Genomic DNA, 144,179 nt, shown 5'->3' with positions numbered 1-144,179 from the left:
GTGAAATCATTCAGGGAGGGCTTCCCAATTATTGTGTGATGTCCTGTGGTACTAGAAACTAGCTGAGGTGGGATCAGGGTCATTGCTCCTGAGCTCCTGAGGCAGGAAGCAGGAGGGAGTCAGGCTTGGATCCTGCTAAGTGTACCAGCTCCTGGTGCTGTGCTCTGGCGCTGTGGATGAGCTGGCTCAGTGGGAACAGAGCTGTGCTCGAACCAAATCAAACTGATTTGTGTGCCCCAACCATACTAAAAATACTAGGACCAGAGTAAAAACTCTGACAGCCATCCTTAATTTATTCACACACTCCTCAGCTGATTTTCCCCTGTGCTAATTTACTGTCCTGCAGACCAAGATAGGGACAATTTGGAGAGCTTGGGCTGGAGACAGAATTGACATAGTCATCTTAGTCTGGGCTGAAAGTAAATTTGCCCACATGGACATGATCTGTGTGGTATTGCATAGATCCACGTGCCTGAGTAGATTCAGCTTTGGTCCTTCTGCCCTGTGAGGTGTTATCTGCAGAGAGATTAAGTTGCTGGCTGGTGAGAGAGAGCAGACAGAACAGATCACGTTGCAGAGCCTTTCTGCTCCTCAGGATGACAGTACCTTGTGTGGCTTCACCTTTCAGGTGCTGGTATCAGTGTGAGCTCCAGCACCCTGAGCTGCAGCACTGGCCTGGTGTCCTGGGTAATCATCAGGGATCCCTTCTTCTGCTGCCCCATCTCCATGCCTCTTAGGATCCCCTCCAAACTTGCCCTAGGTGCACCTCATGGAAAGCCTCAGAGGTGACTGAGTGAATCCTCTTTCCTACGGGACAAATGAGGTGATCCTGCTATATCCTGGTTTTGAATAATTTCTCCCAGCATTTTAGGTTCTGTGATGAGCTTAGCAGTTCAATGCTATTTGCAAAACTTCTTTTTCCAGCCAACACAGTGCTGCTATTTTCCCAGTAAAGGCAAAGACAGGATTTTTGTGCACTTGAATATGATTGCTTCATGCTCTGTTATCTTTCTTACTACTCATGGCAGCAGTAATTAAAACTTTAATGGCCACAACTCTGTACTTATGAACCATCCCAATTATGTTTTTCCTACCTATAAATACCATCTAAAGTTGTTCTTCCATTGTTTTCTCCTTCTTCTTGAAACCAATGGGATAAAATTTGTCTTCCCCCTGTAGAGTCAAGACAGATGTACCTTTTCTCTCCCAGTTCAGAGGTATATTAACCTAGTGACTGGCTTGGCATTTTCTCAGCTGTAAGTGGGGAAAACGCTATTTTTTTTTCCCTGTCTGGAATCTATTGTGGTAAATTTGTCATCCTAAAATCAGATTTATTTCTGCTTCCCCACTTCTGCTGACTGCCTAATACCTCAGGAATCACGTGAAATTATTCTGCATGCAGCAGCTCATGGTGGATTTGTCAAAACATGAGTCAAAGAGCTGGACAGACAGCACACCACTACTCTCTGCATGGTGGCAAATAGTGACTGTGTATGATCTGTCTCCATACTTGGCTCTTAATCAATCATTTTGAAGGTGATGTTTTAAAAGATGGGAATGGGTATGGCAGAAAATCCTCCTTAGCTTGTTAGTGGTAGTTGTGAGGATTAGTATGTCATGCTTTGCATGTTATACTCTTTACAGAGGCATGAGAAATAGGGAAACAGCAATGTAGAGATTATTCTAAAATATACAGTTTGCTGGTGTACATTGTAGGTTACTGAGTGCAGAGCTATTTAACATTGCCAGAAATGTCAGAGAAATTTTCTTTCCTCATACAGAACATTAAATGCATCAGAAGCAGTTTTGTTGGTTACAATATATAGATTAACTCAGAGGACAGGTATCAGTCGATTTGTTTTAGCATCAATTTTACTCATAACTTAGAAGTTAAAGGATATCAGACAGCTGCCTTCAGTGACCTCACATATGATGACAGATGAGTATGTGTTCACTGGAGAAAGAACTTCAGCACTTTGAAATAACTCTTGTCTTCTGCTCTATTACTGCCCTTTGCTGGAAATGGTGTCCCATGGCAGAGCCACTGGAAGGGAGGTGTGAGTGCTCAGCCAGGGTTTCAGAGCAGGATCTGCCTGCTGGGTTCAGGTTGCTCTGGTGAGCTCTGGAGAGGAGCCTGGGCACTGCTGGGGCAGGTGATCCCCATGGCCAGCAAGCAGCTGTGTCTGCTGTCACTAGGTTCACCTCTCTTCCTTCTTCTGGAAAGATTGAGTGTTCACTATCAGCAGTTTATAAGGTTTTGCTAATGCTGAAAACCCTTGCCAGAGTTATGTGACTGCATGCTTTCTCCAGGCAGAAGTGTCAGCAGAATTATCCACAGGCACCAGCCAGGGCAAGTGTCTGGCTGTTTCTGATTCCTTTGACTAGAGGCTGTTGCTGGGTCTAGCATGGAAGCATGCCAGTGAGCAGTGCCAATTAGGAAAGGGCATTTAACACAAAAAGGAGATCTAATCAGTGTCTAGTAAACAAAGACATCTTGCCTTGTGTCAACAATACACTGGGCACATGGCTACAGCTTCCTCCAATTGTGTGGCCTCCATGACATGCAACTTTGTCCAACAATGTTTACAATAGCCACCCACATAAGCTGGTCTTAAAAGTGACATTGTTTTAGGCTGAGACTCATCAGTGTGATGACAGGCACTGTAAAAGAAAAGGCAAAATGCAATTCCTTATATTGCATAAATCTGAGGACTGGATTATTGATTTGTTTTTGCTGTCAGGTTTCACTGCTGCCTTCCTTCTTTTTGCCTGTCATATGAAAGGTTGTAACCATGGGCAGATACGACAGAGAGCAACTGCTAAATGTTCTGTCAAAGAAGGGACAAAATTTCATCTTCTACTACTACTACTGCTACTACTACTACTTTACACATTTTGTGTCTTACTGGGATTTACCTCATTGAGTTTAAAATCTCTAAGAATTTTGGATGTAGTTAAACAGAATGATTTCAAAGGGCATGTTAATATTATCAGTAGATCAGTGGAAACTGTATACAAATGTATCATTTCACACTCAACTCAATTATCTGCGTGCAGGGTAAATGTAAATATAAGGTGGTTTTAACCCACGTTAGAAATATTGCATATTTGGTTCAGTATATCACATGCTTGGCATATCACGTTTGTGTTCAATGGTTTCAATGAAAATCAGTAAACAGTGACACCCCAGAAGAAAGCCCAATGGATTATGCTGTAATTGATATATTATACAGAGGTGGCAGATTCTATGAATAAACTACATGCTCAGTGTGTGTGTAATTGTTTTCCATTATAAGTCAATGCATGGTGATCCTTAAAACAGAAGGGAAATTATTTCAGGATTATGTAGACTATGTTCCTTCCTGCTTTGTCTTTGGACACATGTGAATCTTTCTACTTGCTTTTAATGGAGCAACTTCATGCCAGCCAGTGATAGATATATGTTGCATCAAGTCTGCATATTTTAGCAGAGATTATCTAACCCTTCAGGACAAACAGTTAACTCCACATTTCCTAACCGATGTGCATTGTCATAGGAAGATGATGAATTTCTGTGAATACTTCTGTTTTCCCTAGTTCTGGAGGGTTTCAGTCAGATGTTGGATTTCTCACAAGCAATTTCCCATCACTTGTTTCAGCCCCAAGTGACCAGAATCTCGTACAATACGTGGTGCGTTGGCCGCCTCCATCTCATGGGATTGTGTCTGCTCTCTCACTGGCAAGCTGAAACTTTTAATGAAGACTTGAATGAGTCCCTTGGGGAATGGACCTTTCTGCAAATATATATTTGTGTAAGGGTTGCTATAGCAATGTGTGTTTGTGTATTTTCTGTCACAGCTTGCAAGTCTCCCCAAAGCAGCAGCAATCATTCTGATGAATTCATTTGCACATCGGTGCTTTTCAGGTCATCTCCTTGCATGAAAATTGTCACAAACAAAGTATTTCTCTGTTCAGGAATGAGAAAAGTGAAACACGTGGGTGATAATTAGGTACTTAAGCAGATGTTGCAGAAAAGTTAGTATTTCCCTCCTTCTTCACCTTCTGCACTCCAGCTGAAGGAGAGAGGTTTTGTGTCTCTGTTCTGAAGTGGGGGTGTTTTTTTCTGAGTCCAACAGGGCAAAAGAGTTGCCTTTATTATTGACTGCTGATTAAAGAACAGAAAATGCTGTGCCTGGCTCCATGGTGCCAGAAGACTGCTCAGAAAGCCGTGCAGGGCCTCTGCTCCTGGGATTTACAGTTTACTGCTAGTTCATATTATTTACTGCTTAGTTCATATTATTAAAGGATGGTGAGGCATATGGTTAATAGAAAAACCAAACATGGAATTGAAAAAAAACTATCAGGAAAGAAGTCCAGTTTGACCATAGGAGACTTTTCTTATTCTCATTCTAGCGATTTGCTTCATGGTATTTGGAGTGATAACCAATCAAAATATTCCATTAGGCTGTGCTAAGTAATACAAAAAACTTTTTCACATGTCCACACAGCTGTGAGGTCTTTCTCTTCTCTGATATGGCATTGAATCTGGAAGATGTTGACTGAGGACTGTGTTATTTGACTCCAGTGTTTTAGCAAAACTTCCCTCTGCTGCATAAATAACCTGCCCATGGTGGTTGTGTTTGAGTGGCTGGAGTACAGATTGAGGTGGTGTTAACTGCATGCTCCCAGTTTCTGAAGTTAAGGGTTGATCCCTTTGCTGCTGGTGGCACAGTGTCTATGGGAGGGAAGTGTTTTCAGTCCCATCCAAACTATAACAGTGATATTTTTTTTTTTCATTTTACTGAAATATTGAACTTGTCCTTGTCTTTCTTTAGTACCTGAAGCCGGATAGAATATTCCCATTTAACCAAAATATATGTTCATGGCTTTGGCCATTTATATGACTGCATGTAGAAAAATGAGTCACCCCAGACTAGGTTGCCTGAGTCACCCCATGGGGAATGTGTTAATCTGACTGCAATTCAACGTATTTCACGTTGTACTATGAGATCTTGGGCACTGGAGGCAATTTCAGAGAAACTTCTCTTCTGAGTAATCTTATCTTTGATTTCCCAATAGCTTCTAAGAGCACAGCTGCTTTAATTGCCAACTGTTTCAGCCACAAATTGTGCAAATACTTGCTCAGCTTGCTACAGGTGAGGTTAGTAGGAGTATTCAGAGTCTTGCAGACTCCTAATGAGCAATACCAGGAGCAACCACATTTCCTGCAACAGCTTAGGGTTTAGCATCTGATTTCCTGCAGAAAATAATGGGGAAATAATTTTCTGTTGGGCTTGTATCTGCCCAGTTACTCATAGGTGTCAAAGCAGGGGTAATTAATATGCTTGTTTTCTTTGAGACTGGGCTGTAAAAATGGTTAATTGTTATTTTGCAGAAGGTTTATAAGAACTTCAGAGCACAAAATGTTATTAAGAGTGAAAGGGTAAATTAAGACAGCTCTGGCACCATTAGAAGGTTTATATCAGTTCATTGCAGGTTCCAGATAGATGTAAGTTATATCACTCTGTAGATGAAGGAGGGAAACAGGTGGCTCCTAACTGCTGAAATGGGGCTTTGAGAATGTAAGTAGGGCACCTATTTCTGTCCACTAGTGATATATCAGGCTGTAGTGCCTCTGAAAGGTGAAGGGGTGTTACAAGCCAAGGGGAGACCATCAAGTGACCAGTAGTAAGGTGAGGCATATGAAATAGGTATATGAGGTGTCTGCCTCAGCAGCTGCTTCTTCTGGGGAAGTTTAGGAATGTTTTGTGCCAAGCCCTTCAACTTTGCTTAGGACAGACCAAGTTAAAGGTGGGGATTCAAAGGAGAAACATCAATCCTAGTATGAGCACTTGTATTAACTCCTGCATGTGGAGTTTGTTGGGTTAGCCTGACTGTGGCAATCTGGAAACTGGCTCAATTGCTTGAGCTGCTAGTGTAAAAACTAAACTCAACCATCTTGGAAAGAAAGGGTGGGAAGAGCTGGATAGCCTGTGGTAGAAAAGAGAAAAGGTCCTAGGTCAGAGAGTGAAAAGGAGGGTGATGCTGATGGCACACAGTCATTGCTTCCTGGCATCTGCAAGTTTCCCCTGAGAGGAGGTACAGACCCTCCTTTTGGGAATAAACAGGTAATAATTTATGTGTAGGCAATCTGGTACTGAGGATAGGATAAGTTGCCCAAGCCTCAAAATAAATGAGCCAGAAGAGGTGTGTGCTACATGTAAAGCTGAATGAATGCTGTGGACACTTTCCATTTGAGTGTGTGGAACCTTGAAACATCCACTTCAACGTTTCCTGGAGAGCTGCAGCCAAGCAAGTGTCCTTTTATGTTTAGTTTTGCTTCTGCTGGGAGATAAACACCTTCTGTTTCACTGTTAGTAACAGCATAAGGTCGCCTTCCCATTTTATGTAGCAAAATTACGACATCATCTTGATTTCCAAAGTTATTTATCATTATGAGATGAATTGGGTTTAGAGCTTGGTTCACCTGGTGGGCAAGGGAATCAGGCTCCACAAGACAACTCCTGTCAGTGCTAATGCTCTGCAAATGAAGGCAGCAGCTCTGTAGCACTGTGAATGCCCTCACCACCTCTTTGTTCAGAGGGTACTTAGGTATCTGTGATCTGTCCTGCATAGCTGGAAACAAGGTCTCTCAACTGTAATGGTTGTGAGCCAGCTAGCACATCCAGTTTTTTTCTTTGACTTAATTAAATGTTGGAAATGAACAGCTGGAGCCAATGTTGTTGGCTTCAAACATTAGCCTAACACTAGCTAGTCCAGGTGTGGAATAGGAGAATACCTGAGATCCCTTTCAGCTTCATGTTTCTCATACTCTAAAGAAAACAGTTTTTATCACTTCAGCACAAGACTTTAACTGTGTTCAGGAAGTGATGATTTAATTAACTAAAACCATGCTTGTTTTTTTTTTTCAGGATGGTACCAGACAACACAATATGCCACGGGAGTATTGACAGTCCTGACACTACAGCACCAAGGCTGAGCCCCACAGAAGGAAACTCTGTGACCCTGAGCTCACCCTGGACCCTCAGCCAAAGCACTGGGGCTGTCTGGGTGTGAGTGGGCGTGAGTGTGGTGTGCTGGGTGTGAGTGGGCTGGCCCTGTCCATTGCCAGGAGAGGTTGAGTCAAGAACTGTAACCCCCCTGGAGCCCAAAGCACTTTGCCAGACAGGTTAATGGAAAATATATGTGGTCTGCCAGAATTTTGTTGCAATTGCACAATTTTAGTAAAACTTCCATTGAAATTTAAAGTCAAATGAATGGAAATATTTCATCTATAGCACCACCTAGACCTCTCAGTGAGTATTGCTGACTAGCTTTATTTACTATTATGTCAGTCATTGTGAACCAGCAGAGTTTAATAAAAATGAACACCAGACCCTGCTACTCTGACTTACCTTCTTTAAGATAGATGCTATTGAACAGAGTCTTTAGTTATTTATGGACTAGAGATGATTTTGTCCTCTAATGAATGTCCCATCTTCTGCCCTTTACTAAATCCAGAGCTGAAATATTCATTACTTCTGTTTTTGTTTTCTTTTTTTTTTTTTTTTCCCTGTATCACTTCTGACACTCTTGACACATCCATTTAATGTCACACCTCTATGGCCACTAAAATTTCTAACATTTTCATTGATTTGTTTTTTTAGTCTTTGAAGGCATACTTTTTACTTTTCCTTAACTTCCCTCATTCATTTACTACAAGTATAATTGTTTAATTAAAATAGCCTACTTACACAAGAAAATTATACCTCAGGCATCATCAAGACAGAGCAGAGCTGATGCTGCAGGGAATGAAGGTTGCCTGACTAGAAGGGTGGATGTTTGTGGAATAGATGTTGAGCATGTCTGAGGCTGGAGTGCCTCCCTTGTTAGTGGGCAGGTTGCAAATGCTGGCTTGCCACGGGCATGGTTCTCACATGAGCTCATTGAAGCTGGAGCTGTGTGTAGACCAGTGTATTTTGGGCTATGAGTATGCATCAGACAAGTATGTAACAGCAGGAAAGCCTGCAGCTGCAATGGAAGGAAGTATTTATACATAGTGGAGCCATGTGGTGTGCGCTCCTCTACTATAGTTAGTGATATCCTATTTATATTCTCATACTATATTTAGTTGTTGCACCATGTATCCCAGATAATCCAAGGAATGAGGCATTCAATATCTCACAGATAACCCCACTTTTAACACCAGACATTCACCATACCCGATGACATCAATGCAGCTCTGTGAATAGACAGAAAACAGGGAATGCCAAAGGGTTATTCTATGAAGGGGCAGGGGCTGCCATTTTGCTCATCTGTGAATACAAATTTCTCTCTTTAAAGGGAATGAAGTTTTAGCAATATCTGTGTTAAGGCTACCACCTTGACTCTGCTTGGTTTTCAAACAAAAATTCATCTTCTTCTAGACTAAAGCAGATGAAGAATAATCTGCAGTCTTCAAAAAGTTTCTTTATTTTACATTCATGGATGGTCTAATAATAAAAATCCACACCAAGCCTACTGTCAACATCACAAAATGAATAAGAAACTCCAACATCCAGCATTCCTATCAGTGCTAAGAGGTAGTGAGCAATACTGCCCTTACTCCCAGAGTGAGCAGCAGCTGCATATCACTGTGACCAATGTATTTTAACTCAAAGACTTGACATTTACAGCCACTCTACCTCTGTCTTTTTTTTTTGCCTTAAAAAGGTGATGAGTTATGTCACTTTTCTATAGTTCTGTTACTTTTCTCGAGGTCATCTATATATTTTAGGTGGACTACACAGACTCCTAAGTCTCTACACTCAGCTGAAGTCACAATATGTGTTTTTACTCTGAAGTAAAGATACAGTTAGAATTTAATATATGCAACACTTAGTAATGGTAACAGGAAGAGAAATATGGTGGTGTTCTACTATTAATTGTAGTTCATGATAAAGGTCTCTTCAGTTATAAAGCAACATTATTTGTATTAGTCTGCTTAAAATAGAGAAAAATATTATTTGCACTGTTTTCTTTAAAAAAATGCAAAGCTAGACTTAAGATTCATGACCGGGTGTTTCCCAGTATATTAAGGATACAGTACTCAAGTGAGCAGATAATACTGCTCAGAATGATAGCATTTGACATAGAATATATATTTGATATTCCTTTCCAGTTAATCTGTAAATATATACAATTTATACACACACAGACACAAACAAACAGAATTTTGTGTGAAGGCAAGGTGGGAGCAGAGACAACTTTCAAGTGCTTCACAGGCTTCTGAACTCACAGGTATGTACTCAACAGATTTCTAAGCCAGCAAGTGAAAACTCCTATTACATGAGCTTGAATTTGTGTAGGTGTGATAAACCCAACAATTGCACCTTCCCACTCATTCCCTCAGCTAAGGAGTCAGCAAGACCTGATTTTCCTTGGTGAGTGCAGAGAGCATATGTAGTGAGTACTCCACAACACAGCCCAGTTCATGATTTGACTGTTAATTAAACATGAATATAACATGAATTACAACCCTTTTTTCCCCGTCTTGCACAGCTGTATAGCATGATACACTTGAGATTATCAGTAATGCTGTTACTCTTGCATTAATTATACAGGATGTTGCTGAATGCTTACGTGTCCATGGACAAGATGAGGTACAGCAATTGAGCAAATAATTCAAATTCGTGGTGTACAATGTTAACACAAAACTTTAAGACATATTAAAAATTCTCAAGAGGAAAACATCTTGAAATTTATTATAATGTAAGTAGTAAACATATCAATGTGTTTTTACACAGGTAGCAGTTAGTGCTTGCTACAAGTATATTTCAACCACTGGTGAAATAAAATGAACCTTTTACAAACTCACCAATTCAATGTTTCCTTCAAAACAATATTAAGTGTGTGGTTATGAAAACAGAGTGACACATAAAAAAATCAAAAATCATATACCACAGGGTAACATTTTTATGACTAGAGGAAAACAAAAAATTATGTACATAAATACATATATTTTTATATATAGCAAATTACAGTTTCCTGCACTGAACATTTATCAAATACACAAGTACTGAACAATACTGGATAGGGTGCTTTGTCACACCTTGTGGTCTCCTTAAATTCCTGTGAGTGGAAGACAAGTTTTTATGGAGGATACAACTTGTTCAGTGATGTAAGCTCACACAATAATTAAAAATTAAAGAACAAAAAAACCCTACAACAGAATTGACTGATATTTCCAGCACAGGTATCTTTAAAAACAAAATGAAAATACTCTACTGTTCTTCAAGTGCCCCAACAGAGAACCTGTGTCAGAGAATTTTATTCTGTAAAACAGCTGAGCAGTGAATCTGGGCAACAAATCTAATACTCAGCTTTGTCCACTGGCTTGTCAAAGCCTTTGTCTTTCTGATAGGCAGGTCAGTCTATCAGGCAGGGAGGAATCACCTTCCAGATCCCCTCCAGAAATCATACCCCTTCTCTTGGACCTGGGCAGCCACCCCCACAATCTTCAGATCAAAAACAAGGCACTGGCTGGTTTCTAGCCATTACCTTTCCAAGGCTCTAGGACTGTGGTTACTATCATCATGGGAGATTTTGAAAGGGGTGACACCAAGCTATGTTTGAGGACTATGTACAAAGTTATTTTGTTTTTGAAAATAGAAAACACTCACACCACACTTTTCATTTCATCTGGCCAGAAATGCTAAGCTCAGATTCCTAATGCATAAATAACAATCCTTATTGACAAGGATGATATAGACTCCATTGGGTTCTTGTGACCTTACCAGAAACTGTCTTCAAAGTATTGCAGTTGCTAGCTAGGAATAGCAATCCCATTCAGGTGTTCTTCAGAGCACACAATACAAATATTTATATGTTATAAAAAGCACTTGGTTGTCTTCACAGGTTAATGATGTCTTGAACTTGGGGGATTGTAAATCCAGTCCATTACAATAAGAGTCATACTCACAACCATGAAGATTATGCCAACTATGAGGAAAATTAGAGCCTGCAATTGGAAAATGAAATTTAATAAATAAAGCAAGTGGCTGAGCAGGCAGTAGCTCACAGATTGTCCCACTGGATCTGCATTAGTGTAATACCCATAGCCTAAGTTTGGCTTATTCTATGTGACTAAAACTCAAGTAATGTTGTACAGGGATACATGAATCAAAATGAGTCCTGTGTGAATTTCAGTCCAAGAGAGATGGACTTTACACAGCTAGATCTGAAAACAACTCACTTTGGTACTGTGAATAATAATAAAAAAATAACGAAGAGACAACTTTTTTTTTTTTTTTTAAATCTTTAAAAAATGACAAATTATCAGTCAATGATTATAGTCTCTGGCTTTAAGAACAATTTCAAAGTTAATCTGCTTAATCCTTATTAGACAAACAGATAAGCCCATATCTCTTATCTGACAGTATTTCTGTATATATTCGTGTGATTCAGATGCTTGTAGTCACCTTTTGCTTTAGTGGAGTTTTAGTTTACCATAATCTGTCCACACTTAACAAGATTCTGTCTTGTGAAACAAAGATGAATATTGCATGTGATCTCAGTGCAGGGTGTAAACTTCTAGATGTGCCTAACACACAGCAACATGAAGAGTGAACAAAGACTTATGAAAAAATATTCTGTCTCTCTACAATAACAGCTACAAAAGACGTTGTAGAAATCATTTTACCATAATAAATTTCTTTTATACTTGAAGTATGATCAGTTGAACATGAACATGACTTCTGCAAACGTGTGTATATATACGTACATATATAGATGTATATGTGCCCATCTGTCTACATTATGTGCCCACATATATATTTCATCCATAACTTTTCTAATTACATTTTCAAAGAACATTTCCTTAGTCATAGTTAAATGTGCAGTTATCTATGTTCAGGATGAAAGGTATTGCATTGGCACTCCAGCATGACACATAGACACATGCTGTACATAAATGATAGACTTTCATAGTTGTATCCTATAGGTGTGTGGATCTGTCTCAAAGGAGAGCTTGCTATTACTTATTTATCTCTGCAGTACAAATTCCTTCTAACCTTGACCTCAAGTCTTCCTGCTAATCCACAGCTGGTCTTCTAAAATGAACCAACTTCTTATAGGCTGTCAAGGTGCTATTTAGGCAAATGCAGGTGTCAACCAGAGTTTAGATCCGATTAAGTAAGTCCCTTTTTCTAGTGGTTTAAGACTTTATTTGAAACACTTAGGTGAATGTCAGGAGCAGTAGGGCACTAAAGGCTTTGTCTTGAGAAGCCTCAGGTGAATCCCACTGCCCAACCTGTATTTTGAGTGAGACACTGCCATTTAGGAGCAAGTGCCAGATGTTGGAAGTCAAAGGTCTGACTATTAATGAAGAGTAGAAATCACACACCCTCCCACCCTTCCTTTTGCAATTGCCCCCAATTCTCTTACCCCAATCTTCTGGGGAGACCTCAAGGGTTCCTTCTTAACAATTCGCAGGTAGAAGGCGCCAGGGAGGATGAAAATCAACATTGTAGCAGAAGAGGCACCTGGAAGAGAGAGAAGAGCTGAGTGCTGCACATTTTACAGGAAAGCAGAGAGGTGCATCTGCAAAAGAGAGCCTGTGGGGAGGAAGCTGCCATTCTGAGCCCAGCTGTTCAGAGGGCCCCCTCTGTAGACATCATTCATGGAGAGCTGTGGATGTCCAAACACTTATTTGGGTGCTTGGGGCCCAAAGAGACATTTGTTACAGGGAGGGTGTTTTCACAGAGGTGTGGCTGTGGTGGAGATGTCTGCATGGCAGCTGGTGAAGCAAGGACTAATAGACATTCCCAGGGTGGGGAGACCCTGGAAAGCAGGTATTAAAAAGAGAGTGGATGAGCTGTGGCTGAGAAGTGCCTACTCCTCTCGCTCAGCAGAGTCCAGCGTGAAGACCTGGGTATAAAAGGCAGGGAGGAGCAAACCAGCTGCAGAAACCCCATGGAGACACCTTTCTCAAGGGCATCTGCATCCCTGAGTCCTCGAGCACTTCAGAGCACAGAGGCTCTTCACAGACCTCTTTGGTCAGAGGCCAAACCTCACCCAAAGAAAGTGGTAGGGAGAGAACTGCTAATGTCAAAATAAATGTTTCCTTCTTTTTCTAGCACAACAATTTGGAAGTCAATACATTTTTTCATGCTATAGATGCTTGAAAACCAATGGTGATTCCCTTCTCCTCCACATATATTAAATTACCTTTTGGTCAAAATGGGAATTCCTTACCAGTTTTATATTGGGATTATTGGATTACTTCTGCCCCATGCAAGGTAAGAACAAAATTGGATAGCCTGTAGCTTTTTCTGTCAGCTGTTTGGGAATTCTTACATCCCCTTTAACTTCAATTTGTGTTTATATTAATCTACTGTAAGACCCAAACAGAGATTGACCTTCAGCCCATGAATGTAAATATGTTGTAGAAAGATAACAGTCAACAAAAACTATTTATGAAACCTACCGATAAATCCAAAAATGTCTTTAATAGTTGGGACAAAAATTACAAGCAGATTATTAAAAGCCAAAATTACTGCTGCAATCAGGAAATGTCTTATCCAGCTGAATGGCCTTTTGGGAAACAGCAATGCACTGATAGATGAACGGATCTGCAAGATGAAAAACAGCAGGGAAAATAAAACAACAATTAATTTATCTTTGCTTTCACTTAAAAAAAGATGTCTATATTAATTACTTCTGCTGTGAGAAATCCTGACTGAAAACATGTGTTTTCAGTCTTTGATTCCCTTAATAATCTCAGTCTGATGTAGGTTTTTGAGAACTGAGTTCACAGTTTAATGCAGAAACTCAAATATTTGCAGTGCAGGAGAAAGTCAAGTAAATAGGGTGTAAAATCAGGGACATGAAATCTGTTCAACTGAAAGATGCTAGTATCAGCAAAAAAATCCTCAAAGAACTCCCCACTATTAGTACTAATCAGCAGTCAAGAGAGAGCATGTGTGAAATATGAATTGCTGTATTCCTGAACCTGATGAAAATCCCACAAGAATCCCACAAGTCATTTACTTTTCTGAGAGAAAGACAAAGCTGTTGTTTTACCTAATCATTAAACATATACAAATCTGAAAAGGGAAGCACACTTTTTAATGCCACTTGGAAATTATAATCCTAAAACCTATTGCAGAGGATCCTTTTTTACTTCACTGACTTTTTCACACATCATGAATTTTTTTTTTTTGCTTTTACAACAGAAAAATGGTAAGTAGAAAAAAGATCAAAAGCAAATCCATTTGGAGGCTGGAGATAATGTTAGTCTCAAGTACCACAATTAACTTAAAATTTGATATTTAGAAATTGAACAAAAATATTTTTATACTCACAAAAGCTCCAAATGCACTTTGTTTGGTTGTTTTTAAAAAGCATATAATTATTTCTGGGTGAGTTGGCAATTAAATATATATATGGGGTTCTCTCAGTGTAATACATCACTTGGAAACACACCATGAGTTTTGTATTTAATGTTTTTCAGGTTGATTGATGTAAACTAATATTAGGAAGAAGGAGGCAGATTGAAAGTATTTTGTCCATTTTTTGAGTTGATGTAAAACAGATTAATTAAATAAAAAAACTTCTTCCTGCATTCCTGTGAACTTACTGTCAGCATATTGTGCATTATTCCTTTTATGATAGTCCTTTAAAAGAAGCTATCAAACTGAAGTTTTACAGTGACTAATGGTATATAAATCTCTATTAAATTTATTTTTCTGTCAATGCAATTTTTTTTTAATAAAAGACTCTGACTACTTTAAGAAAATACAAATGGTATGATTCATAACAAAAATAGTTGATACAATTATACTGCTTGTTTGAAGTAATAAGATCTGCTGAGCTGGCTGTTCTGGTAGAATGTGTAAAGCTCTTTAATATTCTGGCTTACAAACAAATAATATTTTCTCAGGGGTTCTTTCAACGGAACAATCAGTGCTGTGATATGTAACTGCTAACTATTCAAATATAAAAATGATTATGCAGAAATCTAAAAATACAAAATGCTACACCTGACAGACAGGCTTTTGCAATGCCCTTAGCTTGTTTTCCCATGAAGACTGATCAATTTGTTACGAATAGTGTAAACATTTAGCCACTGGTTTGAACATGATGTTTAAGGCAGGGCACTGGAGCTCTCCATGATAGAAGGACTGACAACACTGGGTGCTTTATACCTGAACTTCTATTATTTTTTTTATTTAGTAGACAACATTGAACAGTGATCACTGCTCTTAGGCATTTGTCAGCAAGCCTGGAAAGAGTACCTACACAGGGAGTGTTTTGCATCCAGGACAACGGAGCAACAGGACCCTGGTACTCAGATGGGAGCTCTGCTGTGATGCAGCTTGCTGGGAGCCCTCTGTACATGCTGTACTAATGACACACCAGCCTCCCAAAACAAAATGAGGAGGATCAGCTATCTTCTCCCCTGCTGCATGGCAGCTCAGGGGAGGCACAAGGCACAGGCTTTTACATTCAGAGGTCTGGAGCTCTGCTCCCTGGGGAGATTGATCCCTGAGGAGGGTCGGTCCCTCTGCAGAGTGGTTTGTTTAGTTGTGCCTTTCTGTCCCTACTCCTGTGGTTATTGTGTTTTTCCCAATGTAGAGCACACAGGATCTCCAAACTTTGCCAGACAACTGACTTTGCAGTTCTTTTATGCCTCTTTTTTCCTGGCATTTAGCTTCCTCACCTGTCCATAGACTCAAGCCTGTAAGGTGAGCACAGGAGCTCTGTCCTTGTACTTTGGCAGCCCAATGTCTGAGTCCTGCACAATGTGTGACTGAGCTTCGTGTGTCTGAGTCCTGCACAATATGTGACTGAGCTTCGTGTTTCTGTCCTAAGTTTGGATGCTATAGTAGATGCCTGTGTTATTAGGAAATCTCATAAGTGGGTTCAGTATATCTCCAAGACTTTGGTACTTAGCACAGCTCTGATAAATATAGTACAGAAAGAGCCAGAGAGAGCCAGAGAAGTCATTCCTGATTTATTTCAGTCTTTCAAATTTTGCAACCCTAACTGCCTGAGGTCCATGCTCTGGTCAAACTGCATATGAGAAAACAGACCTCTATATAAAAAGCTTGGACTTGCTTTTCTTCAGTGTTAAAATCTGTCTGTGCTGATCACATTCAGTCACTGTATGTGGGTTAGCCCTGATTTCAGCTCTGTTACTTACAGGGAAGAGGACAAGGGGCACAGTCAGGGTTACAGCCACCAGCACTGCCAGGCGAACTGACAGCAGAAGGGTGTCAAAGGTGTACACTTTAGTGTAGGTGTGAAGTAGCTCATCTTCAACTTCTCCTACAGAAAGGAAACAGAAAGGAGTTAAATCACTTAAGCAGTGCCTTGCACATTTAAAAGGATCTTTATACTGCATCCAGATAAAAGATAAGATTAACTTTAGCCCAGCTGCTGTCATTAGATGCAAGTTATGGGCGAGACATGAAAGAGGAATTTTCCCACTGTGACTGATACAAGTCCATCATTCAGAGATGATGAGGGTAATACAGCTCTGAGGTGATGCTTTGTACTCTAGTATCTTTGAGATGACTTTGAGAAAGTCATTAAGTGGATGTAGAACCTGAAGTAAAAATAATTTCTGTGATATGAAACAGCTCACTGAGCTGGCAACAGCTCCTTTTGACCTCCACCCAGATGCCCCAGCTCTCAAACAGAGCCCTCTTGCCCCAGTGATAGGGAGCAGATTGTGCTGTTTCATTCACTTCTCTGCTGTATGGAGGAACTAACAAGGCAGAAAGAGGTGGCATTTGCACAAAATGGTGTGCTAATAGAGGGACTCCTCTGTTTGCCTATCAGTTAGTCTAGCTCATCCAGATTTTTTTTACACTAGAATGATTTGCACCTGTTTTTCAGCATAGATGAAACTGGACTGGTGGCGTCAGAGACAGACTGGATAGCACTTAATAGTGCCATGTAAAACTGTTGAGCCCTAGAGTATTTTTAGTACTCTTGGCTTTTGCCAAGAGTCAAGTTTACAGCAGCTTCTTGTCTGAGTTCACAAAGTCAAGGAAACAAAACTAGTCCCTCTAGTAGGTGCCTCTGAGTCTCTCACAGGTGAGGGACTTGTGGCCTGACAGTTGGGTAAGTCCCACAGTTCATTCAGAAGGTTACACACTGTGTATTATAATTGAATATTGCTTAAACTTGGATTCAGACGCCCAGAAAATGAATTTAAACTTGAGTCTTTGTGATAGATCCAGCTCCCCTGCATTAAAAAGTGAGGGAAAGTCCTGCAAAAAACAGGGTTTTGACCTACCATAGAAGGTAAGGTATCCAAAGAGGGCAGCCAGAAGATACATGATGAGCATGCCAGTGATGGAGATATTTGAGACGTTCTGCATCCGCTTTCGGGAGCGACTGAAGTACAAAAGAAAGAGAATAACAGTCCTATAAAGCCTCTATTTATACAAGAAGTGCTCTGAAGTGTCTTGTGTCTCTGACATAGCTACACAGAGCTCTTGATGCTTTACAGCTCTGTTCAGAGCAGCACAGATTCATAAAATGTGTTGAAACTGCATTTCTAGTTCTTTCTCTGTGGCAACATAAAAGTGTGCCACATTATTTTGAATATCATTATTTATTACATGTCAATCTCAAATGGTATATTTTAGATAAAAAAAAATGGAGGGACTAGAATTACAGGTCTGTTAATAATAATAGACAAAAGTTTTCAGCCATCTCTATATGAACATACCCTTATAACTACATAGGGCTGTTCTGCAGGTTCAAGAACCCTTTGCAGATCACATCCTTTCTTCATAAATCCTTTGGTTAAAGAAAATCTTCATCTTATAGGACCTGCAAGCATTTTCCCAAGTCATATGAGAATTTTTACTGCTTCTGAGATTAAACCTACTGAAATAGGCAGTAATGGTTCTTAACCTTCTTGAGTTTTGCAACATACCCTCCCGTAATGCAATTTTTGTTGTTCAACAAATGCCTTTTATATGCCCTTCCCAACTATCAACTCTGTGCTGTTTTAAGAAAGTGTATTTGATTTCTGATATTTGTTAAGCAAAACAGGCTGAGTGAAGAGCCTATCTAAGACATCCAAAACAATGGCATCCCAAGAAACTTCAAGAGTAAGCAGCAACTGACACAGACACAGAACACATTTAGGTATTATTAGAAACCAGAATTATCTGTTTCAGTGCAACCAAGTTCCCCAGTTTATTTCAGATAATTTGAAGGACTGTCCAGATTCCTCCTTTACTAAGTAATATCGATCAATGCAGAGATTCTCTGTCACCAATATCTGACTACAAGATCAAAGCAAAGCCAAAATCTGCTTACTATGGAAAGCAATAAATCATTCTCATGTGGGTGTTTACACACCAGCAATCAAGGGACAACATGTAGAAGGTGGTCTCTATCTATGGTTAACTGGAAGTATTGGACAAAATTTAAGAACCTTACTCTTTGAGTTCACTGTATATTGGTAGCACCTCAGGGTGGCATACGAATGCAAATGCCAGGATGGGTATTGCATAGGCAGTCTGTAAAATAAAGCTCCCATTAGTAAGAATGGTCATGGCTGTACCTCTGACTTTTGGCAGGCAGCAGTTTAGCTGTGGTACAAGTGGTGGAAGACACTACAGAATCTCCCTTACCCGTGAGTTGAACACAAAGTATTTTGGCTGGCACTTGTCACTGTTGTCGCTGTGTGCTTCATATTCTACACCACTTTTTGGGGAGGTATCTTTTGGCTCCTCAAGGCTTGGGAAGTGCCCAGCTGTGTTGTCCATCATGAAATTCACACCAGAACCAAGTGACCCATTTGGTAACATGACCAGGTGCATTGGCACTGTGTTATTGGTGGTGGTCCAGTTTTCAACTCCATGGTGCATGATGGGAAGAGGACAGGGTATTTGGGATTTCTTGAAGATCACCTACAAGAAGTAGACAATTTTATCAGAAGAGTACCACTATAGGAGGTTATACATCTGTGGTATTCATAAACAGGCACTGAGAAAGAGAGGAAGCAAGAAACCAAGTGCTACCAATTCTGCTTCTTCTGCAAATATTTGTTGTTACTCTGCTGTTTTCCTGCTTTATTTTTTTATTCTCAAGTATTTTTTAAATTGATTTTTTTATTCTGACTTCATTCATCAATGGGTTGTTGATTTGATTCACTTGCAGGGGCTATTCTAACATCCACATTAAACTGTCATGTTATAAAAGTGTTTAATGTTTACAGAGTCTGTATTTGGCTAGAGACAATACCCAAACAGTCACCTACCACACTGACAAAGAAAACCATACAGGTCAGCGAAAACCCGCTCGTATAACCAAGATAACCTGTGCAGCAAGAAAAACAAAACAAAACAGAACAGATTAGTTCAGTTACCTATCAATTCACTATTCTAACAGGACTAAGAAATGAGCTTAAGCAAGGCATTAAGCTTACCTAAGGTTTTCAGAAGGGAGAGGGGAAGAATAACCACAACTGTTACAAGTATGACAAGGTAGTTCCCATTAAGGTACCATTCTCTAAAGGGGAAGAATAAAAATAAAAACAATCATCATTGACATCATAGTGAAAATTTTTCATCTCAGGTTCAGGCTAGGAGAAGACACCTACCCAGAATTCTCCTCAAGTTTCATAAATGCTCTGATGACTTCAGGAAGTTCATATTTAATAATGAAGAGGTAGCTTGACATTGCTGAAAAAAATCCAAACAAAAAAAAACACCTTCAGATAAAACTGGAGTTTCAAAACAAGAGAAAAGTGTTTGCTTAAGTAGAGAAATTAGTTTTGTTTAAATAACAGTGTGACTAAATAAAAAAATAAATAAATAGTTTATATTGTTATGAACATGTTCTGAATGACATCTAGCATTCTGTATTAGAATACAATACAGCTACTACTGAATTTATAGCATACTTAAATCACTTTTAACTTTTCCTTTTGCTTTTTTGTTATATATGGGTTTTTTCCCAATGGATGCTGTCCATCCCCATTCTGTAGTAACTTTAGTTGTTACTTCCTCTAGATCTGTTCAGCTACCTTATCATTCCTATTTTCAACTTCTTTCTTCCCATATATTCTCTCTATATAAAGAATGTCAAGATTCCTGATGTAAGAGTGGACTTCTATACATCTCATTTAAAATGTACTGCCAGAAATAACACTTTTTCATTTGTTTTACGTTTGTCACAGAGAGGTCTCTGGTCTCTGGGTCAATCTGGAAAAGAACTAGAGGAACAGCTATTCCTCTTTAATAGGGAAGCATGCTTCATTCCTGAATTCAAGCAATTTGATATCCAGGCTTGAGGAAGGAAAGGAATACCATAGAATAACCACTTTTTATGAACAAAATCAAAAAATCTTGCAGTATAGAGATGTGAACTACTTCTGTTTGTGTAGCAAAATTGCTGTAACTGGACTGTATTGATCTGTTGATGGAGATTTGCAAAACATAGTAAGTTCTAATAGAGAAATCACCAAAAAACCTGCATAAATTTAATTGACTAATGGCACATTTAATTTAAATTTCAACTATTTCTCCTTAAGGAATCTGCAAAAAGTTGCAAATTCCCTTTTGCTTTCAGACCTTGTGTTCTTCAGCCTCCTAAAAAGCTTCTTCCAGGATAGTAAAACAAAAAAGCTTTGTTGAATGAATGTACACTCTATCTCTACTGTTTATATTGTTCTGAGAGGATGGAGGTTACTTCACAGATATTTCACAGGAAGTGAAAATAAAAATTAATTTAAACACACATTTTAGGAATAATACAACCCAACTGTTATTGGAAGAAAAGAATTTAGCTGAAAAATGAATTACTGAAGAGCTTTTTATGGAGAAGTCAGAACGTTGTGCTGTTCCTTTTAGGTCAAACTAGTCTTTTCTAAGTTGAAGCAGATGCTTCAACTAGATGCCAAGAGCAGTCTGAGCCATACTAAACAAAGAGAATAGCCAGTTCCATGAGGACAGTCAGTCAGGCCACTTCAGCCATCACTGAACCCCCTTCACTGGCCATACAGAGATCCCAGGCAACAGTCTTTCACCATACACTGAAGTGTCAGGTAGCTGGAAAAAGTGAGATGAATTCCTCATACCCTTAATTTTTACAATACAGTGCATGCTGTATCTGGCTCATCTCTGATGCCATTTAGCCAGACAGAGGAGAGAAAGAAATCACTTGTGTTCTGTAGAAAGAGCACTGGAAGCTAGAAAAATTCCATCTCTTACCTCCAATATTCTGCATCGTGACTGCAATGAAAACACTACACTTCCCAGGCCAGCCAAATGCCTTTGCTCCCAGTTTTTCATATATTAATGATCCTGGAAAAAAAACCCAATCAAAACCAAAACCAGAAAAGAAACATGAGCTACTACATTGGATACACTTGATAAATTGTATTCCAAGGTAAAATACATGCATGCAATACAGACTCTTTGTCAATCAGAGCCTCCTACCTCCTTCCTTTGATATCTTCAGTAAAAGGTGGACGGAGTAGAGTGACAATATTGCTACACTGAGCAGCAAAACTCTGCAAGGCAAAGCAGAAATCAGACTCCTAGGCAGCACATCAGAGACATTCAGTTGATTTGAGCATACACTACTCATGAAGTTCAACGTGTAAATAGTTTTCAGCAAGTTCATTCTTTGGTCTTCCAGTGCTAAATGCAGAGCTAAGTGTCAGCTGTACCTTACTTGTGAGTACAGTTGCACCCTGTACATTCTAAAAGTCCCTGAAGGCTTGTTTAACTCCAGTAAGTGCCAGTTCTGGGGTAGTCCACAAGGAAAGAATCTTCTATCTTAACCAGATCCCATCAAAATAAACAGATTTCTGTTCAAGAATCTGGTCTTTGGACTCTCACCTGCCCACTGACTTTTCATTTCCAAATCTCTCCTTAATCAGAGCTATCAAAAAACCTCACAAAAATGAAACCCAAAACTAAATTGTGATTGGGACAACTTTGATGCTACCTCTTGGCTGGTCACTGCTTTTGACTTTTGCCATATCACTGTGCAGTGAGGTTATTTGCCTGCTGTGTAAGTATATTAGAAATCTTGCATAATGTTAAAGCATGGCACAACAGTGGAAAACCTGTTCTTGGAGCACTGCTAGCTTAGTCTTGTAGTCTTAGTCTGCTTGAAGGTACTGGTAGCTGAATTCAATAATTCTGATTACTGCCATGCTCCTTGCACATGACAAATTCATCCTATGTGATTTCAGCTATCTACCTCCTGTAAACTGCTTGTGAAAAATGTAGCTTTGTGTGACATTTTCAGGGTGCAGCACTGTGGGCAGCATATCTTATTGCAATAACTATCTTGTCACCAGCTTGCCCAGGTGCTGGTGAGGAAGAGAAGAGGATGATAACATGACAGAGATAGAAAATATGGATTCACTTTATCCCATGGCTGAACAGGAGGTTGTGCCCACACCGTCCACTCCACTAAACCTGTGGTTTGGTTTGGACACAGGCAGGCTCCATGGCACTGTAAACCTCCCCTATGGGAAGGATATAATCGTAACTTTTGAGGAACTTCTGAGTTTTCTGAGGCTTCTGTTTGCCTTCACCCTGAAGAACACCTTCCAGCATGAAAGCACTTGGGCAACATGAGAACGGAAATTCCAAAAATTTAGATGATGCTGGCAGCATCAGCTAAATTAGAATTAATGTCTGATAGTTTCCATTTAGTAGAAGGGGTTTTTCTGTCCCACTAACACTAACAACATGATCTGTGAAAACAGAGAAGCTTCAAACAAGTGGATAATTGCTGTGGGGTAACAATATCACAAGTTTATATTTTAAATAAGATTCCTCCCTCGACCAGAAGGGAGAATTTTCTACTGCAAGAAATATGGAAATAGAATAGTAAAGAAAGTGAGCTGTGGGGGCAGAAGCCTTTGTTTTTTGCTTTAGCATTACTTCCTACTTTAGCACTGCCAACACAGGTAATGCCATTAGGCTTCTATCAGAATTTTTAGCCACCAGTAAGTATGAAGATACAAAGGTATTATTTTTCCCTGTTAGTGAGGCTTAAAATATCACAGCTTTCTTTCCAGTGATCGTATATGAACATACCAGTTAGTATAAGTGCTCAGAGAAAGCTGCAATAGAAAAAAATGCTACATTTTTCTGACCCTGATACAATGTCAGTTTTAGAATTGGCTTCCATTTTTTGCTCTGCAAGTACTATATCTAAACCAGTTAGGTCAGGTGTTATGAAGGGCTTATACAGAACATTATTTGAATCTACAATTAATTTTCAGTTAAAAATTATATTGGCAAAACAGGAGATGTTTCTCAGCAACTGGAAGCTACATGTAACATTTCAAATGCTGTTGCTGTCATAGTTACACAGTCCTCACAAGCAAGAAGCTCTATAAAAACATGCTAGATTTCAGTAATGTAAAAAATGGCTTATTGTCACACACTAATATAATGGTTTATTCCAATCTCAGGGAAGGCTAAAATTAAGGCTTCAGCTAAAATTAAAACCAGTTATTAAAAAAACCTCCCAAAATTATTTTTGATACAGGACCTAAATGTTAGCCTTTTCACTCAAAGCATGTTGACATTTCAGATTATATAGAATATTCATATATATATAATTATATTATTATATAGAATACTCTTCTTCCATTTCTGCATAGTGATTAGATAATGGAGTGATGCAAACATATTTACGAGTGATTTAATTCCCTTGTTGGATTCCCATACTGAACTGGCAAGATCACTCTTGTTATTTTAGGACCAGCATGCTGTTCTTTCCTTCTGTTTTTTGACTGCACAGTATCAATTCACAGTTGTCGTTGGATATTACTGGGAACCAGGGAAAAAGCAGCCTTGAAGCTTTGCCTTTCTCAGGCCTTTACAAGGTCAAGAAATTATAACAATGATTATGCACCTGCAGGGTGCATGAGAGATGTGATGTTTTGCTTAAAGCATGTTTTCAAAGAGGAGTTGCCTTCTCTGACCAATGAGTCTTTTCTATTTTGTTTTTCACGTACTGCCCTATATATATGTGCAGTGTTTCTTTAAATAAAGCTCTATTTCTCTCTTGCTTCTCCATTACACGAGGAACTCTGTTGCATTATCCTTTTCACCTCTCCTGTAGCCTTAAAATGCAACACACAGTTATATTCCTAACACAAAGGGGATCTAAAATATTAAAGAATAAAAGGATTTTCAGCAATGGATGGTTCCTTGTGGTGAAGCTGAAATGCTTTCATTACAGAAGATCTTGTAAGAATCTTCAGCTAACAAACCAAGCTTAGCATACCTCTCTAACCATAAAAACTTCAGCTCCAGCCCCCTGCTTATATTCCATTTGCTTCTTTCTCTATGTACTTACATGAAAAGGATAATTCCTGTGTTGGCCATGGCATAGGAGAGCCCTAGGATGCCACTGCCCATAATGGCATTGCTGAGGTTGAACGAGGACATTCCAAAGGAAGTTCTACCCCTGTGCTGTTGGGTGCAAGAACAGAAAATGGCAATTCATTTGCATTTTACTGAGCATGACTGGCTAATTATCCTCATTGCTGGTGCTCCCTGTACTGCTCCCTTGATCCCTAGAGGTGAAGATTTTTCAAGGTTCCCAAGCCCAGAGACACTTGTCACCATAAGAAGCCTCTTTACCCCAAAGTCAGCTGTGCTGGTAGTGCTTGTCTCTTCCCACCCTTTCATTGTCTCAGTCAGGAGCTCTACATTCCTGACAGGATGTGTCTACATTCCTGACAGATGACTGAGGTGACACTGTCACACAGGCTGTGCTGGCCTGCCTCTATGCTGTTATAAAAGAGGTTTCTCAAGTGTTGATTTTTAAATATTCAGATTTTCAAAAAAATGAATACAACAGATTACTGAATTTGTCTCCAAGTAGAATGTGCTTTTTTCTTTTGGGGATCTAAAAATGTGTCTGGGAGAGGAAAGAAAGGAGTGTTGTGTGCCTAGGGCTGGAAGCAGAATGGAAGAGGACAAAACCTAGGAGAGAGGGAATGGTGTGTGAGCAGGTTACAACTGAGTAACACCAAGTGGGAAAGAAAAAGGGAACTCGGCTCCTAATTTTAGTTTACAACCACAAATAATATTTTTTGATTTGATGTTACCATTCCTTAATAAAATCTGTAAAACAACTGATAAAATAATGCTTTCATTTCATCAAATTCACTTAAAATTGAGTAACTTCAAATCCTGAGCAGAGAGTCAGCCACATACATGCCCCAGGAACAGGTGCTGTGCTTCCACTTGCATGTGGAGCTGTCTAGGGAGTTGGAGGTGTGCTGGCCATGTAGTGCTCAGCATCATAAAGCCAAAACAATAGTGTTCTTTCTTAAAAGCAATGCAGCTGAACGTGGATTTATTTAGGCTGATGCTGGAAGCTAGAAATACATGCACTGAGGCACAGATCTACCTGGCTGTAGGCACAACAAAGTCCTTCTGAGCCCAGTGTCCTGTCAGGAAATTGGTGAAAACCCACCCTGTCCACACATCTCAGCTGAGATTACATGGAAATGCTACTGAAGGTCAAGTGTGATCTGAGGAATTTTTCTGATTACTTGTGAAGAAAATACTTAGTTTTACTTGAAAGACAACAGAAAGAGTTTGCTGCACTAACTGTTAGAAAATATGTTTATTCTTTGAAAGCCAATATTATGCTGGCTGGCCTCCAGAGTAATTTTGCTTACTGGCAATTTTAGAAACAATTCAGGTCAATAATATCTACTTTGTAATTATTCATTAATTCATTAAAAATGAATAAAACTTACATATTCTTCATTATAATCTTCTAATTTCTTTTTATCCAGATATCCATTTGTGAGGAACTTCTGACTTTCTGCATCATCACTAGCAAAGGGACTGAACACAAGGAAAAATAAGAAAACATTAGATAAAGCTTATGACACACATTTTATTTGAGTAGCGCCTTTTGTGATCAGGGGAAACTTTCCTTTGACGTTTCTATGAATATTTAAAAATCCTTCAGAAAAAAAGCTCTGTTCTCATGTAAAGTGCTCATGTCCAATGGCATGTTTAGTGGATCTTTGCTTTGATTTGGAATTCAGTTTTAGACTCAACGATATTTAAATTACATTTGACAGCAGATGTTGGAAAGCAGATCTGTACTGCCAGTATCAGGCTATAGCTGAGCACAGGCTTCACATCTGGGGAACAAAGGGCTTGCAACAGCCCTGTTGGAGATACGTGCTGGAGGCTGCAGCAAGCTGAGAGCTAGAGACTGATGGCTGGTTTCCAGATATATTTTTTCAGCCAGGCAGGTGCTAGTGCTATCGTGGGTTCTGCTGGAATGTCTGAGGCTGGGCTGTCCCTGCTGCCATCCATACCTTGCCCGGGGGAGCACTCTCCCCAGGGTGCCCAGGCTGAACTGCTCTGAGAGTGTATTAATTTACACATGTACTATCCGACTGGAGTAGCTGGAAATCGCCAAGGGGTGCTCTGTGCTGGGATCCTGCAGGTGTCAGTGCAGGTGGTGGCAGGCAAGGGGCACCTGGGCTGCCGTGCTGCTCTGAGCCCAGATGCCATCAGTGAAGGTTGCCATTGATTACTGCTTTCTAGCCCTGAGAGAACAGCTGAATGCTCACCTCCCCATGGCAGCCTTCTCGGAAGCAGCAGGCCCTGTGTAGTTGTCTTCCAGGCTGTCCCCGCTGCTGCTCTGGTCGTCAGGCTCGATGTTGACTTTGCGCAGCTCCATGCGATCCATTAGAGCGGTCAGCGCTTTCCAGCACACACACTCACCTCTTCAGGGTAAACAGCGCTCTGCCGTCTGCTCACAGCCCCTCTCCAGCATGCAGGGCTGCCAGAACACTCTGTTCTGCAAACACAGCACAACACAACTCATTAGGGTTTGCTTCAAATTGGATAAACCAGTGTGAATTGTTTGGTTTGTGTTCGATCTTTGTAATAGGATGAAGAGGGGAAACTGTTGCAGACTGGGAAAATTCTGGGCAAGAATAAAAATCTCTTTATATGCCAGCTCTTGGTTCTCCTGTCTCCCTTCAAATGGTGATCACAATGGATGTCAGCATCCAGAAAAAATACAAGCCCAGCAGAAAATAATTTCCTGAACTACTCCTTTCCAGTTTCTAGGAGAGGGTGATGCAGAAATGCTTTCTGATAAAAGCAGGAGTATGGCTGGCTTTCCCATTTATGGTAAGATTAATGTTGTCACAGGTTTAAATGTTTTGTAGATTTGTCCCTTTCAGCGGGATCTGAGAGAGGTGAGCATCTCTGTACAATCACTTTTTGATAATTAGGAGGTGCAATTCTGATAGGCACATTTCTGAGTGTACCAGTGTTTAATTCTTACTTGACACATCACCTGGAAGCTCTGTCTCACATGGATATCAGCCTGATTATCTTTACCCCATGATAAAAATTCTTGCTTTTAAAAAATCATATGAATAAATGCTCAACTCTTTATTTCTTATATGGGCCGAAATAAATTGTGTGACCCATATTTACAAAGAGAACTTCACCTCTAGGATTTCAGCAGTTGTGTGCTGCAGACTCATCTGTAGATACACACATGAATTCATGTGTTTATTATCAGATTCAACAGGAAAACACTGTGCAAGAAATGTTGAAGTTCTGCAATCCTTCTCCCTTCCCAAAGATATTCCTTGATGTATTCCATATTTCCATTCCACAGCTGAGAGGACACCAGTGAAGGGAGTGAGCAGAGATCAGAGACCACATGCTTGGGCCAGAGTTACAGTTTCCTGGCCATTTACCAGCAATCAGGCACACTGGACAATTCATGACAATTTTCATCAATATGACATGCCAAATGCAGCTCAGTACTCCATAATAACAATATCAGAAAACACTGCAACAAATGATTTCTGAGTCTCTCTCAACAATCTCTCTGAGTCTCTCTGTTGCTCTTTGCAACACTTAATCTGCAATTATTCAATAGCCTTTCTCCTGGGTTTGCATTTATGGGTGTACAGATCCAGCTCAATAACCAGACCTTTTGCTATCCTCTGATACTGATCATATGCTGTTCTTAAGAACATCTACAAGCATGTCTGTAGTGGCAAGATGTTGGAGTGCATATGTTTAAAATGCAAATATAAACTTTAAATGCCAACCCTGGAGGTTAAAACTGACTCCAGGCCAGACATTAATGTCAAATTCCTTGCTTCATACTAAAAGCATTCAGCCAGACCAGACAACTGAAAAGGAGAAGCAATATCACAGTGCATTAGGAAATTTCCTACCAGAGAGAGCAACTGGCTTTAATTCTTTCTGCTGCCTCATGCAGTGCTTGTGTGTGTGAGGGGATGAGTTACTCAGGCATCAGGGCAGAGCTGCTGGCACTCACATTTCAGTGCCTGGGGCATTCTGCCTGCTCAGGATATGAATAACTCCAAGAGATAAAAAACAAATAACACTCCTCCTCACCCCTCCATCCCCAACAGAGCCCTAACAACTGTGGTTTCATTCACAGAACTGTCTTCAAATGCAGACACTGCCCTGTCTGAGAAAGAGTTTTTCCAATTCTTGATGTTTATTTTTAATCTGTGGTATAAAAGTCAGGCAAACAAGTCTAACTGTGCTTATCCTTGTTCCGGTAAAGGGTAAAACCTCCCCTGTATGCACGGCCTAACTATTGCTGGAGAAATGTCTTTTCCAGAAATGTCATTCCAAAAAATACAGATCTTCAAAGAGATGGGAAATGAAGGAAAAGTAATCAAAAAATTTGCCAGGAGTTAAGCCACACAAAGATTAGGCTGAAGATGAAAGCTTGTGCAGCACAGCAAACAATTTGGAAAAATTGACTGAAAATACATGTTACAGCATAAGAATCATCTGGACATTGCCCTGTCAAACATTTACACAAGTCATCTGATTTATGTCACCTCAAGAGGCTGTGGAATTACTGCATAAAGCAATGATTTCCTATTTTATTTTATTGTTTTTAATTTGCGAATTCCTAAAAGTCTTCTGGAGAAAGTACAAAGCTCAGGTGGCAAAATTAAGTTTGTTGAGTGTCCCATAAACCAGGCCTGCTATTAGATTTGAATCCTGCAATGATTCAAGTCACTAATGACTGTGATTATGACCAATGGTGCCTTTGAACTTTAGTAGAACTTGGCAGAGCTGGTCCTTAGTTGGTGGCAATCCATATCTTCAGGTTCTGTACCTCTGGAGTCACTACTCAGCCTGAGAGATATTTGGATAAAGGGAAATGTACTGACACGGGGTGCTCCATTGCACCCCTTCAGGGGTTTGTGCTGGCTGGATTGCTGCTCCTGGGGATGGCCAGGAACCAGGGCAGGGATGGTGAAAGCACAGCCACCAAGGCTGGGCAGACTGCCCCTGCCAGAAGCTTAGCCTCTAATATTGGAGGAGAAAAATCAAAGTTCATCTGTTTATCTTCCCTGGGATGTAATACTTTCTGCTTCAGAGCTATGATTTTGGTACCTAAACATAAAGGAGAAATCTCTTAGCTTTCCAGTGTTCCTCAAACTTGCCTTCAATACAGTGATGTTTTTGCTGCTTCTTGTAGCCTTTGTCTGAACAGAAGGAATTTTTACTAAAGTATGGTATTAAAATGGAAATACTCATTGCAGAAGAAATTCACCTATTAGTAGAGGGCAGTAATTTATCTCTATTAAACTAATTTTCCTCTTCAAGTATAAGGTACTGTTCTGCATCATTTATTAAGTAATGGTTTCCAGTGATGATTTGGAAAATGATGAAATTTTTGGCATCCGATTTCACAATGTTATTGATTTCTGTCCAGTCTGCAGTTAGAACATTAGGAGAATGGACAACCACTGGGCAAATAACGCCAGGTCATAGATATGACCAACACTTTCATGGGTTTTGCAATATCAATATTTGTGATCTCTGCCATGGTATCTGATTTAGCAGATTTTGTCGTATTCTTCACCTTCATGACTTTATAAGATTATTGGCTATGTGACTACTTCAAAATGAAGTAAGTGTTGCAGCTGTGAAATAAACTATTAAAATGTAAAGCCTGCTTTCCCATTAATTTGTTTAAAGTAGCCAAGTAACTCAAGAGCCTGGAAAAAATTGTCAGAAGATAGCCAAGGGCTGCAAAGGAAAGCAATCATTCATTCCTTAATTGACTGGGCAATTCTGAAAATGAATACTTTTGCTGCTTCTGTAGTTGCTTAGGTTTTGATTTTCTGTACAAAAAAGAAGACTAAATTTCATTCCTGAAGAAATAACAAAGATATTTGCCAGTGCAAATTACCATGTCAGTAAATCATAAGAGTCCATAATTCATATTGCATTTATATTTACAGATAAATTAAATGTATAATTCCCAATTTCTGAAGATGTGGCCAGTGCCTAAAAAACATTGATAAAATTTTATAAAGAAAAAATCTTTACCTCTGAGTTGAGCTGGTTCCTTTCCTCACTTGCTTGTCAGCTTATATCTTTTAGGAATTGCACCTGTAAGAAAAAGTTTACTCATATGCAACCTAGAGCAGTTGAACAGTGATTTAAAGACAAATGGGAGTGTATGAGATGAACCAATCAACAGCTGCTACACCCCCCAACAACTCCCTTTGACAAACTTGCGTCAGCTCTTTAAAAAAAAAAAGGAGAAAAAAAAGAAGAAAGGTAAATCAGTTTATTGGAGCACACTGAGGGCAAACATCTCAGTTACCGGAGCTATTTGCTCTCTGAGCTTAGCCCTGTTTCAAAATGCTTATCCTCAGAACGTGCCACCCCAGCTTGATCACACTTTCATTTGACAGTCTGGATTTTTGAATAATGCACATGCATTAAACTTGCAGTAACACAGTAATAAAGAGTTGGAAAATAAGTTCTGGGAGAAACACCTATTTGCTCCCACACTGCTCTTATCTCTGTGACAACAGAGCTGCATCTTGCACTGTCTGGAAATGTGTGCTTTCAGAGGGGCTGCTTGACCTGTGCCTTAGTTTCCCACTTGAAATATTTCATGTAATTTCAACTGAGGAGATGTATGTCCAGTGACAAATCTTATTCATTTAATGGCAATATAGAGCTGTGGGGAAGTACTTAATTATCTGTGATGTGCCTGTAGTACTGCAGAATTTACTGTAGAATTTTGTCCAATGACCATAATTAAAACCCACAACTAACCCTCCAGCCCTCCCACCCATGTGGGCTTTGTGATTAAAGCCCTCAGACTGGCCTGATTGTGAAGGCAGGAGGGCAAGTGAGTGGATGTAATTTTTAATTCTTAGAGTTTCCTGTGGAGCACTCAGACTGCTTTAGCTCAGGCTGGGTGACAACCTGTGGGAATCCAGCCCTGCTCCACTGTGACCAGGCCTTCTGCTTGCTTGCTGCCAGCACCAGTATGGTGTGCTGGCTTCAGAGTTCCCACCCCCCAGAAAAGAAATTTGAGTTCCAATATAGACTCAGACAAATAGTTTAACAAAAATAAGCTCTGTCTCCCTCAGTTCTGCATTCCCATGAAAAGACAACTGATTGTAAGGCCAGTTATGCCATATGATGCCAAAAGTAGTGCAATCCAGAGATTAAGGGGTGCAAGGTTCGGAGCCAGAGTCCCTATCTTGATTTAAACCTAACTGGAAGAATGAACAAATTTTTGGGCCTAGACTGGTTAAATGGACTTTGAGTCTGAAAGCTCCCTGTGCTTTCCATTTCATCAGTTGATCTAATGAGGGAAACAGGCTTTCCCTCTAAGGCATATGACCAAGAATAGGTGGCTTTAATGTGTTAAGGCAGCTCTCAGCAGAAGTTTGGCACCAAGCTGTCCTATGTCATTGCTAGGGTGAGGGAGCAGAGCTGCTGTGGGGCTGGGGGAGGCAGCTGTGCTCTGCTTGAGCCTGCTTGCTTTGCACACTTGACAAGGCTGTGGCTCTGGGCAGCCTCCTTGCTGCACTGCTGCTCATGTGGCTGTTTCATGTAACAATAGGGGAGAGAAAAACATTTCTTTAAACAAAGGAAAATAAGACCGCAAACCATAAAGAAAACAGCAGGGAGATTTGGGGACACATGTCCTAACAAATCAGCAACAGCTGTGAAAATTACTTCTGATGCCTTTTTTTTTTAGCCTGATTAAATAAATAATAATCAAGATTAGAAGTAATTTCCTTTTCAAAGACCACAAATATCCATGTCTATCTCTGATTCCCACTGAGTCTAAGAAGCATGGCACAATTCTCTCTGTAGCCACATCATGGTAGTTAGGTGATCTTTCCTCAGTGCTTGGGGGGATGGAGTCATCAGAGTTGATGGTGCTCAGCAGTGTCCCTCTCCCAGCACCTGATGCCTCAAAGATGTCAGGCAAGGTGTGCAGGCAGGTAGAGCTGGTAGAAATCATTCACATGCCTGTAGGCAATGTTTTCTGCAGAGAAGGGCCAGCTAACACAGTTTTCTGACACAGGTTTTTGACCCTGACAGTTCTTTCTCCCTATCCCTAACTAGAAAAGCAGTGCTCAATTTTCATCAGAAAAGACTTCTTTCAGTGGAGCACAAATGTCAGTGTCCAATCTTCACACTGAAGGAAGGCACATGGTAACTCAAGACCCTTTCTGTTTTGTTTTCATCCTGGCTGTGTTCGATTTCACTATTTGTAAAGAAAACTTTGTATTTGCTAGTATTGCTTGAGGTCATGCAAGAGTTCAAAGAAATAAAAATACATTTTCTTTTTGCTTTTTGACAAATAACAGGATTAAATTCTTGATTAGAATGTTGGAAACAGTGAACAAAAGAAAGCACAACATTGTGATACCCACCCTTGTCTCTTGTAGCTGGATCTTGCTTTCTGTGTGACGTCTCTGCCACAGAGTCATGCAGTCAGAATAGCTCCACTTACATTCAAAAAAAGGGCCAAGTGTGCTCTTGGTTACTTTTCCACCAAAAGCAACTAAATAAAGCTTTTCTTTGTTAATTTGTGGGATCATACTACAAGCTCTGTTAGTCACTTTGTTGCCTATGGAGCACCCAGCAGTGCACCAAGGAGTGTTTGACCAGCCCAGATCCCTGTTTACCCTTTCTCTGAGAAAGCCAGATTAACTGCAGTTAAAATTATGATCTTTGTTATATTTTTCTCTTCTGGTGCCTTTTGGCTGCTTTATGTCTCATGGAGAAAACTCCTGTTGCAGTAGCACCTGCCATCGCTAACAAGAGAAGTTTCCAGGCACAGTCAATCTGAGGACTGAGGACAAATTTCCTGAACAGAGAAAGCAGGAACAGTCTTCTCTAGCTGTAAGTGTGTATTTCCAGAGTCTTCTAGAGTTAGAAGGGTGTTTCCAGAGCAGAGGTTTTTGGCAGAAGCTATAGCCAGCAGTGGTGACAGTGCCATTAAAAAAGGCTCAGTGGTCCTTTGCTCCCACATTTGCTGCACAACAGGTTCCATTCTCTGAACACCAAAATGCTCTTTAGGAAGCAAAACCTCTCAGCCATTGCTCAGAGCCCTTGTTTGAGCCAAAGAGTAATCAGAGCTGGGCTGGTTATGTAAACTGGAGGTGCTGGCCCAGAGATTGGTACTTGATATCCCCCAAACATGGGGATCACTGCTGGGGGAAGTCCAGCATGTTCTGCTGCCTACCTCTGGCCCAGCTTTTGTTTCCCCATGCAGCTGGTGGTCAGCCTCCAGGACCTGAGCAAAACAGGTCAGGGCTGCTTACATTGCTATGTCTGGAGTCTAGGCTGACAAAAAGTTTTATAGCATGAAATATAATTATACTGAACATGCTGGAAATGTTTTTACCAAAATACTAAGCATATATTTTTTTTTTCTTCTGTATTTTGGCCTCGTTTTTGTGGAGCTTGAGGTCCTGTTAAATGTTTCATTAACATTTTCCTGTTTTGTAATAATTGCTGCTCTCTGCCTCATGCTACTTTCCTCTTGACACAAGAGCCTCTATCTGTCTGTGTAGCTGTGTAGCTTCTTGCTCAAATACTATCTTCTGAAGTTGAAGGGGATTTTGTTGTAGCTCTGTGTTTAGTTTTCACTCTGTGCTCATTGTCTTTGGCACTGACACAGTGTGCAGGGTAAACTGAAGTGTATTTTGCAATTTTGTTGTGGCTGTCTGCTCTGCACAAATGCTCTACAAGTAAAAGTAGTCCTGATGGAGATAAACCAGCTGCATTCAAAGCACCTGACCCTACATATCCATATATACACAGGTCCAAAACCCACCTTAAAAGGGTTAGGAAGCTTTTTGCAGGGATCTTTTCAGTACTCTTTGACTCTTGTTTTACCCTTAGAAATACCCATTAAAGATTAGGGGTTTTTCTCAGTTTTTTTGAAGTTTAAGGCCAAGAGGGAAAGTGATATCTCCTGCATCTCAAGCAACCTGAATTCTCACTCAAATCCTGCAAATTCAAGGTGCTGCATGATTTCACTTGGACAGAAACATTTTAACTTTTCAATATAGAAAAGTCTGGGAAGGTTTTTGAGGCAAAGTCGTGTCTGAGATGACCTGGTGTTCGTGTGGAGGAGGCTGGACCAGCCTCCACAAATCCAACCTCCACAAATCCTTACAACCAGAGTTTTGATGAGTCTGTGAAACTGCTCAGTGTGCCACAGACACAAAGATATTAAAAATGCTCTCAAAAATACCGATGGCAGGAATGCAAATAGGTGAGACATGGCCAGACACTAGACAAACAACACTCCATGTGCCAGAAACAAATTATAAAAAGGACTTTCTGAGGCATTCAATGGTCCATTGACTTGTTGAAGAGATTTGCTGAAGAAAGTGGGCAGGTTTTGCCTTAAGTGGTCTTTTTGTCTTCACACATACACTGTAAATACATAACTACCCACAAAAGAACTCAAAGTGCTCTTTTAAAATATTAATATTCACAAATTTTGCAAAACAAAACTGAGGATGTTTGGTAAATGTATTAAGTTATGTGTATCAGAATAACTGGCATGTTCTGAGAAAGGTTGCAACATCCTGTGTTTCTTTCCAAAACCAGAATTTCTTCTTATCCCTAAGTTTATTTCAGTCTCTCTGGCAATGATGATCTTCACAGGGCAAGTATGAAAAGCTGCACTTGCAATTGGCTACTAAGTGAACTAAGTGGACTAAGTGAGCTAAGTGAACTAAGAGGAAGAGTTGAAAAAAAAATTAAATAAAATCCATGTGATTAATTTTATGAAATAGGATTCCTAATAACAAACACAAGTTTCAGAGTCATGACTATAATTTACTATATATTAACTGCTTTTCTACTGTACTTTTTGAATTATAAAATATTAGATATTTATATAAATAATGTGTTATATATAAAATATTATATATAGTATCTGCTTATAATATGAAGTTTAACTACTGACAGCACAGGATATATCCTTTGTCACTTTACTACCTCTCCCTGTTGCAATAATTCCTGCCACTGCAGAATGTATTTATTGCTGCCCAATATTTTGAAGTAAAAAGGAAAACTGGAGGTTCATAACACCTGACAAAAGGGAATTCACTGCAATGACTAAGAATGGAAGCAATTTACCTCAGTGTCTATAGTCAGAGGGAGAGATGAGCATGTCTGAGAATGATTCAAACCCCTAGAAGAGGCTTATGGTCACTAGCTATCTTCTTTAATGCACTTCAGATTGCTGCTTAAAGGCTTGCAGTGTGAGTCCAGGCTTTGGGAAGGATGTAGGATATTACTCATACTATTTCGAAGAAGAACTTGCCACACAACTTTTTTTTGGTCTTCCTTCTATTTAAATAATGTCAGGAACAGAGGAAAAACACCCTCTAGATTTTTACCCCATGCCTTCTGTTGTTTTACATCTTCACCTAAAAAAATTATTTCAGTGGTGCCATTTCCCTCCTCCATTATGTTCAGAATATATTTGGGAGAATCTTGCACTGTCAGGTCAATTATTCCTGGCTTCAAGCATTGCCTGAGCAAAGGCAGGGGCTACCTGAATATTTTCACCACAAGCCTGGGTCCATTGTTTGCTCTGAAAATGTCCATTTGTACTAGAAAGAACATATTGTCCATGCTCTACATGGAATGAAGCTGAGCAAACAAAGCTGCATGGCAAAAGAATGATGAATTTACTAAGTAGTAGCTTGCTGCTGCTGTATATTACAGATTACAAAACTATGATTTTATGTATTTTTAAATATATTAGCTGAGTAATATTCAGCTATTATATCCCTTTCTGTTCTGAAATATATGAGAAGTCTTATTGTAATTGATCCAGTCTCTTTTCACTCTGCCTTTTGTTAAGGGTAGAGAACTGCATTTTCAGCTGACTACAGAGTGCCTGAGGTTTTCACAGCTGCTGCCATACTCTGCCCAAATGCAAGTGATTCAGGCTCTCAAATGTACCACTGGTTTGACACCTGTGGCTTGAGCAGTGAGAGCTGCTGAGACTCAGGGGCTCTAGGAGCATCATACTAGGCATAACTTTGGAACTCTGCTTCTTTTAAGATCTGGAAAACATATAGGACCAGAAAGAAAATGAGTTAAACTTAGTTTAATATTTTCATCTCTGTCCTTATTTTAGGAGGCTAATTTCTGCAGCAGCTGCAAAGACTTGCTAAATCCTGAACAATTAATCAGAACTGGTCCAGCTCAGATCCAACCTTCCAAAACATTTCATCTAGGTGGTTTCCACCTCTGCTACACCTCTCATGGAGGCCCTTCAGCTGTGAGTAAGGAAAGGTTTCCAGCAGGATGACACGCTTATGGATCCCTCTTTGCTGGGGCCAGAGCCTGTCCCATTGCATGACCAGAGGTGTCCACTACAGCTTGTACCTGCAGTTATCTGCTGTGAGATAAACACACCCCCAGTCACACAGACTGGGAAGAGCTCACTGCTCATCATTTAATAGGGAACACATACATTCATTTTTGTTCATGTTTAGTGAGCCAGAGGAGCCTGTGTTTGCTCAGTAGGGTACAGTTTGAAATGCCTCTGTATGTGCCAGCATGATGTTCTGGGATGGAAGTCCTGGCCATCATGACTCCTAACCCCATGGTCACAGAGTGAAGTCCTGGAAGACTCCTCATGAGACCATCTGGATTGTATTATCTGGAGTACAGCCAGCAGGTCAAAGGTGTGGAAGAGATTATCCCCTTCCATCAGGCAATTTTGAATTTTGCACTCCCAAGGAGGAGTACAACAAGATGGTGGTGGAGTGCAAGGCATAAAAGGTAAGGTTGAAGGACTTAGCCTGCAGAAAAAAGGATGAGTAGGGATATTCACCAGGATCACTGGTGAAACTTAGTTATCAGTAACACTACAGTTCTGTTTATAAAAGTAACAAGATGTTAATGTAAACCAGATGCAATTAAAACCAGCCTGAGAGCACAATCAGATTCCTCTTTCATTAGCAGACTTTGTGGGAGACAAGTATTGCAATTTGTGCTATCTGAACAGTATATAATTCTTTGCACCACTTAACAACATTTCTCAGAGCCTGAAAGCAGAGCCAGCTCTAGAAGCAGTCACAATGAGATATCATTCTTAAAGAGGTTTGTCCTCACACAAGGGTAAAAGCTTGCCTTTGGAGACTTATGGGTGTTATCACAACAATTTCCCATTTATTAAAATCAGAGAAAGAGAGGTGAAACCAGTGCATTTCTGGCCCAGCAGGGTCTGAGCCCATTAAACTCTTCTGGCAGTGAGAGGGAAATGGCTGTTCTCCCAAAGCACTCCCCAGGGGTCATGCAGTTTGTCCAGGGAAAAAAACTTAATTCCTGGTTCTGCTGCAGACTTTCCCTCCTCATTGGATACATCTCTAAGGCAACATTCATGGAGAGCTTAGGCACCAGAGTGGCAGCCAGTGCTCACACATCAGTGTGCTAGGCTCTGACATTTTCCCTGGGCAGAGAGTGTCTTTTCTGGCGTGGCCACTGCCTGGGCAGGACTAAGCAGCTCAGCACCCAGGCAACCCAGGCTCTGCAAAGTCAAAGATTATTTACTGTTCAATCTGCCCAATCTGTTCAAAGGACACCAAGCATGCACCTACTGGTGTGGGATGTGACAGCCTAACAAAGCTTTGGTTCTCCTCTGCTGCACTCCTAAGGGCTGGACTGACTTTGAGCATGGGCAGTGCTGGTGCATGTCTGTCCAAAACACACCTCTCACATAAACTCACAGCTGCTCAGGGTCAGGGGTTGCAATGTCCTTGATGGATTTAATCCACTCTCTGCTCCACAGTCCTCAGTCTTCAGAACTGGGAATGTAGCACATCTCTGCTTCATTTGGACTTCATAGGGATAAGAACATTCAAGGCTAAGCAGCAGAGGAGCATGACAAGTCCTCAGGAAAAGCTGTCTGCTATTTATCAGCTATTTAATGAGGTACAAAGCCACATGAAACAAAAGGAAATGCAAAAAAGGTTTAAAACATACTCTGTATGAAACATTCTTGTTCCTACAATTTTTTTCTTTTGAAACTTCATAGTTAGAAAAGCTTTGTCTCTATCAGTTCCACATCTTTTGATAGTATTCTGCACCCATGGTAGTGACTTTCCATAATGCTACATAGTTCGTAAAAAAAAAATAAAAAATCACCAGATGACTTATAACTATGATTCATATTATTGTTATTGCTCATTATTATAATTTGTCATATGAGACAATGCCTGGCTATGCACTTTTCTTCTTTTGAAAGAGAAATCTGGCTCAGCTCTGAAGGCTCCAAATTCTGTTTATTATACTAGCTGAAACATGTTTATTACACTGTCATGTTTTGATATCCCTCCTGCTACCTTGTGCAAAACATACTTTTGCACTGACCAAATTGTGAAAATTCTGCAAGGCTTTGCTCTCTCTCATCCAGCCACTGATCCACCGAGTTTAGCAGCCTCATGTGGTGGTAGCCTGTATCTGACCCAGCAGTGTCCTCTCCGTCTCAGTACCACACCTAGTCCTGAGAGGCCTTTCATGGGGAAGTGAAAGCCTTAATGACTCCCAATCCTAAGATTTCCCGAGTTTTAAGCTCTAGTCATTCCTCAAAAACATAGAAAGAGTTATGCACTACCTGCCTGTATGGTTGTTATATATACATGTATATACACTATAGTATAATAATGTTTGATTGAGAGGAAAAGCCACAGGAGAAATATATATAACTAAAAGTACCAGTGATAAAGCAACAGTAATGACAACTCTATTTTCATGTTGCAGCTGCAGTGAGTTTCTGCATAATTTCGACCAATAAGCTTTTAAGGCATTTTAGCCAAAGCCTTTTGAACCCCTGAGCTACACTGACTCCATAATTTATGGCAGGAAGTCTGTCGAGTGACATTCTGAACACAAATAGCAAAGAAAATCATCTTATGAGAACTCAGTCACTGTTGTCACTGTTGATTTTGTACCACTTCTGAAAGACTAACAAGCTCTATCTTGGGACAAGCACTATCTAGAAATGTGTTTCCTCCTGATTTCTGCCTTTGGATCTAATATGTTGCGTTACCCTCCCCTCCAAAACTGACGTCGTCAGCTTTGTCTGTGACTGCATAACCAGAGGGGTATTGCCAGAAACAGGTGGAAGGTTCAGGGTTACATGAAAACCTCTCAAACACTTTGCTTGGCTTAGCAATGATGTCAATATTTATTGTCACTGTCACAGACCAGAAAGATTACACAGACACAGCCAGGAGACTGCACTTGCAGTTTGCATAGGGTTACATGCAGCACTCTCCCTCTGGCACTGAATTTAAGAGATGTTGCATCACAACAGGTGTCAATGAGATGAATTTTTCATTCAGCCCAAACACTGCTGGGAGAGGAAGGGAACCAGTGGATGACGTATCTGGGTTCCTGTTTCCTGCCCCACAGATCCCAGCTGGGTTTGAGCCTCACAGGAATGATGCTAATTCTGTAGTCCCACAACTCCCTTAAGTCAACATAAGCAAATGCTGATGCTAAAAGAGGCAGTGCCAACTTCCCACTGACCCAATCAGTGTTTTCACTCTCTTTGCTTCCCCAAGGACTGCAAATAGTCATATATATGTATGGGAGGGAAAAAAGAAAAAAAGGTTAATTTTAACCCAGAGTGTTGTGCTGTTCCCACTGACTGTGTGGCTGCATGAACATCTGGCAGATGGGAAAGTGAGATGCAAATGGCAATAAGCAGGCAGAGGACTGGAAGGTAAGCCAGGACTGGTTATTGCAGTTAAATGAATTCTGGAACTAGCAAGAAAATTACTGCAGTCGTACCATATCCCCTCATGGCTAAAAGGGAGTGGAGGGAGGGTGTGCAAAACCACAAGGCAAACATCCCTGGTCCATTATATCTGGATTAGGCAGATTAGATGAAACAAATTTCTGACTCAGAAAATGCCATCAGACCTGTTTAAACTCGGTTAAATGTATCTAAAGAACCCCTAATTTACAAAGTGCTTCACATTGTCTATGTTGACATCCAAAATCAAGTACTGGTAGTTTCTAATAAAACATAGCCTAGTCAAGATGCTCTTTTAAATCAAAACCATTGCCTCATTTTTTTTTTTTTGTAATGAAAATCACTTTCCTCGTAAAAAGTTTTTCTGTTTCAGAAAATTATATTGAGAATAATGTGTCTTAATAATGACTCTTATAATGGCATTACTTAAAACAATTAAATCAATTAGTTCAATAAAATTCTTCAACAGAACTGCAATATTTTGACACTATGACTGATTGAGTTTACTGCCTTTGCAACTAATGAAAGATTGGTTCCTTTAGCAATTACACTCTGATTAGTCCACAGCAAGAACATTTTCCATTACTCATCCCCCACTGCTATCAAAGGGCCTTTACTTTGGGCTTTAGTTCTCTCTTTAATCCTAAATTAACAGAGTTTATCAAAGCCCTTGTTCACTAAAACTCTTGGATAAAATTTGGTTTTGTATTTTACCTGTGCTAACTAGACACTAAGGCACAGACACCTAATATTTCTTTTGTTTAATTTAAAAATAGTAGTTGTGGCTGTTAAAGAACAAGTAAGAGTTAATGCTAAAAACCTGTGATATAAAAAAATAACTGTTTAGTACAAAACAGAATAAAGAATCTTTTCATAGCCCAAGTAATCAAGCTTCTGTCAAAGTGAGATAATTGTCATTCAAACTTGCAATTCAAACACAGCTGCTAAAAAACAGAGACAAGAAGCCAGACACTTCACTTCACTTTGAGCACTAACTCAGAAGAAAGTACAGAGGCTTGGCAATAACTGAGACCTTGTAATTCTGTACAGTTGTGGAAGCACCCAGAAAAAAAATCTCTTAATTTAAGAATTTTGTCTTTCTGAAGTTGAAAACAAATGTGTTTACCATGCTGGTTAAGATAGTATTTAATGAGAAAAATCTATTAGTATATTAGCTTTTTTTTTATTTAACTGAAAACCCTCAAAGTACTAAAGGTGGCTCTTGGCTTCAAGTACACAATTAATATTTATTTTAATGAAATCCTAGTAGTAAAACTTTTTCTTGGCTCCACAGATTGAGTGAACATGGCAGGCAGGATTGTGAGCCCAGTGCAATGACAGGCATCTTTCCTGCAAAGAATCATCATTCTTTACTCTACTCTTGCCTGTTGAAAATAATCAGAAATTAAATATACAGGCATTGCTAAACCAGAACTGTATTATGTATTTATTTTGTCACACTAGCTTCCATTTCTTTTTTTTCCCCCTCAAATGTTAAAAATAATTTAACATGGTATAAGTTTTGTTGCTTACTCTGCTTGACTCTGTTAAGTAGAGTTTGAAGTAAAACCTGGAAAATAACTATTCTTACAGGAAATTAATGTTCTGCTTATATGTGCTGCATATTCATACACCACTATTGCTCATTACACTGTTTTGCAAATGTGCACAAATATCAACTAGTAATTTCATAAATCTGGAAGCCACAATTCCCAGGTGATGACCATGACCCTAGAAAAAACCTAGAGAAAACAACCTCTTTACGAGACATACCTTGCAATAGATGTTTGTTTAACTGGAAATCCACGAGAGCAGCTGCCCAGTGCAACAGTACATATTTGCTTCTGAATCCTTTCTCAAAGACACTATTTAAACATGTTGATGAACTGAGCTGTATTTTTCCCCACCTCCATTCCAGCAAAATAAGGAGACTCAGAAGATAAAATTTGTTTTGTTGTTGCAAGTAGTGCTTTGTGGTAAGTGAGAAATTTGCTTTCTATAGTCCTATGTAATTATGAAGGTGGCAAATGTCCATTTCCTGTACAGATGCAGTGTCTGTGTGTACTGCTCAGTGATATTTCTATTTGAAAATGAATATACTTCTATTTCTAGAAGTGTTTGTGCATAGAGCTCCTTATTGTCCGTATTTGGCTTGAGGTTAAAGATCTGCTACTTTAGCTTCACCACTTTGGCAAGAGGAAACAAGTATTTCTTGTGTTGAGACTGTAACTCTAGGCTATACGATGTGTTTCAGTCCGGTTCTGATTTATGTTAAGCTGTAAACAACTGAGATTTATAACATGGGTTTATGATGTGTGCAGCAGGACTAGCTATCACTAAGTTTCCTGCAGCATCCTGATTAGGAGCAGTGATAACAGGGATTTTTCAAATGCTCCTGTTCTGTGCTAACTTTGATGCTTTCCCCTAGAGGGGAAAATTTGTGTCTCTTGAGCCAGTCACTCTTTATACTTTCTTCCTGGACTTTGTTTTAGCCTTTTCTCTGCCGTTTTATGGATAGGAGTCCCTTAGCCCAGTGAACAACTCCAATTGGCAGAAGAAATTTCTGAAGTGTTCCTTCTCTCTTAGAACTGTTTGTGCAACCATTCTCCAAAACCAAAGGGATCAGGAGTGACCATAGCTGAGATGGTGTCACTCACCTTCTCCTCCATCACTGGACAATGGTGCAAATTGTCAGAAAAGACTTGACTCTATGTCCCTTCTACTCCTGTGTGCAGCATGGGACAAACTTCACTCTCACACAGAGAAAGATCTGATCTGAGGGTACACTAAGAGACCAAAAATAAACTTTCTCAGAGTAGGAATGATATTTTCCATGGTAAAAGAGAAACAAAAAGGTACAAGATGAGTCTTGCTTTTAAGATGTGTGAAGTCCTGTCACACCTGCTTCAAATGAAACTAAAAATGTCCATTAGCCTCTTACTCATTGCCCTGTGTTTTCACTTGCTTTGGAGTTTGTAGGCAATAAATCATAAAGCAGAAACATGGGCTGAATCCTGAGATATTTATTCAGACTAAAGTTTTATTACTGGCAAAGCTCTGTCTGAGTAGCCTTATCATCTCCTATTTTTTCACTGTAAAAAGGAAATATACTAAAAATCATATTCCTGCAGCACCCAGCAATTTTTGGTTTCATAGTGGAATTTGGTTTTGGTCAATCTTTGGTTTCATAGTGGAATTTTCTGGTTCTGGCTAACTTACTCCATCCTTTCTCATCCCCTGCAATGATTTTAACAGTAATTTCTGAAAAATTACTTTTAAATTTTCAGATCAAATTTCTGATTAATTAAAGGAAAAAAGAGAAAATGAGCTGTATTAGGAATCACAGGTACTTTGTAAATGAAGATAATTTTTAGATTTCTAGGAAAACAAGATGTTATACCTTTTGTTGTAAGGTTTTGAAATTTTCTATTTACTTTGAAGAAAACTGTGTCTTGAAGCAAAATGATAGTTTAATAGTGTATAGAGAAACTGTTCGTGGTGGCTGTGAAATCCAAACTGAATCATCAAGACCAGATGGTAATCTTGACTAGTACTACTACGATTTTCAAGACCCATCAGTGGTAATGATGTGAGAGATGTTTTAAGACCTAATTTCAGTTCTGATGAGAAGGAAAATGTGAAAATAATTTTCTCCCTATTTCACAACGATATTATGAAAATCAGTTAGTGTTTGTAGAAATTTTTGGTTGGCCAATATGCTGCATGAACATTCATCTTATAATTGGATAGTTAACTTAATGCAATATTCTTAAATATTTTTTATATGTTTCTTAGTTACACTGCTCCTGCATTTTTTATTTCTTCCTTCAAACTCTGAACTCTTTAGCATGATATGATTCAGCATCTGTTATTTTGCGCAAGGTTGTGTTTTCCATGATAGGAAAGTGAAATTCAAAATATTGACAGGATGATGAATTTTTCCCTTCTCTATACTTCACACTTGTGGATAATGATGAAAATCATCATACTGTAGTTTTGATGCTTTTGGTTTCTGGTTCTAATAGTTCACAGTAGTAGATGAAAATAATATCAAATTATGTACCAAGGATGTCTGTTCCAACTTCCAAGGTCTAGAATCCCTGTTTCTAATTTAATCTGAAATTTTCTGTCATAAAGAAGGTAACAACAAAACATTTTAGCCACCAATGACTGACACTAAGAAGTTCTGGATTTACCACTAAGCAAAAACAATGAAAATGTATTGGTAACTTTAAAACAATCTATTGTGACTCAGAAAAGTGATACATACCACAAATGCTGTCATCTGGTACAAATTTTTAACCATGGACCAAGAATTTTTTTAATCTCTTCATTCTATTCTATTCTATTCTATTCTATTCTATTCTATTCTATTCTATTCTATTCTATTCTATTCTATTCTATTCTATTCTATTCTATTCTATTCTATTCTATTCTATTCTATTCTATTCTATTCTATTCTATTCTATTCTATTCTATTCTATTCTAATCTCAAGGTTATACTTTGAATGTATTCTAAAGGTAATGGCCATAAGGAAGCCAGAGGTGTCTACTGTTTCAACACGTACACAGTGACTGTCTAAGGGAGGGTGGGAGGTGGCTTTTAACACATTCCTCTGGTGAACCATGCCATTTTCTATTGGTTTTCTCCAGAGAGCTCAGATGCTGTGTTCTGGGATCTATTTATTTGAAAACCTCATTTGTGTATTATCATACATGAGATGTATGTACCCTGGTGATACTACATGAGTATTCACCTTTGGGGAGAAAATTTTCCAATAAAGATCCTTAAATATATAACTTATTTCATTCATTCCAGTCCTCCTTTGCTCCAGTTCATTTATGCACAAGTGATGGAAATAGAAAAAGACATCATGCTGACTTACTGTCTTAAAAGGATTTCTTTGTACATTGATTAATATAACTGAAGAATATTGGTATGGAAAATATGAATAGAGCATCTCAATAGAAAGAAAAAAGGATTAATTACTAGTCTTCTTAGTGATAATTCTTTTGAAATGTGGATAGGCTGGTACCTTAGTCATGTTCTACTATTCCTATGTTTGTGTCATTGGACAGCATTTTCTAAAATTTTAGTGTTGCTGCTTTTGACCCTAATACTGCCATGTCAGATATTGGCTTGTGTTTGGTATGAAGGCCTCACAGCAGAAGATTGGAAGGACATTTCTCACTTCTAGTGCTGTAGTATTCGATTTTGTAGAGCTTGAAGCCTATCCTATGCAGGAACTGAGCAACAAGTTGGGCAGTAACATCCAAATACAGAAGCATTTAAAACTTGGAGCACAAAACACCATTATTTCAACAATATCTATGATTCCATTTAACATGAAGGGCCCTAATTTAAGCTGTGTAAAAACTATACTTCTATGGTTCATGCCAGGGCAACATCTGAACCTATCACACCTCTCTCTTTCTGGCTTTTGGAGTAAATTCTCAAAAATTAACCATCCCTTCTCATTACCAGCTAATGATGCACATTTGTGATCTGAGTTTCTCCATCCAACCATGTTCTTCCTGACTTTTGAGGAAGATGTGTCTGTTCAGCCACACTGTTCATCCACTTCAGAAATGACCATCCACTCTTACTGACTGACATGAAGCAGAGGAGAAAGTGTTTTCCTTTAAAATACACTTTTTACAAGGTCAACATGAAAGCACACATGCAAGTCCCAGGATAATAATCAGAGCTTATGGACAAGTTGGATAAACTTATTTGGTTTTTTATGGTAAATTCTGACTTTTCCACCCAGTTTGAGTAAACATATATGTATTTAGAAACATTTTTGTAGCAATTTTCCTTCAAAATTGTTATTATCCGTTGTAAGAGATTTTGTCAAATATAAACATTTCCCTCAAAAAATGGTTTAAAATGCCCATGAAAGGAAAACATTTAATCAGGTAAACCTAAAAATGCATACAAGAATTGTCCTGACATACACAGGGTAGCTCATAGAGAAAAACATTCTCAGAAACCTCCTCACTTTTTTTCAGAGCAAACGATTAGGACAGTAAATAGGTGCCAAAAAGATAAAAATATTAAATTACTTCCAACTAAGCACTCATCTCATAAACATTAGGCTGGAAGTCACTCAAACAATTGCTCAAAAAGAATGCTCTGGAGTCTACAGGTTACATTTCTGATGCCATTTAGTTAAATGGAATCATTAAATACAAGAACTAAGGACCTGGTTCTCCTTTATACAGAAGTTTCTTTATGTGACTCTGGCAGTAGAGATGGGCTGTAAAACAAATGCTGCAATTAATGCCTGACTGAAGGACCACTGGTACCAATTGAAATAGTGAAATGGAAACTCATCCCAAATTTTCCTAAAGATTTTTTTAAAATGAGGAATCCCATAACTGTAATCAAAATTACTAACAACTAAAGAATAGAAACAAATGCATTGATTTTTTAATTTGATTTTTATGACTGAAGACTTTGGAAAGGTATTGATGCTGGGCTAAAAATACACTGGAAAAGTACAAAGGGATTCTGTGGATTTGCTTTAGGAATAGCTTTCTTTGTGTTTTTGCCAACTCATAACAGGAAAACAAGTATTTTTCGTAGAAATGCTGACATAACTTTACTAATAGCACCTTTAGCAGAGGTTGTTACAGTGTGTATTTACTCAGGTACAGGATTAAATAAGAGATGTGAACTCACCATAGCAACCCCTGCAACACATTGCAGATATGCTGCTTCTAAGATACAGCAAATGTTTCTGAAGAAATACACATGAATATGAGGCAAACATCTATCAGTTCCAAATTGTGTTTCAAAAACACTTTGCCATACAGTATAACAAAAGAGTTATAACCTGATGTTCTGTAAATTAATGTATTATTTGATATTTTCATTGTGTTATGAATTTCGGCTCAAAATATAAGTTTAGATGTTTCTGATTCCCCAATTCACTATAGCAAAAGTAGTGACAAGCACACCATTGAGCTCCTTGTAAATATTGCTGTGAATCCTTACATTCCCTAGGAATCCTGGCAACTTACCTATCTGTTTGGAACCACCTCTTGCTGATGTTCTGAGATCTTGAAATAATATTAATATTCACCATAACATGTTCAGCAGAATTTTTTGAATAAAGTTAGAAGTAAGTTTTCTTCTAAACAGTTTTTTCCCCACTTTTAGACACTTTACTCTTTCCTCTTCATTACCCCTCTGCATCTTGAATTTTATCAGCTAATATATGTCCCTTCCATTTATCTTTATTCAGGTTGGCTTTTCCTGTTTGCATAAAAAAACTGTAATTGTATTTACAAACTTACTACTTGGTTGTTTGTTGGTTTTTTTTCCACATAAGTGTTTTCACTTTCACCTTCAAACCACTTAGGCAGTGCCTAAGGTGAGATACTGATGATATCCAGTGGGTTTTTATACCTCCTGAAATTAAGTTTTGCTGCTGTATCTTTCTTATACTTTACCCAACAATTTGTGGCAGAATTTACTCGTGCAAGAAGAACGAAGTGATTATGTTGCTTTGGGTTTTTTTCTTGGTATTAAGCAACTCTATTGTCTTTTGCCAGATTTCAGTTGTAGAGGGGGAACATCTGTTTTCTCACATTGCCTGAGATGATTGATAAAGAAGACAAGAAGTATTCTGGACTGCTACATAAACTTGTTTCCACACCTCCTTTTATCACTGTTCAAGGTTATGTCTCTGTGGTACATAAATGCAGGAACTCTAAATAAATTTTGAATATTTTTGGTAGCAGAGGAAGAGGTTTAATTAAAACCTCAAAGCATTTTAAAAAAACCTCATTGTCAATCTTCATACCTACATTTTATCAGAAGGAAATGGTTTTTCATTCTTACAAACTAACAAGTTTGTTCATTGAAGATGTTAAAAATTCTGTTTAAAATACCTACTGACAAAATGCATCCCCTCATATGCATACTTCAACATCACTTCCCCATTGGTTTATTACATTGTTTATTTTTCACAGAGGGTTATTTTCACTTGGGGTAAGGTATGATGCACAGTGGCTGAATGGTTGGTCCCTGGTGTTTCTGTGCACTGGGGACATGCCCTGATCCCAGGTAATCCTGGTCAGGATGGGGTTCAGGGGCTCACCTTTCCCATGAGCTGGGGTCCAAGTGCTGCTTGGTGGAGCTCCTGGCTCTGTGTTCCCTGGGATGGTGCCTTGGTCCTGGTGGGAGCTGAGGCTGAGTGCCCCAGGGCCTGGGAGAACTGTTTGACTTATACAGTCAGATGAGCTGTGCAAGGATCTATATTTAATCTCTGGTTTTTATTCCCTTGCCATGGCTAACTCTTGGTGCAAAACATGCAGCTGCTCAGGTGAGAAGAGCTGATTCAGTCAGGGTGGATGAAACCCTGCCACAAAATGCCTGTCTGAGAAGTTATGTGACAATTTCCACTTTTGATATCATTCAAAACTTTCTTTAAGCTGCTCACTATGCTCAGTTTTGAGTTTGCTCATCTTAAGGATAATGTTAATTGTGACTCTGTGCTGGAAGAGATTGTCACAGGGCATTTGAGCTCTTCCTTGGCTTCTTTATATCTTTAGTCCTCCTAAGTATTTTTTGGCTTGCTTGTGGTTGTTTTTTTATTTGGTTTTTTTTCCTGGCTGATTGATTCAAGATACACCCACTGTAAGTTTACAAGCTGCAGAAATGAGGAAACGCTGGTTGTGGTCCTCAGATGACTGAAATTATAATAATAATATGGCCAAAATATATTTAGTATAAACCAATAACATTCGAGATGACTTCTCATTACTTCCCAGGTTTACACACTTCAGTTTAACTGATGGAAATAGCCTTGTCACCATGGCACTGAGTTTCTCATATTAGCTAGAGACCCTTGTGATTAACAGTCACAGGGATATAACCACACTTGCTATTGTGAATCCAGATCACTAAACCCTTCACAAACTGGATCAAAACGAGTCAAGTATCTGCCTACATGGCTCTCCAAACAAACATGGCCAATGTGTACCATTTTCTGAAACTAGTGACAGTCACTGGTGGGATGTGGCCAGCATCAAGTTCAACTGCTTCTGAGACCCCGAATTCAACAGAGTTTCTATTTATAACTATTTCCATTAATTGAAAATGGCCTTTGGCACCAGGACAGACCAGAGCCTGGTCTTTGGTCTCTGGATCCACTCTCCAGGGAGAGAGAGCCCTGCCTGTGTCCCACACCCTGCCTTTTCCCAGCACAAAGCAACAGCCACTTATGGAGCTGTGGAAATAGCTCATTACTTCCTGCTATACATGTTGTTGTAGATATTTACTGGGTGAACCCATTCATTAAAAACAAAATCCCATCCCCTCCCCTCATTATCCTTCCTTCACAAGAATGTATTTCATATTGACTTTTCCCCCACCAGCCTTACCCCTGATGGAAGCAAACTATTCCACATGTTGCAACCTGGTGTTAAAACTATTGTTTTGTAGTGCTTAATGTTTTATTATTCTTAAAACTGAATTTCTTAATTTTTTTTAATAGGAAAAAAAATCATAAGCTTTGTAAAAATGAAATGTCAGCATTACATGGCTCAGAGAAGTACCATGAATGTTTTGCTATTGTCATCTCAGATTTCTGGACAGTGTGACTTATTACTTGCTGTGTCTTGTTTCTGCATAGTGTTTTCAATGGAAATATTTAAAAAAGAATGTTTCTTTCTTTTGCAATGAACATTTCTGTTTGACATTGTATAGTATTTCCTCATCAATGGTGCTTGAAATATGCAAGCATTAAGGATTGATATAATATTATGTGGCTCACTGCTGCTCCTCACACCACCAGAGGGAATGGGACACCCTGAGAGCTGAACAGATTTAGAAAATGACTAAAAATTACTAAGTCTCTCTCCCAGATATGCACAAATGGTTCCTTTCTAACACTGAACTCCATAATCAAATCTGTCGACTGACATTTCTTCCCTTACTTATTTTTCTTTAAAATTTGTTTGGCTTTTGTTGTGTGTTTTTTTTTTTTTTTGGTGGGTTTTTTGGTTTTTATTTTTGTTTTTTTGGTTTTTTTTTTTTCTGTTTTTTGGTTTTTTTTTTCAGGTTTGGGTTGCTGTTTTTTTTGGCATAGGGTTGGTTGGTTTCTTTGTTTGCAGCTATTTGATTTAAGGGAACAAAGAGATCAAATAATCCTCAGGTATTTTTCTTACTGGAAGAAATCTATGTAAGTTCTTTTATTATCCTTTTTCCTTCCCACTGCAAGAAAATTTCAATAGATTATCATTACAGATATATTTTACAATGAAGAAATGAGTAACACAACACAAGCACATCCATTCTCTTAATTGAACGAGCTACAGCTTTTTGGCTGAAACAAACAATAATATTATTTATGACTCAAATTACATTCCACAAACTATGCTCTCATCTATAAAGAGACTATAAATGGCATGGTAGGGTTTCATATTGGTTTTTCTTTTTTTTTTTTTTTTTTTTTTTTTTCCCAGTGACTTTCCTGCTGACCCCTCTCTTAATTTACAAATAAAACCTTGACTTTCTTGACTGCCAGCACTGAAAATCCACACTGGAATCTGAGATCAAGCTGTGTCCTTTCTGCTTTATGCCAAAATAGACTCTGGTTCACCTCCTCAGTGCTGAGGTGGCTCTGCAGGGCTGGCAAGAATGTAAAGAAACAACAGTGGTTTTGTGAGTAAAAAAGATGAAGTGAACACATTCTCTCAGAAACAGGAAGATACCAATTTTCAAGGCAGCTTTATAGAAAACAGCTGTTCTTTGAAACAAATGCTCATAGGAGGCTTGGGGTGAGACATCTCAATGCTCGCTGTTCCTGCAGCACCTCTTCCTCTTTGGTGTTCCAGCCTGTGGATCAACCCAGCTGAGGTGTTGGTGGCTGTCAGCAGTGCTGGACTCAGGTGTTTCTGCCCTCTTTGAGCTGTTTGTGCCCCTGTGGTGATGCTGAGACTGCTGTGTGCACTGGGTGCAGGGGTGTCCTGTGGAGATCCAAGCTTGTCTCCTTCAAGCCAGGTCCCAACACAGCTCTGCAAACAGCTGGGCTGCCTTGGATATATGCTCACCCTTCTGCTTCTGTGTTTGTGGGATATGAGATGAAATCCAGGAGTCAGTTTCCTAATTATTTTTCAAGTCTGATCAAGGGCATATATTTAGCTAGTTTTTTGAACTTAGTTATAACACCTTCTAAAATTCTTTTGAAGTCAATCTTCCGTAGCATAGTTGGCAAATACATGTTCTCAGTAGAAGTCTGATGAATATAAAATCCTTTTGGACAGAGCACCAAAACTTTGAGATGTTTACCTTCCATTGAGGAGTGTGTCTCTGCAGAGGTCAGGAACCCATTTCAGTCAAACACAGGGATCAAGCCCTCTGCTGCCATGAAGCCTATCAGGGGAGAAGGGCTCACTCCTTGCAAGGACAGGAGTTTACACAGGGCAGAGAAATGTGGGCAAAGCAGAGGGCACAAGGTCTGACAGCAGTCACAAAAGGTACCAGCAGGTGCTGCTCCAGTGGTTTTTCAGAAACTGCAATTATTCCTGCTGTCATCCAGGAGTACTGAGGCAATGATAGGTGAGAAATACTCTCAGGAAAATGATGACAGGTGAGGTCAGGCAAAGACAGAATTGTAACCTAAGGCACACATGAAGCCCCCTTCCTTCCCTGTCTGCAGAGAGCCTTAGCACTGTTGGCAGAACACTTTGGCTGCTAAATCCTATAATTCACTGTATTTTATTTCTCATTTATTAAAGAATAGAGAGAAGGTAATGATGCATAGCAGACTGCTGCCCCTGGAGCTCTTTCAGACTGTGGACCACAAAATCCCAGATTCGAACTCTGAGTAATAATCAGCTACAGTACTGTTGGTTCTTGGGGACAAGTAAAGTTCATGATGACCTGCTGACGTCTGGATTGTCTGCTGCCCTGTCCTGCTGCCTCTTCCACTGGCTGTCCCCTGCACCCCATGCCACCAGCTGTGCTGAGAGCACTGAGCTCATCAGGCAGTGCTGCCACAACCCTTCTGGAGACCCTTCATGGAGAAGCACAGCTGAAAAATAATTTTTACTTCATAACAGGACAGATTTAACAGGAGAAGAAACACTGAGCCATAGGGAATGCACAGTTCCTTCTGCAGGTACATCCTATGTAAAATGTGAGTCTCTTCAATGTCCCCTGGATTTGATGAAAGAGATATTTACTAGACTGACATGTAGACTAAGAGTAAAGGAAGATAATTACAAAAGCCAATTAATAGAGTTTCCACACAAACCAGAGATTTATGCAGAATTTCTTCTGGAAGAAATTGCTTTGTGCTTGGTTTGGCTAAATAAAACCTCAGTTTTATTTTTGATGCAGTGTTTTAGGCTACTTCTGCAAATATGTAGTTGAGTTCTAATTTTAATAATCACAGCAATCTGAATATTTACTTTTTTCTGCCCAAGGGATAAAAATCTAAATGTGGGAGAAAATATATCTGTTAACACTGAGCCTCTTTAAATCTTTCCAACCAGCCACCATTGAAAAGGTAATTCTTTTTTAGGAGTAAACCCAAATTCATGAAACCAAAGACATTCACAGTTAAGACATTGACTCTTTTTTCTCTTAGCTCAATACAATTTGTTTATGTATTACAGCATCTACTGCAGGTTATGTAAGACTTGTTGCAAGAACCTGTGATATCTGTTGAATAAAGGACAAAGTCTCAGTTTAGTTTTGAATTTTCAGGGTTTAGTGGATTCTTCTGTAACCCTGTCCCAGGTCTTACTGTACCAGATGGTTCAGCTGCAAATCATGTCTCTCTCTGATTAATGGAGAAACTCCTGTCACTGCACACCTTGAGGTTGCAGCCCTGCATGTACAAATGTAATCAAAGGACATTCCTTGGGAAAAAGTGCTAAAATTCCCACACTGACTGACAAATTTATTTTTGAATTAGATGAGCTACTAGATTGCATTATCAGAGACAACCTTAACATTTTATGAGTTATCAGACACTTAAATTAGAAGAATGATCGCCTGAATCAAAATTCTATCCTTAGCTCACTTTTTAATATTCAGACTACATGGACATCCAGATGGACATCACAGAAACTAGTTAGCAATCAGAAAGCTTAATCTTGTTCATTTCATTCAGATGAATATTCTCACTGGGGTTAATGAAGTTCTCACAAGAATAATATGAACATGGTTGCTTAATTCTTGCTAGATAATGTTAAATCATTTGATTAAATCCCTTTTTTTCCCTCAAGGCTACTGACAAGAAAAATTAACCAAGGCTCACAAATATCCAGCTATGATCCAGTACAAACCACATACATTCCCAAGGAGAAAAATAAAGAAAGTTTCTTTAAGCAGAAATATGCTTTTAATATGAGAGTGAAGACAGAGTAACACTGCTGGATTACCATAATCAAATGGGAAACTCTCAAAAACCCCAAACCCAAATATGCAGACAAATTGCCTTCGGAAATTAATTGGATTCTGCATAAAAATATTTTGCATTTTACTTGCAAATGTACACTTTTCCTGAGGACAAATGTGTTTGCTCATTTAATTAAGAAATGCATACTATGACATCCCAGAAAATATGCAGAACAGTGGATTAAAGGGCACATGGACACCCTGATCATGGCACTTCTTGTCTTCTCAGCTCTAGAAGTGGCATTGAAACACAATGCCCATCACATGGGTGAAATGCACTGTGGGAATACAGGCAATATAAACTCCATTACTGCTCTTCATTTTATGAATGTAAAATTGAGAGAAGATAAGTGTTTTTAATCAGTAGAAATTCACATTGCATAAAGAAAACTGCATCAAGCAAATGCTGATGTCTCCACACTGAAGAGCATTTTTAGCAAAGATTGTCCCTACAATCACACAGTGGTGATTAATAGTTAACAAAGAGCAGGTAAAGCCCTACAGTATACAATCAGCTCTGAATTTTATGCATATTGAAATCCATAAAATCCTATATAATGTTGCCTCAGTAGGAGACTGGAATGTAAGGCCACAAAAAGTTAACCTGTCCCATGGACAAACTGGGCTATTGCTCCAGGCAGAGCGATGGGAGGGGAAGAGCTGCTCCATGTGGCTGCTGCTTGAGCTGTGCAGGCAGCTCAGAAAGCCTGGGGTAGGGACAGCATCATTTATTTTCACCAAAACACCAATAGCCATGCCTAGAAAAATGAATTAAGGTTATGCAACTCTTGGTATTTTCTACTTCTTGATTTTCTAATTGATAAATAGCTATTACACTTTGCTCATTTGATTAAATAGTATTTACAGTTTTACTTTTGCAATTATTCCTCTCTTTTGAAATAAAAAAATCAAAGAAAAATAAGTCAATAAGAGTTTAAGTCTTTTGTCACTTTCAAATTAGTTTATTTTTGGAAAAGCATGGCTTCATTAATCTGAGTCTACTTAAAAGCCTACCACTTTTTTAGCTTAAACCTTCCAGGACATTTCACCCTCAGAGATGTTTTGAAAGAGGAAAAGCTTGTGAGGCTACTGATATGTGCTAATACAGGAAAAAATAGATAAGAAACTGTCACAGTGTTCTAAGTCAGTGTGTTCCAGCAGCTGCATCATCATCACTCCACTTGGCAAATCAGCACACCTTTTTTTTTCTAGTACTCTCTTAGCTCCCTCCCTTCCTGCCTCAGTCCTTCCTTTCTGCCCTCTTGTGTTTTACCCTGTAAAAATATATGTTAGCCACAGGAATAAGTGAGAGAATGGCAAGACTTGGCAGGAAAAGAAAGAGAGATGGAGATCTAGAACAAAAAATAAAAATGTGCAATAAGAAAATGGTGGAGCAGATTGTGGAAGACAGTCAGGCTGCTTGTAAGTACAGGCAGATACTGGGTTGAGACTAAAACAGAATATTTAATGCATGCCTGTAGTAATTATCAATATCAATATCACTATATAATGGCTGTTAAAAGCATAAAACTAAGAAAATAAAAATTGATAGAATTCATAAAAACCATTATGATAATTTAAATCCTTATTATCAGTGTTTACTTATGTCTTAGTGTAGAATAATGAACCTTTAATTGCAGGCAAGCAATTTTATGTAGGAATAAATCAGAACTTGGGCACTTGTGATAGCATTTATCCAACAATGCCCTTGATTTTGGCACTCATTCAGCATTCTCTATATTAAGTCTTAATGCAAAACATCTGAAGCACACTGTTAGGTACAACTCATAGAATGAAATGTTCCCCATTCTCTCCCCTTTTTTTCCCTTTCAACTCACATAGCCCTTATTTTTACAGAATGGCTTCACTTTTTTGATCTTCAAACTAAGGAAAAAATGGAGCCAAACAAAATAAAACACACATGCAGCAAGCACAGTTGATTTCTGAGGCTGGAAGGGTGAAATGCAGAATGACTTCTTGTTCCAGGAATGTTTTGCTAAGCATGGAGAAATATTGTTTTCTAAAGGAAATACACATATTAAATATTCTTAGCAGTGTCATATAAAAAGACTGATGACTGTATTTTAAAAGTAGGAAATCTTAATATTAGTCCAGAGTAAGAAGTATCTATGTTAATTTATTCTAGTTTCAGTGCATATTAAACAGAATTAAACCCCCATCCTTGTGTAAACACTCTGACTCCTGATTGTCTCAGGCAGCTCTAGCCAGAGGTCCATAGCCAGCAAACTGCCCTTCACACGCTACCAGAGGCTGGCTCAAGCACCCAATGTGGTCTGGGCTGCAGCCTGAGGTGCTTTCTTACCATTTAAAGGCAGATTTTCTGATACTTGCAATTCCCTGTGCTTTCATGGGAGATATTCTCCCCAGCGAGCAGGGTGCTGCTGGGCAGATCTGGGTATAGGGAGCAAGGTCTACTGCAGCTAAGTTAAAATCTCTTCCAGAATTACTAATGTTTGCCTGATTTAGAAGATGGAAAACCATAAGGTAAATAGCAAGGCTATTGGTGTTACAAAGTCAAGGGAAGAGAATTATAGGGTGGCGTTCCAAAAAATACCAGCCTGAAGAGAATGAAGTCCTTACTTTCTGTATGAGCCTGAAAAATAAATAAGAGGAAAATTAGGCAATGTTATCTAAAATAATTTCTGATGGCTGAAATTTTAAAATGTCCAGAATCCCGAACTCAGCTATCAAGCCACCATCCCAACATCCAAAAATCTATGCAGACTTTGCAAATAAACTGCAAAGGCTCTGATAAGAATTTAGTACCAAAGACAGGAACAAGATCTGTCTACTTTTCTCATCTGCCTCAGCTACTTATCTAGTTACCTACAATGCCTTATTATGTATATATGTATACAAATATATATATATATAACACAAATAAAACTGGAGAAGTTATAGGGAACTTAAATCACAGGTCACAGGTTGGTAATGGGGAGTACTAGACAGTCTAATATTAGTGCAGGCTGAGGCTGATGAGTTCTGCCTGAGCTGCAGCCCATAATGAATGTAAGAGTATGAAGAACATAAATTCATTATTAGGTTGGTAGGCATTTTTGTTTGTCTGTTTGTTTTAAACACTATTTTCAATAGCCTGGAAGGTCCATATTCTTTCTTGTCATAGACAGCTTTGGAAATCTGACACAAAGGATAAAGTACAGGAGAAGAAAAGATTGATATAGACTGAGTGGCATTTAGTTTTCACTTCTCTGAAGTAGCCTATTGCTCTTAAGGAGGTTATAACCCTTTCTGAGTCCACAGACAAAACCATTTAAATCCACCATGGTTAGAATATGCTCTATGAGATGGGCTGAAGCCAATAATGGGTTGAGGTCCAGTTTGAGCCTACAAGTACCCTGAAAATTGCAATATTTATTCAGAAAAATTCAAAAGAAAAATAATACTACTTTTTATTTTAAACAATTAGACGGTTTCAAAATTGACCACAAGGTTACAGCAATGTCAAGGAAGGGTTAAATAAGCTCAGAATTAAATAATAGAACACAAGTTAAACACCCTGTCTGGCTAAATTGCCACAGACTGCACCATGTGATTATGCAGAAAGCACTAAATTACTGGAGTCTCCATCTACAACGTAGGGAAAAAAGGAATTTACCTAGTGATAAGTTAAAATTGTTCCTAGTTATGATTCTCTGGGTTGAGATCAGTACAACACTTCATTGCAATCAACCTGCCTTGGCTTGCTGGAGAACAAAATGCAACCAGATTCAGAAGAAAAGGAGATGACCTCATGAACTTGAATACCTGCCCTACCTTGTGGCTGTCATTAATTCATGGTTGTTGACCAAAGGGATCATAAAACTTTTGTTGCAATTAATGACTTACAGCAAATTTTAAAATCCAGAGATATATCTGTTAAATTAATCAGCAACTGTTACCTTGCCCCTGTTTATTCAGGTTTTATTTATTGTGAAATATGAGATGACATATTCCACTTGTCACTGTGGAAATATTTATATACTGAGTGGAAAGTAAATAAAATATCTAAAACATAGTTAACTTATAATTATTACTAAATATTGAATAAAATAAATGTTTTGGATCTTGAAGCTGAAAAAGCTGATTCAGACACTGAGTTTGAGAAGAGTTAAACATTCCATTTATATGTGGAGTTCAGATTCTAGTTTGCAGTTCAAAAATATCTGGGAAAGCAGATATATGATTAACACTTTCTTAGGGCATGGGAGAGTACAAATAATATAAACTTGGGAAATATAATAAAGTAGCATTAAGTATATACATTAAAAGTAAAGGAAATTACAAGCTGACATCAAAGGGACTAAGGATATTTCAAGGAAGCTGCAATTTCCAGTACAGAAAAAAATTACATAAAATGCATAAGAAATGGAAATTATCTAAAACCTGAGTCTACATATGCAAAATTTTACCCAATATATATTGATTTTTGACACCATTGATTTCTGATTTTATCAGTGATAAAAAACTGCACTTTGATGACATTTAAAATTACAGAAAAGTAGATCAGTTGAAATAGCTTCAAAGAGATTTCTACTACATGTAAGCCAATATCTAATGTCGATTAAAGCAGTGAAACTTATAAAATGTTTTCAGATAAAAAAAATTATTTTTCTTAATTAAAAATTAAATTATTTTTTATTCTTTAACATAAAAGGTGTCCAAAATTTTCTGCATATAGCTGCTGCTTTGAGTAAATCATAGAATTGCAGAATCATAGAATCAGAAATTGGTTTGGGTTGTAAGGGACCTTTAGAGGATCTTAAATTTTAGCCACATGGCCTTTTTGCAGAAGGAGAGAAAACTGAGTGGAAAAATTCAAGCTATCAATTTCACTGTAGACGAGGTAGCAGAGACAGCATATTTTTAAGTGCCAGAAAAATACCATGAATTGCACCCACACATTTTTCATTTTGTTCAAAACATATAAAGAGTAAGCTGAGGCCTGCCTCCAGAAGACCTTGGAAATATAATTGAGCATATTATCTTGAGTCTACCTGTGTGTTAAGTAACTGATTGAACAAATAGTACACTATTGTGTTGCCACTTACAGACAGGTTTGAAATACTGTATATACTGAAATATATATATACTGAAATACTGTCTCTCTACATAGATGTTGAGAGGGAAGGAGCTAGGCCTAGATTACCCTAAAAGACATCTACTCTTGCCTTGAAGTCTACTTAGAAATGTCTAAACTTAATGACAAGTTTTGGAAAAACTCAGCTATCTATAACTTTGCAGAAGAAATCAAGTATTGAGGATCTTTGTGTCATCACACATGACTTTCAGGTATCATGGGCTGAACATTAGAACTTTTCCTTTTCCTGGTCTCTCCTTTGTCTTGAGTGGAGCCATATTGCTTGTTAAACTCATAGGCTTCCCAGAAAACATGGGGAGAGCAAGGGTGCACAGGACAACTTTGCTGCTGTGGGGGACAGAGAACCTGCCTTGACTCAAGCTTCCATTCTCATGACTTGTTTTTTACTTTAGCTGCTGATGGGTAAATGCAGAATGCAGAAATGGTGATGGGAGGAATTCAAAGTCTGCTCCTGTCATAATCAACTGCTGAACTGCACAATCATATGTCCTTTAGGTCCCTTGTTTGTGGTAAATCTCAGGTTTAGAGAGAGGCATCAGCTCCTCACATGTCTCTAATGCTTAGCTAAATATCACCTTGCCCCTACGTCAAGCAGTCCTGTATCACTCAGATACTGAAACATGCACCTATCTTATGCACACATTTAAGAGGATAATTTAACATAATTTTGCAAACAAACACTAGACCAAGAAAAGCTCTTTAATCTTGGGAGGTCAGGTAGAAAATTAATTTCAGATGTGCCTGGTTTGTTCCACAAGGGCTTGTTTCCTTGATCTAGGAAGACAGTGAACATAGATTTCTGTGCCTTCTCATATGCAGTCTCATCCAGCTTGCTTACACAGGAACAGTTATACTTCCAGAGATCCAAATTGAAATGCAGGGAAATCAGTTGGTTTAATAAAAGCCTTCTGGGTAATCCATGTTAAAAATGCAGTGAGTTTGGTGCAAATAGTGGAAATCAGCCTGGATATCCTGTATTCCTACCACGTTTTTTGTAAAACCATTCCAACATCTCCTAGTTCAAACTGTCAGATAACATTCAGCACTCAGTATTTTTCCTCCAGAATGTTGTTATACTACTCAAATGGTGAGGCAAAAGGTGTTAGTTTAAAAAGCTAAAGGCAGGCAGAAAGAGGACAGGTTCATATTCAGGCACAGCTACCACCGTGGGGAGGCAGCTCCTTGACACAGACTGCAGCTCCCATCCACACTGCCCTGCACAGCTCGGGGCTCTCCTCTCTGGGAGGGCATGTCTGGCTCTCTGCAGGTTTCCATCACTGCAGCTGGTGATCCTACCTTGCTTGTAATTCCTGCAAGATACATCTTTTTACAAGGTATTTTGAAGCACTTCTCTAGCACCAGTAACATTATCAGAGATAATAGATTCCCTTTTCTTTTTAGACATATTTGCAAACTATTTTTTAAAAATACTGAAACCATTGGATTGCTAAAACATTTAGAAAATGAGTTATTTTTTTAGATAAAGGAGATAACATATGCACCCAGCAGGGCAGATGGCAGGAAACTTGGACCTTGATGTAAATTTTGAAGTTAAGAAACTAGGTGGAGCTTCAGTTTCTCCCTTTTAGGGTTCACCTACAATAGAAAGATAGCATTTTACAAAATACGAACCTCTCATCTGAGTTCAGATGGTACCAAAGGTGGGGTAAGAGGAGGAAACCCCTGAGTGAAATACAAGCTTTAGTAAAGAATGGGCAGGTGCTGCTGGTGAACAAAATGAAGATGGAGGATGATAGTCAGAGATGTTGTAAAACTATGGGAAAGGAGTCAGGAGTTTCACATTAGAAATAAAGTTCATTTAACATCTGACCAAAACACACTCTGCATGTTTGATGCAGAAATGTTTGTCATGCAAATTGCAGGTCTTGAAAATCTTCAGAATTTAGTGCAAATCTAACAAATGTTTTCCCACATTTAAGTAGTCTATTTTAAAGACAAGACCAATCCTGGTGTTCCTTTGCCACTGGTTTTAATACATGGCTGTGTTGGAGAGGCTATGCATATGCCATGTAGAGGAACTGCTGTGCCTGGCAAAAGCAGATTGGCATAGAGAAGTGTGATCTGGCAAAGAGCAGATCCTTTGCTAATGAATCAGCACAAGCAGTTCAGTTTGGACAGAAACAAACTATAAAATGCCAGCTCAGCAGGAACCCTTCCTCGAATACATCAAAGCTGTTCCTTTCTACATGGCACAGCTGCCTTCTTTCCAAGAATTTCTAGGCCAGTATTCTTGTTTTCAAGTAGTTTTTAAAAGCGTATAACTCCCACCCTGCCCCAAATGTCCACAAACTAGTAAAAAGTGGTGTAAAAATTAAAAGCATTAAAATATTAAAATCATCAATCATGCAAAGCATGAGCATAACTGGTTACAGTCCCCCCTTGCTTATGTGATGATTATATCTTAAGAAAACATATCGCTGGTTTTCTGAAGAAGTAGATATTTTGCACATTATTTATCTGATTATTTAATGGTTTTCTTTTGTAATGTTTGATTTCCTCTATAACTAAGAACTAAAATACTAATGTTTGCATGAATTAGATTTCATCTAGTTTCACAATTTCACTTGCATCAGTAACTGTGGGATAGTTTTGCCTATTTCAGCAGACTGTGATAGAACAATCAGGAGCAATATCAGAAGTAACACAATAGCTGACTTATCTTACAGCATTTCTGAGGCTATGGATTCTGTAAAATAATAAGAAAACAGCAGGTCAATGTGTTACTAATTGTAATAATGTGGTTGTGGTGTTGTGGCTTCACCTATCTCCTTCCCAACACTTCCCAGTTTGTTTCACACTGTTAAGACAAATGGCACTGGCTACCTGTTGTAAAAAGGGCAGAAATGATGCATTGTGATGCAAATATCAGGCTTACGGGAAGGGCTCACAGGTTGCTTGTGTCGGTGCAGAAGGAGGAGATGACAGATTTGAGCAGTGTTTCTGCTAAGCCAGGCTGGGTTTCCTTCTAAATTTCTCAGCAGTTTTGGTCCTGTGTCTAAACTTCAGCAGAATTTACGTGTACTGGGTTAGACTCAGGCATTGCACGGGTTAGAGATCTTCTGCAAAGTGGTTTTTAAAAATAATAACTGTGTGTTGGTAAAAAGTTGGAAGGGAAACTTGAACATGTCCACAAGTGGGATGAGGTAGATGCAGCTGATAAGGTCAGCAGTGTGCAATGGTTTTCTGGTTTTGCTGTTGATGTGCAATAGTACAAGGAAAATGGTCTCACCAGAGACAGGGCAGTGGGTGCCATACTTGGGGCCCCTGCTGAGAGCTCAGTGAAAAAGTAGAAGTTCTCTGGCTGCCTCGTGAGTGTTCAGGCATCCAAGACTGCTGCTATTGCAGCAGCCTGCCTCTAAGATCTGCTGCACTCTAAGATCAGAGCACCACCTGTGGCTTGTATGGAATATTACAGAGGACACATCACTCCTATTTGAAAGAGGAATCTTCTCTTGGGAACAAACCAGCTCTTGCTATTTCTGGGTAAGCAAAGCAAGCCGTTTGGGAGGTGGGAAGGACTTGTCCTGATGTCACAGCTGGATCTGCTGAGACCATCTCTTGTTGTGCTAGAAAGAACCAAAGTACAGCCTGACAGATGTCCTAGAATGTATATGAGTATATGGAGTAAAGCAGAAAAACAGGATGGAAGCTGTGAGACAGAATTCTGTGAGGTACTGAGGACACACAAGGAGAGGAATTTTTTTTTAAAGGTATTCAGTACAATATGCAGCAGTTAGGCAGAGGTGCATGTTCAGATACTGAATTAGAGGCATTAAAGAACACAGAATTCAGCAGGAAATGAAGTAAATAATAAGCACATAAAAATACACAGGGTAGAAAGTACATTGAAAATATCCTCTCCCGGGGTGTGCTCGTGATTTTCTACCTAAAATTCAGCACCTACACCTTTTTTGAGAGCATTTAGGCTCCAAAAATGAAGAGAGCCTCCATGAAGTAATTTCTCAAACTCACCTTGCTTGACAAAACCAAGCTTCCTTCAAATTCAACTAAGTCCAAGTATTGATGGAGGTGGAGGTTGTTTTTTTGATATAATGACTTTATAAGAAGGGAGAAGTTCAAGTTCAGATCCCTACTTAGCCAGTTCTCTATTGAGTTTTGGTCAGTTCAGATCTCAGTCCTCTGCTGCCCAAAGGCTCTTCTGAAGTTTGGGTATAAAACATAGCAAAAGGAATGGAAGGCAGGGAGGATGTTGAAGCACAGAATGCTTTTTCATGAGTCTAGGAGCAGAGGAATAAGAGGGTCATGAGGGACCTGGAGGCTGTATCTCAAGTGTTTGACTTGGAACTATTGCAAAATCACTCTTTAGAGCTGGAGCTGTAACATTCACACTCTCCCTTTCTTAAAATAGGCATTTAGAGTAAATCTTTAAGACCTTCCATGCATTCATTCTCCAAATACAAAGATAGGGACAACAATTCTGCCTTCTCACATCCAGTATGTGCAACTAAATTTTTTAATGTGTATGAGTCTCTCAGATATGATTCTGAATTTTTTCATTAGGAGGAAAAGAGTCAATCTCTCTTTAGATAAGGCTTTGAATAAGTGGGCAGCTAGTAAGGAAAAAGTGGAATATTTAAGAACTGCTCGTGATTTTGCAGCAAGCTATTATTAAAAGAAAGTATAACTGATAATACTGTGACAAAGAGTGTGAAATTATAAAAGTCTTTAATAGATAGAACACACAATTCTTTTTAGCAACAATTCTTTTTAGCACTTTATCTCTCTAAACGGATGAATGAACTAAAGTCTGCTTTTCTGAGAGGGCTGATTAAAGAATCCCCTGTTGGAATATGTTCCACTGTTGATAATTAAAAGTAGTCAAATGTCCTGAAAATAAAAAAAAAATATCAGTGTTCTTATTTTAAAAGGATGGTTGGCACAATCCTGTCAACATTCTTTCCTGATAACCTCCTTTGGGCACTGGAATCATCTGTCCAGGAAGGTGGTGGAGTCACCATGCCTGGGGGAGTTTAAAGAAAGACTGAACGTGGCACTCAGTGCCATGGTTTAGTTGATAAAGTGATGTTAAGCCATAGGTTAGATTTGATGATCTCAAAGGTCTTTTCCAACTTAGTTAACTCTGTGATTCTTTTCTGTAAAGTGAAAAGCAAGAAATTGTGGTATCCCTGCAGGCAGATAGAGGTTGCATCTTTTTCTGTACAAAGCCATGCCTTTGTGTGACTACACATGCCTGCATTCTCATATTCACTCACTCTGCCCACTGGCATAGAGTTATGCGTCACATAAATATTTAATCTGCTTTATACTGGAGTGGTCACATAAGAGGTAATATTTAAGGACATAGAAGGTCTTGTGACAGATGGGATCACAGATAAGGAATAAAAGCACACAAAGGAGCTACTGAATGGTCAGAAGCTCTTTTAAAGGAAATGTAAGACAGCATTGCTGAGAGAACCACCTACTTCTAATTCACTCAGCATTTCATGAATGGCCTTGTTTATAGAAGTGCTTGAAAAAATTTAACCTGCCTCACTTGTTTGCACACAAATTACTGCTCTACCTTCATAACACCTCTGCTTTTTGAAAGCTGCCTTTAGCTCCCTGTACACTTCTGTATATCAATTACTTTTTAGTAGCCCAGAACAGTTTCAGGAGACAAACAGTGAACCGAAAATGTGTGCGCTCATTACATTAGGTGATTCTCTTGTTCCATTCCACCAGGATGAACTTCTTGGCATATTTGTGTTAATTTATATTCATTCACTGGAAACCGTCAGCAACATCTGATAGACTTTGGAGTCTCTTCATCTGACTGTCCCTGTGGGCACGAGGGGCCCAGAAACATCTGTCCTCTCCTCCCTGGGAGGATTCAGAGGAAGGGACATGAGGAGGAAGTGCTCTGCAGGGTCTAGATTCTGGCTGCTGCTTGCTCTCATGTGAAATGACCAAAGGGACCAAAATCACACGGGACACAAAGCCAACCCTACTTAAATAATAAGCAACTCTGCCCCTGGTTAAATACCCCCCTCCTCCCTATCAAGCCACAGATAATTTGTTTGTAGTTTTCTTGTTCCCTCAGTGCATGAATGAGGTACATTTCTGGTGAGAAAGGTCTGACTGAAGCTCTGTCCATATGTGATAGTAAAGACGCTGATGGATGGCAAAAAGAAATTACTTGGATATCAATATATGCTGCAAGTTAGAACCTTCTGCATGCTATGCCTTTGTATTGTTGTCCTCAAGGTCTCCCAAATTCCTAGACATTCTTCAGTGGCTAAAATCCTCTCTTGAAGTTTTTGTTAATACTTTTAATATCAGAAGTCTAGATGTGGGACATTTATGATAGAGCATGTGATTTAACTTCACTTGTGGAGCTGCCAAAATTTCTTCATCTTCACCGTGTAACAGAGCTCATACCATCCCTTGGGGTAATGCAGAAGAGCATCTGTTGTGCATAAAGAAAGTGCTGAAAATAGTAGAAAAATTCAGTCTTTTGTGCTTTGGAGAAGAGCCAGTCACCACTTCAGATGAGAGAAGACACCCTGAGGAGAGCAGTTCACAGGTGAAGGCAGGAGAGGACTGTGATCCTCTGCTGGAGAATCCTGCAAAGAAAAGATGATGCAACTAATTTCAAAGGACAATTTCTTTGTTGTTATAGAAATGGAGATAAAAACATTGTTATTTCACAGGAGAATCAATTTAATTTCCTATTTTTTTGCCGAATTCATTAAAAGCCTGCAGCCCTTCTCAGGTATCACAGTTTTGCTGATTTTGTGTGAAAAATTAAGCTTCTAGCCTGACAGTGTCAACTAGTGGAAGCAGTAGTTATTTTCTTTTCCCCTCTTCTGAGAACTGTCTTCCATTTTGTTTGTCTTGTTTTTTCCACTTTCTCCCTCAACAATTTTTCCACCATATAATTCTGATTTGACATATCTGTGCTGACAGAGAAGCTAAGATTGATGACCTCTTATGTTCTTCTGGTCAGAGAAGATGAATCAAACTAAATTGTTTTACCAGTTCATAATAGGGGTTGTTTAAAAATTTTTTTTCTTTTTTAATTAACAGAGCAAAGAAGTTCAGGGAGCAAAGAATGACAGGGAAGGCAGTTGCATGAAATATGGTGGTGGCTGCTGAAAAATAAAGGTAGCTATGGGCAACGTGCCAGACTGAGACTTAGCTCTTAGCTCAGGAGGAACTATCTGACTTTTTAAAGTTCATAATGTAGCCAGCTGTCAATTTGCTTTTGTAATGAGAACTAATATGATTTTAAATAGCCAAGCTATTTTTACTGTTATAATTGATCCTGGGTATATTTCTTGTCCTCTTCCACAGAATGTCAGTTAGGGAACATGTGATCCTTGGAGACCAAACTATAGTTGTAGATAATAAATCCATTAAGCCTGTCAGTTTTTGGTTTTTTTTTTTTGTTTTGATGGAACATGCTTCAGAAAACTAGGAAAAACCCATCACAAAATAAACCCATATATTTGCTGCTATTTTTGACTAGTATTTTTCCTGTTTTTGAAAGATTCCTGTTAGAAGCAGCCTTATCAGGAATGATTTACTGCAGACATCAGATTGCTGCAGGATTTGAGAGATCCCACAGCAGGTAAAAGAAAGAGCAATCCCAGGCTCTATTATAGGTATTGAATAGGTTCTTCCATCTCTAATGACAATGGTCAAAACCGAGAAGAATTCACTGTGCTCCATGCAGGCAGAAAACACTTATGCAATCTCTAAAACATTTTAAATGTTTTTTTTTTTCTTCTTTTTCAAGAGGTGAGTCTCCAGGGATTGGGAGGCAATGTGTTAGTGAATGCTGCATGTCCCCCAGAAGGAATCCATCAAAAATTAACCTCAAAGTGGTGGTGACTAGGCAGAGAGGATTCTGTTCTCCTATTCCCACATCTCCACATAGTTCAGCATGCAGGTGCACACGGTTTGTGTGCACTTGCACAGCTAAATTGTGCTTTATTTCCAGGAAAATCACCAGTGGTTTGTAGGTCTTGTTTCACAGACAGGGAGTCTTCTACAGCTGGCTGCAGAAGATGTGTTCTTACACCTATTTCACTCACTTGTCCCATTCTGTTCTACCCCAAATCAAGGCTGAACTGCAGCCCCACCTGCCAACTGCAACAAGAGGCCTCTGGTTCTCCCTTCTTCACCTTCAGGCCTACTTCTTATTCTTTAGATGCCTCTTGAGCTTTTGTGTTTGCCCTTTACCAAACTATTTCTTCTAAAGACACTTCTTAGAAAAAAGTCAATTTTTAGGGAGGTGTATGGAATTAGAGGTCTTCTTCACAGTTGAAGCAAAAAAAACCTATCCACAGACACATGCTCCTTTAACAGCTACAGGAGTTAAGAGGCCTTATGTAGAAGTGATACACAAAATTTATTAAGTGTCTTTAAATATAGATTTATTTGTGTTTCCAAGCAGAAGTTTTGATGAGTTGCTTCAACGTCTACTCATATACATATATGCATTTTGAGGATGGTAAAGCAGGGTCTGATTAAATTCCATGCATAGTCTGTGATTTCAAGTTCTGGATTAATGCTGACATCTGCTGTTGATTCTTGCTAAATACATGCAACACAGTACAGGGCATTGCTGCCTGTGTGCTTTGTGCTGACTCAGTTTCATGTTTTATTTCTTACAAGGTAACACAGATAGAAATAAAAAAAGTACAGAAAAACCTCCATGGGTCAATAACTATCCGTATGAGTTTTGAGGCATGAAATTAGGACCAGATAACAAAGATTAAACTGAATTTTGGTCCTTTTACATGGCTGACAATGCTTCTAATGAGGAAAGGGCTTGAGAAGGTAATCTAAGGAGGGAAGATGTCTATGTACAGGATGGATATTTAGCCTGGGAAGTTCTTGGTGCGGGAATCCCTTTTCTGTTACAATTTCTGTTACCACTCCTCTGTTAGTCTTTCTACAGGAGCCCTTAAAACCCTGAGGTCTTAATCCACAGCTGGAATAGCCAGCTCCTACTGCAGGGGAAAGGATTATGACAGCAGTGCAAGAACCCTGTGTCATCCTCCCTTCTAACATCAACCAAAACAATTGTGGGGGGCAAAACAGTTTTTGAGATTCATAATGAGAATTTCTCAATTATAAAAGACATCAAGGAGAGTTTAAGGATGGGAGGTTTGGTGGAAATCCCAGATTTATCACATTACTGCAACAAAAAGCCACTTCATGTTTCTGCTCTCCAATGCAAGAAAATCCTTCACTTAAAGAAAATGACCCCATGTATTGCTCCAAATACAGCCATGGTAGCTGTCAATTGCATTCCTTGCACAAGGCATTAAAATTAAGTACATAAACATTCACAGTTTTAGGATTTGTTTACTGTGATTAATATCATGATTTGTTTACATATGATTAATATCACTTTTTTACTGTGATTAGTATAATTTTTTTTTTTTCAGGGGGAAACAAAATTTTCAGGCTACTTTTAAAATCAGAAGTGCTTTAAAATAGCATTTAAATAATTTTTATCTGTGTTGTGGCATTTCAGTCCATTATAGTTTCCCTTTTCCAAATATTTTTTTCTTGTAAAATGCCTCATTCCCCTTCCCATAAATCTGGGATCTAAGTTTTTCAAAGGTTTGCAATTGAACTGGGAGAATTAGCAAAAGAGTGCTTCCCAAAACTAATGATGTCATTGCTGAGGGTAAGGTTTCTGTAGTCTCTGGTCCTATTAGTGGTTTTAATATAAAAGAGAATAGAATTATATTAGATACAAGAAAGGAATTCTTTGCTATGAGGGTGATGAGACACTGGACCTGATTGCCTAGAGACTCTGTGGATTTGAATTGTGAGTTTTAACCCCTAATTTTTTGCCCCTCCCCTCTGGGTTGTATCTCTGTAGCACTTTCGCTTCACCACGTTATTGTTTTAACCCAAAATTCCCATGAAAAAATGAACAAAAATATAAAAAGGAAGGAGAACAATATGCTGCTCTCACCCCTGATTTTCAGTACTTTAAAAACTGCAGTCATTCAGAGGCAGATGTTGCTCCTTGAAAAGCACTTTTGATTTTCTCAGCTTTGTGTTTGTGTTTAGAAATTTTTTCCTGTAAAACTGTTCTTCCCAATCTGAAATAAATTATGGAAGATTGATCCAATAGCAGGAGCATTGTTCAGATTGGAGATCACTTTGCTGTCTTTTTCTTAGATTACTCTGTGATGCTGCAGCTAAAACCAGTTTCTGAGAATATAACTTGTTTCATATCCACTGTTCAAAAGGTTGATTAAAAGTACATTCATCTTAAAGACAAATTATTTATGTCATATTTTCTTTAGTTACAGACGAAGGAATACATAGGAAATCCCTTTTCCATGTTGTTACAAATATGCTCCTTTATGACAGAGTAGCTCAACACAGAATGGCCAAGTTTCATACTCATTCCATAGAATGGGTTAAAACCATGTATTATCAGAGACTGAGCCGGGTCACTGCAGATTCCGGCCTTGACCAGGGTTGTTTTTATCCCCTTGACAATTTTAGTGTTTCCATTAAAACCAGAACTGAGCCACGCTCTTTCCTATACTTATCCTTTTCCTTCTCATTCCCTCGTTCTTTCCTGCACTCCTCCTTTTCCTTCTTTCTCATCTCCTTGTTCTTTACTGCACTCCTCCTTTTCCATCTTTCTCGTTCCCTTGTTCTTTCCTGCACTCATCCTTTTCCATCTTTCTCGTTCCCTCGTTCTTTCCTGCACTCATTCTTTTCCTTCTTTCTCATTCCCTCATTCTTTTCTGCACTCCTCCTTTTCCCTTCTTTTCGTTCCCTCGTTCCTTCCTGCACTCCTCATTTTCGGTCTTTCTCATTCCCTCGTTCATTCCTGCACTCCTCCTTTTTTTCTGTCTCGTTCCCTCATTTATTCCTACACTCCTCCTTTTTGGTCTTTCTCATTTCCTCATTCATTCCTGCACTCCTCCTTTTTTTCTGTCTCGTTCCCTCATTCATTCCTGCACTCCTCTTTTTTGTTCTGTCTCATTCCCTCGTTCTTTCATTCTCTCTTTCTTTTCCCTTTTTTCTCATTCCTCTGTTCTTTCATTCTCTCTTTTCATTTCTTTCTCGTTCCCTCATTCTTTCCTGCACTCCTCCTTTTCCCTTCTTTCTCCTTCTCTCGTTCTTTGCTGCACTCCTCCTTTTCCCTTCATTCTTGTTTCCTCATTTCTTCCTGCACTCCTCCTTTTCCTTTCTTTCTCATTCTCTTATTCCTCCTCTCTTTCTCTTCCTTTTTTCTCGTTCCCTCATTCCTATTCCTTTTCTATTTCTTTTTTTTCTTGTTCCCTCATTCCTTCTTTTTCTTTCTTTCTTTCTTTCTTTCTTTCTTTCTTTCTTTCTTTCTTTCTTTCTTTCTTTCTTTCTTTCTTTCTTTCTTTCTTTCTTTCTTTCTTTCTTTCTTTCTTTCTTTCTTTCTTTCTTTCTTTCTTTCTTTCTTTCTTTCTTTCTTTCTTTTCACTTTCTTCCTCGTACCCTCGTTCTTTTTCTCCTCCTTTTCTTTTCTTTCTCCTTCTCTCGTTCTTTCACTCCTCCTTTTCCTTTCTTTCTCATTCCCTTATCTTTTCCCTCTTTTCTTTTCTTTCTCGTTCCCTCATTCCTTCACTCTTTCTTTTCCTTTCTTTCTCATTCCGTTGTTCCTTCTGTATTTCTTTACCTTTCTCACTTTGTCATTCTTTCATTCTCTCTTTCTTTTCCTTTCTTTCTTGTTCCCTCGTTCTTTCATTCTCTCTTTCTTTTTTCCTTCTTTCTCATTTCTTCGTTCTTTCATTCTCTCTTTTCCTTTCTTTCTTTCATTCTTTCAGTTTTCCTTTTCTTTTCTTTCTTGTTCCCTCATTCTTTCACTCTTTCTTTTTCTTTCTTTCTTGTTCCTTCATTCTTTCAGTCTTTCTTTTACTTTCTTTTTCTTTCTCGTTCTTTCACTCTTTTTCTTTTTTCTCTTTCTTTCATTCTTTCTTTTTCTTTCTTTTCCTTTCTCGTTCTTTTGTTTTCTTTCTTTTTTTTCTTTCTCGTTCTTTCTCCTTCTTTCTTTCTCTCTCTTGTTCCCTCTTTCATACTTTCACTCTTTCTTTTTCTTTCTTTCTCGTTCTTTCATTCTTTCATTTTCTTTCTTTTTCTTTACAGCCATTTCTAAAACTGTGGTTCTGGTTTGGAGTATATGGAGGTGGGACTCTGGCTTGCCGCAGCACTGTGATGTTTGAATGGAAGTCCCTTTTGGGTACCTCTCCCACAAAGACTGGAATTTCCTTTGTTTTGTGCTCCTCAGTAATCCATGAATTTGAGCTCAGACTTGTGAGTTCCCTGGATGTTTGTCTCCTTCTGCAATACCCTGCTGTGTGACCCCTTCCACGGCACTCAAGGTATTTTCTGAAGGCTGGCAGCTTGGCCAGCCTGTATCCTAGCCCATCACTATGCTCTGCATGTTTACTTCTATCCTTTTTTTTTCATTTGGATGTATTTCACACATTATTCAGTTGATTGCCTCAATATAACTTTATCTCAGTTTTGCTGTATTTGTTCCCAGTCTTGGTTTTTTCCCTTTCTTCAAATTGTTTGTATTATTCTCTCTGTGTAGTTTACAGAGCCATGCAAGCCTTTCCTTGCACTGCCAAATGGGAAATCTAGGCCTCATGCAGACATGAGGTGCTTTTGGAATACCTAATAATTATTTTTAATCTAGAGATACTATTTGCTTTATTGTCTTGATGCAGGAATGTTAACTTAGTTTTTAGATTACTAAAAGCAAAGAAAGTTGCATTCCCAGTCTAGCCTAAAGTGTTCAGTCACCAATTTATAATTTAAATTAACCCTTTCTTTCTTGTACTTTAAGCACAACCTCAACGTTTGCTTCAGCCAAATACTTCAGCACTGGAAATGAGTGAGGAAGAAAGTGGCAGAATCCAAAATGGCCATGTGGGTCTGAGTAATGGAAGTGGAATTCACAATGGGGTCAAGCATATGCCTGCAGACAACAGAAAGCTTTCATCTCCTGTTTCAGAAAAAATGTACAGAAAAATTCAGTCCACCTTGTCTGTCAACAGCAATAGCAGCAAGAAGAGTAAAATAAGCTCTGTGTTTTCTCAAAAGCAAGGTACTTCACCAAAAGGTAAGCTGATATTCTTTTTAAAAAACCCAAACTAAATAAAGACGAACCAAACCTCAGTAAAAATTATACAATCAACTGAAAATAATTGAAGAATGTGACATCATATGGTCAAATGTGTATTTTTCAATAATGCATTTTGAAGAGAGATGTATTTTCAGTATGGTTTATATTGGTTTTTTTTGCACAGAACTCTTGAATGGTAATTCACATGTTTTTTTGTCAAGACTTGGTGGAAAACAAGGCCTGTACAGAAAAAGGGTCTTCCAAAAGCATCTCTTTTATAAGGACCTAGTCTAGCTAGCACTGAACTTGTCTCAGTATTTGCAGTGGTGAGCAGTGGCAATGGAGGCTTCGTATTCTAAGGAAGTCTTAGGTATTGGAAATTAGCAGATTTCTTAGTATATCTGTGTGTTTGAAATTATCATTTTACTCTGGAAGTGTCCAAGACAAGGCTGGCTGGGGCTTTCAGAAATGTAGTCTAGTGGAAGGAAGGTGTCTCTGCCATGGCAGGGGTTTGGACTAGATGATATTCACAGGTCCCTTGCAACCCAAAACATTCCTTGATTCTGTGATTCTTCAAAAACTTCTGGTGACTGGATCAAGTGAGTAACATTTCTTCAGGAAAAAGGATAGCAACAGGTTACAACACTGAAAAAAACCCAGGTCACAAATTCAAGATAAAGCCAACATTTTAATCCCAGGAAAGCCAATCCAATATGCTGTAAGACCAGGATTTGTATTTAGTTTCTCAAGAGAGTGAATCTATTAACTTACTGTGATTAAAAGACAGTAACATGCTTGTTTTGCCTATGAATTAAATAAGAAGTCTCAAATACAGTCAAAAATTGTTATTATTATGTAAAAATAGTAATAGGGAAATTTAGAGAAGTCACTGAAGTCCTATGAGATGTGCTTTACATCAGAAATTACAATTAGAAAGAAATAGGTGGGAGGTGATGCTAATAGTTTTGAACTGAAAGAGATCTGGGCCTTTAAATTAAAATCCCAGTGAATGCAAAGAGTCTCTCAGAAGTCACTGTTGTTTCCATTAACCCAAGGCTGGGGCTGGCACAATGCAGGCTCTCCACAGCCCTGAGACCACGTTTCCGTCTGCCCTCGGGCGGTCTGCACCCAGTGTGATGTGGGGAGCGCAGTCACCAGCTTTGCTGATGAGGGTTTCCCGGGGCATGGAAGGCCACAGTGCACCCAGGCTCCGTGCCTGGGTCATCTCAAGGGTGGTGTGAGTGTGCAAGCAAGGGGAGGAAGCAGATCCTTGCCTTGCTCTCCACCAGCAGCACTCCCTGTGTACGGGAGGTAGTTGCTTCTGTTACACAAACACACTGTTCTCTCCTGAAGGGAGAAGGACTGTAGGAAATAGTTATTTCATTAAGACATTTGTATTGCATTTTAATTATGTGCAGCTTCAGCAAGTTGCATGAGTTGCTTTACATTTAATGATATTGTGTTATTTACCCCACGGAACTGAGAAAGCTACTGACAACACAAGGGCATTACAAATCACACCTAAGTGGTCAGGGATATTTTCTGTCTCATGTACTAGAGAGTCTTTGCTGAACCAAAAAACTCTGATTTCTTTTCATAAACCTTTTAATTAAAGATCCCCTGTCATGCCTGCAAATATTTTTCTCATTTAGCACTCAAAACTTTATACTTTCTGCAAGTTAATTTTTTTGAGATCAAATTCACCTTTTGCTGGATTTGGTTCTCCCAAGGATCTTGGATATGACTACATTATTGTGACATGGCTGTGGAGAATGGTGCTCTCTAACTGCTAACTTTGCCATGACTGAATCCTCAAAATGGGACTTAATATTTATGGTCCATTAGAGTATTTGGTAAAGACCTGGAGAGGATGCAAAGTATTTCAAGAACAGAGATAATCAATGACATTAATCTGCTTTGATGGCTCTGCATTGAAAAGAAGCCAGAGACAGGGAACACAATGAAGGCTTCAGTAGTGCAATTATTTGATGCAATTGTATTGAAGTGTGAGGTGGCCACAGTACTAAGCTGTGAACCAACTAATAAAATAATTTTTATCACTTCTTTTAAACGTTAGTTGGACTTTAAATCTCATGAGTTTAACAGGATTTGATTAAAAAAGATATTCCTGAAATTGTTGACTTGCAGTGCTTGTAACTAGTCTCATCTGCATAAATCACAGAGTCACAGAATATTCTGAGTTGGAAGACACCCTCAAGGACCATCAAGTCCAATTCTTTAGTGAATGGACCATGGCCATGACCTTGGCATTATTACCACTGTGCTCTAACCAACTGAACTAATCCATCCATAAGGCTGGGTTTCCTACAAGAAGGGTCTCCTACAACCATGTTCCCAGCGATCAGGAGTACTCAAGGACTGCTTCCTTCTAGGAATGTTGCAAGATCTTCAGTGGAGCATGGATTATTTTAAGCTCTACGTTGACATACCCTAGTATGTCAGGCAGATTGCCATTACCCTGATTTAGACAGCTGGTTAATTCTTCTCTCTTCCTCTGGTCTCCCATTTTTACTAACAGAGCCACACATGCAATGGCCTTGCCTTTCCACAGACTGAGGAGATGATCCTTATTAATAATAATGAGGGGTTACTGAGAGGAGCAATGTGCAGGGGGAGTACTGCAGTGAGGAAGGGAACAATCTGTTCTGCTTCTGCTCCTTTAGGGCAAGCAGTAATGGGTAAGTACTGCTACAATAAAGATACGTTAGGCATTTGACACAAAAACCCTGCTTCAGAAGGGCAAGGACAGAGAAGTCCTGGAACAGATGGCCTTGAGATGGTGTCACCTATGGAAGACTGAAACCAAGTTATACAAATACTGTCAGGACTGACGTGGACAGTGTTTGTCTTGCTCAGTGATAGGCAAGTGCTTGGAATTTACAACCTTCCTGGCTCCTCCCCATGTAGATACTACTTTGCCACACTGACCTTACCTTTAGGTAGAGAAACTGCCATTACTTCTACACTAAGTTTAACACCTCTGTGTTACTGAGATGAATCTGGCAGTCAGGAACTCCTAGTGGATGTCAACCAACACTTGCTCACCTGCCCTGTGTCTCTGTGCACTCTGTGCAGTGCCACAGCTGCAGGTTGGCTGTTGGATGCACCACACCTAGCAATCCTCTCCTCTCTGCAGCAAAGAGTCTTTCAACATGCTGCAACAGCATAAAAGCAGGAGGAGCTGAACTATAAGTAGGAGGCAGGAAGAATCACTAGTTAGGAAGCCAGTCTGCAGCCTGTGTAATCTTAGTTAAACTGCTGTGTTGTTTTAAACATAATGCTTTACAAAATCTCTCCTTTGCTCTCATAAACTCTCCTTTGTTGTTCCTGCAGCTCCTATTGCAACAATTCTCTGCTGTGCCAGTGTAGTCCTGTAGTAACCAAGAGCAAAAGGCAGCATCTGTGGGTATACTACATCTCTGCTCCATCCTACTATAATAAGAAACATTCTAATACTGTGAATAGCTGCTCCCTCCCTTTTTGTGTTTGCTCACCTAAGTAGTGGCTTTTAGCATATATATCAAACTAAGCAAACAAAAGCACACAATAAATGTGGTCTACCTATGATATAGTTTCTTCCTGCATTTTTGAGTTTGAAAATTAACAGTGAGACGCCAGGAAGGAGTATGAATATACAGACAAGAAAGACTTCCACTGAATTATGCAAGCTACTTAGCACCTAGTCACTGCATTTTTCAAAGGGCCTATTAAAATACTGCAGAAGTGGTAGAATATACCCAGAATGGGAGAGGGGCTTCATATGTATAGTTTAGCAATGGTGTATAATGGGTATAATATTTGCAACAGCTGTTAGGTGCTCTGAAGCTACAGTACATTTATGGAATTTTCCATTGAGCTCTAAATATTCAGGTCACATACACAGTTAAATTTCCAGCAGTGGCAGTACAGGTAAAAGCACTCCAACCGTATGCCATAATTGTGCTCTATTTAGAGAGTGCAGCAACTCAGGCATTTTCACAGCAGTTGTCTTAGATACGGTGTACATTCTGTTTTATAAATGCCAATTCATTAGCCCATGTAACACGTAGCATGCTGCTCTGTATTAAAAAAAAAAAAAAAAAGGAGAGCACTGTGTTTCAGTGAGGAAAAAAAAGACAGAAAAATGCTATTACTTCGAAGAAGGGAAAGGAAAATGGTGAGGAGTGCCAAATTCAGGTTTTTTTTTTTTTTTTATACAAAGATCTGTGGAATATCAAAGTCCATTTTGTAAGAGGTTTCTAAAAAGTGGCAGTAATTTGAGTATCCATAAATTAATAGTAAGAAGACTTAATTGATAGGAAATTTCCACTTCAAGATATTGAATTCCACCACAGAGTGTATCAGTGACAGAACATGGTTTTAAAACACAGTGAACAAGAATATGTGTTTTGCATATTATTTTTGTAGTGATGCTACACTAGGTACGATTCCAGGCTCCAAGAAAGACAGCAACACTATTTTAATGCTTCATGCTGAGAGTTTTTTTACATTCTGCAAATACTAAGCCAGCAAGTCTGACCAAAACCAGGCAGTAAAAATAAAGAAAAATCATTCTATTACTGAATGAATTAAAAAAAAACACAAAGAAGAAAACACTGGGGCTAAAAATCATATTTAACTCACTACTCTGAAGTGGAGAGAATGGCAGGTTCATCTGTGGTACTGCTGGTTTTGAGACAAGCAGCACAGCTGTGTGAGATCAGGTATTCATGAAAAGTAGGTCAGCACAGTCAATCCGATTGAGTTCCCAGTCTTGCCAGACTTATGAATAAAATATTTTGTACCTTTTTCTACAACTGTGCTTCAACTTGAACAGCAGATATATCAACCTATTTTAAGATTTGTTATGATTGCAGAATATCTCTATGACCTAAATGTGGACCATTAAGGTGTATTTTTAAGTCACCTTTTTGTGGCCTTTCTTTTTAATTCCGTGCGCGTCAGAGCAAGGTGGTGAAATGTCTCCACCTTTCACCTTTTCTGCACTAGAAGCCCGAAGAAAACAGAGACATTTTGCCCTGTTCTTATCCCTTGTTGTCTTTTGCCCCAAAGTAGCTGGGTGATGTGTCCCATCCAGAAGTTTAGACAGGCATCATCTAAGGAAGCCTCAAGGGAGGCTATGCAGAGGTGACACCTGGGATCAAGAGCAGAACTATAACATACCCACAACTCTTGGCTGCTGAATATGTTTTCTAGAAAAAACAAAACCTGTTATAAAACAATATTGATGGCTCTGGCAGGTGTGGCAAAGGAGCTTTAAAATGTTACTGCACTGTTGCCCATGTTTTTTCTCTCTGGGAGTCTATGGTGCCTTTGCCACAGCTGGGAGAAAAGAACTCCTGATTCATGCCCCCCATTTCAGCCCCCATCAGGTACACAGACACTTGTTTCCTCCAGTCTGGTTGGCTTTGTGTCCAGCCAGCTGGACAGGGAAATGGGAGCTGGTGTGCTAACTTTGCCTTGCTTTCCTTGATGGAAACAAGGCTGGGTGATGCCTGGAAGCCCTGGCCTGGGTCATGCCAGGACATGGGATTGGCAGAAGGGGCCAGGACTCCACAAAGCTGCTTGAGGGAAAACACAGCTGCTGTGTGGGCTCCCTTCCACACCTCCACATGTCAGGTTGTTGGCTGCCACAGCTCATATTTCTTCTTCTGCACACACCTGGCCCGTCTTTCTGGCAGGGGAATAAGAAAGGAGAATTATGCAGCACCTGAAAGGGGGCAAAAACCAATTATCCAGCAGCTCTCAGAACTTGTGATGTTTGTACCCTCAACATTCAGATATACTGAATTGTCAGCCTCATTAGAAGGAGATGTTTCTTCCAGAGAGCCCAATCCCCAAGAAAATGGTATTATGAAGCAACTACAGTAACTTTTTCTTGGTTTCAAGACACAGTGAATGCTTGTCATCCTGACAGGATTTTGACTGTTAAGGGGAATCATCAGGTTCTTTTCACACAGTGGAGAACACAAAACTTCCATGGAATAACATCCAACCCCTGTTGGAGGTCTCCTGCCATACACACCCTCCCAGAAGGTCCAGAAACAAGCATGAATTTGCAGGCTGGTTGAAACTATCTCATTTTGTTAGAAGAGACAAACAAATATTCACCTCAGGAAATATCATAGAACCATGAAATGGTTTGGGCTGGAAGGGACCCTAAAAATCATCTAGTTCCAACACCAAGGACACCTTCCACCACACCAGGTTTCTCAGAGCTCCACACAGCATTGTCTTGAACACCTCCAGGGATGGAACATCTGCAGATACTGTTCCATATCTGAACAGTAAATTCCATAACTAAATAGATTTAAACAGTTCCTGACCTGTCCCTAAGCCTTTGACTAAGAAGGACAGTACCATGTCATATTTCTGGATCTCCTGGGCAGACAGCTCTTGTTCTTTGCTGTCATGCATTGCTTTGGGCTTATTATAGAAATAAGGGTGCCATAAGTTCAGGGAAAAACTGTATGCATACAAATTTGCAATTATGGAATAACAGTAAGATGTTTTTATTGGGTTCATGCAATGTCTTGTAACAGTGTTGCTGAAAACAAACACAAAAAGTGATTTTTCTTCATCTGTCTTAACAAAATTGCAGACACATTTGAATTTGGAGACTTTTTGATTTATGAATGATGAATTTGAAATAGGCATTAGAAGTTGCAAACAGGGCTTGATCATCCATCAAAAACAGACAAACCTGATGGGCTAGGAAGGCTGCTGATTTAATCAGGGTTGTGTTTGTCTGCTTTTTCTAGCTATTTCTTTCTGTGGCCAGTCTCTTCTATTTTCAGCAATTTGTGCAGTTTCTCTTGTACTTGAGACAGGGAGAAACAATTTCTGCAAAATCAGTGAAAGAAGCCACAAGCCAGCTTGCACTGACTCCTTTGATTTAATTTTGCCATCTTCCTCTTGTGTCTGCAACACAAAATAAAAAACATTTAAAATTGAGCTGTCCAAGTACACTGTGGCAGCATGTGGGCCACCTGATCAGTTATCTCTCAGGCCCTGGCACATAAGCTTCTGTGTTAATAATCTTTGGGACTGTGTGTGAGTTGATTTCAGCATGCAAAGCTGATGGAAAAATAAAAACCTTCAGTTAATTTTTTTTTTTTTTTAATTTTGGCACCATTTTTCCCCCCCAGAAGAAGATTATAGAAATAATTCATCACAAGAGTACAGACAAAAATTCGAATACTGTCTCCCTTTAAGCAGCTGAAAAACTGTATGGAACAAACTTTCATATCCTTCTAAGCCAACTCTCTCTAATCTTTCAAATCCAGTTCAATCTTATTACCAACTCACTTGGCAGAATTAATAGACTAAAATGGGCACTTTGCCATTTTTTAAATAACACCCAGTTTCTATTATGCCAATTCAATTAAAATTATTTCTTTATAAAACTTAATTAATCAATCAATTAATTAATAGCAGCAAAAAGACCAATTAAGATACAGTTGACTATGTTACAGCCTAAAGATATAATTATCTTATAAACATGAGACAAGGATGCTAAACACCTGTATTTATGCTGTGACAGATTCAGATCTCCACAGCATGCAGGAAATGAGCAACCAAACTCATCGTGATCTATTTGAAATGAAGGCTGATTCATTTTCACGTTGAAATACTTGAAGTAAACAATGTTAAGTGGAAATCTCTTAGTTCTGATTTGGATAAAACACCATGTAACCTCTTTGCCTGCTCAGCCTGGAATGCCAAATAAGTTATAGCTTTCATAATTAGCACAACCGCCAAAATAAATTGGTTATCTACGGCTAAACCACTGTTATTCTCAACACAGTTTCTCATAGAATTGATTGGGCCACACTGGGAGGGATACCATGTGTAACTGTTGTGCTAATAATGTCCTGGTGACCAGAGTTCAGAACAAAGATTTAATTATGGTTTGTACTTACCTGCTGTCCTGGAACCTCTTTACACCAAAAATACTGTTACCATGCATGGGGATGTAAAGAACACTCTGATTATCTGTATGAAGGTAACAGGATTTCTGTGGACTTTTCAAAATCTAGTAGACTTAATTATTCAAACTGGGACACGACCACTACAAGTTAAACAAAGGCAGCATTCTCAAGTGCTTCTAATATTATACTAATCAGAATTCCAGATGTATTTACCTAAAAATACATTAACACTAAAACACACTGCAGATGGGTCAAGACTAAGTGACTCATGGTGTTAAAGGATGCAATCACTGCACTGAAGAAGTAAGAAAAATTCATTGGTGAAACTAGCCTTGAGATTTGATGTCCTTTATCACAAAAACAAAACAAAACAAAACACCTAAATCAAAACAAAAAAATCCCAACAAAAAACAACAAATTATTTTACTGGAAAGCTGGTTGTGTACCTGTCCTTCCTGCTCTTTTGTAAAAACTTTATTGTTACTAGACTTAGCACAAGTTCCCAGTGATCTTATGAGGAAACTCTGTCTCATCTAGAAACAAGTTATACTTGGTCAGAAGAGATAAGTCAGACTCCTTTGTTTTTTATTGAGGTATCCTCAGTTCCTGCTTGCTGTGTGGCTCTTCTTATGAGAAAAACCAAATAGGTTTGTGGTTTCCATTGGATCAGTCCTGCAATGCTTAAAATATAAGCTTTTATTATGTACAGATGGCTAAACTTATAGGACAACTATCATTCCTATGTCCTGTGAAATGGTAATGGTCTGGCATGGTGACCAGGAATTCTGAGGAAACAGCCTAAGTGGATCTACATTCACTTATTTTCTTTTCAGTTCACAAACCCTGACATGGGTCTCTATGATGTAGCAGACACTTTGCTGAATAATTATCTGGTATTTTCATTATTTTTCTTCCTATCAAAAGTCACAAAGAAAACAAAAATCCGGAAGATCTGTCATTGCAACCTTAATAACAGGGTCAACTAGTGATGTTTGACTAAAGTGATGAGGGAAGAAGGACAGCCTGACCTGTCCTGCACAGGGCTGTACTCAGAGATGAATGTTTCTGAAACATTTCAACCAAAGCCCATCTCTTGTCTCTTTGCCTTACTCCTGAAAGAGTGGTGATATCCATCTATGTAAAGGGCAGGCTTTGAAACTTTTATCAAGTAAACACTATTAAGCACTACATCAGGATGTACCCAGACTGTATGATAATGACAGGAGCTGGTTTGCACACCAAAACTCTGATGCCTAGCTCTCTGAGTACCCTAATGAAGTGTTAAGCCACCTTCCAGACTTGTGCCAGGTGATTAAACTTTTTGGCATGTGTGGCACAGCCCTGTGCTTCCTGTGGATACTGTCAATTTCAGGACAACAAGAGGTGCACAGAGACCAATGCATACAGATCCTCATTGCACTCATTGGCTCTTTTGGACTACCTCTAAGAAAAATCAACTTGTTTTCTTGAAGTGAGTGTGTGGGCTCATGAAAGAGCAGTTGCTGAAGTCATGATCACTTTCTTTTCATGTGAATGTTTAACAAAAGTACTCTAGAAAATAACAATGGCAACCAACCATTGGTTCTTCTTGGCTAGCTTCTCATTAATGAGCACAATAATTTAATCAGCAAAACTGTTAATAGATTTTTTGTATATGTATTTTGCCCTCACCCTACTTCTGTCACTGACTTGATCTGGCTTGCTGGCAGTATGTACACATTCCTTTTATAATATTTAACCACTATGTGTCATGGTCCATTGGGAGGAAAATGGTATCTCATTATTCTCAATATTTAACAAAAGCCATTTGAAGTAACAACAAACCATACAAACTGCCAAAACAGAAAAGTACAGGGCTCAGCACATTAGAAGAAGTTCTGTCTGCAGTCTGGATTGAGATGGAGAACTCTTCAGACTGTGCCCAACTCAGTGCCTGAACTAAAAACTGGCTTTTCTGTTCCATCAGTTTGTCCCATAAATTGGTATTTTGTTTATGCCAGGGATATTGTAGATCTTCCAATGCACTGTCACAACTCAGAAATTCATTAAACTATACAATCTTGAGTGCACAAAGCAAAAAGGGACAGAAATGGCTTTCCTATTTCTGAAACATGGTTTTCTTTCAGCTTTACCTTCAGATCCTTATGGTGCACTTGAGGTGCACAGAACAAGCCAAAGCCCATGTCAGAGGTCATAGCAGAAGGCCTAAGCATTAAAGTTGAAATGTCTGTCTCCAGCTTTTACCAAGAGGTTTGAGCATTACTGATAGGAGCATATCCAGCCAGTACTCGCTGCATGGGGAATGGGAATCTCACGCTTAATGAAAATGCCTAAATCCAGCCTGTATGTACATGGGGAGACATTCCAGTGTTTTCAAGGATCAGCCCAGATGAGGAATGTTGGGCAGTGCCCCATGCCATAGGCTGAAAGGGTTTTCTGCCACAAGTAACCCTGAGCCCTGGGAATTATCTGGATGGGATCATGCTCTCCAGAGGCTGGCTTGTTCCTGCCCAGAAATTCCTGTGAAGCACATCAGCCCTTTGGAGCAGAAAGATAAGGAGCTGGTCAAAGGCCATTGATAAGTTCATTGAACAGGGAAATGGGATCTAGCTGAGCTTCTGCAGGATGTTTATCAGAGTTTGTTGCGTGTAAAACAAGCAAATTATTTCCAGATCCAAGCCAGATATGGAAACAAGTCAGGTGCTTTTTGCGTGGTGCTGCATTTGGAGGATCAATTCAGCAGCCCCAGTTTGGTGCTGGCACTGCAGTGGGTGATAACCCTTGGGGTCTTTGCTGCCTTTGGGGCAGATTTCTCCCCTGCTTGGCCATGGCCTGCCCACAGCTGATGGAGAGCCGACTACAAGCTCCTCTTGAATCCAGACACCTCTTATAATGGCTGTTTTCCAGCACAAAAGATGCAAACACAACTGGTGTGATGCATCAAAAATAAAAGAGAGCTACTCAGTAGAAACTGTACAATATTACATTCTTTTCCAATTTTTGATATTATAAATCACAGACAGTTATTTGCATCATGAAATAGAGGAAATATTACCAATCTTATTGCAGCATAAGATTACGCTTCTCTTTGAAGGAGAAGTTTCATTTTCATTTTACTGTGGATGGTGAGTTTCTATATCAATGTTATTGGTGAATATTTTTTTCACATATGGAAAATATAGTTAAACTGTGGAAGTCCAATAGGAAGTTACAGAAACCATAAACTAAAATTACTTAATAATGACAAATTCATGACTAAAATGCTCACTGGTGCCTGTTATATACCCTAGTACAAATGTAAACTCCAGTTAAGTATGTTCCCAGACTTGTAACTACTAGAATGGAAGGTGTGAAGCAGTGTGAAGGTGACACACTTTGGCTAACAACTATGAGCTGCTTCAAAGAAGTTGAAGGACGTTATGAAGCTATATATATATGTACAGAGAAATTAATCAGTGTTTAGAGATAGAGATTTCTCCTGGTTATTTCTAATAAACATGAAATTGTTTAAAGAGATTTATGTTGCTATTCAGAATACAAGCAAAAAAGAATGTCATTGTAAAGGAATTTAGACATTCATAGAATAGTTTCATAGAATCATAAAATGGTTTGGGTTGGAATGGGCTGCCCAGGGAAGTGGTAGAGTAACCATCCCTGTAAGTGTTCAAGAAACTGTGTATAGCACTTACTATATGGTGTACATATACTGACATAGTGGTACTCATACAAAGGTGGGGCCCAATGATCTTGGAGGTCTTTTCCAACCTTAATGATTCTGTGATGTTTCATATCCACCATGTTTCATACAGATTTAGTAAAAATTAAAGAGAGTGAATGGCATCTGTAATAATACAAGAAACAAAAATGACATTGTCAGGGGCTCTCCCTCTTGACATGCCTGTGTGTTTTGGTCCATAGTGGTGTTTCACAGCATGTGTCTGACCAATGGTACAGATGCAGACATTGCATTAGAGGTACGACCCCGTGGTTCTGTGTTCAGTTCCAAAAGGATGGAGTAGTGTCTGTCACCATGTTGAGGCTTCAAAAAAAAGACAATAGCCCTAACTAATATAAGGACTAGTCAATGTAGTCTTCAATCTGATTTCAAGGCCCTGCTGAATCTGGGATCAACAATTGTTCTGCCTGTGATTCTAACAGGTTCAACTAGGCAAACAAACAAGGAGGCAAATAGAGTTTAGATTCTCTTCCTCCCATAGCATCAAAGGGGGATCTGGTTCTGTGGCATTCTGTGGCTCAGATTCCCCTATTTCTTTGTTTCATGAGAAATAGGACTTAGTAATAGCAATAGGTATGCAAAAAAGGAGGTAAGTGAACAGATGTGCAGAGAAAATCACTGGGTAGAAATCTCCCCCTTGGGCTACTAAACATATTGTATATGAACTCCTCATAAAAGCTCTGCATCCCTTGGCTCTCTGATAGCAATTATGATCAACCTGCAACCAAGCAGCTTAAAAGTTTGCTCAGCAGCTGCATTTGCTCAGAGTTCCCAGAGGCAGCCATGAGTCAGTGGAAACAAATTTAGTCTGTGTGACTTTGCACAGCCTTCTGCTCACAATTACAACCAAGATGGATGGGAGGCACTTCTCTGATTTTTTTCTTCACAGTGGAACCCCTCTGGAGACCACACATGCCCTGCTGCAGTTACAATCCAGCAGGTCAATAGCAGGACAGAAAAGTGTGGCTAATGAATCATCCAAGATTACTGCCAGTCAGTGCAGTGTCATTATAAAGGGATGCAGAGCTACAGAACTGCAGAACTCTAGAATTACTTGAAAAATATTGTGAAGGCTCAGTTTCCATAGAACTGTCCTATTTATGCCTTTCCCCTCCACATTCTGGACAAAATCTAGGCTACAAATGTCTACACATCTCCCTGTTCAACTCCCATGAACATTAAATGAAGTTGACACTACTCTTATGGTTATAATGCCTTTAGATTGCACTAGCACTGCATCTAAACAGCAGCCACAGGAACAGCAGAGTACCCTGGCATAGGTATAAAGCTGGTTTCACCCAGGCTGAGGGGCAGCAGCAGACTGGCAGACTGAGTTTAGTCAGCTTGTGTTGTGTTTTCTTCTGAGTTTTGGGCTTCTGTTGTGGGTTTGCAGCATAAGCAAGACTTAGGTAGGTCAAAGATGATATGGGACTTCCACACCCCAAAACTGGCTAGGAGTGTCATTGGTACTGGCACCAAAATGGTTGAAAAATATCTGTTTGTGCTGTAGACACATATCAATCAGACTGCAGAGGAGGTTCACCCTGAATCTGCCTGGGCTCCAGATCTCAAAAACATCTTTCATTTCCTGGTCTTTTTGGTGTCTGAGTCAGGAGAAATCAGACTGCTTGGACAGTAAATTCTTTGAAGCACACAGTGTTTATAGTGTATCTGGTCATTAAGCACCCATGAGTAACCTGCTTTATTCAGAAGCTTCAGGTACTACACAGCAGCATCCCTAACCAGCTGCCAAAGGGGAGGCTGCTCTCCCAGCCCCCACAGCATGTGTGAAGTCAGCATCCATCCCTGCTGGCTTCCCTGCTTTTGCAGTCTCAGCTGGGCAGTGGCCTGCTTTCCACAGCAGGAGCAGAGACCCCTTCTCCAGTGCAGCTGGGGAAATCCAGTCTGGAAATTCAGATGGCTAGATTGTATAAACTGCTGTCCTAATATTACTGCACTGGATAATTACTGCTAATGCATGTCTTCCTATGGCACAGTGACATCTACAGTCCATGTTTAAAATGTGTATAGAATCTTACTAAGTCACAATGTTCTGCACTTCAGGCCTGTTCTGCTTGAAAAGAAATGCTGCTGTTGCCTTCCATGTCCAAATGCTGTACTGATGGATGATATCAAAGCAGTGTGCTTGAGTTCTGGACCAGTGGGACATGAGCCAGCTTCAGTCTAAAAGATCTATGACTTGTAATTTTCATCCTGAGCCTGCCTTGTGACTACACTTACCATAATAAATTCACAAGCATGCCCTTCTTTTCTGTGTGAGTGCAGTGATGCTCACCTCTTGCTCATGTCTGTAATGCGTCTCAGTTATTTGGCCATCACTTTCACTCCCTGCTCTTTCCTGGCCTGAAGTATTTGCAGGCTGTTGAAGTCTAATTAGATGTGTTTTTCTGGGGTGTTTACCATTTCAAGGAAACTTTATTTCCAGCACTCCTGAGACAAGTAACCTCACTTTCCATAACTTACTATATGAACTTTTCCTCCTCTCTTTCATTTGTCTAAACTTAACTTCTTGCCCTGTTTATTTAGCATCAACCCATCAGGCTGGGCTTTTCCCCCAAGTTGTTCTGAGCCATCTGTCATGCTTTTTGTTATATAAATACAAAGATCAAAACATCATCTATGTAAACTTTAGCACATTGAGCTGTTTAAAATATAAATACAGAGAAATCTTATGGTTCAGGTGGAACATCTGGAGCTGAACTGACTCAGACCATGTCTGAGACACAAACAGTGATTATGTCAGAAGAACTGGGTATGGGATATCTTTGCAGGCGTTTGGTCTGGGCGCACTTTCCAGCTTTCTTCTTACCTCGTATCAAAATGAATTTGGGAAAGTCAATATTTTCCTCACCATTTTCCAGACCTTGGTTCCTCACAGGTGCTAACATCAGGGAAATAGATAAAGGATTCAGGAATTTCCACAGACTGCAGTTGCTTTTTGAGATGCACAGTGTCTCCCAAGGGAAGTGCTGAATGAAAACAAGTACTATCTATTACTTTCTCAACTCACCTATCAGACCCATGCTGATGCATCAGGTGTGGATAACCCATGGATGTTGATCATCTGTCCTGGCATTTCTATCTAGTTGAAACCTGAATATATTTTCTTTCAGTGTATTTGATCAGGCCTAATTCTAGTAATTGACTGAGCAGAATTTAGATGGCTTTGTCCAAAATGTGTGATGAGGATGCTCAGTTCCTCCCTTACTTCTCAGGGTGAGTAATTTCCAGGAGTATCTTGCATTTTGCCTGGAAAGCCCAGAATAATACCTCTTACATTTCTGAATAGTTTTCCTGAATGGTCTGAACAATTTGACATCTAAGTCAAATCTCAGCTCAATCAGGAGCCAGAAAGTAGATACCTCTTTGTTTATGATGTGCTCAGCCCTGCTGTAGATCTCAAAATGCAGCAGAAGAAATCACTGAGAATGGCCTTAATGCTCCATGAAGTTGTAAGTACTTTCTTTTAAAATGATGATGGGGCTGCCTTTGCCATGCCATCTGAATAGCCTCCATGTCCATGGAAGATGGGGGAAGGTACTGCAGGCATTCAAATTTTTGGGCTACCCCAGGCAGCTACCTTAGCTATGAAGCAGAGTACTCAGTGTCCTCATTTTCTTTATTTGTTGAGGGAAAGGGTTGTCTTTGGAAGTCAGCTCACCTAAGACAGTATAATATAAATCTCCCTCATCTTTTTCTTCTCTCTATGATATCCCAAGGCTAGAATCTCTGCAGCTTGTTTTTACCTTCAGGGCGAGGCACAACATCTTGGAGACATCAACCATGTTTTCCACATCTATTCTAGTGAGAGTTTTGCTGCCTTTTACAAGGTGTTCTAAGTTCTTTCTTAGTTTGGATAGCCCCTTCTTCTTTTTCTCCAGCTCTTGCCTTCAGTGAAAATAAGAACTTCAGATCCATTCTGAGTCAATTAAGTGTGCTCTTGCTGCTGCATTCCACTGAACCACACTTTGTAAGATCTGTTCTTTCAGTAAGAACAGTTCTTTCACTGTTAAAATGACTAGTCCTTGTGCTATACTGCCTTAAGACATGTTCTATAAATACATGTTCATTTGCTTTCACTGTATTGACACGTTCTTCTACTATTTCTGCTTTCAGCTCTTTTTTGTTGGGTTGCAATCATAGGAAGACTTCAGCATTCCTATTGTTGCCATCTTCCTTTCCATGTTCTTCATGGTGAAATGCTATCTGTAATCTCTTACAAAGCTGATAATTAGTTCCAATTCTTGCATCACCTTCCAACATCTCTTTGTCTTGACTTGCAGAGTTTATTGAACACCTGCTCTAGTGGATTGTGATTTTAAGACAAAGATTTTTTTTTCCTTTTTTTTTTTAATTTTTTTTTTTTTTCTTTTGCCTTGGGCCTGTTTTTATTTTCTTTGGATGCAAAGTAAGACATTTTTGAAGTCCAGACATTGTTTATCTAGAGTCTGATGATTTTATTGCTGGGACTTATTCCCTCTCCAAATGTAAATTTGGCTCTTTCATCTTGGAGCATTCTCAAACTGTGGTTTCAGTTTCTGTTTGGGCTTTACATACAGAAATGCTTTGTTCTCTTGTGGGAGAAGAGAACAGCTTCTCTTGCTGCCTTCTGCCACAGGATTCCCACACAGCATAGCAGTTCCCCATTTTTCCTGCTGCCCACAGCCTCTCTGTGCTGTGTGGATGCTACATGGGGGCTCTTCCTCACTTCCTGCCCCCTGATCCTCCTTGCAGAGTGCCTGCACTGCTGGTGATGCTGCTGCAGCTGCAGTTGGCCTCCCCCACTTTTTCACTTCTCTTTTACCTATAAGTGTTATTTGTAGCTGGGCCAGGCCAAATTACCACACTAATGATTCTGGACAGTGCCAACATTTTCACTGCGCTCTTATCTTACTTTAAGACATTAATCACTGAGAAAAAAATGTAGAATATGTTAAGAAGCTTTTAGAGACTTGATATTTGAGGAGTTTCATTACCTTCTAGAGGAAAGAACATAAAGAAAGTGAAGAAGGAGGGAGAAGAGCTTTTTTTAAACTTTTGTTTAAAGGTTTTTGTTCTGCTATATCACCTGAAACAACAAGGCACTGTTGATAATATAATAAACAAACATAATAATGATTTCATTATGGTTGCTCAGGAAAGCATTGAGAATACCTTCAGCATGACTTAAGGGATGTGCAATACTTAATAAAAATTTTAAGGAATAATAGTTACATTTTAGGTAGAGATATTAAAAAATAATCATAATAAAAAATATGGTGGGCACAAGAAATATTCACAGAACTGTGTCACTGGACTGCTTCTGCAAGATTCTTATAAAGTGCAGTGGATTCTAAATATTTCCAGAAAAATCACCTTGTCCAGTCTTTCTCATTATCTGAATAGTTAAGAATCTGGAGCAAGATATCTTGAGGATAGTCACTCATAAAAATCAGTACATTGCAGAAATTTCAAAGTTCTGACAAGATTCCTTAAATGCTGTGGCTGTTGCAATTTCTTTGTTTCGCTACAAAACATACAACAATCAAAGGAATGATAAATTAAAGCAAAATGAAGGAAAGCTTTGCTTCACCTAATATTAACAAGCGATATATCTTCTCAAGAAGGATAAAAATTTTTTTTTACCCTTAAGCAGGGTAAAATTCATTTATTTATTTATTTATTTATTTATTTAAAATCAAGGCTCCACTTTGGATCCTGAAAATCCTGGATGTTATAATGTACCCTCCATATTAATTTTTATGAATGTTTACCAAAGGTGGGGTTAGACATGATTTAAATTAGAAGGATGAAATTATCTACATGACAGGTACTAAACATTTACTAGGGTAGCCTGCAGGGTCCTCTCTGTTCCCTTAGCTGTGCAAAACCTCATTGATGTTAATGTGTGCCTTTTGCCTTAGGAGAGAAGTTCTTCACTATCTGTGTGAGTTTTTGCACTTCAGTTTAAGACAGGAGGAAGTCTTACACTATTTCTAGACAGTGTTACAGGAATGTTAATTTCTTATTGGCAATTACATCAGAATGAAATCTGTATTTTTGTAGTTTCCCCAGCTGAAGCTAGGGACTTAGATTCTGGCCTTTATTAGTTCCACCGGTAATGATAATTTCTCATGGATCCTCAGTGAAATTTTACGATGAAAGACAGCTATTAAAATGTCAATCCCAACCTGATCTTCCTAGGAATCTGCTCAGAGACAAAAGTGACAAAGTTGCAGAGAAAAGCCAAGGGTACACAAGCTTGAGTTTGAAATTGTATCTTTCTGTCTACGTCTACTGAGTCATTGACAGCAGACAATGAATTTTGCAAATCAAGAAATACATGGGAGAATATTACAGAGAAGGGTGTTGTTCGTAGGACTCTCAGATTTGAAGATTTTCTTTTATGAGTTTATGAGTGGTAGGCCAGGGAGTGAAGGAGTAGGGTTGTTCCTATTCCAAAGCCCTTGTGGGGCAAGGAGGAGCCTATAGAGGTTAAGAAACCTAACCTAAAAAGGAGTGAATAAAGAAATGGTTTTCAAATTCTGAATGTAAAATGGTTAGTGCAAGAGTTTCAAGGCCATCAGACATTGAGGCAAAGCTTAATAAAGGACTGCATGCACTTCAATCACTTCAGAAGAACTTCCTCAGAAAATAACTTTGAACAGTATGGACAGTTTCTTTTTCCTGAATATATATAATAACCTCATATTAACTCAAAATTTCAAATGCTTCATCATAGAAATAATTATAAACTGTACAATAATATTAAATGCACTTTCCATCCCTAAAAACTATCAAGTTTTGCTCTGTAAATGACAATTTACTCTTCTAAGATGACCTAATGACTTTGCCTTCCAACAGGCCAGTAAGAGGAAGAGATCAATTATTTCATTCTCTGACATAATTATTTAGGACTGCAAAGTTGTTTTTTGTTTGTGTTTCTATTTGCTGTCACTGTCCCTTTAAAATGCATATTTTTCTGGGATATAATTTCTCCACTGGAGTTAGGGAATCTCAAAAGTTCTGACAGCAGAAAATGAATCTGAATTTGTTATTTTATCCTCTTTGTTCTGCTTTTAAAACAAAGTTTTAGTTTATTTTGTATTAGAGTGCATCAAAAGATCCTTGAAAGCAGAAATAAGGTACCTGAAAGGAGTAAGTTGAATTTCAGAAAGAAAACTTTCTATACATTTTATAGTCTTTTTTTTTTCTCTTGTTTTTCATAAATAATTCTTAAACTTAATAGAAATAACTGAAAAAGTTCTGAGTTTTTAATTTGCCTCATTTCAAAAGTTTCAAAAATGCTAGTGAATTTTTAGCTAGCTCTTAATTAAGTCTAAATCTGCAGTTTGTTTTTACCTTAGCTGAAAGATTGGTGCCCTGATAATGCAGCATTGCCAGCCTAATCTGCACAGTTGTGACAGCTTCCAGATGAAGGACATCCACATCTATAAATCATTTTAAATTAAGAAACCAAATTAGCTGCCTCTCACGCTTACTTAAGGTACGATGGGACATATTGTCACATTACATTTCACACTTCACATTTGTGCTGAGACAAATTTCTAATTTTGAAGAAAATACTTATAAGAAGCAAGTAATCAAGCCTTTTCCAAGTCATGGCAATTGTAAGGAAGGATAAATTAGCAATAGATTAATTCAAGATGTCATGAAAACATGACTGATCACTAGTTAATGATCACTTTAGAACAGAATTTATTAATAAAGATGATAAATGAAGAATGTAAAACAGAACACTGTCATATTGATAGGAAATGAGGAGTGGAGCAGAAGTTACACAACACAAAGCTAAGACAATTTTCACAGTGATTTTCTGACACAGTCTGTGATTTCTTTCTCTCTTTCCCATCAGGACAGTGCTATGAATTTTCTTTGTCCTCTTCTCTAAATGAAACTTGTGACATCAGTGTTGCTTTCCAACTTTAGCTTTCCCAACAATACTTAGACAAACTGGAGCCTTTTCCTTTGGAGGTTTGGAGATTGACCTCTTCAGAAATAGACGCTACCTATAAAATCTATAAATATGTCTAAAATGTGCTTAACATTTTGTAGTTGTTGTTCTGATAATGCAACAATTTTAGTTTCTTCATTCATTAAAATTACAAATACTAGATTCCTATAGTGTGGTAACAGGAAAGATTTTGGCAGGTCAAAGGAAGCAGCTGTTGAACCATATGCAATCATTTGGCTGATCTTCTTCTAGTCTTACAACCAAGTAAAACTTCAAGGATTTACCTGTTGTGTAGCAGATTTTATGTACCATTTTTGAGACTGCATAAGTATTTGTTCTAAGCTAGTATTTCACCCACTGGTTGAAATGTTTTCTTTCTCTCATCTGACATGCATGAGCACCGAACAAATTCAGCCAGAATATTCTGCCAAAGAATTATTTACGTTGAATCATGCTGCTGAAAATTTTCCTTCAGAGTATCAGTACAGACTTGAGAATATCATGGTGCTGTAATATCATGACTCGTCAGCTTTTTGCTTTTATGTGATGACAGAATTTTTCACCAGCCTGGGTTACTGTCCATGACTCCTAGAATTTTATAGGGCAAAAGTGCAACACTGAGGTCAAGCAAGTATCACTTCTAACAATCCATTTGGTACCAGCTGTACCAGTTGAAAACTGTCTTTACTTTGATTTTCTCCTGATCATCTTAGAGAAAAAAATGCAACGCAGAACTAAAATTGTAGGGCACGTCTAAAACCACAGATGCAAATAGAACACTTCTGAAATGTCCCTACCTGAACAAATAATCTAAATATCTTGAGAAATTGATTAGGTGTACAAAGAATGAGGAAGCTTTATAAGCTTTATAAGAACCCTCCCAAAAACAGTTTAGTACAAGGAATGAAGTTTTGTATAAATTTGGCCAAAATTTAAAATTCTTTTTACCAGCTGTCACGGTACTGACTTGGGTTTTGCCAATTATAATATATTTTATTTCTTTTAGAGATAGGATTTGGGAGTAGAGACAAGGCAGGCTCAGAACTTAAAAAGGTACAAGAAGAAATTTATTAATAGCACACAAAAAAAGAATTCAGAATAAGATTCCTAGATTATTCCCTCTTCCCTTCATTCCACATTCCGTAACAACATCCTACAGAAAACACTTCAGTCAGTTATCCACCCAAATAATCATTTCAGTTCACTTAAGAGAGAAAAGTCCCTTTTTTAGTTATGGCTTAGGGGGTGTCTTTACCTTCACAGTCTGCATCTGCCCAGGACCTACAGAAACATGAATTTTCCTCCCATTTACACAGTCTTTCCAGAGCCTTGTTATGGGTTATGATGCACACATGGGGTACTACTTTTAAAGGCAGGCTGCTGAGAAACAAAATTCTCTTCATCTCCTTTTCTAGCAAATGTCTGTTCATATTCCAGTCCCAAAACAGAGAGCTCAATTTCCCGGAGGCAAAAAGTCTTCTTCTCAAGCACCCCAAACCTCCCCAAGTATATTTCCCAGTTTAAAGGAATTTTAGTGAAGTCACAATCCCCTCATAGCCCCACAAAAAGGTTTTCAGCTACTTATCAGTTGCATCTTTTCAATCTCTTCCCATCAGGAACTTTATCTTCATTCCGCTAACTTCTGTGGACTCCATGCTCTATTCCTTCTCATTCAGGGGAGCTCAGGAGATCGGAAATCGTATCCAGGCATTAAGAAGTTAAAACTGTATCCAGATCGTGAAGAAAACCACATGGGCAGCTGGAGGCCTTTTCTGCCACGTGGAGAGGCGAGTTGAGCTGAGCCGAGCCAGCAGGGCCAGGGCCATGCAGCCGGAGCCGGGGCCCACCAGGCCAGGGCCGGGGGCCGTGACCATGCGGCCGGGCCAGGCCCCCCCACCAAGCCCGGAGCCAGCCGGGGCCAGTGCCCCAGCCAGAGCCACCTCACTCCCCAGGGGCCGGAAGCAGAAAGAGAGCATTTAACTTGATCCACTGTGATGTGTGAAAGTGAAATAACTTTTCATTGGCTTCCCGAGCTGTCCATCACCAAATCAGCTCTCTGATTGGTGCCAGCAGCTCACAGGGGGCGCTCCCAGAGATGGGAGAGCCCCTCCCACTCCCCACCCTCATGGAGCTTTCCCTGAGGCGAATCCACCCCTTCGCCCCAGCACGTGAAACCAGCACACCAGCAAAAGTGAATGATGATGAATTTTCTTTCCAATAATGGTTTGGAAAAAGGAAAGTGGACAATATGAAAGACTATGGATGAATTTCTCTGCTAAGATCAGACACTCCATCAGTAAATTCAATATATTCCTTAAAAATATTGAGTGGTAGAAATGCACTTTGTTCTTAGGAGGCCAGTAGAAATTTTAACGTTAAGATAAGTGTGTGTTTGGGCATAAATCCTGGGATTAAAACAGAGAAGGCTTGTGGCTGTAGGCCTGGGGTAACTATAGGTTCAGCCTTATAGCTGGACCCTATAGCTGGAGCCTATAGGACTGATGTAGATGTAGCCCACATGACCACAATGAACTTGATATTGATATATATATTAAAAAAATACTACTAACACCTAACTTTCCCAGCTCTTTCAGTCCAAGAAGAAGCTTACAGAGCACCTGCTGAAGATAGACAGTTGCTTTCTTGCATTTGAAATGCCAAGGGTCCTTTCTAGGCAGTGAATATGACCCTTTCTTGTATTTCAGATCTTTATTTTTTTTTAAATTTTGACAAACAATTTTAAATAATATGTTTTCCCTAATTCTGTGCTTTTTGACATAGTCTTTAGCGTCTTCAATATCCATACTGAAAATAAATGACACCTTGCTTTGTATCTATGGACTTCATTTTGTGATGGAGCTCTGAAATAAAGTTTGGAGGGTAAGTATGAGACAACTGGAAAACATCTGTGAAAACATAAATGAATTGACAGTCTTGTTGGTACGTGATGAGATATGGCCTAATGACTTGGTTCCACAAAAGAATTTTTCATGCATGGCCAGTTTTAAAAACCTTAGTTGACACAGAGCTTCCTTCTTGAAGGCTCACACAAAATAAGTATGATTACTTAAAGCCATTCAGTGTGAATAAAGGTTTCAAAGTTTAAGCTCTGAGTTGTGAAAATGGGGGGTGTGGAAGGATAAAATAAGTCTGCTGGAGGAAACTGTGGCTGAGTTAGTGTGGTCAAAACAAGAAGGCATTTTTCTGTTAGGGTGTTCAGGAGTAGCATTGATAAAGAAAATGTAGTTGAAGATCCCTTCGCTTTTCATTATTTTTGACTTATGCATAAATAATATAAGAAATTTAGCAATGAAATTTGCTTTTCCATTCAAATTTGAAGGAGAACCCTTTCCAGCTATAATTTTTGACTGCTGTTCCCCCCTTTCCCTTCCAAACAGTTAATTTTTGCATTGTGCTCTTGTTTTAATAAACTTCTTGTGGTTTATATTTTATTACATATTCTGTATTTTCTTTTTAAGTTCAACCTTTTAGGAATCAGCATATGGTTGATTTCATCTATGAAATATGCTCTGATTCACTACATATTGAAGATTGTTTTCCTGTTTTTAATAGTGACCTTTTAAGCTTACCATTTAGGGACAAACTATTGTTGCTGGGGTTGTTTGCGGATTTTAGGGTATTGGGGTGGTAGGGCTTCATGTCTTGATGGCATGCCCACAGTAGCTGCTCTTTCTTCTATTATCTTTTGCTCTTTGCATTGTGGTGTCAGTGGTGTGTATTGTAAAACTACAGGAAGCAAAAAGCTCTTCAAGTGTACCCATGGTAACAGAAAGGGGTGTGTTTTCTGTCTGGTTTGAATCAGCATTTTCTGTATGAAATCGTGTTTGTCTGCTGTATCCTGAAAATATTTTAAAGAGATGGTGAAAAACTAAGAGCAGAATCTTGTCCCCATATGATAGCCTTATTCCAACCCTTCTCCCTCAAGTCTTTTTTCAGTTCATACACTAAAGCTACAAGTGAAGAACAGGAAGATTTGTCATTCTGATCTAGGAGATCCACACGACTTTTAAAAAGATCTAGCCAGGTAAACACTGTGTTGTTAACTGGGAATGTGATATTGAGCCTAAAATCCAATGGAGGAGTCAGATTTCCAAAATAATGATGGTGCTACTTTTGAAATGATGGATCACACCACTGAAATAGAGTGGGAAGGAGCAGACTAATAAATTCTCTTTCATATTTACTTAACCTAGAGTTTCACTGATCAGATTTTGATCCATATCTTCTGGCAAAGGTTTATCAACTTTCTCTTTCTACAGCACTGTTGATCCATCCTGGATATGTTGATACATCCTGGGTGATGTATAGCAACTCTACTTCTTGCTTCTCTATGACTGAAATGTAAAACTTTACACTGAAGATCTGTGCCTTGTAATAGCACAAACTCTCAGCAGGAAATGCAGATGTTAACACTGTAGTTATCAAAGTAGTAGCAATGCATTGACTACAGGATGTATTTTAAATGTGGTCAGATTTTTTTCCCATTTTCTGAGTGGAGTTTCCTGAATACCATAGGAGAATCTCCAGGTCTAAAATTAATAGGAAAAAAAGAAGGGAACAGAGACAATTTCTCTCTTGAAACTAATTTCAATGCATTCAACATACTTTCACTATGAAAGGGACTATTATACAGCCCAAAGTTCAAACAATTGAGTTCTTTCATTCAAATGATGCTCTGTATCACGCTGAAATCGTTACAGAGCTTGGTCACTACAAGTCACATCCTTAAAAGGTGGCAAGGATAACCACATTAAAGAGGGATATTTTGTCTAGACTTATTTATCTCTTTCCAGACTTCCTAACTTCTTAAAAATCTTATTAAACACTAGATTTAATGTACTTAGCCTAACTGCTGTCTCCAAAACATTAAAGAATGTCTGTTACAGATAAAAGAGAACATATTAACTTTTCTCATATTTTTCCCACTTTTTCTACTATGATTTTTTCTAGCTTCTTAATTGAAAGAAATCCCTTATTTTGAATTCTGTTGCAATTTTTAAGAAAAGGATCTGAAATATATATAATTTAATTCCATGTGATACACAACTCTACCATCTTAATTTCAAAACTTACTCACCATTTCTATTTTAATATGAAAGCAAGCCATGTATTATCATAATTGTCCATCACATCTTGAAGAATGCCTTATTCTTAATCCTGTATCTGAATTAGCTTTGATATCTGAATTTCTTTAATAATTAGACAGTATTATCAAATATTTTATTGCAATTAGCTGCTGCAGCCAGGCACAGGGCAGCCTGGAAATTGTGATGTGCTTTTTTAGTAAAATTTATTTGTGTTATTCTACCTAGCAGGCAGTGAAGAAGGTCTGTAGCTCTGGTCTGTTTTGTGATGCAGGTGAGAGCTTTCCCAAAGTTCACCAACAGGCAGCCTGGGAGCCTGGAGATCTCCTGCTGCAGAGCCAGGAGTGAGAAAATCCTTGGTGGCCAGAGGGTGAGCACTCCAATGAGATGTAATTCAGCAGAGGTAAGCCTAGTAGATGACAAAGACCTAATTAAGACCAGTGCCTGTAAATTGGAGACAGAGAAATTAATGTTGGGATTATAGTGTCATAAGATCACAGGATAATTCAGAATGGAAGGGTGCTCAGAAGTCACCAGTCCAGCCTCCTACTGAAAGCAGCATCACCTCTGATCTCAGACCAGGTTGGTCAGAGTTTTATCCACTCAGGTCATAAAATCTGAGTGGATGGAAAGCACAGCTTCCCTAGGGAACTTGCTCCATTTCTGATCCGGTAGGGAAAAATTGTTTCCTGTATCCAATAAGAACCTTTAATGCCAGAGACACATTTATATTGTTGTGCACTATTGGGATAGATCTGTCACAGGAAGTGAGGAATTCCACATTTATTGCTACCTTCATGACTGGATAATTTTCTGGGAAACTTGTCTTTTATCAAAGGTAAGATGATATTTTCTGTATATACAGCTGTTCTTTGTGGCTTTAATTTAACAAATACATGAAGACATAGCCTATCACCTAGCTGGAAGAGCTGAGGTATTTTGACAATAAAGGAATTGTTGTTTTTTAAAACAAAAATGTTGAATCTCTTTTAATTTAAATTGCTAAAATTATAGTAAAGTGATTTACAGGAAGTGAAAACTTGGTTAAAGGAACAGTTGCCCTTTCTAATCTTTCCATGACTTTTGAATTCAATACTTCTGAGACATTCCTGTGACATTTAATTATCACGTGACTTGGAAAAGAACAAGAAAATTTTCAGAAACACATGAAAAACCTGGTTTGTACTTGTGCAAACCCATTAAAAACCTGTTGGTTTGTAAAAATGTAACAAAAAAAAAGCAACAGACTGCTGTCTTTCATGTGATAGGAAGACACAGCATACATGGCTTTCTGTCTGAACCACCACCACCTCACTCTCTGTAATGTTTCAAAAGCTTTACTTGCTGAGTGATAAAATTTACTGATACATTGATTATCAGGCTAATGGCACATGCTGAGGATATGGACACAGAGGTAGTTTTGAGGCTCTTCTGACATTTTCCTTTGCTGTTGCTGTCATAACAACATGTAGCAGGTGGCTGCATGGTCAGAGAGGAGGCCTATTGCTGGGGCACATCATTGTTTTATTGATGCATTTAAGCCTTTTTGTACTGCTTCTTACCTTCAGGTTTCTGAGAGGTTCCATCTTAAATGAGAAAATGCAGTAAGATTAAATTCAATGGAGATGCTGCTTGTCCATTCTGTATCAAGCCCCATACCAGGAATGCAATGACACATGATGGACTGACAGCTTCACATTATACATTTAGCAGGAGGCAATTAAAGCATGCAAACTTTGGACTATCCAAACTAGAAATAGTTAATCTCTGTTTACCTTGTTTGGCTTTGGACTGTACAACTTACTCAGCCAGGTATATGCAAATTTTTTTTTTTATCTAAAATTATTTATCTAATTCAGCTGACATATACATTCAAGACCTAGGGTGTAATTGTGGTCTGATTTCCCAAAGGTGATGGTAGCACCCTAATCTCATTTTTGGGTGCTAGAGAGTTACATTCTCATAGTCTGCCTGAAGTGCAGATGCTGCCTAGTTACATAGTACAAAGAATTCTTGTGCAATGTCTGCACACTTCTAAAAAGGCTTTGTCTGGAAGTAAAAAAAAAAAAAAAAAAAAAAAAAAATAAGCAGCTTGAATCTGAATCCTATCCAAGGATTTTCTTTGTAAAAGAGCTGCATGAGTCCTAGCATGGAGATGAAAATACAGATAAAGGGCAAAATTTGTTTGTGGTACAACAGAGAGATAAGGTTCCATTTAGCACATGCCTGTGTGGGCACCTACAACTTGGCTGCTGTGCTGGTGGTGTTTCCAACACTGGGAGTCTACAAAGCCCTTCCTCCCACTGCCATGGTCCTTGCTCTGCTGCCTCCAAGGTCCCAAGGGCTCCTTCCTGCTCCTGCTGTCCACCAGGAGTTGTGCAATACCTGCCATATGGTGTATCAAATATGACCACACACATAAAAATGTGACTGGGAGCAAAAGCAGACAAAACTGTGAGAACTTTGGTGGTTTTGAGCAAGGGCTTTGCAGTAGATAAGTTTCAGTACAAGACATGAAAACGACTGTTTTAACTAATTTCTTAGTCAGTAGTATCTAAGGACCTTTGAAGTTGATCCCTACTCAGCTTTTTAATATGGTTTCTGGATTTTGAATCTTCCTTTTATGAAATCACCATAATTATAATTTTATTCTATTAAATTTTATTTCTTTATTTCTTAGAACTGTGAAAAAATCTTCAAAAATATATATTAAAAAATTAATAATATTTTTTCACTAACATTTTCAGTAGTAAGTCTTCCCTTTGCAAAAAAATCGCTCCATTGAAAAAGAGACTGACATTAAATACCCAACTATGCACAACAAAATGGAATCCTTATTTTTAAGTTATCATCAAAGATAATTATAATGCCAAGTTAGAAATTTCCTAGGGGAGGGGAGTGGGAGAAATAAATCACTCGAGTTTTGATTTTAACAGATAGTTTTTGATACATGTGTTTTCCACATGAAATTCTTGTTGGAAGCCCTGCTACATATGAGATAACAGCTGTGAGCAGACACAGACAGTTCTGGCTTGGCTCACCTGTGCTGCATGGCACCTGGGCAGCCCTGGCACTGAAACTGAAATGTGCTGCAAGACCAAACTGAGAGCTGAGACCTTGGAACTGAACAAGGATATAACAAACCTGTCTGATTAAACTCTTGTTTAAAGAGTCACAAGTGTTTTTACATGGGCCATGTAGCACCAAACAAAAAGCTGGAGAGCCACCACAAGTGTATGATGATTGTATGATGTCTTAAAGAGGATATCTGTGTTTTAAAATCTACTGACAATCAAATAATGTTTCTTCCTATAAGTAGTAAGACCTCTCATGATCAATTTCTATTTTAGTAGTGACGTACAGCATTCTGGGGACTACAAAATAATTTACATCCTAATGCTAATCTCTTAAAAGGTTTGAAAAAAATTAAAATAATATTTTTACTGTGTCCTTTGTTGTCATAACAGATGGTGACTAAGTTTTGAAAATTAACCAGAGCCAGTAGTGATACTGGATTTTAAACAAGGCTCTAAAATTTTAGTGCTCCATGACATGGCTTGAACAACTAGGACCTGTAGAAAAAGGTTTTTAATCTTTTTGACCAGAAGTCAAACATATCACTGGAGATGAATTTTGTATCCCTGTGACTATTAAGTGGAAAAATGATATTGATTTTATGATCTTGATGTAAATTTCCTGAGTGGTAAAATGACTAAAATGTTTTTTTACATTTAAAAAACTAGATGAAACTGTGGTGCTCTGGGGCAACTTCCATGCTATTTTGAAGCTAAAAGAAAAACAAATTTGAGAACAAAATGAAAGTAGGCATTTGTGTTAGAACTCCATTTACTCCAGGCAGTGTTAGAGGTTAGAACATAATATTTTCCTACTTCTAAAAGAGTTGAAGGGAAAAGACAAGAGACCTCATATGGACCTCATGTGAAGATTTATTATTATCAGCCAAATCTATCTGAAATAATTTCCTGTTGCTCTGTCAGGCCCAAATTTATCTCATGAATGCCCTTTTCTAGATGTGCTGTTATTTATGCATGGTGTTATATATAAACCATGAAGTCTGATGCCCTTTACAGTCACAAGAAAGCCTTTGTAGAGATAGGAAATGAGGGATATCACAACACCATGTCCCCAGCCTTGCAACTGTTGTTGATCTAACAGTGTATATCCTGTGGTATTTCACAGAATCCCTGCCAACCTCTGGTCTTCTGGTGGCTTTCTGTGCTGTTGCTGAGGGTGAAGATTTGCCATTTTCATATAAATATAGAAACTACATGTAAACTTTTCTATCAAATTCTGGAAGAATATTAAAGAAGTAATTAGCAGCATCACTGATTAATTTATATCTGCTTTGGAAATTCCAGATTTTAATCTGTGTACTGTGAATTCAAATTTTTTCTTATGAGAAAGCATTTGTGAGAAATTAAAGTGCTTTATCTATCTACCTGATCTAACCTTCAGCTAATTTGAAGTATTTTAATTTTGAAAAATGATCTGATTAAATACGCTGGTGGGAAAGACACAACCTTCATCAAAACCCTTCTAAAATGGTTCAGACTTCATCAAATGGAAGCAGAATTTCACCATATGAAGACTGTTTCTCCAGTGATGGAAGATTTAGGTGGCAAGTTACTACTGCTCATTCTGGTTCTGCTCACAGCTGTTGATGAGAGCTCACTCTTGCTCTTTTGCTCTAGACAACAGCTGAGACAAGGGCTACAGAGGTCTGGGACTCTGGTTTGGAAGACACAAACACTAATAAATGGAACATACTCCTGTTTCAAGGACCTTTTCCCACAGAGATGTGAAACCACCTTCAGCCTCAGGGTGCTAATCTGCTCACCCTCCATCCAGAGTCTGGGAAAGACCAAGTGAGGGCACTAGAAGGGACTGTTATTTGGACACTCTGACTTGGTGTCTGTAGAATTCTACTTCTTTCTGTTGACTCTGGAGGGGTTTCCTCTGGAAGTAAAACTCAGAGAACACCTGTCTACATAACCAGTTGGTGGAGAAAACAATCAGTTTGCAGAAAGGCAGGATATAAGTTCTCCAGAAGGAAGCTATCATCCATCCTGTGACCTGGACACCCCCAGAGTTTTCCAGTGCTGTACCATGTAGTCATGATAGCCTGGAATGGCAATTTTGTCTCAGACAGTAAGGCAGTAGAAGGTCCTTTCCATCTTGAGATGTGCACAGCAGGAAGAACTGCCATACTGCAGCTTTTAAGTGTTGAGATCATCAGAAGTTTGGAGCAGAAGATTTTGAGTTTGTGACTTGTTAGTAAGAAAAATATTTGCAAAAGCTGCTGAATAACTTGAGATTTTTGGATTGCGTTATAGCTCTTCCTACATTCCAAGAGTAGGTGGGTTCCTGAAATTTCTGGAACTCAGGATATTCAGCATGGAATTCATGTTAGTCAGTTCTGGATGTCCATGATGAAGATGGCTGTAAACTACTCATCCAGACTCCTTTCACAGTCATTAAAAGGTAAGTATTTTTAGGATGCAAATCATCTAGTACAGCAGAGTTGACTCATCCTCTAGAAGTGCCCAATTCTCCCCAGTAAACATGAACTTAGAAATTGACTTCAGGGTCTGCTATTAGGTGACATAACTTCCACTCATAAATCATCATGTTTTCTTCAGCCTACCATACTATGGGAGATAGAGATACTACACCTTCAATTGCCATATTTCTGTCACTTTGAAAGATGCTAAGCACTGAATGGAGAAAATAGGAATTATTTATAATCAATTTTGAAGGCATCCAGGAAGACTTCAAATTACAGGTTAAAAAAAAGATAAAGAATATTAATAAAAGACGGACACTTAACTAAAATATCCATTCAGTTGAAGAAAAAGTAGATGCAATGCCAAAGAATGAATTAGCCAAGGAACAAAAGTTAGTAGAGAAGGAATACTATCACTACTGGAATCCATTAATAAAAGAGGAATTTTTTTTTCATGAACTAAGTGACTGTGTGACAGAAGTCCTTGGTTGTGCTGAGAATTGAAGTAGGTGGTGACCAGGTGCATCACTTTTCACAGTCCCTGTACCCTAGTTTTCAGAGGAACCCCCAATTTGGTGTGCAACTGCCCATCTTTCCATCCCCTCTCAGCATTTGAACCTCTATATTCAGCTCTGGGTGCCAGGAATGGGCCACCTGGGCTTCCAGAAGGAACATATTACACACCTAGAATGGGAGACTTCCAAAAAACAGAGATAAAACAGGGACAGAATGGTGTTGGTATGAACATTATGGAGAATCCCCTTTTTTATTTTGACAAAGCTATCAAAGGGTTATGCTGGCCCATGGAAGTTATGCCAAGAACCCAACCCAGAGGTCTATAGCCAAATAACTTGCTGTCCCAAGAGTAGGCTGGGGAAAAGGAGGATATAGGCCCATTTATCTGGTAGGCAACTGAGGTCTAGATAAATCAGAGAATGTCCCCAAACCTTGGTGATGTGAATCACCTGGGATTGCTTCTATTCTCAGCAGCTTACAGGAGTATTTCAGTTGATATTCCTTTCTCTTGCTCAGAGATCTGCATCAGGATTATAATTTTACTAATTGTGAAAGAAAACCAGACAAAATTTTACAAAGGTTTATCTCTTCTACTTTTACTTTTAATAAAAATAACATTTCTCATATTTGGATCATTCAGCTGAGATAGTAATACTCTGTTTTAATAAGCACACTCATGAAATTTTAACTAGTACCTGGACTAAAGCTAAGTTACAGCAGTATTTTACTGCACCATAGACTACAGTTATATGGAATGAACTTAATCAGATTAAATGAGCAAAGGAAGAATCTGTAGTGCCAGACCACCTCTCATGAACTTCTGTGTATTTCTGCAGATAATCTCTTAATTGGATTTTTATGAGGAATGTTTGCCTATTTATCCAGCTTAGTTGTTTTCTGTTACAGACATGGCCCCTGTTTTCTCTGAACATCCAGAGTTCTGTTGAATACTTTATGCAGTTCTGTACTTTCAAAACACAGAGGCAAACAAACACTACGGGAAATAACAATATACAGAACATATCGTGTGACAAACTGCTAGATTAGTACCCAGGTCATTACTATCAGACAAAGCTGCTTCCGTGAATAGCTGCATTTTTCATTCTTCATTCATTGCACAAGGAAAGAATGGCTGCAAATGCTACTATCAGGGCTGGATTCCCTCCAGGCACCGAGGTCATTGTTTGTAAAACGTTACAGGCACAGCCAGGGTGGCACTCGACCAAAGCCAGGCCCTTGCAGGATAAAGGCAAAGATGTGGAATTTTCCACTGACCGAGACGGGTTCACAATCCTACAGAGGCACACTTGGGTAGGGGACCATAAAAATAACACTGTGATGGGTTGAGTAACATTCAACTAAAGGTTAATGTAATTACCAGGAAAAGCCCTCTGCTAATTACAGACTGTCCTGTCTTTTAAAGCTGTTATAATCACATTGTTTTCAGAACTGTAGCTGAAGCTTGGTTAATGCAGCCTGCTATTTGTGTGTATGTGACAACGTGGGTCAGCTCCAGTGCTCTCTCAAAAATGCATTAAATAGTGATTTTATTGCCTCAGAGGTTGTGAGCAGGTGCCTGGCAGAGCCTTAGGTGCTTCAGTTACTGAAAAGAAAGGGATGGGAGCAAAACACAGGACTGAGAACAGGTGCAAAGGGAAGAGGGCAAAGATTACTGGAACAACTGCTTCTGCTGGCTGCAGGCAGAGGTGAACTGTGGTGTTGTTTCTTCAAACTCTGACCATTGTCCCATGTGCCATATCCCATGTGCCCCCTTGTAGCCTTCCCCTCCCAGAGCTCAAGCTTAGGAAAAGTAGGCAATGGGAGCTGCCCAGAACAGCCTTTGGCACCTGGTGAATTCAACACTTTAGGTACTTATGCTACACAATAGAAGACATGATAAAAACGTTTTTTCTACAGTGTGAGACCTAGTCTCAATGATTTAAGACCAAAATACACAGGCTAAGCATAAAAAATGCATTACAAGCAAGTGCTGTGACTTCTAAGCAGTTTTCTTGCACTCCAAATACTGCTATAGATCAAAACATAAAGTTATGTACCAAAAAACTTGTGTACATATCTGTTGCTTTTCCCTGGATCTTCCAGATATAAATAAAATAAAAATAGAAATAAGTACTTCCAAAACTAATAATAATTTTATCAACAACAATGATAATACAGTACATTTTAATTTGCTGTTATGAAAAGAGCCATAGGGCAACTTGAGAACACTGGGGATAGGATTCTTTCCTGAGACAAACACTTCTCAAACCCTGTCCTGCAAAAAGAGGTCTTGGTCTGTTTGATGACAGCTAAAATTAAGGAAATTAGTCCCTAAAAACAGCACTGTACAGAAGCCTGGACAGATGCTGAGGCACATGGGCACTGGGGTTAGTGCAGGAGTTTGTAATTAGAATAAAAATTGGGGATTAACTGCTGTTTCTGTCAGCTGGCATCAGGCAAGAACCCAAAAAGGATTTGTTCATAGCTGTGGCCCTGAGGGAGCTCAGGAAGTCTTTGGGTCTGATGGTTATGGAAAAAACAGGCTGGGAGCTATGAAAAGGGGAGTGCTCTCTGGTGCAAAGGAAAGCAAAACTTCTTTGTCCATAGTTTTCAGATCCTCACTTGTGTTCAAGGAAATTCCTGATTTCATAATCATCTTCTTATATAAAACTAATGCAAGGGACTAAATATGTCCAAGCAAGTCAAGTGACTTGCATCTCTCCCAGCATACACTTCTGTTTGGTCCTTAAGCCACTACATGGCTGCATTTTGGCTTGAATGGGCACTTATTTGTCTCACTTATTTTCCATACATCTTAGTAGCATTACAGAGCATTTTGCAATTTCAGTGCTTTTTCTGCAACTTGAGAGATTTTCTGAGCTGGAAAACCAACCATTATCAGTAACATCCTTAGGTGACTTCACTTTAGCAGTGGGGAAAAGACTTTTTGCTCCAAGGAGCACTTGGGAGACTTTTTTGTGCCTTTCCCCTCTCTTTAAAGTACTTTTAAAAATTTGCTCTACCCCTGCAGACCTCTGTAGGAAGGCAGAGAGAGCAGCAGCAGTAATTTCAATGGCAGAAACCTGCAAACCCTGTCATGCTTGTTCCCATAGCTGCTCCTGATCCCAAAGGCAAATGGGGCAACTACCCCTCCAGTTCCATGGCCAGAGGTACAGAGACAACATTTTCTTGGATTTATTATAAAAAAGTTCTTTGAAGGCCAATTTATATGATTCTCCAACAGCTTTAATCACAAGTGCTGGCTGGTGTATGGCAAAGAAGAAATGAAATGATAAATAATGTTTCTTTCCTTGCAGCTGCTCCTGGGTATGTTAGATTTGAAATAAATGTTTGTACATTGATAATGTTTAATAAATAATGAAGTTTTACTCTGATTAAGTACAGACTGCTAGAAAGTCTGAGTGCCTCTACAAAATGTATACACAGGAAAGAATCTGACTGCACACCTGAAGCACTTCCACAGGTCTCAGTCTGGAGGAACAGCCCCTTTTCCAGGGCTTTGTGATAGTCCTGTTCCAGGCTTATTCCCACATGAAGCCACTACAGTGTTGTCTGACACTCATCTGTGCTTAGCCCCAGCTTTGGGAGATTAAAAGGGAAAGGAAAGGCCATGTGAACCCTTTGCCCAAGAAATCTTTAATGATTCCCATAAGATCCACGTTGTCCAGACTTAAAATATCACAAATACTGTGGAAGTTGAAGTATTCTTCATTCTTTATCATCAAGCCTCTGTTCATTTGCATACAGATGCATGCTTTGCAATAATGCCTAATCAGAGATGTCTGTGATAGGCAGTCTGGAGTGAATCACACTGCCAGTTTGCCATCTAGTGGTATAGCATAAAGCCAATTTTACATCCAGTTTCATCATTTCAGCAGAAAGATGCCCTCAGAACACAAACACTACATGATTTTAGCAATCTATTAGCAGAAGACAGTCCATACCCATGACCCTTAATTCCTAGACCTTGCACTTTGTTCCCCAGAAGCAGAGGCTGGCTCAAGGTTGGACTGGTTTTTTTACTCCACAGGAGAATGGTTGTATAGATTCAGTTCTGCTTTCAGTGTTATCCTGGTCTTTTTTGACTGTATTTTTACACAAGTATCAGGGAATTTCAAAATGTGGAATATGAAAGGCACTTGAGAGAGCATTGTCTGTGTGACAATGGGTCTTCAGTGACCACCCACATCAAGAGAGGATCAGTGTGACCTCAAGAGCTCCCAAGAGATGTTTGTTCAGTCTCTTCCACAAAACTTTCTGGTTCTCATGACTTCACAAACCTCTTTGGGTGTGCTGCCAGGGTCATGGAAGTTGTGCTTTAATGCACTGATCCAGACTGCTGGAGGCAGCATTGCAAAAGAAAAATACCACTTTCCTGCAAAATCTGTGAGTGCTGCTGAGGGAGAGCTCATCACTTCCTCACTGGGCTGCTGTGGGATGGGAACCTCATCCCAGCCAAGGGATTCAACTGGCCACTCTGAGGGAGGTTAAAAATACCCAGGAAGGAAGTCTGGCATAACCAGCCAGCAGCTACAGGAGTTGAGAAAGTGATGAAAGACCATGTCAGGGCTTAGGGGACACTCACACAGCATGTCTAGGTTTTCACTCTACCCTTAGAGTACAGATAAGAAAATTTTCCCCTTCTATAATAACTCCCATATCCTTCATTCCTTTATATCTGATAGGTGCATAGACTACAGCTATATTTGTAATCACTTGGGTATTATTTACTGTTTTTTGGGAGGAGACAAATTATGGTTGCATGGAGACCAGAGAGACAGTGTACTCAGACAGTCACTGTCTGAAATCTTTGTCATCAGTTAATTTAACCTCCTCAGAGTTTCAATAGCTATTCTGGCAGCATGTTCAGCCACATGGACCCCTAAGGACTTCAAGTAATTTTGATAAGCCATTAATTTCTGATTTAAATAAAGAAGGAGCTGATGACAAGACAGTAATAAAACCCTCACTTTGGGAAAATTGGCTTGGAGAAAAATCTCTGTTCTTCATTCTGCTATAGTCTGGTTTCTTTCAGAGATCACTGTAAAATCTTTAGAGTTCAAATGCTTCTACAGAACTTTGCACTGAAGCTCAGTTTTGAACTGTAACTGGTGTATCACTGAAGTTAGAGGGAGTAGTAACCTACTATATAATTTATTTCTTAGTCTCATGACAAACTAGTCCCAAGAACTGATCTTCCCATTTCCTCCAATGAGGAATTATTTGATAATCAAAAATGAGTTAATTACCAGGAAGTTTTCCCTGACATTTGGCCAACTAAGTTTTAGTGAGTTTTTTGCATCATAATGTAATTATATCTGCTTAGTGCTCTAAAATCACTCTGCAACACTAATAAGAAAACCCTGAGTCAGGGAACAGTGGTTTAAAAGAGATTTTCAAAAGTGAGAGTAGATTAGACTGTCTAACTAAGTACAAGGAATGAACTAGTGATTAAGGTTCTTGTCTTGCCAAAGCTTAGGCACCTGTGAGAAAGCAACAGAACTATTTATATGATTCAGCTGCATTTTAAAAAAATGTATCTCCTCTAAAACCATCTGATTATTGACACAAAAAATACTGACTGCTTTGTTGTAGTTACACTGAAATTTGGGAATTGCACAGCTTTGTGCTTTCCCCAAATAATGATTGTAATACAGAGTAGTCTCCATCTGTTCTGAAATAAGCAACATGGTTTCTAATACCCTCCCATCTGTATGTATATTTTTAGTCACACATTCAAGTTTGTAATCTCCCTGCTCCAGTCTGCATTCCTGGCATAAAACATAAGGCTTGTTATTCAAAAATTTTAAATTATGTTTGTGTGTGCATGTGTCTGTATTTCAAGTTCTTTTCTTAACTCTGGGGAAACAGTTTAGAATACATGTCTGAAAAGAGATATTTCCTGTTTCTCTTAAATCTTCAAAAGTTTCTATTCTTGAATTGTGAGCCATATAGTTTCTAGATAGTTATCAAGAAAACACCAAAAAGTAGAGAAATTAGAGGACATAGAAACCTGAGCTGAAGCACCATGGGCCAAGCTATTGGAAAGTACTTTTTAAACATGGATTTCACTTTATAATGCTGAGTTCTCATTTATCAGGATTTGAAGAACAAGCTGAAGGCTTAGCATGATTGACAGATAACCAAAGGATGAAAAATAACATCCCATATGGGGTTCTCAGTTGTGTTTCTGTGGAAGCAGTGCAGAATATGGAATTTCCTGCCGTGCAGGAAACCCAATTACTTAACGAGACATGGAGGGAAAGAAAACAAATATTTTCAGTGACTGCAGAAAATGCACCCACGGGGAAACACAGCTTGTATTCAGAGTTCTTAAGAGTTTGCATTGCCCCTAGCTTATTTTGGTGAAACTATTTGCATGCTGAGAACAACCACCTATTTAAGGAACAGTGAGAAACAGATATTCCAGCAACAGAGATATCTCTGTAGCAGTTGAGAAAGACAGGACAGATTCCTATTCCCAGACTGCCTTAAGGAGCTTGAAGGTCGTCTGTATTTTGATGGTTTTGAGCAAGTCACTCAGTCTTTGTGGCTCAGGTTCCCATCTCTTTATTCTAGAGAGGTGATGGGAAGAAATTCAGTTTTACCTTGCACCTCAGTCCCTGGTGGTGTAGGGATCAAGAGTCCCTGTTAGGAGATCCCAGTGCAACCATCTCCACCAGAATTCTGGCCCTGGTGCCAGCTCATGACACATCCTTTATAGGAAGGAGCATGGCACTGGGAAATACAGAAAAATCTTCCCATTAAGATAGATGTTCTTTCCATATGAATTACTGTTGCTTTTTAAGACATAAATCCTTCTGTTGCTATATTAACAATATTTTGCAAATATCTTCTCCACCATAACTGTTAGTTTATCCTTTCCCCTCTACTCCACCCCAAACTTCTAAGACAACTATGGTTCTTTGACAAATTCCAGCCAAATGCTAGAATTTACAGTGGACAAAAAGAAATTTGTTTGTTTATTTGCTTGTTATTGTTTAGTGCTAGAATTCTTTCCCCAAGTCTTTATATTATAATTAAGAGCAAACAGGAAAGTCTGGTTCAATTTTGTCTGACTCCTGCTTATTTTTAATGCCTCTGTTAAATTCTTCCTAAAGAAAGCTCCCACAGTTGCTACATGTTACTCTCCTGCAGAGGTCTTTTTCATCTTTGATTTTTCTTAAAGTTCTTTTTCACACTTCATGTGTAATCAGTAACTTTCTACAGAGGTGAGGTTGACAGATGCTGGCCCAGTGTTGCAAATACATTAGTACAATGAATGTGTAGTGGCAAATAAATATATTTTAGAGTTATTTTCCATTACATTCCCTTAACATTCTTTTATTTCCATTATGACTGGACTTTGGGTTTACAGCAGAGCACTGAAGATGTGCAAAAGCTTGGAAACTACTAGAAAAGCATGTCTGAGGAAGCTGTGTAGTGAGCTTAGCAGAATAGAAATTATTTAACTTCTAAAACCAAAGGAATCTTTACAAACACACAACCACTGACTAATTATGTTCTCACTGTCAAAGGCTATTACTAGATATTTTGGAAAAGGATTCTCAAAGAAGATAAACAGAAAGAGGGAGAATTTTCATTTTATTTCAATGGGTTCTGAAACAGAAATTCAAATACAGACTGGACATTATTAAAAAATATACCAAATATCTGATGATAATTTCTCCTCCTTACTTGGTTTTCCCCTTGCTTTTATTTAGCACTTGAATAGGTTTAGTTTTAAATGCCATGGTCATCTTTGAGAAGTGCAAAATAAAACTGTGGCATTTGTAGGTCTTCAATTAGAGTAATTACTGCACCACTTTTTTGTGAAACCAAGGAAATTACAGTCTTAGAAAAAAATATGGGACAATACAGAAGAAGATGATAAGCAGGTGGAGTAATTTTACCTGTAGCATACTCTGGATGAAGTATTTAAAGCACTGGGACAGTTACAATACTTTACCATGTACTGAGCAGGTACTTTAGGATTTAATGGGTGACTTCTAAAGAAAATGCCACAGTCAGGTAGAAGTGTCAATTAGTGCAGCATTTCCCAACATCCCACAGATTCATTTCTTCACCTTTGAGTGTTAGAGGAATTGAAAATGTTGCACATTTAAACTGCTCTCCTCTAATTTGATTCTTTTTGGGCCCCTCGTGGTACATTTTATTCCACTTTGGACATTTAGAAACAATGTTCTACCTGAACACAAAGGAAAATGGATTCCCAGATGAGCTGTTATTTCAGCCTGACAGCATGTGGGAAGAAAAGTGCATTCAGGTTGCAAATCAAATATAAGGTATGTGAGGCTACATCTCCTGCTTTGTTCAGGTTTTTCTCAGGAAAGGAGTGTGAAGAACAGCTGCAACTATTGGTGCTGAAGGCACCAGGGAAGTGCAGCCCTGAGATCTCCAGCCAACATTTCAGGTATTTCCAGTGATCTGGCCACTGCCCATTTTTTTTCCCCCTGCCATTTCTCTGTTATGAAAGAAATCTGGGGCACTTGGAAATTCCTTTCCTGACCCCCCACTAGAGGTAGACTGAGTTGGTTTAACTGTGATCTTGAGATCACAAATCCCATCAGAGATTTGAGGATTGCTCTCTGTGGCCTGTAATAGTAGTGGGCTTGTCTATACAAATTACATACAAATATTTATGAAAATGATTCAAAAATAGCTATTGAGGTGGTGCAAATTCTTTAATTTGCAAGTCTGCACAAGCCTTTATGCTTTATTATCTAAATAAAGGTGATAATTGGTGTGAAATCAGCAAAGTAAAAACTCCCCTAGGAAACTAGGCTTTGAGCAGGAGATACATTTAAAGAAACAGCTCTTTTTTTCCAGTGGGAGATCTGAGCTGCTGGTTACAACGAAGGTGTGAGGACGAGCATGATGCTTTGCTCTGCACAGGTAAGTGTTACCAGAGGCAGTATTGATGTCCTGCTGCAGCACTGGCCTCCTCTTGGTGACTTAACACAATAAAACATCGTGCTCAGGCAGCCAGGCTGCTCCCAGGGGTGAGGTACCTTTGCCTGTGTGGTGCTGAACATATTTACTGTCTGCTGTCACCTGCAGCTTGCTAGAGTCCAGCATCTTTTTACAGCATTGCCAAGTCATGAAATCAGGCTTCCATGAGAGAGCAGCGAGGGCACCAGCTCTGAGCAGGGTCATGTCTACCAAATCTTGGGTCTCATGTCTATAATGATTACTGACATTCATAGCACTGGTCAGCTGAAGATATTTAGTTCCCAACCAACCCTTCCCCTTGGCACTGACCGCAGCAGGTCTTTTGGGGACTCCTATCACACTTGCTGAAAGAAGCCATGAACTAAGCAGCAGCACAAAAATGACCTTTCTTCTATTTCTTAGCCTGTATGTACCCTAAAATCTTTTCTGAAACTGGACAAAAATGCAACATGAAATTTTCCTCGATTAAAATTAGACCTGAAAACATCTGCAGCAGATGTATCTAAGTAAGACAGCAACAGTAAATTGTTCTGATGCCAATTGTGATTTTATTGTGAGTCCTGCCTAGAAGCTGCTTTTCTCTGGAGCTTTAAGATACAAATGCCCAATTTTCCATAAAAATAGGTTTCTAGCTGGAATCTAAAGAAAGTTTTATACATAAAATGCTATACAGGAGGTTGAAGATCAGAAATTATGTAAAAAGAAACCCATAATATCTGTCCAAAGCTGTCAAGATTTTAACAAAAACCTTATGATTATACAATGGAAGTCATTGACCATAAATTTCAAACATTCTGACTTAGCAACACTGAAATTGCCTCTATGGTAGCTATTTCAAGCTCATTGAGTACCTTGAAATCTTTCTCCTACTATTTTTCAACAGTTCCAGGTGTTTAAAAAGGGTTTAGAAATCTTTAATCTGGCTTCTAAAATTTTTGGACAAAGAGTCAGCTGCCCAGATTTTGTAGGATTTAGTGAGGAAGGAGGCCTCAGAGACAATTTTGTCTACCTTTCTTGGCAAATGCATATTCTAGACAGTATGTCCCAGCACCCTCTTTCTTAAGAGTCCAACGCAGGGGAATCCGTCACTTTCCTGGGGAAATTGCTCCAATGACTGATTTGTCTCATTCTGAAAAAAATGTATCAGAATCTCTCCAGGATGAATTTGTATCCATTATCCTTTGTCTTTTCCATGTGACTCCTTGCAGAGTCTCCATCTTCTTTGTAAACATTCATGTCTTGCAGAACATCACAGCACTTTTAAGAGAAAACACTTGAATGATCTCTTACCTAACTGCTGAATACGGTGTTGTGTTTCAATTGAAGCCTTTTTTGCAAAGCCTGAGGCAGGCATGTGACATTTGAGGGGACAGTGCTGTCCTGCTGCAGCTCCCCTCCAGGCTTGGGCAGTGCTGCCAGTGCTGCCTCTCTGGCTGCAGAGCAGCCTTACAGCCAAATTCACATGCTGGGCCACCTTGATACATGCTAGCAGGAGGCTCAAAGTGCCCACTGATCTATTTCCCATGTTTTGGGTTGTAGAATAAGATAGGAATGGAAAAGCTGTGATATAATTTTATAACCTGCAAGAAGGTCACTGCACTGAAGCAGAATAAGATGAAAGCCAATTTTATGTCCCATTCTTGTTGCACGAGCATTGAGAGGCCATAAAAGTTAGACTTGAATATCCATGACAGACTGAGAGTGTTTTCCCTGCTGATGAGAGGAGTTCAGGATATCTTTTGGGACCACAATCAGGTTTCAGCTCTACAAGGTTGATGGCAAAGAGCAATGCTCCTTTTAGTCCTACTGATGAAAAAGAAAAGTAGAGACACAGCCTAATGAAGGCTTTTAATTCTACTGGAAATGGTGGAGGAACTCTAACTACAGTTTGTATTTTGGTTTGAAAGTGGTGGGGCTGAATTTTGGAAATATGCCATTCGTCTTCCCTAATGTCTCTGTAAAACCACTAGAGGGCCCTGAATTCCACCTAAAAAAATTGTTTTTGGCGTTTTTGAAAAGACGAGACGGCAATGAACGTGTTTTCCAGAACTCTTGTGCTTTCTCATTTTGCTGTTAGCAATGGAATATGAAAGGTGAACACAATCACGAGGGAATAAGGATTTGGGGAAGAGGATACCTTGAAGGACAGCATCCCCAGTGACTTCTATCCATTAAGGACTTGCATGGCTTCCTGGAGTTTGGTGGAAGTGGTATCTCCCCAGCAGCAGCTGGACTTCCCCTGTGTCTTTTCGTGTCTTTTCTATTTTATGAGACAGAAGTACACGTAGCAGATTCTCTGAGAGTGCACAGGAGGCTTCTGATTTCATACCATGCCCTGTGAGGATGTCTGCCATTTGTTAAACCTCACCTCAAGCCTTACATCTATAGATTGTCTTTTGGTTGTGGAGGAGTGAAGCAGCTGGGTTATGCTTGCTTGGGTTATGCAGGGTGAGTTCTTTAGCAAAAAAGAAAAGGCCCCTTTTGAACAATGTTTCTGTTTCCTTGTAGAGTTGAATGTGGAGGGCAGAAATGCTGTTCTGCTTTGCGTTTGTGGATGTATCTGAGAAAAGGACTTCCGGACTTTTGGTCATCCTGAGGAAGAGCACTTCCTTGTGCTCCTTACAGTCCAGAGTAATAACTAGATTTTTGAAGGTGTTCAGACACATGCCAAGTTTAAAAATAACTCCAGAACTCCAGAAATTTTTCCTTTTTTTTTTTTTTCCCCTTCCCTTTAATTAAATAAGCCTTCCACCTCACATACCATGGTCTCGGTCTGAGACATTTAGCTAAAGATGTGTAAAACTATGTTAAATTTTTGGCATCCCTCTCAGGGCTGAAACTGAAGCTGGATCATATGAAGAGAGAATATATCATTGGGACCAACCATTCACTCACTTCTGTCCTGGGAGAGTTTGAAATGTTGGGCACTGAAATACAAAATGTCATTATAAATTTTATGGCTTTTGCTGAAACACTTATGATTTGATGGATGATAGCTAGAGCAACTGATTCCACAAGTCAGAGAGGACAAAACACTAAAATTGCCAGAAGCCTTCCTAAAATACTTTGCCTGTGACATACAAGGAAGCATACTGCAGGTTGGGCTGGCTCTGCTGGTATTTGCTTTGAATGACCTGCATCATGTCAGTGGCCCTTCCACCCCAGACTAAAGCAGCTACTCAGAGTGACCCCTGTTACCCATTTAATGTACTGTGCTTACACTGCCCTGTTTTTCCAGGGGCTGCCAATGGATACAGATGAGGCATAAACTACCTGTTTTCCTTCAGAGATAATTCTGCCTTTCCAGAAATGAATTAGACACTTGCATAAGAAATAGCATTTAAGACAGATGTATGCCTGCTGGGCTAGTGAATTCCAGAAAAATTGTTCACTAAATCTAAAGGTAGATGACAAAAATATATTATGCAGGTCATGTCTGAGAGGTTTTCATTTATCTCCCTTAATTACAAAAGAAGTCTAGATGACTCCATGGGTTGTATACTATATATATCTACTTTTTGGCAAGATGGATTCCACCCGTACTGTCAAGAGTCACCATGTGAATCTTGCATTATTTTTGTGCTAAATTACCAAGTACAGACTCTGTGCTGTGTATGTGGTACTTGGAGAGAGAAAAGCTAACCCTGGAGGCAGCTTTCAACACTTATAGGATCTTGAGAGACACTGCAACTCCCAGGAATGACCAGGTAGGGCTCAGTTATTCCAAAGGAGGTCCCTTTCCCAGCCTGGGACTCTGGAGATGCTGTGTGAACAGGTGTAGACAAGCTGCTGCTTGAGGAAAGGGTGACCAGAGGTCTTTGGCTCAAGGGTAACACAATTCTGTGATCTGAGCATCTCCATGGGTTGTTTGTTGGGCCTTTCTCAATCCTGCCAGCATCCCTCCAGGAGTGAAGAGCAGCCTTACTTGGGACCTGGCATGCAAGGAGGGTGATATGTGAGGAAGGATGGAGAAAGAGGGCTCTGGTAAATCATTTAAAATACACTTCATTCTTCAGAGTATAGGTTAACACTCTCTGCTTTTTTTTTTTTTTTGTTTCACTTCTGAGTGAATGTTCTATTCTTAAAATAATAAAGCTTTCTATTAAGGAGTGGTTTGAATTTGCAGTACTTCAAATTCTATTTTTACTATTTTTTTAATAAAATTCTTTATAGTATTTAAATTCCTTTCATAAGCATATTTTGGGTCTTGAGGGATGTTCAAAACAAACATGTTTTTGTTCCAAGTACATTTCTTCTTAAAACCCTTGTGTTTTGGGACACAGCCAGATATGACAGAATATATATTATTTTTATAGCTCATATGTTGGGTTGACAGAATGAAGAATGTTTTATCCTTGCAAGAAAATTAAACATTCTTGTCTAATTTAAAAAAAGGGGTTGTCTAAAGGACTTGCTTTATATGCTTTCAGGATTCTTCCTGTTCATTAGGAACTGTTCTGTATTCTTTTGCAATCAGTTCTCATCATTTATTGTGTCATTTCAATTGTAAGTGGTTTAAAAATGCCTAAAAAAGCTCTGTGGACATCTAGTGTGTTTAATGGATGGGGAAGAGGAAGGTGTTCTTGTAGTGAGGTATTAGATACAGTATAAAATATCTCTGGCCAAAATACTGCAGTTTAGTGGCTGATTGTATGGTTCATTCAATATTGAATGAGAAGCAAGAATTCCTTCAAAACAATGGTTGTCTTTTGTGTTGTTTTTGTTTTTAATAATACAGCTGGGAAGTTTAGGAAAAAATAGGAAGTTCATTTAATTAAAAAAAAAAAAAAAAAGATAATTATTCTCAGGAAAAAGAAAATCTTCTGAAATAGAATTTATCTCACCCTCCTTCAGGCTAATGAATAATAACATATTCTGCTGACAAAAGACAACTTTAGAAATATGATATCATCACAGCTAAATCTTATTGATTGATCCCATGCAGTTAGTAGTTGTGAAAACCTTATACAAATTACTCCCTCCTAGAGTTTCAGATCCACTTTATGTTTTTTTATTTCTCTCATTGTCATTATCTCCAGCACTGGTGAGAAATACCTGGAGTACTGGGTCCAGGGCTGGGTTCTCAAGTAAAGGAGAAACAGGGACATACAGGAATCAAGTCAAGCACAGGACCAGGAAGGAATGGGAGAATCTGACAGAGGAGGAGTGTCCAAGAGAGCTGAGATTGTAAAGCCTAAAGATAAGATGGCACCAGAGGGATCTCATCAATGCATGTGAACAACATATGAGTTGATGAACTGTTGAACAAGAGTAAGGAAGAGGGATCCTGGCTAATCTCAGAGGTTCTCAGTGACAGGGTCATAGGCACAAATTGAAATACAGGAGACTCCCTCAGAATACAGGAACACACCTTTCTACAGAGAGGGTGTTGAACTCTTGCACAGGCTGAGCAGAGACGTTGTGGGAGCATCTGTTCTTTATTAGCCTGGAGAAGAGGAGGCTCAGAGGTGACTTTATCACTCCCTACCGTTCCCTGAAAGGAAGGTGTAGCCAGCTGGGGGCTGACCTCCAGACGTCTCTCAGATCTCACATCTCTTCCAGCCTAATTGATTCTGTGATATTCCAAATCCCTCTGAACATGATCCTGGACAGCCTTCTCAGGATGACCTACATGAGCAGGGGGTTGCACTGGACCATCTCAAGCCTCAGCTCTTCTGTGCTTCTGCCACTGTTTCTGCAGCTTGACAAGAGCCTGGACAGGCTGTGGCTGAGCAGCCTTAGTGCTACCTCATTTATGTGCAGGCATGAGCTTCTGAAAAAGGTATTTTGTTGATTTACAGACTGAGAAAGAGATTTCTTAATTTCCCCAGTGAAATAGAGCCAAAGACCAAAATGGATAAAGTATACATCCAGATTGAAGCCCTGTTCATTAGAAGCCATAATGCCTAGCCTAAATTAATTAACAGTAAAATAGGATCTTCAGAGCCTGTGTAGTCTGTCTTTTTGTCCCTAGGCAGAGTTAAATATACCTTAATCATTACTGGCAACGTTTCCAGTCATTAGTGAACCTTACTATTAGAAAGAGTTCCTTGATATCTAAGTGAAACTTCAGCAACTGATTCTCTAGATTCCCATTAACATCTTTTTGCTACGCTGATCATTGAGCAAAGTTTTCAAGGCTGCTTCCATTCCCTCCTCAGCCTTTTCTTCTCCAGGCTGAGCAAACACTTCAATTTTGTCCACCTTTTCTCACTAAAGACACACAAGAAGTTCACTGGGTACTTTGAATCCAAAGAGTGGCACATGCCTGCAGGTTTTCCAGCCTAGTCTAAGTGCAAATAAATTACTGGGCACTCTCAGGCTGACCCTGGAAAACAGCCCCTGATGTGATGTGTGGCATGTACTGAAGGAAATGACCTTGCAAATGCACTTAGAGGCTTTTGTAACATTTCACCAAGACTAAAAGAAGTATTTAGGTAAATCGTTCTGTACCTAAATAAAACCAGCATTCCCCCCAAGGGAAGATGGACACGGGGTGTCTCTGGGCTTCCTGCCTTGTCAGGCAGTGCCTGAGCTTTGGGACAGCAGCTCACTGCAGGTTTATAATAACAGATTCTGACAACTTCCTGTGTGGAGGAGCTTGTCCCCCTCCCTTAGTTAAAACTGGAAAGCTGCCTCTGCTCCAGGCACAGCTGCTTTCCCAGAGCTCAGGAGAGCTCTGGTCCCTGGGGGCATCATCAACACCTGCAGCACAGCTGAGATGCACTCACCCACAGGTTAACCAAGTCCACAGAGCCCCAGTGCCCCAACATGCCCCAAAAACTCCCCTGTGGGAGCAGAAACTGCACTAGCAAGCACTTGGGGCATTTTCTTTGCTGCCTCAAGCACCAGGTAAACCTTTGCCCTCAACCACCACAATCTACCTGAAGAAAGGGGTAGAAAGCAAACAGATAGTTAAAATAGGAAAGAGAATAGAGGGAAAATTACTCCACATCATGTCCTCTCCTCCTAGCCTGGTCAGGCAGTAAAGGCCTTGAAAGATGGATTTTCCTTCTGTATTTGTTGCAATACAAACTGAAGGAGTTATAGATGCACTAAATTCAACACAAACAATTCAACTTCCCCCAGGAAAAGCACTATTTGCCCAGAGACAATTTAAAAAATAAGAAGTGATAAGTCTTGTATGCTGAGTTAAGGAAATCTGTAGCTTCTATAAACATAATAGGGCTACAAACAAGAAACCAAGAAAACTGGTAAGACTTTGCAATCACAAAAAAAGCTGCTGCTATGGGGAATAATAAGGAACAAGAGTCTGCTCCTACAGAAGTCCCTGCAAAATCTTTTTTTCTCACTCATTTCACTTTGAAAATACCTTGAGAAATAATATAAGGTATATTCTGACATTAAAATTCTGAAAAATGAATAGAAATTCACAATACTTTTCAGTGCCACCTAATCTGTATTTTTATTCAAGTGAACTCACTGAACAAAAATAGATAAAAGAGGAAACAGGTCCAAAGTACTGAAGTGGATAAAATAGTTTAAATGCAAAGTGTAGTCTGCTAAAATAGAGAGCACATTTATATGTTCAGAAATTATACTGATGCTTTCAATCTCTCCCACATATTACTAAAGTATGAACCATTTTACTCAAAATGTTGTATTCTAATTCCTTTGTCAAACTCCATTGATTTTAATAAGATACTGTTGTAACAAGGTGTAGAATTAGAAAATAAAATGCTCTAATGCAGGCATTTGCTTTTACAGATCTGTTTCAGATGTCCTTGATCATGCTTTGCTGGAGTCTTTGAAATCACCTTCCAAGCCCTTTCTTGGAGGCTATAGTGTTATTCCCAACCTCTTTGGACAGTGCTTTTTCTAGGAATTGACAAGGCAGTTTGCAAAGTTTGCATTTCTCGTGATACCAAGCACATGAGCTGCCCCTGTGGACGTTTGTGGGCACCACAGCAGTACCAGCTCCTGGCAGAAGGACTAAGTTTTAAGCAGAACTTACTGTCTGCTGTGACAAATTGTTATGAACCCTGGCAATATAGGTGCAAGATCACCTACAAATGCAAAAGACAAATAGACTTGATAGCTCAACACAGCCAAAATTATTTGAGAAAGGTTAGGGGTTTGAGCTTTATTTAAGATGTATGGGTTTAAAGTTCTCTCTGGCAGAATGTCAATTGTAAGACATTTATAACTTGGGAAAAAGAGCATAATATCATTTTTCAGCAGTTTGATAAATGAGACACTGGGGAAAAAATGTTTATCCTAAACCAGAAAATATCCAGAAAGCTTCTGTCACAGACCATGGACTTTTCAAACCATGAGCACCTCTTTTGCAGTAGTCAAGTAAGCCATATTTGGAATTATCATCAGCTTAACTTTGATTTCCTTTATCACTGTTTTACAAAAAATAGAGCTGGGTGAAGGTTAGAAAAAAGATTTAATTAGTTTTCTTGATAAAGTTATTAAGCTCATGCTTTTTATTGGGCATTCATATCTAATTTCTGTTTCCCTCAATACCCAGAGGGTTAAAGAGATCAGCAACAAGTAGGTCTGAAAGAATAAGAATTTTTATGAATAAGAATATAGAAACAGAATTACAGGGCATGTTTTGAGGGAAAAAATGTAGAAAAATGGCTTGGGGAAAAAAAATGAAAGTAAAAAGACACTGAGATATACTGTGAGCTTTTTTATTTTCCAGATTTGAAATAATAATCAAAACTATTTGTCACAATGGTTAATTTCAACATTTTTCAAAGTAAAATGCTTCACTTTCCAAACTGAAGTTATTTGTTTTGCTTTGATTTAATAAAATCACCACTTTGTTTAAGTGGACAGCACTGAAAGCACATTGACTTATGATATTTCTGTAATAAAAAAAAATTATGCTGTTCAGCTACAGATAATTCTACTACTTGATTCTGCAATATTTGCAAAATGTTCCAGTTTTTAGTTTGGCAGGAAATACTACATTTTGTAGTTGCTGCTTGTTGCAGCAGATCTCTCATTAGGGGTAGAAATGAGCCAGGACACAGACTCTCATTCAACACCATGAAAAGTGTCCTGGTTTATTCTTTACAGCTCAGCCACCCTGACTGTGCTACAGCTCCAGTGCAGGTCCAGCTGCAGACTGACTGTGGCTGTTTCCTGCTGGGCTGTGGCTGCAGTGTTGGTTTGCAGACTCTGAGCACAGCTTGCACCCAGCTCAGCTGTGACTGCAGCTCCAGCAGCAGCTCTGACTCCATCACACCCAGACTGACCTCACAGCAGAGCTTCTACTGCAGCAGCTCTCTGCCTTGTTTTGTTCTTCTTTGTGTTTCCCTAGATCATCCCTTCTTCCTCAGGGCTTCTCTTCCTCCAAGATCCCCCTGAGCAGCCAACGCACCCCTTTTATCACACTTATCTTTATTAGTCATAGCTGCAACCCATTAAGGGCAAGGCTGTTCCTCTTCTTTAGTAATAAGTAAAACTGTGACTTATCAGGGGCAAGGTCGCCTGTAATCTCTTCTTCTACACCTACAGGTGGTGGGTTAAAAAAATAGAGCAGACTATTATCTTAGCTGATCACATTAGGTGGTAGCATTCCATATTGTCATGAAGACTAAAAGATGCTTCACTTAGACTAACAACTGAGAAGGGAGAAAGGCACAGAAAATTTAATCACAAACCCCTGCTAGTATTCAAGTATTTGATAGAAAAACAGTAGCATTGATTTTGAAGATATCATGATCAAAGGTGAAGCAGTAATGATTCACTGATAGAACTGTAGCATAAACAGTTGTGTTTTCTTGGAGGGGAAAAGAGAAGTGGTTTGATAACTTTCCCTGATAAGGTGACTAAAAATTTTACCTTGAAGTTTTGGCTTAATTTGATTAATTTGTTTTAGTAGTGGTAAAAAAAAAAAAAAAAAAACCAAACAGAAAATGCCCTGATATAAGGAAAACATCAGTGATAGAGGAAGGACAGTCAGTCAACTTTTTTTTTTCCAGTTTTTACAGGATTTGGAACAGTGCTAGGAGGGAAAACCGCACACAAATTTTGATAAAAAAAAATTTAGTCTTCCTGAAAGATGTGTATTTTTTTCCCATCAGTTTTCTTCCATTAGAACATCATTCTGGTTTGGGGAATTAAACTTGTACCTTTTGGTGTAGTGAGGACTTGCAGGCACTCCTGCCCTTTATTTGACTGGAGTAGAAACTCAAGCAGCAGAGACCCTGTTTCTATGGCATTGACTCTGCTCTGATGCTCTCCAACTTGAGTCCTCAAAACAAGTGGTAGCTGCAGGGAATAGTATGTAATTTGAAGCTGACCTGGGCATCTATATCACCTGAATAAATTTTAATGACATAGTTATGGTAAGAATGCAGTGCTTTGCGTCTTTGTGAGAAATAAACTGTTCTCTGTAAATTTTTTTAAAATTATTTTTAACTGTATGGATCTTGCCTTTTTTTTTTTTTTTTTTTTTACTACCTAATTATCTGCCTTGCATTCCCATTCCTTCATTGTTTTATCATTAATTTTTTTGTCATTGACTATGATCATACCATTTGTTACAAATTTCTGCCATAATTTTTTTGCCATCCATCCCTTTCCCTGGTGGGGTCTGGAGCTAGAAGTGGGTTATGATGTTCAGTGCCACAGCCTAAGGCTGATTGCATCCCACAGGGGATGACACCACACAGGTATCAGATGGCCATGGGCAAGGAAGGTCTCTTCAAATCCTGTTGTGTTCTTATAAAAATATAAGTTAGTGGAGTAACTAGAATATTTTGATAGGGTTTCACCACCACAAAGCTAGAGGGGGTGATGAAGAGGGAAATGAAGGAGCAATACTCCTAGATCTTGTCATGTGCTTTTTCTTTCCTCAGTGCTGAAAGGTGGAGTTACAGAAAGAAAAGATGCTCTAAGAGATATTTGATCAATACCTACAAATTAATTTGACAGATGCAATTAAAACTGAAAATGGAGGTAGTAGATTCTGAAAAGAGTAGGACTGATCTAGTTTAATGAAGATATTTGACAAAATTACATAACATGTGGTACAAAAATAGCACTTCTATTCATCTCCATAGTAGAAGAACAAGGCAACTTACTGTGAAATTGGAAAAAATCCATTTTAAAGCTGATAGAAGAGAATGTGTTGATACACAGTATGCTATTAGCTGGGACTCCTCACAATTTCTATTACAGGCAGCTTTTGGCTGGGCTGACCATTACTTGTGGGAACATTGAGACAGCAGATAGTAAGGTACTGAAATAAACTCAGCACTTAAATGTGCATAGGGATGCACATCAATATTAAATAATACATTCTTGTCTTTCATTTAGTCCATATAACAGAGGTAAGTGACTTTTGTTTTCAATTAAATATAAAATAAATCAATAAAAGATACTAATCTTCAATGAAACTAATCTGTCTTTGTGTGAGATGCTTGCAAAAATAGTTATTTTTCCATTTCACTCCAGTTTCAGGCCTCTTACTTATTATATATGTCTAAAGAACATGACTCTAACACTCATCCCTAGTGTTTAAGATGACAATAGTTATCTCTTACAATAACTCTACAAGCTGTAAGAATAAAAATGAAAAAAAACTTTTCTCTATTATTTCCTTTCCTGTGCAGGAGGCATATTATGATATACTTTTATTTCATGTTTCTCAACTTCTACATTGAAATTATTTGCTGAAGTTAAAAGTATATTTTTTATGTAAAATAGACTTAAACAAAATTTTTAGAGTGGAGGAAACAGAAAGGGGAAAAATCTGCAATTATTCTGAGTTTTCCATGGTTAAAGGAGTCTGAAAGACAATGGTGAAGTTGTTAATTCACAAAGTGGTTAATTTCCACCAATTTCTGTTTTACACTTGTGTGTCTCTGCCATTCCCTTTTTATCTGAAGTTTCTGAACAAGATTCACTGGCAGCCATCTGCCATGGATTTTATTTTCATTGCACTGTTCTAATAGTGAAGTTGTTTATCTCTGAGAGGCTTACACAATAAAAAATTGTCTAGCAGTGATTGCATGGGGGGTGGCTCTCTCTGCTGCTGAGAAGAGTTCAGGGAAAGAACATGGGTTTCTTTCCCTCTAGTGCAGTGAAATGAAAATCCATGACCAGCTGATTCATGTGTCATGTGTGGTAGCTGTGTATTGTCTGAGTGTGGGCCATGAGGACAAAAGACTCTTCTGTCACAAGTTGGCAGTGGGATGGGACTTATATGAGATCCACAGCTGAGTCCACACTCACCATTACTGATATTTTCTTATCAGCAAAGTAAAATTTCCTGGAACCAACCAATTACAATACTATTTGGAAAATATTTTAAATTTATTTTTATCACTTTGTTATTTATAGGTTAATGTGCGATGCTATGACTATTTCATCATGTTTGATAAAATATGGTCAATGGCCATCAATGAATTCAGTCTCAATCCTGAAGTAGTTACATATGAATTTATAATTCCTATTCTTACACTTGTGTTAGATTTTAAGGGGTTTAATTTGAGGCATGATTAACTGCAGAGCATGAGGTAAAGTACCATAAGTGTAAACATCTATCTTTCCATATGGGTATCAAAATTTTTTGTTTCAGAGCCTTGGTGAATGTAGTTAGTATACACACTTTGAATAAAAAAAAAAAAAAAAAAAAAAACCTAACAAAAAATGCTTAAACCCAGAAAACTATTAAGAAATGCAGACTGGCTATGTCTGAAATGTGCTTGTGGACCCAATGTGACCCAGCTGGGGTCTCTGCCTCTTCTCTGCCTGTACTGGCAGCAGACACCTCTTGGAGCACTGCCTTAGCAGAGAGCCACTAGCAGAGTGCATTGACCCTTCATCCTGCTCTCTCTGCACACAGGGAGGGTGGGGAGTGGTTTGGCCAGAGGGACTTAGTGTGCATTTTCCAAAGGAAGGAATGGTGTGGACCATGCTAAAAGTCATTATTATTTGCATCTCTTGTAACCTTTCACTAAGACCCACTGCACACATGGTTGACCTTTCCATGGTCCAGCTGCTGCACAGTTTGCAAAGAACGTGTTTAACTTTGCTATTTGCAACAGGAATTGTATATTTATAATGCAGGGTAAAGTCTTGCACAAAGACCATAGGTCTTAATCACCCCATATCCTCTAGACCCAGGATAGTCTTAATCTGTTTTTACTATGTCCCTTCAAGTAATGCAATGATGATATTTTAAAAACTATTGCATTCACATCCAGTTTGAGCCAAGACAGATGTAAAGTTGTTCTGGATAGAACTATGGAGGAAGCAAAATTTCTGTTAAATGTGCTGTGTCCACACATCATCTGTGTTTTGCTTGACTTGCTGTTGATCTTCTCCCCTTAGCTGCCTGGAATTGGCAGACTGGGGCTGGACTGGTTTGGGGTGCTCTTCATCCCTTCTGTGCTGATGGGCTAATACAAGATGGATCTAGAAGGGATCCTTGCCACCTGCATAGTTACAAATACTCTGTGTTCTCAGTACTCAGTGATGAAACTAGAAGCACTAAATAAGAGAAAACAAATCCTTGTAGTAAAGGGACTCTGGAAATAAATATGCTGTGAAAACCTTTACTACATACTTGTATTCTGAAGTAATATGATTGCTGAGAGGAGCTGAATGAGGGAGAATGGTGGTCACCCTTGGAATAATTTTTCTAGACAGGTGCTTACCCTGTATTTTCACTTGGCCTTCCTGTGCAAAGTTGGTTAATGCACATTTTTGCCTTATCTACTGTAGAATCACTGAATCTGCCTTACACATTGTTCTTCATTTTGACTGTTTCAGCAGTGGCACAGCTCTGAAAGACCAATTCTGATGTATGATTAACCAAGCAATGCATGGCTTAAAATAAATAGTTTTAGAAGGAAATCAGGAAGAAGTTATATTACATATGCTAATTATAATAGGTCACTGAATGTAAGACTAAAAGGCAATTTAATATGGAATCTGTCTTGCCTAACTCTAGCTGTCAAAGCTAAATTAGGAACACACAGGGGAGCTAGGCTATCAAAGACAGTAATTTAAGTCTTTCATATAAGGGGAGAGAAACAGACACCATCACAGAGCAAGTTTTTAAAAGATTCTTAGATATGTATTTTAGATATACTTCACTGGTTATGGAAAATCCTAGCTGATTAGCTTAGACTGCCTGATGAACATGCAAATTAGATGAGGCAAATCTTTGTCTTGATACTGCAGCAAAGCAAATAATGAGATAAGGCAACAGCAAGTTATTAACAGCCATGGCTAACAGTAATGACATCCAAATCATTGAGATAATATTAAATAATTAAAAAATAATTCCTGAAGAATTAGCAGAAGTGTGTCATTAACTTACCTGCTTACAGTCCCTCTCATTCACAAATATACTCTTTCCTTCTGCACAGATGGTTGTTTGCCCTTGTCTGGTTAGCAGGATACAGGGAGCAATGGGTTGAGACGTGTGATTAGGTTATAAAGATCTGTCCATGGTGTCTAAATTGACAGAGTTGTAGCTGAAACACATTTAATGTGAAAAGAAGCAGTCAGCATCAATGACATCTTTATATGAGCTTTTGTTAGAACTGAGGAATGGTCATTTAGTAGCGACTGAAGGAAACATGAAAATGCTGACATAGAACCCAAGAAGTCATTCAAATATTTGCCATTTTCCTGCTTTGTATTTCAGTTCTGAACTTAAGGTTGCTGCAAATGAGGCATGGTAGTCAAAATATATTAGTAGCCATAACAGTGGCAGACATTGCTTGCTGCAATGAAATTAGAATCACTTGTTTAAAAACCTTCCCTCAACATCAACTCTAGTACTACATAGTCAAAATATTAACTTTTTTTTTTTTTTTTTCCCAGAACCTAATGACTGGATTGAGTGAATATTTGTGATAGGAGTTGTTTGGGAGCTACTAAAAAAAATGACACTTGGAAAATTCTGTTGTTCCAGCAGGGTTGCTCAGCTCCTAGGATACAACCTCTCACCAGCACCAAATCAGCAATAGACTCTGTACATCAAGAGGGTACATTGCTGGTTGCATCTGCTCAGTGACTGCTCTTTTGTTTGAGAGATAGAAAGAGAATTAATGAGCCCATGGTGTTCCTTGCTGTCTCTGTAGCTGGACAGACAAACAGGATGTGCTGAAACTATGAGAAAGGTGACAATACAATTACTTTTGTTTAAGCCATGGGAAGGCTGAAAACCTTTGCTTTGAGAATAGGGAGGCTCTTTAAAGCTATTTAAATGCTGTCTAGCTGGAATATTAAACAGATATTGGAGACTACTGAAAGAAAAAGACAGAAATGTCAGGAAATACTTGTGGTGTGATTGTAACTTGCCTGTGTGTAACAGGTGTCATTGAATTAGCTGTGAATCACATGAACTTGGCACCACACTGTGATTTTTGGCCTCTATCAAATTGCAGTGAGTGACCTGTGCATTTGGTGGATATATTTTCATGTTCCCTCTAATCAGTTCTTGCATGCCAGTCATTTTGTAATTCTATTAAAGGCTAAGCTTGAAGAGCAAGCTGTATGCAAATCCTGTGACATTGCTGACTTTCTATCTGTGCTAGAAAAAAATGACAACACAAGTACAACAAGTACTGCCTATTGCAGAGCCAGAAAACATTTCTTTAGGGGCCATGAAAAGTGTGAGAAGCAGAAATAACTAGAAAATAAAGCGACTGTATGCCGAGAAACAGCGTGGAAATCAGTGTTTCTGCCAAATGTTAACCTGTGGCCATTCTAAAATCCAGATTTGTGTCCATGCAGTTGGCAACCCCAACTACTGTTAAGAGAGTATCCTGAAATGTATGAGTGGACGTATGAGAGGACATGAGAGTATCCTGGAATGCAGCTCAGCATTCCATGGGCTGCTTTCCCTGCCAGTCTTGCTGGTCTTTGAGATTTGCCAGCTATCTCCAGTTCTGGAGATGTGTCTGCTGTTTCCTCCAGAGCCATAGATGAGGATAGGCCTGACTACTTCCTTCCAGCAACTAGGAGTGCTTCTCCCAAAATCAGAGGGGTCTGCAGTATCTCAAAAAGCAAGGTGCAGTGGCCTCCTTTATTAGGGTTTCTGGGCCCTCCATCCTCCTATGCAGCTATGGTCCACTAAGAATGGTGCTCTTGGAGGTAATGTTGAACCCTGCAGCATTTCCCACATTTCTGCTGCTAATGCCCAGAAGCTGGATTCTAGGAACTGTGTGTTTCTAAAAATAGGTTGCAGGGTGTCCTAGTTTCAGCCAAGGATGGGGTTGATTTTCCCAGTAGCCCTTGAGAGGGTGGTTTGGAGCCATGTGGCCATGGCAAATATGTTACCCCATACCATCTTAAAACATGTCTGGGGTGGGGGAAGCAACTCTCACTTCTGCCTCAGCTTCTGAGAGGAAGGGACACATTTCCAGTCATGGCAAAACATGCTGGATGCAGGGCACAGCTACCATTATTCATTGTCTCAGCTTGGTGAGCATTCTGCTCGTAAATAGCCCTCTCTTTGTACTTGTTGCTATTATATTGTTGCTGTTACTGTTCATTTTCTTATCTCATTGCTGTTTCCAGTAAATTGTTCTTATCTCAGCCCCTTGTGTCTCCCACTGGAGGGGGAAGGAAGCAAGCAATCAGCATCTGATTTGGGAGAGTCTACTTGTCGGGGGGCACTGAACTAGGGAGTGCTGCTCCTAAAACACAGCACACCCCTGCAAGAGATGGGAACTGTGACTACTCACTGTGACAGAATTACAGTACCTGCTCACTTCATCCCTTTCCCATTCAAATTCCCTGACAAATCCAGTGCTGGTAGGTAGTGCATTTATGATGTGTTATGCAAAGGTGAGTCAGAGCTACAATACATGTCATATTAATGTAGTATCAATAGTTTACAGGGCAGTGAGTCTTCTATTATTTGAAGCTAGGGTAAAGAATGGAAGTCAATTAAAACCAAGATTATGGGTCCACTAAGGTGAAAGTAATTTGCCTAATGTGTGAGTTTCACTTAAAAACATAAAATAGTTTTCTGTTTCCTTAAAAGGAAGGCATTACAAGTTTTATACCACTTCTTTAAGAGCAAGTTTCATATTACTCATGGATAAGACTTCTTGAGCCAGTAACACTTTATTCCTCCTCATTTGATTCTGTTCTTCTGATATATTTGGCTTTGAGGTAACCCAAACTTGGGATTTTGTGTTTCTTAAAAGTTGTCCCCTTCTGGTCTTGCTCTTGATGGATTAATATTTTTTTTTCACACACACATACAAAAATATAATGTTATTGTTGTAATTTAGAGAACAGTAAATCAGTTCCACATGCATGCATTTCTCTAGAATCTCACAGCAACTGGAAGGAACTGACATTTTTGTCAGCTGCCTGCTTTGTGCAAAAAGAACACAAAGAAAACAAGCAGAAATGTCAAGTTTAGGTAACAGTGGAGTCTTCACAAGTTATGCAGTTTGGAATATTCTCTACCATGAGAACTTCCTTCAGTGGCTCTGAGATACATATGATTTTCTGCAATTTAAAGACCTTGTATATTTTTGTAATATGTTCTGGTTGATGAAACCATATTTTGTGATGAACATCTGTGTTTTTTATTGTTAGCACTTCCCTCTAGCACTCTGATTATGAGTGAATGTACCCCCATAAATGTCACTGCCAAAGTCTGATCCTGTTTAAAAGCCTCAAATCAGAGAGGTTCATCTGTTGAGCAGGATTAAACCTTCTCTTTAACTGTGAAGAGGCCACACTCTGTGTTTCAGCCACAATTGTGCACACAGAATAGAAGATGTGCCTAATGCTTCTATCACAGGTAATTTTGCTCCCTGGTGGATTTGCACTGTCAGACAATTTCTCTGGGATAGGTTTCACAGGAGTCCATGCCTGAGCTAGTCAAAGGGATTGTGCTTTGTGGTCAGAGGAGCCATGTAGGGCATGTAATTTGTATTGGACAAATCTTCTGTTCACCAGCTGTCCAGGGAATCTAGAGAACCAGTTCAGATGTAGACATCAGCTAAAGAGATGGCTGGGGTTTTCTGCTGGACTGTACTGTAGGTATGCTTCTATTCTTCTGTACTGCTCAGCCTCTGCATTTTGTAACCTGCCAGTGCCCCCATGGGGAAACAGGGCCAGCAGAGTCAATTTACATGCCCTTGTTGCTGCAAGCTGTTCCACAGAGCACAGGCATCCCATGGCCCCCAAACATGGTGCCCTCAACTCGTGTGCTGATCTGCTCACAAATTTGTGATGCTTATCACTGATTTTCTCGGGGTACATTTGACCATGTTCTTCCCATATTTAGAGTTTCTTGTCTCAGTGGTGGATAGACATTATAATTTGTGCAGAAGTTTTTGTGTGTGGAGATTTTTTAAAGGTTTATGTCCAGGCTCAGTACAGATGGAAGTGATCTGATCTGCTTGTCTGGCTGATTTGCTGAAACATATTCCACCACTAATCTAGAAAAGCCAAGGCTTTTCTTTTCAAAAATTGGCATGCAGAGGCAAATCTGGTCCCAGTGCTGCAGATGCATAAAGCACTTTAGCAGAGGGATAAATGTGGTTCTTCTGCACAGATCGTGCTGCTTCGCTCTGCAAAAACAAATTCTTCTCTCAGAGGATCTCTGCAGGAAAGACAGAGTGGTGCTGCTCCTGGGGGATAGTTTGCAGCATTTCACTGTCCCCTTTGCAACTGATTCAATGCATGAACTCAAGTATGCAAGAAGAACTCTGAAACCACTTTTGCATGTAATTAAGATGAAGGACAATTTGGAGACTTCAGAAAGAGTCATATACTTATCAGTCAAGGGTCAGAAAAAAATGCCTTTTTTTTTTTTTTTTTTTGTACAAGATGGCACTTTGAGGTGGTTTTGTGCCTCTAAAAATGTCTGTGAAATGTAAATGGAGAGTGGAGAGGGATATTTTGTCTGAATGCATTAAGGTGAGCTGTAACTGTGCAGTGGCATTTTAGATTCCTTCTAAATAAAGGGCTGAACAGTAGAGTACAAGGCCTAGGACAGGAAGAACATTCTTTCCACATGTCTTTCTCAAATTATTCAGGATAGAAGTGGAACAAATACTTTTCTAATGCTGGACTGGGAACATATAATCATTATTTTGTCCATATGTTATTATGACAGAGGCCTGATGATTCTTCAAATGAACTCCTGCAGCTGAGAAGGCATTAATAAAAATGTCCTGCTTATCCTGCTTTACTAGACTTTCTAGAGCAGAAAACTGGGAATAGCTTAATTTTTTCTATTTTCCATAAAAAACCTGGAAATAAGTTAATCTCACTTAGAATGGGCACTGGAATAAAATCAATAAATAAAATATTGCTGTTCCCATATGGTCATGTAAATTAACAGAATTGTATTTTAATACTCAACATTTAAGAGCACTGAAAGACAATCATATGCATTGGGGAAATTGAGGGAATTCTGCAGTGTTTCATGACAAGATCTGCATGAGCAAGAAGAAATAGGTACAAACTATGCCTGGATGTGAAAGCACTGCCTGCCACTTTGGTCAGGGTTTATGAGCTGTCAGACCAGGGAGAAACCATCCAGTATGAAAACCATCTCCCCTACATAGAATTCATTGTCCCACATCAATCAATGTGATTTACCCAGCACACACTTCAGAAACTGTGGAAAGAAGCAGGTGCCTCTGGTAAACAATTTCTGTGCTCTGTTTTTAGGATTGAACAGAGTATCCTCTGAAAGTGTTTATTTTTTTAAGGAAAGCACCTCAGCCTGAGGGGCCAATTTGAGCTGTAAATGATATATGATCCCTAACTTAGGGCATTTGAATCTCACTACTAAACTAATGTGAGACTTCTGTGAAATAAGATTTTTGAGCTAAAGCATTTTGTGGAAAAAACCAAAAAATCTTGTGCTTAAAATGATCAGTCATGAAGGATCTGATGCATTTTCTAGTAAATCTAGTAAATTTTCTAGTGTCTTAAAAACCCTTTGCTTTATTTATAGCTTGATTTAGTTCACCTTCAACTTTTAGCAGATAGATCTCATTAAACCCTGGACTGCTCCAGTAAGTTACTGCATAGCTTTGCTCCCATGCAGTGTATGTGAGGATTTATCTCTTTTTAATTCACTTGTCTCAGTATCAGGTGTCTAGTCTGAATAAATCATTTACTTTCCCCTTGTAGCCCATGGAGACAGATAATGATTTATCCAGGTTGTTTGGGACATTTGTTTTCTGCTGGAGGAAAAGCATCCTGGGGTGATGACACTTTCCTTCAGTTACACAGGAGGCCTGGAAGAGGTGACTTGCACTAGGTGACACTAGATCAGCTAAGATCAGGTGGAATAAATTCTTCTCTGAGATGTGCTCATGACATTCCTAACCTTGGTTTCATTAAATTAAGCACACTAAGCTGCTGGAAACACCCTTTAAAGGTTTTCTTCAATGATTTCCCCCCCTTACTTCCCTCTCTTCTACACTCTTACATTATTCTCAATTGAATTCTTCTGAATTTTTTAACACTCCTCTCAATGAGTGGACACTAGAAGTGGACACTCTTGGCTCAAAGGAACATACTGTCCTGCTCCTAATTGGGACTCCCACTTGAAATTGTATGGATTATGACAGCATAGTGTTTTGGACAATGCCCAGTCTCTCATGCCTCAGTATGATTGATTTTCTGCCATGAACCTCAAATCCTTTCTAAAGAGCCACATCCCAAAACATGGTTCTCTGTCCTGTGCACATGGCCTACATTCTTTGAAAGGATAAATGTTTTGAGGGAATAAGATAAGCCAATTTATTTTTAAATACCAGATCTCAAGACACATAAGGCAGACACTTAGTAGAAGGATAATATTTAATCTGTAAAATCTGACCTTAGCTGAAATCACAAGCATGTGGCTCAGAGGAGACAGTATTTTGTAAACCATATGTTCTCCACTTATGGAATCACAGTGTAGCCACAGAAAGGAGTCATAAATTAACTGTTTGAATGCCTGACAATCTGTGATGCAGAGGACTCCTGCAGGAATTCTGCCTCATGCTCACACATCCCTCATATGTGCAGTGGCAGGTCTTTGGAAGGAGACCTGCATTTTCTGTACACAATAAATGTCAGTTTGGCTGGAATCTGGTCTCAGCTGAACCAGCCTGAATCTAAAGGAACATCACTGACTGTGCAGCTGTCACTCTAGGTTTACACACTTGTAACTCAGCCCATTCTGAAATCTCAGTCAGTCTGCATCTTCATGGACTGAGTGCACAATTTACTGAAAGTTTGTCTGCAAGAGAAAAAATAAGAAAGGATATACAGAAAAATTGCTCCATTTCCCAAATGTCCTCAGAATCTTAGGAAAACATTAGGTGGTTTTAAAGAGAGGATTCAGAGACTGATTTGGTGTAATTTGTTCTGGGTTGTCATAGTAAAGATGCATGGATAATTTTGGGGAATGCCTATGTACAGACAGATGTAACCTTGTGGCTCTTCAGCTCCAGGCCAGAAATCACTTGCCAAGTGCTGTTGCTTGTGATCAAAATACCAGGTCTTGCCAGGTATTTTTTTTTTTTTTTTTCTGGAATGGAATATAACATTAGCCCATGGTGAGAGGAAATGTTGGAATATTTTAATCCCATATATTTTTAATATATCTGTGACAAGTGTCACAGATACCAGCATTCCCAAAGAAATATATAGCAACATCAGTCCTTAAAACTAAACTGTGTTATGCTTGAAGTTGTGTATAAAAACTGTGGGCACCTGCTCCCATTTCTGTTCCATACTATACAAGTGCTCCTGGGAATGTTTTCTCTTTATGTCCTGTTTTTATTTTATTTACTAAAGTCTTCTGATTATAATAAAGACAAATATTCATGTAATTCAATATGGTAATTAAAAGACTTGTTTTCTATAAAATAATTGCCCTACATTTTTTCTTCTTATTAATACACCTTGCCTTCAATTCTTCCCACATATGGGTCTTTTACTCAGCTTATTTTGTCCCTGAGGAGTTAGAGATGAAGTCATCATCATTAAACATTAAACATTAAATTCTATTCCCTATCCCTCACAGCTTCAGATTTACTCCTCTGAGAATGTTTTATTTTAGCCATAATGGTTTGATGGTGATTACCAGAGGCTAACTTTAATAAAGGTGAGGTAAGGTTTTCCTAGAGAATAATTTTATTTTGGAAATACTCAAAGAACATATCTTTACCAAGAATGTATCAAAAGGAAATAAATTGCAAAAGGAAAAAACTGCAACAATAAAACTGCCATGATTGTACCAAAATGTTTTATGCTGGCTATGCAGAAATACAGATTTTTAGTTTTATTTATCTTCATTTCAATTTGCTGTATGCTTAAATGTAGCATGAAATATGTATTTCTTACTATGTAGTGTTATACATTTTCAAATTGTCACAGTAAAATGATCTTAAATCAAAACAGATGATAACAACTATATAAATCCTTGCACAGTGCATCCAAACAACACAAGACTGGCTCCTTTTGGAGCTGGTGCAGCAAAACAACACCCAAGCTCCATCAGGCTTTCAAGCACCTCAACCAGCATCCCTGGAGTTTCCTTTGCCCTGGAGATGGCTCAGAATGAGCAATGCCCTCTCTAATTGCCTTTTTGCTCTCATTCCTTTGCACATTCCCCCCAGCCTGTTTCTCTCTCCCTCCCCCAAGCCCCTCCTCTGTGTCTGCCTGACAGTGGGACAGTGATGTCCTGGGCATGGGAGAGCTGTGGGCTGCCCTGTTCCCTGCACAGGAAGCCTGCAATCACATCTTCCAGCTCACAGCAAAGCTCTGTCAGCTACTGAACAGAGTAGAGAGCAGGGACTGGCTCTGAAATACACTTACTGTTATATAAGGATTTGGGCTTGAGGAAATATAGTGAGAGCAGGTGGCTTTAATGAAAATTGTTTTGGCATGATATGACTCCAAAGCCCTAGCTCTAGCCACCATTTGTCCCTTAATATGCTAGTACACACATCAGGAAGATTTAAGTCAATTAGCAAGCCTCAGTCACAACTGAATTTGGAAGGCAGAGCCTATCCACCTGAGACTCTTCAGATCTGTAACTAATAACAGGTTGTCAGCTTACATTAAATCTTACACATCTTGGCTATACAGGCAGAGATATACAGGCAAAATCTAGTGTTCAGAGAAATGACATGGAGTTGAGGACTCCACAGGGACCTTAATCAGTGCACACATTATATTGATCACAAGTAGTTTTTTCATTGTGATGAGATTTCTCTCCTTGTGTAAATCTTTTAGAATAATGTGCAGGAGAAAAGATAATAAAATGGAAATTGCATCTGCGAAATACAAGAGGCAGTTGGAATATTTTGTGAAATGCTGCTCAGTGAAGCAAAACATCTCTCACAGTACGAGTTCTCTGTCTGAAGGATGCATCCAATATGCATAAATGTAGGTGACTTTCAGCCTCAGGAACATGGATTGTCATATAACCATAAAACCATTGAATGGCCTGAGTTAGAAGGGGCCTTAAAGATTATCTAGTTCCAACCTCCCTATCACAGGCAGTAACACCTTTTACTAGACCAGGTAGTTCAGAGCCTCACCCAGCCTGTCCTTGAACACTTCCAGGGATGAGGCACCCACAGCCTGGACAACCTGTTCCAGTGACTCACACCCTCACAGTAAAGAATTTCTCCCTAATATCCAATCCAAACCTACTCTCAGAACTGTGAAACAGAGACAGACTCATCTTGAATGATCAGCACTTACAGCTAAGGCAATATTGTGGTCCAGTGACCTGGAAATATTTGAAAAGTGTACCCAGAAAACATTGTTTGTGGGGCTGCTATAAAAGCAGCAGCAAGGCACAAGATATTCCCAACATGGTCATGTTTAGTGCAAGGCAGTTTCAGGAAAAAATTACATTCACTTCTGCAATGGAGTGGCCACATTCTGTCCCCCAACAAATTAATCAGTCTTCCTGTATAATTACATTTATTTCAGAGGTACTGTTGAGAAAAAGCAGATTTCAGAAGTACCATTTGTATAAACTTAAGGAGTGAAATCAAAACAAACTTCTGGGGAAAATTACTGCTTGTTTTCTGCTAAAGTTTCCAAAGGAAAATGAAGCACACATGAACAATGTCAATTTCAGATCAATTTGAATAGAAGAGTTTATAGGTAATCCCAGACAATCTTCAGTTGCCTGCATTCAGGGCAGAAAACATGTAATGCAAGTCATGGAGCAAAGGGAACCTAAACAAACACTGCCCATGTAATATTGCAGGCCTGGAAAAGATCTTGGAGCTCTTCTAGTAAAATACCCTACACTGAAGAAAGACCAAAGATGATAACTTTCACAGAAGTTGTATGCCTAACTTGTTTTTAAAAATCCTTTAGCAAAAGAAGAAAATAAACAGCTACAGCAGCATCAGTCAATATTCTCCCCCATTGTTTCAGTGTCCTTTGGCCAAAAGGCTGTCCTTATTATTCAGCCAAGGCCAGCTAACTTGTCAGCAGTGAGCAGGGTCAATACAATTCGTTCTTGTCAAATCTGTCAGCTGTTTTTACCATTTTAATATGCTCCAGGCACTTCTAAATTGGTTACCTAACCACCTATTCCAGAATAATTCCAGGAACTGGTGTTGCACTGAATCATCTATAATTCCCTGTCTGTGGCTGGACTGTTTTTTTAAAGGTAGGTATTGTATTTGCTTTTCTTGCGTGGGATCTGCCCTCTTCTGCAAGTTTTGCGAAGATTTTTTTCCAGAGATTTTTTTCATATTTTTTTAAAGGAGTGAAATGGAATTTCATCAAGATTTGATGGGTTCAATTACACTTAAGTTATTCAGACATTTTTTAACTTGGTCATGCTCCTATTTTCACATTAAATGTAATGTAGTTAAGTATCTGATCAGATATTAATCTTTTTATGTGAAGACTTTTTATATGAACACTTCAGGACTCTGTGAATTGCCTGTTAGGTTATGAACTTTTACTTTGCCCTTCTTTTGCTTCTCATGTACTTATTTTCCCTTGCATAATTTTGCTACCTTTATGTTCCAAAATAATGTTAACACCTTAGCCTCTGAGCTTTCTTAATTCCTGTTAAAATCATATATAATTATGTTCTTACTTCTACCTTTTGTATGACCCCTTATGATTTTAGGTTCTTAGGAAGGTCTTGATGCAGTTGTAATGCACTTTGCTCCTAATATTTTATCTCCTGTAAATTTACCACTGTATGTTTGATGCAGCTACTCCTATTCCTGATGTGCTTTCTCTCTCAGATTACATATTTCAGAAACTCAAGTAACACTTCTTTTTACTGATCTGTAGGCTTCTCTCATTGTGCTTTCTCTAAAATTTAGCTCACTTCTAGCTTTAACAACCTCACTGATGTAGTGATTGCTGGTTTGTGGGTGACTAAATTAGAGGGTTTTGTTACTGAGATTCTTAAATTGGAAACAATGATAGAAAACTGAAGTGCCTTTGTGCTTCAGCTGTGAAACTTAAAATTGCTCACAGACACAGTATATTTATATATATTGTTCATGTAAAGATTACTGACAATCTCAGAGGATTTTTGAAACATTCAAGAAACCCTGCCTTGAATATCAAAAGTCAGTTTGAAATTCTGTCATAAACTGAATAATGTGTCTTATGTTATCAGATCATACCTGGATATGATTCACCTTTGCAGGGAGTTCTCGGGGTAAAACACCTTTTTGGATCCCTTGATGCTCACATCAAACCTCATCATGGTCAGGAGCAAGGCCCATGAGGCAGGGAGTGAGGGAAATAAAGGCAAAGAGGTTGCATAGGGACAGTGTAGTTAAGTCTGGCTTATATTCATGAATTCATGTAGAAATTAACTAAAAGAAAAATGTAAAGAAACCTCCAAAAAAACTTCCAGATGCTGCTGTTATTCACAGAAGGAAGTACAGTTGACAGAAGGCAAAGCCTAAATTCTAGGTGTGTCAGCAGATTAATGTCAGGAATATGCCAGTGTTATTCCAGGGAGCAGTCAGTGATGACAACTTATTCTCAGCAATAAGAGGCTTCAAAACCATAGAGCCAAAATCAGGATTTCTTTGTCAGCCTGGAAAGGTCAGCTGGCATCCCATCTTCACTGGCTCCTTTCTGGCTGCTACAGCACACAGCTCCACTGCAAGGACTGGCTTAGCATGTGAGTTTTTGGAGAGCCTTTCAGCACAAATACCAGGGAAGAGCACTTGTCACAACTACAAGCACGGCTTTTGAAAGGATTCAGAGCTAGACTCAGATGGTCCATTATGACAACATTCCTGCAGTCTGATGTACCCTAAAGGACATCAGTCTCCCATTTATTTTCCTGTGTGGTCAAGTGCAGAGAGAAAGGCTTTCTGAAGCTCTAAACTGTCTTCTGGAGGAAAAGATCTCTCTTCAAGCTAAGCAGATGGCAGGAGGCTACAGTAAGGCAGTTCTTTTATTAAAATGCAATAGTCATAGCAAGACTGTCATGATCTCTTTAAAAAGGCAGACATTGTATGTTAATAAATACCTACCTGTAAATGTATTTGCTTCTTAAAGTACAATGCTTGCTGTCCTTCATAAAACATTCAAAAAGAATCCAAGGTGTGGAAAGATCTTAATATGCTACAGGCTACTATAATGCTTCCTGTCCCCAGAAATCAAAATGTTTTGCAGCTACTAATGAACTACTCCACAAAGATGCTCAGAGTCTATTTTAAAGTAGACATTACCAAACTACCATTAACACAGTATTCCACAGTGGTTATCAGTAATCAGTAATAGTAGCTTACAGCTTCCTAGATGTACATTAAGCTCCTTTTAAAAGTCCTATAAGCCTGGTCAAATTCCTCTCAGATGCTCTGAGAAAAATAAGGATTCCTTATCAGAAAGATAAGGCTAATCCTACTTTGCTCTGTATGAGTGTGCTGGAATACCTGAAATGTGGTAGCTGTACATTCTGTTGACAGCATGCAGTTGGTCCAGAAGAGCTGTGTTTCTTCTGCCCTCCATGAGACCACAATTTCCCATACAGAGTAACCATCATCTTGTATATTTAGTCTCCAGAGATACACATGCATTTTCCCATCTTATTGTGTCAGTTCTTCTCCTCCCACTACAAGGGTGAAATATTAATTGGCAAAGCTGACAGCAATACACAAACCCTGATGCACATACATCTCTAAAGAAGAAAATGTTACATTTTGTCTTTAGGGCACAATTAAGTTAGTTACTTCATTTTCTGCAGGGGAAAGAATAAAAATCCTAAACACTCCTACTTCAATGACAGTATTTCAGTGCCTTACAAATGATGGCTTGGAGACAGTAAGGGAATCTACTTAAAACTACAAATACTTACAGAAATTTCCAGTTCACTAGTCCTCTGCCACTCTCAGAAATCAGTCCAGTTACCCACTGCCTCTTAGGGAAATCATGGATTAATATTAATATGGTCTGCCTACTGGGAGCAACGTGGTCTGAACTCATGATGACAATTAAAGAGAACCATAAAGTACTTTTCTGTCCATGTGTAAAGTCTTGATATTTCTGGGATGAATGATCTGCACCTGTGTTATATTGAGTTCTCCATGAAGGAGGAAATCACCAAGCAGTATGAAAATTTAATAGATTTTCAAAAGCCTGAGCCCCTATGAAGGCTCAGGTACTGCTTTTGTTTTTCACTTTTGACTTTCAACTTCTGTACATTATTTTCCCACGCTTACTTAAAGGGTAGTATCCTTCTTCTGGAAAATTTTCCCACTCCAACATTTCTATTTTTAACAAATTGCAGCCTGTGCTCTCCACAGAAGAAGCTCATTACTTCTGGACAGCAAGAAAGCAGCACTCCTCTGAGGCTTAGTCTTCACTCTGCCTTTGAACAGTTTTGATAAAAGGGGTCCCCTTACACATCATCATGTGAGATGCACCCTGCATAATACAGCAGGTGACACATCCACACAGACACTGAAAGCTAGTGTACTCCTCAACTCCTTGTAGTAGATGAACATAAATCTTGCAAGTTAAGCCTTACTGAGAAAAATCTGGAAGAGAGCTTCAGGAAATATCCCCAAAACTCTGAATTATTACCAGTGCCCACGGTATCTTGCATAGGCCTAATTGGATACTGAGTATGAAAATGACACAATAATGACAGAAAAGCTTTATAACATTTTTATACACCATAATGATGAGAATTTTAAAGCTTCTTTCTATCACTTTTCTTTATTATGAAGCAATTATAAATCACCATGAATGTGCCAAGTACACAGCACATTGATTCTTCTGGCATGCTTTCCAACAATTTCTCCCTGATGAATATAAAAGGAGCAGGGTCTGGCCAGGCTGGAGAGCTGGCCATGTGCATTCTGATCACTCCCAGGCACTCAGATGAGGTGACAGGCACATGACTGAGTTGGGAATTCATCACAAGCAGTACAGCAAACAGCACTTTGCCACAGCAATTTTCCACACGAAGCACCAATGAGAATTAGTTTTTGTTAATACGAAATTATAATGCCAAGAGCCACACTGACAACCCTATAATAAAATTCTTGGTGAATAAGTGATGAGAATATATCTTCTACACTCCTATAATGTAAATGTTTTCCTTTCTATGTGAAGGAAGAAGTCTGTTTTCACAACTGATATGAAGCAGGTGCTCTTGAAAGACTTCTGACTCTGCATTCAGTGTGAATTACTAGGTGGGACTGCTAAAAGACAAAACATTACAGTGTTAAAGGACAAAAATTACTGTTTTCAGTAAATAATTTCTGACATTGTAATGTACTTTTTTAATCTGTAATGAGAAGGAAATTTAAAAAAAATACACGCCACAAACGTAGCAACAATAATAACAACATGTCTAAATATATTTTTTTAAATATGAAATGATATACAGGACAGCATAATCAAGAAATCAGCTTGTCTCTACAAAAAATATGGATCACAGAGACCATTCACTGCAACATGATAATTTTGTTTAAATTACACGGGCTGATTATCCCTGCCTGAAAATAAAAAGGGGAAGGGATACACAGGCATTCAAAAATAGTTGCATTATCTTTTTATGGACAAAAAGGGAAGGAGAAGAAAGAAAACATAATTCTTTCATCCCCAAATTACAAATCAACTGATAGAGTTACAACAGCAAATGTCATTCACTTGCATTCATGAAAGTTATTAAAAAAATAAGATTTGAAATTATTTAAGGGAATAGCTCAGATTAACTTTTGCTTAGCAAAACAAGCTCAAGCAAGCAAGTATAACCTCTGCTCTTTTGTAAAACACCTCCTTCAATGGGATCCAGCCTTGACTTACATATGTGAGTGGTGAAAACCTTTGTTTCCCTTCCACCAGTGTTTTTGCAGGCAGTGGTGGACTGCCTGGAAAAAGGCTCAAGGTTTTATTTGTTCTGAGTACCCATGTAAAACAAATAAAAAATATCACAGATCTAGTGGCTGTCTGATTCTGGTGTCAGGTAAAAGGAGCAAAGGGGACAAAAGTCAGATGTAGCCTGGTCTGAGGCTCTATCTGGTACTATAAACCTTTCTCCTCCAAAGGCAAAAGGCTAATTGAGCTGCTCCAGGCAACAGCAGTGCTTATCAGAGCTAATTCATTTTGTGGTCTATTATTGCCAACATCACCTCAGCTACCAGGGAAAGCGCTAGAAATCCTTTTGTTTCTGTGAAAGGACATTTTGTCTTATGCAAAGGCAGCACTTGCTGGGGCTCTCACATATTGAAGCCTCCACTGCTCTGGAGAGGGTGCCTAAAATTTGGATTTGATGAGCATTTTTAATTTAGGACCATTAATCCTTGAGGAGGGAATGTGGCAGCTCTCAAGCAAACATGTTCACTCTCCCTCAACTGCTCTTTCCCTCTCCTGATGTCCCTATCAGGAATATACTCTGCCTGTTATGTTCCATGCGTAGTTCAAAAGTGCAAATAAAAGCACTGGGATCTGTAGAAAGGCCTAATTGGGGATTGCAATTGAATTTGTTAAACTAATCTCATTGAAGAAAACATCTTCCTGATTGTCTAGGAAAGGTCTGTATAATGCAATTTGGCTCTAGCCTGCTTAGGAAATACAGTGGATCCCTGGCTGTCATAAGAAACACTCATACAGACTGGACAGCATCTCTATATACCAGAGTCACTTCATGCTAACAGAGTTGTTTCACATCACTCATGGTTTCTAACTCAATTTAGCTAAGTTGATGCAAGAAGCTTCAGGAATAGTCTTTCTCCTTTAAAAAAACCCCTAAAATATGCCACTTTGGATTATTCAAATGAGACAGAAAATATCAGTTAAATTAAAACAACCCACAGGTTTATGCCTGAATAATCTCATGTTTGATCAAAGAATACTTAAATCCAAACTAACTTCCCCTGACATCTCAGCAATGTCAAGCTGATTATATAATTCTTGACCCTCCTTGCCTTCCCTACTAAATGTAGACTTCATTAGGAGAACTAAATGAGACAATATTATTCCAGTTAATTATGTTATTCTGCAAAAGAAAATAGATTCATACAAAGAAAAGAATCCTCCTAACAAAATCAGAATATAAAACAGTAATTGACGATAAAAATACTTTCTCCATTGTGTCTGTTCAGTTCTTTACTGTTAATGTTAGAGATTTCTTTTAAGTAAGGAAGAGAGGTATGGTCCTTTTATCTATGACATGACCTCTTCAGCATATTTGGGATACCCTTTTTTCAGAAACAACTACTAATAACACTCTTATGCTTTGATTTTTGTATGGGTCACGTTCATAGCTTTATTACTGTCAGAACTCTGTTAACATACAGAACCTCCAAAATACCCATGAAAACTGTATTTAGGTAATAAGTGCTTGGGTTTTCTTTTTCTTTTATTTTTAACATGTACCCACTGAAGACAAGAGCTAAAATATTAGCCTTCTTTTAAAATATCAAGTGAACTTTGGCTCAAATTATTTCTTGCCCTTATCCCACTCAACCTTAAATTTCTCCTTTTACTCATAACTGAGCCCTACTGGACAAATGGAAAAAGAGTAAAAGAGAGGAAAAAACTCCTTAAATATGCATTTTCTTTTTTTCCACATGTTTAATGATTCAAGTACTGTTTACCAGAAAGAGAAAAAAGAAAGTAAAATCTAAGTTGCTAAATCTGTAAATGGAATGTGTATCCTAAGCTACTACTTACCAATGTCAGCTCTCATGATTTAGAAGCCACTTGCAAGTAGTTGTTTTAATTTATCAATTCAAATACAGAAACTTTGCAGTTCATCCAGAAATCATCAGGCAGCCAGTCCTTAAGCTGAAAACTATGAAGGAAGAGGCTGGAAAAGGTCCCTGCACCTGCCATGGCCAAACGGTGACGACACAGCCTTGAAGATGAGAACAGGAGTGTGCACTGGATGGGATGGCCAGAGGCTGCAGTCCACACTGAGGGGAGTGTCACTGCTGCATCACTTTGGAGATGAGACCACAACAGTATGATTTAGCCCGCAAAGGCTGGTTTATTTTCATCCAGTTCAGAGACATGAGAGGTGCACAGGAATAAGCTGTAGACAAGGTATAAAAGCACTCCAAAGGAGGTTGATTTACTCTATAGGGAAAAAATCATCTTGTGCAATCCTAAATTAAAGTTTTTGTTTAATCACAATTTTGTAGGGTTTTGGCTGTTCAGAAGAATGAGCTAAATAATCTGTTAGTTCTTTGACACTCAAGAACTAGCAGCCCTTAGAAATCTGACTTTTTGAAGCAGTGATGCTAAGGAGAGACACACTGGTAACCTGGAGCATCACTTGCCTAGCATGCAGGAGGTGTATTACTGGGCTAAAAGCACATAGTATTGGCTAACACAACTAACTGCAGATTAAAGGCTGCTGTCAGGAAAGCTCTTAGGATCACCCTCAGCTTCCAGCACGGATGGCAGCTGCTCAGTGTACTTGGGGGTAGTCAGATATTGTATGCGTCCATTGTTAGTGAGGTGGTCTGAGTCAGACACTGAATCTTATCAAGGTCAGAAGAGATGACCAGAAAGCAGCTTTACCTGTCTCCTGCCCCTTCAGGTAGAGAACCCAGGGACAGTGTGGTTGTGCAGCTGCTGTTGCACTCTGGACCGACCTGAGATGTTTCACGCTGGCTTTACATGACTTGTTTCCAATACACTCCACAAAAGCTGACACCTGCAGGCATGTGTGGTACTGGAAACAGAGGCAAGGACATAATTTCCCAGAGCTGCCTGCAGACATCACCCTTATTTTTGGTCCATGAGACAGCTGGAACCAATGCAATAGGCCCTTGAGTAGGAGAAAAGCTGCTTACTACCATTAAAGCGGTGGAGGACATATATTCAAAGGAGCCCCCATAAAAAAGACAGTGTCAAACTAAAGCTTAAGAGCTCTATGACCTTGTATGGCATGGTCTCAGGCACTGAAAAGCAGAACAAGGGAGACCAAAAGCACCTGGGGTCATCAGAGCATGGTGGGGAATATCTCACTCGTCACCTTGCACAAAAAGTGAGTGACCCTATGCCCAGTCAGACTTCTTACCAGTAGCTTGGTACCTCTGCAAACCCATTTAATCCATGTCTGGTGCCAGAGCATTCATCACCTCACAGAACTGTGCTCTCTGTGCATTAAAAATATCATTCAGCTTTTTTGTAGTTGCTGGAAACATCAATGGGAAATGCA

At 39.0% G+C, this 144,179-nt stretch overlaps 2 protein-coding genes across 6 annotated transcripts; one reads left to right on the top strand and one right to left on the bottom strand.

The window, feature by feature from the left end:
• Positions 1-9,098: 9,098 nt before the first annotated feature.
• Positions 9,099-30,580, bottom strand: SLC38A4 (solute carrier family 38 member 4). The gene is made up of 16 exons (XM_056510451.1): positions 30,360-30,580; positions 26,573-26,802; positions 25,739-25,829; positions 24,322-24,437; positions 21,429-21,502; positions 21,201-21,293; positions 19,589-19,670; positions 19,415-19,497; positions 19,247-19,305; positions 18,618-18,896; positions 18,424-18,503; positions 17,264-17,364; positions 16,163-16,287; positions 13,445-13,589; positions 12,403-12,500; positions 9,099-10,978 (listed from the first exon to the last, which is right to left on the bottom strand). Exons 2-16 carry the CDS (start codon positions 26,689-26,691, stop codon positions 10,877-10,879), a joined length of 1,647 nt encoding a protein of 548 aa, XP_056366426.1. The 5' UTR covers positions 26,692-26,802; positions 30,360-30,580; the 3' UTR covers positions 9,099-10,876.
• Positions 30,581-39,979: 9,399 nt separating this feature from the next.
• On the top strand, positions 39,980-106,309 carry LOC130248239 (myoD family inhibitor domain-containing protein-like). Of its 5 annotated transcripts, none has more exons than XR_008839618.1 (6): positions 41,846-42,068; positions 70,776-71,011; positions 71,482-71,757; positions 93,040-94,303; positions 96,803-96,931; positions 100,729-106,309. XR_008839618.1 is itself a non-coding variant. In XM_056481843.1 (4 exons), exons 2-4 carry the CDS (start codon positions 70,957-70,959, stop codon positions 96,874-96,876), a joined length of 405 nt encoding a protein of 134 aa, XP_056337818.1. In that variant the 5' UTR covers positions 41,863-42,068; positions 70,776-70,956; the 3' UTR covers positions 96,877-97,385. The 5 variants fall into 5 exon arrangements, 1 of the variants encoding a protein (XP_056337818.1); XR_008839619.1 differs by having other exon boundaries at positions 41,856-42,068; positions 94,205-94,303; XM_056481843.1 differs by lacking the exons at positions 93,040-94,303; positions 100,729-106,309 and having other exon boundaries at positions 41,863-42,068; positions 96,803-97,385.
• Positions 106,310-144,179: the final 37,870 nt, after the last annotated feature.

This window comes from Oenanthe melanoleuca, chromosome 1A (assembly GCF_029582105.1).
Source record: "Oenanthe melanoleuca isolate GR-GAL-2019-014 chromosome 1A, OMel1.0, whole genome shotgun sequence".
In the NCBI taxonomy this organism is placed as follows: Eukaryota; Metazoa; Chordata; class Aves; order Passeriformes; family Muscicapidae; genus Oenanthe; species Oenanthe melanoleuca.
Note: the sequence above shows the minus strand (reverse complement) of the source record. Positions and strands in the feature narration are given on the sequence as shown.

Bases quoted from the DNA above. Each gene is read 5' to 3' on its own strand.
- SLC38A4 (XM_056510451.1), bottom strand. From the start codon at position 26,691: ATGGATCGCATGGAGCTGCGCAAAGTCAACATCGAGCCTGACGACCAG. The intron at 18,897-19,246 runs GTAGGTGACTGT...TACTTCTTGTAG, and splicing joins TGGTTTTCTTTGTCAGTGTG to GTGATCTTCAAGAAATCCCA. The intron at 18,504-18,617 runs GTAAGGGAGATT...TTTATTTTACAG, and splicing joins ACTTTGTGTTCAACTCACGG to ACTGCCTATGCAATACCCAT.
- LOC130248239 (XM_056481843.1), top strand. From the start codon at position 70,957: ATGTTTGTCTCCTTCTGCAATACCCTGCTGTGTGACCCCTTCCACGGC. The intron at 71,012-71,481 runs GTATTTTCTGAA...TTGTACTTTAAG, and splicing joins CCCCTTCCACGGCACTCAAG to CACAACCTCAACGTTTGCTT. The intron at 71,758-96,802 runs GTAAGCTGATAT...TTTGTGATGCAG, and splicing joins GCAAGGTACTTCACCAAAAG to GTGAGAGCTTTCCCAAAGTT.